Here is a 144,179-nt window from a genome sequence, read left to right on the forward strand (position 1 = left end):
AGACCATCAGATCTTTCACATGGACATATGTATGTACATAAATATTTACAAGTCTTATTCGTTTTGAAATTGTGACTTATTTGTTGATTCAGCTTAATGTTAATGTTATTAAAACTGCACTTAAAAGAAAAACAAACAAAAAAAACAGTCTTTTGTCCTAAATTGGCTAATTGAAATAAAAGTTTTGGCTAGTAATTTTGATGTTTTATAGTTAACTTCCTAGTGGGACCTCCTCTAGCCATGTCAGTGTACTTAAATCAGTTTCAATTATTCAAAAGTAATCAAAAAAGGGTTTTTAAAATCTAAGAAATTTGGCTTAAAAAGATTCTTAAATACATACATACATACATATGTATATGTACATAGTTTCACTTGAGCCTTGTTGAGCTGTAATTGGCTTCCGGTATGCATCTTTAAGTTGAAACAAATGAGATAAATTCCTGCATGTCCATCATATCAATAAATCAATGTGTATGCAATATTCTTCATAAGCAATTAAATAATTATCAACATGTCAATTGGCAAATTGACAAACAACAATCACAAAAGACGAGGAAAATGGATTTTTGTTGATGTATGTATGTATGTAGCTGCAAACAAATTGTTGAAATGAATAATTTAAATGTTCGGAAAACTTAATTTTTGGTTTCTATGGTTAAAAGCAAAAGCAAAAGGCTTAAACCAGGATAAGTCAATGTAAAGACACACACACACACACGCACACAGAAAAGGAAGAAAGTGTGCTGTCTTGCGGTTTCATTGTTATTTTTATACCATTCACTCATGGATTGATAAGGTATATTAAATGGCAAAAGGAGTATACATATTTAGTATGTCGACTTGGCCGTTGTATCCGTTAGAGAGAGGGAGATAGCATGTGCTTTCAAAGAGTTGGTCTTATTAATACATGGTAAAGCCAAGTCGGCGAGATGACTTACTTACTTAGTTTGTTGTTATTGCGTTAGGCATTAGCATTTGAAGACTGTAACTAATCACATATGATAACATTTGAATGTGCAAACAACTGTCTCTTTTTAGGCATGTGTGTGTGTCTGTGTGTGTGTGTGTGTATAGGTGTTTGGTATGCATTTAAGATTTTCGGCCATTTGCATATTTAAGTGTGCAGTTATTACCTTGTTATTTCGATATAAATAACAAGAGAAGATGATTATGACCATGCTAATGAGAATGAAGAAGCTCATAATGCTAATGATGATGTCGGTTGACCTTAACTTTTGGCTACTGGCAACTGCAATAGTCACACTAAGCCTTCTGACTGGCAACTTGTGCATAATTAATTTCTGTTTATTTAAATATATATGTATGTATATATATACATTGTACATACATATGTCCATATATACATATATCCATATCTTTTCTAAGTAGTACGTTTCTTAAATTCGGTAAGTGGACCCTCGGTTTAGCATTAGTTCCAGCATCTTGTCCGTTAAGCGAAACCATTTTTCCCTTATGTAAATAAATTAATGCGTTTAAGGAAAGAAACTAACTAAAAATGCATCAAAACTTTTAAAGAACTGAATAATTCTCTGATATATATATTGAAACTTCACCTTTTTTTAAACAATTATGAAATTTGTAATACTTTTTACCAAACTAAATATGTATTGGACGGAAGAAAATGTCTAACATACCTAACTCCGACCGCGCCGAACTGACATACCCTTACAAGTATTTGGTTACTCTTTCCTTACTTATAGCCGTCAAAGTTGAAAAACGTTTTATCAAAAGTCACTGTTTTCCACCAATGATTCCAATGGAAGTTACATGACATAGTGTTCCGATCTGGCTGAATGAGATGTATACAAACTGTGCAGTATAAACAAGCCTAAATGCAAAATCAAGTGCTGATCAAGAATATATATACTATATATGGTCGTAGACGCTCTTCCTATGAGTTGCACACTTCTAACTAAAATTAATATACCCTTTTTGAAAGAGTATACGAGTCGATAAAAACATAAGTTCAAATGAAATGAAAAGTAGGCCTTGTGTTTCCTCTGTCATTTTCATTTTTAATATCCCAAATCCGATTTGAATTCATTTCAGTATCAAATAACATAACGATGTGAAAACATCATAAATCTCGGAAAAATAGAGTACAAAAAATAAACAAAATTAAATAAAAAATAATAAAACATAAAAAAACTCAGAAAACAAACTATCTGGGTAAGTGAGAACAATAAGGATGAAGGAAATGGAAAGTATAATACCAAGTTTCAGGCAACTCTGAGGACTTTAGGCCTCCGAGGCCCCTTTTCTTCAGTCCCTACGATTAACTTGCACCACGTTTGAAGACACTTGGATGCCAAACATATGATAAAGCGACAGAAATGGGCGATAGTCAGCCGTATAAATTTATTGCCCATGTCTGATGAGGACGTCACCGAGATTCGCGGTAACGGGCAAGTCGAGATCTGGATGGATGTGGAGAGTGCTGATGTGGTCAAAGAGCGCAATCGCTTTAAATACTGTTTCTGGATGATCTAGTTTTGGGATTTGAAAAGACTTTTATAGAATTTACACTTTACACAACACACAATTGAGTTCGAGCATTCCAGCAGGTTACAATAGTTCCAAAGACGAGACCAACACAAACGGCCTCTTCTCTGGCAGGATGTTCACGTGAAATGGAAGCTGTCCATTTTCCTCTTTGGGTTCCATTTCGAATTCAGATTCAACGGGGCGCGGTGTGGCTTTTTTGTTGGACCTCCATGCCGCATGCCTCCACCATAGGTACATCTCCAGAGGAGAGCTCAATACCAGAAGACTGGCTGCCGTCAGATGACCGTAACTCCTTGCTTGAGCAGGGAATGCAATGGAACGGAAGCCACTGCAATTCGTCTTGGAACTACCTGGTCCAACATGATGTCGGAAGATCCTGTTTGAACCTTTATTCTGTGTTAAAAAGTAAATACAGTGAAAAGTATGAAATTGAAATGAGAACAATGGGTGTAGGTGGAAAAAAGAGGTTTCCTTTTCCTCCTATTGACTGTGAAAGAACTTTTTAAAATGGTACACTAGAAACACTCTCTATAAGGTATATTCTGGATTTTCTCTGTTTCGTTGATTAAAACAGATATTTTACCTTTCTTTTGGGTAATTAACCGAAACTTTGTTTTCGAGGGTTTACTGTAGCGTGCAACTTAATGAAGGAAGCATCTGCGACCACATGATATATGCATGTACATATATATACGACGTTGAGACGAGCCCATATAGCCATGATGGATCACCGCAAATTCCTTCTATATACTGTAGGAAGTGTATATTTCGGCCATTGTCCAAAATCAATGATTTTCATCAAGAATTAGTTTTTTTATTCCAAGCAATCAATGTCAGTTAAATATATGTATTTCTTGATTGCTATAGCAAATTTCATCAATATCGGGTAACTATATTTTATAGTTTTCATAGGAACAATCGACTTGAAAATAAAAACCATTTAGTTTCTTATGCGTTTATCATGAAGTGGGCAATTAACTTTCGCACATAATACTCTATAATTTTGGGATGTTCTGTTAAAATCTGAAAATTATATTATAAATCTCTCAAATAAACACACGAGAGATGTTAGATGATGTTCCTTTTTCAATGTTGGATAAGGGTATATAAAATTCGGCATGCTAACTCAAGTACATATATCGAATTCATTAAGGTGCTAGACTTAGATTTATTCACTATGATATAGAGATACATAGATATGTTTGAACATATTTTCAATTGAATAAGTTGAACAAGTTCAAAAATGTTTTAGGATTAAAAGAGTGCTGAGAAAATGTTAAATACACTTTGATTTTCATAAACTACAGAAATAAGTACACATATATTTAGATATATCAAACTTTAAGTTCAATTTTCATAACTTGTGAACCATAAAAGTTTTCTATAGAGAAAAAAATTAAAGATTAAATACATAATTAGCAAAGTTCGAAATGAGTTTCAACTCCATCTACCCTAAAAAACAAAATAAAGTGCTTTGCGTAGAAAATTTTCTCGACCCAACTTCCAGTTTTCCCACCTAGTACATCTCTGTCTCTCCTATTGGCTTTTCTCTGCCCCTTTTCTCCCACTCACGATTTTTGTTCTTTTTTCCACCTACCACCTCATTATCTTTGAATCAACTCAAAAATACAGCAAAAGCAGAAAATCGTTTAATTGTATTTGGGGTCGCCCGGCAATTCGTAAAGATTCTCGGAATAATTTTCCATTTTGTTGATGCTTTTAATTTTCGGTTTTGTTTTTTTTTTTTCGTTTCGTTTTGTTTCTTTGCCTTTTAATTGAGTACACACAAGAAAAAGAATAAAGAAAAAAAAAACGAAACAGAAAAATACTAAAATTAAATTATGTGAGGCAAAGAAGAAGAAGAGGCAACAGCAGCAACATCCGTCTATCCTCTTTGGCGCCTTTCCATTTAATTTGAATTTCTGTAGCAAGAAAATAATTATGAAATTATTTATTAAATATTGTGAAATCGCTTAGAGATGAGAGAAACCTTGGCTAAGTGTGTGTGTGTATACACTGTAGAGCGTGATGGAGGTCGGGATGGGGGGTACAGTTGCCGCTCAATTCAACTTAAGTCAACTCTACTCGAATCGACTCTATTCTAATTGCTGTCGTTGTCATTGGCGTCATCATCATCATCGTCGTTGTCGTCGTCGTCGTCCATAGCGGGTGTGAGATTTAAGTCACATTTTATCGACAAACGCCACCGATTTTGGTTAGGTACCGCCCCCATACCCCCACCACACCTCATCTTAACACCACTCCACAATACCCCTGCTTATCTGCCATGTCGCCTTTTGTATTCGCTTCTTCAATAAATTTCAGTTTATTCGGTTTTATTTATTTACTTATATTTGCTCTAGCTTCCCCACTCCGATCCACTTCTTCACCTCATCTCACATTCCGCCAAGCATTGGGGTTTTGCTTTGTTTTTCTCAGCATTTTGCCGCCTCCTTGTGCTCACTCATCATCATCATCATCATCATCATCTTCATCGTCGACGTCGTCGTAATTGAATTTCAACTTGTTTGCATTGTCGATGATAATTCGTCGTCGGGTATTTTGCGTATTGAGATCAGGGCCTCATCAATTAGTAAATTAATTTTACGCGCAATGGAAATATAGTTTTTTTTTTCATATTTTTTTTTTGTGGATAGTTTAGTTTATTCTCATTTTGTTTTCTTTACTTTTTTTTTTTTTTTTTGTGGATGGCGAGCCGGAAATTCGCAAAGAGATTTTGTTTCGAAAATTTATGTAAGAAAATCAAAAATATATATTTATCTGAGGAAATCCTTAAGCATTCAATAAATATTTCGTATTCAAAATAATGACCAAACATATTTTACTTAATATTTATATATGTATGTTGTATGTATATTTTGTTAAATTAATTTATGATTAAACATTTCCTTTGATTCAATCGAAAGAAATAACTTTTACCAAAATCTTTATCATGGCAATTAACGAAAGAATATTTAAAGTGGAAATAGTAAATTCTTAATGAAACTTGGCACAGTAATTTAAATAAGTATAAGATTTAACACAATATTAAAAAAAAAAATGGAATGGAAGATTTGTAAAAACTAAAACTCGATGTTATTGTAGTAGGCTACATATAATTCCACTTGTGACGTCACAAAATAGTTCTTATATACTTACCTTACAATAACCTGTGTTCTATGGCTTTTTAAGTTACATCGATATCAACTCTGTGATATCGATAAAAAGTAAAAAGACAACTCTGAAACTCTTGTCCCATCTAAAAAGCTCGCTGCTACGGACGTGTCTGATAATAATGAAGACATTTGTGAAATCTCAAAACTAAAGTATTTTAACTCTTACAATATTGCGTTCCGATCCACGATATGCCTGGAGTATATAAAAACCCACATGAAAGAAGTCTTTAACAGTCTGGAACAGGACTATATAAGCTCGTGCTCGTGCAATGGTGGACAGTTATCACGTTTCGTCTTTCTGATTATTCTTATGACTCCTGAGTAACTTAACGCAGTTTTACCCAAAGATAGCAAAAAAGGAATCATTAATCGATATATAAATCGAAGAAAATTGAAGATACTTAACTAATCAACCTGTTCGCCAACTTCGCCAGTTGTTATGCCCGTTCCAGCTTACACTGAGATGATCTTGGAAATGAATTTGTTTAAGAGTGTGTCCCCAAAATGTTGGATAATAATCGAAATACAGTTTTCTATATACAATTAAATTGTAAGCTTAAGCAGAATAATCGAAAGTTAAGAATCATATGAATAATCGTGCCATGACTAACTAGGTAGCAGGTATGCACTCTCAAACAGGGTTCTAATTGAAGTGTTCTCCGATTGTCCACCACTGTATGGTAATTTACAACTGCCTTAAAGGAATAGCAATCGTTTCAACACCCCGAGTTCGAGACGATGTGAAAATCGCTTTTAAACTCTCTCCACTCCACCTTCAGATTTGTAAGGCTTTGGTATTAATATACGATTCTTAGGGTCATAAGATAATGAGAATTAGGCCCGATTTCCACTCGATTCATCTCTGTGTATTTACGGTAAAAGTGACATAGTGATTCCCAAAATATTGATAAACAGGCCAATCGAACCGTCTCTTTTGGATGGCACGGCAAAACCTTGTGCATCTTTCCCCAAAGAGATGGTGGATGGACGCTAGTGGGGATTGGGCTTTAGGTTCATGTCCCGGCCATTAAGTCGTAAAAAATTTGAAATTAATTGAACACCTTTGACCTATTAGATAGCGAGAAGAATTCCAATCCATTATAGAATGATTTTATCTCGAAGAAAAACAAAATCAACTTTACTTTAAGACTTGATAAGGATATCAAAATGAGAAAATATCCTTCAGATACCTTGAAAATGCATGAGTCTGTCTGATTTCTCTCCCCCTCTATTGGATAAGTTTTATGAATAAACTGGATAAATACCAAATGAAATCCCCGTGAATTTGCTATTAAAGAATCCCCAAAATATTCCATTCCCATGGGTTTACTTAAACAGAGTTACACATTGAAATTCGACAAAATAAATTTTAAAATGTTCAAATTTGTGACATTAAGCAGAGGAAAATTCCGCACAATTCGAAATAGAAGAACTCAAATACAAATAGCAACATTTTAATCGTATTTGCATAAATTTTAACAACAACCCCCCAACCATCCCATGCTCACCTTTTCGTGTAGGAACCCATTTCCATACACAACAGAAATAAAAAATAAAAACAAAGTAAAAACCAACTGAAATAGTGAAACAGAAAAACGACAAATTAAATAATAAAAGATTGCATTTAAAAACACACACAAACCTACACATATGCATCTACATATGTTTGTATGTATCTCAATTTATGATTGAATTGTCACAATTCACAGTTCGCCCATGAATATTTCATACAAATTATAATATATCTACATATCTCTCATACACATAGACATATGTATATGGATGTATGTTTGTGTGTACACATACATACATAATTTGTTGTGCAACCGCAGATGATATTTCTTTTTGACAATTGATATTTGTTTCCTAACATTCTTTCAAAAATCTACACAAAAGATCGTAAATATATACATAAGAACGTATTTCAACCGATTAAAGTTTTCAGTAGCTTAAATACCTATTATTATAAATAAATACCACACATTTGGTCTATAAATTTAAACAAAAAGTAGGGTCAAATATTCAAGGATTTCGTTCTTTTATCCTTGCCATCTAATGACATCTTCATTCTAATCTCATTCATTCCTGATTATTCCAAAGTAGAGGAAAAATATAATAATCGGTAAATGTTTACTATTACTACTCGAGATTTCAATGTTGAAAAGTGGAAAAATCGGGTAAAGCTAGATTTCAGTGTTGTCAAACGCTATTTTTTATTTGGCGCGCTGTTTGACCGCCCTGGTAGCCAAATATTTTAATCTAATTTCTAAAGTCGAGGAATATTTGGTTGCTCTGGCAGCCGAATATTGTATTCTAAACTATATTTGTTCCATAAAATCAAGAAATATTGTAAACTCAACAATATTTTCGTTTGTTGAGAATAGTGCGAACAAAAGATTCAAAATGCCCGCGTATTCGAGTATCCAAAATTCGGCATTTGGCAACACCATCTCAAAATGGAACAGCTTTTTTAGCCGGAAAAGGCTACTTTTAGCTATAGTCCCGCTAAAAATATTAATTTTCTTTTGTTAATTACTCAAAAACTACGAAATAAATCGCCAAGGCGCAGCTGAGGTCGTGCTCGTGCAATTTTTTCTCTTTCGTTTGATACCAAAATTATGTAGTTTAAGGGCGTTTTGGGCCCGAGTAGTAATAGTAAACATTTACCTAATAATCATATAATTTTAGAAGCAAACATTAGACAATTTGTAATATAGGTACAGGACAAACGAAAAACCTAAAAACTGGTCCAGCCTATTGCATACTTTAAAGGGCAAAGTTTAACCACTTAACAGCCCTAAAACCACCTTTATACATAATATGTATATATCTTTTAAAACATGTATGAAAACTACAATTAATGTGACTAAACGATGTCAAAGACTCAATCATATTTGACATTTTACCTTATCGATATGGTTGGTTTTTTAATAGGGACTTTCCTATCTGCTGAAAAGAAGAGCACATTAGCCACCGATCCGCTTGTCCTTACTACTCTTTCTTGCTTAACTTTGGTGTTAACAAGTGTAGATAAATATTTATTCAAGCTACTCGGGATTTCAGTGCTAAAAAGTGTAAAACGATAGAGAGGACGGCTAAAGTGAGGTTTAGTGTTGGTAAACGCTGAATATTCTACTCTGAAATCTAATTTGTGTTATTAAATCGAGGATTATTGTACTCTCTGAAAATTGTGTAACCTTTTTAGCAGGAAACAGCTACTTTCAGCTATAATCCCGCTAAAAACATAAATATTAAAAGGAAGGCTGCTTGGGCCCAAGTACTTATTCAATTACTTTCACTTTTCATTGATTCATCATGATGAATAATCACTTACCTTCGATAATTCAAAAGATTGAATAATCACTTAACTTGTTTTATTTGCCATCACTAGGTACAATATATAGTTTGAGGGTTTATCAGATAGGACCTAGCTAACTACAGACATTTCAGGAGGTGCCCAGACCCTGACCCTAAGATTCCCCATTGGACCAGCTCACATATTCACAGGGTTTACAATTTTTTTAATGCAATAATGAGCAAGTCTCAGATAAAAACTAAACTAACCAGAGACGGTCTAAGTCCTTTTGAAAGGAACATCTTCCACACAAGGTGCAGGTTAAGCTTGTGACTTTCATCTGTACTTTACAATCAGATTAAACCGACAATACAGTTTTTTGAAACTTTTTGTCCTATGTCACTAGTGATGGTCCCACATCTCGATAACATTAAAAGAAATCGAAAACGTTTCTTTATCGGAATGAAATGGCATACAGTCCCTTTAGCTCCTCATACAAATTATGTGGAGAAAAGTGATCCAAAATTAGGAATGAGAAACCGAACAAAAACTATTTGTTCTGCAAGTTTAGTTCTCTGTTTTATTTTACATGTATGTACATATGTATGTGTGTAGTCGGTGAGGATAATGTGCCATTTGCATGACTTTCTCCTCAAATCGATGTGTTTGGGATCTAATTATTACTGTCTGATTCGGTTTTTGTTCATCATCAACATCGACGTTTCTGCATTTCCATGGCACTTGTAGCTGGACTTTTACCTTTGACTACTGTCAAAATGGCATTCTTGATGTCAATTTCGCTCCAATCAACAACTTGATCGAATGTATTACTGAACCACTGTTTAATTGAAGCAATTAATTATCGTAATCATATAATGAATGCCTTGGAAGAGGAATCAATTGACTGACTGGCTGACCGACTGACTGTTGCCGCCCTCACTCACACACACACACACACACACATATATATATGTACATGTTTTCCATTTTTCCCTTTCACTTTGGATTTGTATCTGTTTCTGTCTGTTTTTCTGCATTTTCAGTTTATGATATTGTTCCGCCTGCTATCACTTCCACGTCCCCCGCTCCACCACCACCCCGTTTTATCTACCTATGTTTGTATGTATGTGTATATCAAATGCCAAGTGCAGTATTTTCAAAGTGCATTGGCAGAGGCAGTGGCTGAGACGGTGGCAGCGGCGAGTGACTTTTCGTCTTATGGGTTCGTTTTGTTTACTTTTGCCTTGTGATTTGCATAATTTGTTCTATAATTTATGGTATGCAAGCATTTTGTATTTCTTTTTTCTTCTTCTTCTTGCTTGCTTGCTTGCTGTTGTCTGTCACTCACTCACTCACTAGCTCAGTCGGGCGACAGCAGTCCAGAGACTCTGTCTCTGATTGAAATGACTTAATTAACTAAATTACGCGCCTGGAATTTAATTGAAAAATATTCCGTAGACTAGTTAGCTAGGACAGAGGGGTCCGACAATGAAATACCTTTTATCCATCAAACCTTCAGCCCTCAGGAGTGTCCTGTTGCCTCAGTACTGTAATTCGATCAATTCACCTGTTGCAATTACTTACTACTTACTTAATTATTACTAATTACTTATAGAGTGATTACCTTTAAAAGGAATCTTATAAAGGTAGGAAAGAAAAAGCTGAAAAAAGCTTCTTTTAGTTGTGATTCCCAACTAGTTTTAGCTCTGGAATTCTTTAGCAAAGTCTGTTAATGATAGACCTTCTTTGTGTTACCTTTTTGAGATCAGCCCGGCTTAAATGGAAATCGGATGGATATAAAAAGGAATTCCCTTAGTTTCTGTTCTTATTTTGCTTCGATGACCTTAATATACCTCATATTCTTTGCTTGGGTGCTGAGTATGATAAAAAATAAAAAACAACCAAGTTGATGTAGTTCGTTCGGTCGGTTGGCCATTGGTCGAAGTCGAAGAAAAAAAATAATATTGTTGTAACCCAGCCAAAGGCGGAAGTTCTTGAGGTCACTTTTTTTTTTTTTTTTGTTACTTAAAATCACGACTTGACAATATCCTGTCATGGCCCCGCAACTCATTGGCATTCAAATCGTCTATGTATAGGCATATATGTACAAACAGTACATACATACATATCATAGGTGTATATATAATCGTTGAAAAGAAGAAGACCAAACTCGAAACGATTTGTTAGTGCCAGATGGCTTTAATTTATTTGTAAAAATATTTTTCCCATATCAAAGCAATAGGAAGAACGAAACAAAAAAAAACCATCCGAGTAAATTTTCATAAACAAATTGTTTTATTTTTTCTGTGTGGCCTTAGAAAATATACAAAAGAACACAAAAACAACAAAAATATATATTCAAAAATTGGAAAATTCGAAAGTACAAGTATCAGATGGGAACAACAATGAGTATCAAAACAAAATTATAAATTACGATTAAGTTAATCTTATGATAATTGATCTTAACGTTGTTTAAGGAACTCCACAAACATATGTTTGATATATATGTACAATCAGGTAATTCAAACTCGATCATTTGATTCAACGATCAATCATCTAATAAAGAAATCCAAGCCCCCTTGACCCTAAACCTCTGACAATAAACTTTGACCAACGAATCTTGAATTTAGAGAGTCCTCTCAATAGAAAATATCCTAAAAAAGAATACTATTCTTTCTTTTGTTACATTTTCTGATAACGACTCATTTTGATGAACGAATTCTATATCGTACTTACTATTTAATGAGTGAACAAGTTCATTTACTCACTCACTCATTTGGTCACTTATTGACTCACTTGTTCAGTTTGCTCACTGACTTTGTTGTTCAGCCATTGCATTGACTTTATAATTGTCAGAGGTCCTGATCAGTTTCATACGCTTTTTGAATAAGATGCATTAGCAGTAGTCGAAAGTTTACATAAATTAAAATATCAAAGTTCCCCCTATAGTTAATCAAATTATTATTAATCAAGAAGCATGAGTAATTGTTTCAATCGGCTCCAATTCATTTATTTTACTTATCTAGATTAAGTGTCAAAATATTGAACATGTAATCAACTGAGTCAGTGAACAAGAAATTGAGTCAAAAAGGAACAATTTCACCACCTCATTAAAGGGAGTCGTTCAATGTTGTTCACTCACTCATAGGCTAACCAACACTAGTAGAAATAAGTATTGTAAAACGCCATAAAAAACAAAACTTTAAATAGTTTCAAGAGCGAAATGAATATCAAGTCGAATATTCTAGCTCATGAATCAGTGAACAAATAAGAATTGTTCACTAACTGATCAATCGAATATGTTCTTTCTAACTATTCTTGTATGCTTCTTCTTGTTGTTCTTTTTTCGATCAAGCATTATCTTTACGAAACTCAGAATGCTGATTGAACAACTGAGCACTGAATAAAATGACTGAAAAAAAGAACAAGTTAAGATATTTACCCAACACCATACTAGAAACTATATTTTGGGAGTGTCCTGGCAAATTGCTGTACCATATTAGGGTGTCCCAGGCAAAAAGAAGTTAGGGTGTCCCATATACAAATGGGTTATGAATAAAAATGAAATTTATTCATATTATTCATAGTTAAATTTGATGGATATTTTCTAGGAAAGCTTCTTAAACTTTTGTCCCTGGTTGACTCTTCTGGAGAATTCCTCACATGTACATACATAGATATGTTGTTGTTGTTGTAGAATGTATGAGCATGTAAGAAGCTTCAATAATCATCATCGAGTACCCTTAATTGAATTTTCGAATAACAACAAAAATCGCTTAAAAGTTAATTAAATGCAGTGCAAAACAAACAAAAAGACTGAGCGGGCTGGCGCGCGCAAAAAAAAAAAAAAAAGAAGAAAAAATATAAAAATACTTAACAGAGGAGCAATGGAATCGGAAAAAGAGAATAACAAAACAGCAGCAACAACAACAACAAAAACAACTGACTGCTGGCTGACTGGGTGAAGTGAAGGCAACCAAGCTAATCGATTCATTTGAAATTCAATACACAAACACAAGCCAGAGCTAAAGGAGAATGCAGAGGAGGTGTGAGGGGATGAGGGCTGAGATGGTGGGTGGGGGGGGGGGGAAGGAGGAGAATCCACCATACTCACACACACACACCCAGAAAGAGAGAGGCAAAGGCATATACGAAAATCAATATGAAAAGCATAACTGAAATACACAGAGGCAAAGTGTCAAATAGAGGAACGAGCCAACTCGAACCTTCTTTATTTGCCCCTGCACCCCCTACACCCCTTGGCGCCCCTTAGCACCCCTTAACACCCCCTGCATTGTCATTTCTCCTCTCATCCTCAGACTCATCCTGCCTTTTGTGAACTGAAAATGCAATTGCAATATGGAAGCCAAAAGCCGTCAACCACCAGCCACCACACAGTCACTAAAAATTGTTGACACACAGTCGGACAAAGAGACTGAATGACAGACAGACAGACAGACAGACAGACGAGTGGGAAGAGCGGTAACAGACGACAGAGGCGAAATGCACACTGAGGCCGAGGGCACAGACAATTGTGTAATGGGCAAAATGCTAAAATGCCTTCTAGCTGCTTTGCTTTTGCTTCTGCTCTTGCTGGGTGCAGCCATTTTCAATTTATTGTTATTATTAATTTTTGGATGCCAGCAAAAAGGGATGCGACCGACCGACGGAACGACCGACCGACAAACTGACTGAACAAACGGCGCAAACAGCGACCAGCAACGGAGTTTATTTGTGTGAAATTCAAATGTAAATACTTGAGGGCGCTTAAGGGTGTCTTTAGGGAGTTTAATATACATTCATACATACACACTTATACATATATATATTCGTAAATCGACAACTGACGAGCTCAACTGACGGACTGCGACGCAATTTTTATGCTACTTTTGGTGGTTAAAATATATTCATACATACATACATATGTATATATATAAATGTTCAGAAGGTGGAATCAATCGCTGTTTCTGCCCCTTCAAATGGGCAATTGCATATGCCAAAAGTCTCTGCGAATCTATCTCCCTCTTACTCTCACTCTCATTCTCTCTTTATCCCTTTTCGTGTTTGTGTGTATGTGTGTGTGTGTGTGTTTGTGTGGTTTATGTGATTTTCCTTCGATTACCCTTATAAAAATAAAGTTCACTTACTTTCCATGTGGGTTTGCACAGAAAAACTTATATCTAATAACCAAATCGGTATAATGGAGATCCTGAACGGATCCAGGAAGGGAAATTGAGAGAAAAGAATATAGATATTTCGAATTTGATAATTCCTTAAACTAACAAAATGTACCCCTCGAACTTTTGACCTCCCAAAATGCTTTCGAGATCTGTCCATGATCAAAATTTACTATAATATATATGGTATATATAGTGTAGCGATATTTCTCAATAATGTAGGCTTTTCTATCGATGGTTTCTGGGGCAGCTATATGTTATACTGGTACGATCGTGACCAGAACGCAGTTTAACTTAAAATTGTTCTAGTCCTCCCATTAACTTCTAATATTCCCAAGATAACACCATGATTACGAAGCCGTTGATAAAGCTGGAAACTCTACTTTCTTCGTATTTTTACCTCATCAATCAACAACTCTATTGGACATTTAAGGGCTAGAAAGAGGCGTGGCAAAATTGTGAAATAAACTTAATCACCTTACATATTACACGAGTCGACATCCTAGATTTGATGGCTCTAGCTTTTATAGTCTCCGAGATCTAGGTGCTTATACGGACGGACAGACCGACATGGCTAGATTGACTCTCCGATTGTTGATACTGATCAAGAATAAATATACTTTATATTAAACTAATAAAAAGTTTTGACATCTTTGTAGAATCTTGATCTAATTTAAAGCAATGTTAGCATTGCCGAGTTTACTCGTGTTTTTTTAGCATTTTGTTTAAATTTCTTGTAATGGGCAATTTGCCTGCCCCGTAGAGACTAAACTCAAAATTTAGTCATTGCTAGATCCGCTTCTCAGTGAGTCTTAAAGTATTTTTCCTTTGTGTTGAAGGCATACGACAATGACAATGACAACGGTGACGCCAAAGATTAGTCATACAAAGTAACTAGTTGGGGGTGACGACTGCGGGATGCCATGACTGTCTGGCTGCCTCGACATTCATTTCAATTGACACGTGCAACGGGATGTATGTATGTATGTAGATACCTCGAACTACCCCGTCACTCGGTCTCACAGCCAAATATGTTTCGAGAAATCAAGGAAAGAAGCTGCCTCATGAATATGAAAATCGTTTCAAGACACGATGAAATAAGTAGAAAGACCCTCACCTTCAGTTAACTTGAGCACAGTCCTATGACTGGGAGACGGATGTTGAGAGACACCGGGAGATACATACATACATATATCTTAATATGTATGTAGAGTCTCCGATGGAGGCTTGCGTCAGCATTAGCCGCCTCCTACTGCCCTATTCTCGACTCTCTGTACCTCTCCATCCTTGGGCTGGTGCCACCCGCTGACGCTTAACATTCTACGCATTTGACATTTTTGTCACCCAAAATATCAGCGGGTAGTCTTTGGCAGACCTCCACCACCATCACCATCACCACCACCACCACCACCACCACCACTGGCGACTCTCTGCTCAATCTTCACGTCTTGCAATATTAAAAAATTATATGCCAAATCGAAATTGCATGTTTTACATAAACAGCTACAAACTACAATAACAATAACAACAATTCAAACACAAAAAAAAAAAAAAAAACAGAAAAACAGGGGGCAGCCATTTCGAATTTATGTATTTTGAATGGATTTTTTTTCCACTATGTAGTGTATACATCCATATGTATATATGCATATTTTGGTCACCCGCTGGGCTCTGGCAACTTGAACTCCGTCGACTCTGGATCTGCTCATACGTTCATTCTCTAACCCTTAAGTGCACATTTATTGCCATTTATGTGGTTCGTTTCGGAGGTTACGCATATGACTCTGTTCCGCGTATCGTCTGTCATTATTATTTATGGTTAATATTTATTCTATGAACTCGTTCAGATTCTTGTTTGGTAAGATGTCCAATGACTTCTCATTCCCTTGTTTTTCCACTTCCCATTTGATTGGTTGATTATTAGTTCATTAACAATATAATAATATACATAGATATAAAACAAAGATCTTGTCAAACCTAACGATCTATCTATTTGTCATCACAGAAGATAATTGCTTGGAATATTCATTTGAAAGGACTTAAATAGTTTTGATATCCCTTTGAAAGTAATTCATAAATGAAACGACTAAATCAAAGCTAAAATCTAATTAAGTGGAAAGCAGACTCCGATTTAAGTAGTCTAAATTAACCAACACTTTTCATTTCTGCAATAAAATCGAATTTGAAGTAGGAAAAATTCAGAAAATAATGACATTTGAGAGTCTAAAAAAGCATTTGAAATTGTTAACGTCAAGAATGTCTCGATCACGCGTTACTTTAACATAAGAACATAAGAAACAGAGTATAGATTATGATGGTGGTTCTTACATACAACAAATTATAAAGTTTATCAAAATATATTAAGCCCTAAGGCCCATGGCCTCGAGCGTCTTTGGGCTCTCACTTCTTAGAGATGGTATCTGCCTCGATAAGTCAGGCAGGGTTGCATTCAGGTCGATACATACTCAATCTAAAGGGAAAACGATCAGGGCTTCCTAAATTCAGGGCTTGGCTACAACATACCGCCTTCACAACAGAAATTTCATTAACTTTAAAACTCATCTTGATGGACGAGTTAATTAGACTTAACAGTTCACTGGAAAAAGAAAAAATAACCAACTGTTGATCCTTTGATTTATTTGGGATTTCAATTTTAAGATATCGCTTTGTGGCATACCAAGTGTGAATTCGCTAGATTGCCACTTCGATTGGAGTTAAATGACATCACTTAATCTCAAATTACCCAAAGGACAGATTCTCCCTTATGCCCTTACTCTCGTTTGGTAATCAACTATCAGGAGTTTAGAATTTGAACTGACTTTCAGCACATTCTTAATTTGTTTTGCAGTCACAAATCGCTTTCAACGAAAAAAAAAAAACAAAAAGGACAAAGAAAAAAAGAAGGGAAAAGTGAGACGGTAAAATCGCATGCCAATTGCCGCAGGCTGAAACATTCGTCAACACGTTTTTTATATATATGTATATGTTTTTTGTTGTAGCTCTAAGGATTTTGTGTGTTTTGGCAAATTTTATTAGCTTGTCCTCGGGGCAAACAGCACACATACAGAGACATACATGGTAACACAGGATGCCAGGGTCCAGAGCCAGAGAGACGAGCGAAGCCAAGTGAGAAGCTCAAGGATACAGGCAGACAGGCGCACAGCAGCGGAGGCTGCAACCCCATGGAAAGGCACTGGATGGAGTGGAGTCGAGTCGAGTTGAGTTGAGCCGAGCTGAGCTAAAACTGAGTGGTTTGACATTTGTGCTGACGCGCGAACGTATGCACCACAAGGATGTTGAAGAATGGTGGAAGGATGTGGATGTGGAATGATGCTTGCTTGATTGTTGTTCTTGTTGTGTTATCCTTTTGCTGAGGGTTGAACTTGCGCCGATAATCTCGATAATGAAGTGACTTTGCCTCAACGGTCCTGGACATGCATCCTGTCACTACAAGAGAGAGAGAGGGTAGAGGATACAAGCTTCACTCTCTGTGTGTTTGTGTGTGTGTTTGATATCCGGTTGATATTCCTCCTTTTTGTAACCCTTAAGTGGTGGGTTTCTGTTTTTTTTTTTTTTCTTTCCTTCCTTTTTATACATATTATATACCCATGCCCAAGGTTTCCATACATTTCGTTCGTTTCGTTTCTTTCGGCTTTGTATTTGTCGCCGAGACTTTTGACCATTTTGCACGGAAATTGAATTTAAATTGGTAGGTTGGTTTTTAACCCCAAGCAGCGTGCGATAATCTTTGCGAGCAAGTTGTCACAGCACTGAAATCCCCTTCCCCACCCTTCACCCTTAACCCTTCACCATTCACCCAAACAAAAGCCCACGGCGGCGACTCTATATACTTAATATTCTCGTGGGCTAGAGGGAAACAGAACCAGAGAGAGGACAAAAAAAGTTGATAAATAAATAAATAAAGCATAGAAAATGTTCTTTTCAAATTCTATTGGCGAACAAATTTTCTTAAAGGGTTTTCATTCTCGTTGTGGGGTGCCTTCTTCTTATTGTTTCTTTTGTCATGGTTAAGGTTAGCGGTGGAATTTGGATGACATGTAAAAAAAAACTGAATAATGATATTTACGTTTAGATAAATTGAGCTGTATTGTTCACATAATTGGATGATAAATACCCCATACAGATCATTTGAGGGATCTGCCTACGAGTCAGTAAAATGTAAAACAGTGTTGTAAACAACACTTCGAAGCACCAGCGGCACAACAACCGTTAAAAGACAATAAGATACTTATAAAGCGTTAAGATCAAGATCAAACTCAAAAAATGAAATTCATTACAGAAGCTACTACAGTGGACCCTCAGACCCTAACAAACACAATTGGTTCCAGCATCTTGGTTTCGGTTAAAATGCAAAATAATGCTAAAACGGTCACACTGGATAGCATTTTTATGTGTTTTCCCCTGTTTCGTGGCAATTTAAGTTTCCATCTCTTTTTCTTTGCCTCATTGGACTCATTAACTGATATTATTACTAAAACCGAACTCATTTTTATTCGATCTTAAACAAACTTTCCTTCTTTACTTTCTTCCGTAGTTCAATTTTCAATTGATGCCCTAAAAAAGGTCTCCCCCATAATCTGGGGACAAAGTTTTTCAAGATCTACAACTTCTTCAAGGAGTTTACACACTTCTTCTATCTGTTATATTTAAAAACCTTTTTAAATTTTGTGAGTCAGCCAAAAATTTCGGTTTTTTTCGTTCAAACTCAAAAGCTTAGATGACACTACTTTGGGTTCGACATCTGAATAAAATGACCTACAAATCACTGAAAAAATGATTTCATTAAGTAACCCAGAAGCCGATAAATTCAGAAAATTGAAAGCGTCTTAGTTTTGTGACCACCACTGTACATACATACATACATACATACATTTATAGGTAGATTGGATCACACCTTACTAAAAAAAAACTATTTAAGATATCGAGAAGCATGTAATTGACCCTCACTAACTATAAATATGTCACATTATTTCTCTCATTCTTCGGCCATAATGAAGTCTTGTGTCACCTATATGAACTCTTCTTGTCGTACTGATGACTTCTTCTAACCAAAACTAATAGATACTCCCTTCTTTGCAGGGGTATAATAACAATATGCCATCTCACTCACTCTTACAAGCAAACGATCACTCTGTCGCCGCCACCTGCCAATGGCGAACTTCGGTTAAAAACCTTTATATGCATAACTTGGCTATTTTCAGTCCGATTTCAATCAAAATTGGTATGGCGATAGAATAAAGAGTTATTTAAATGGTTTTCTATATATTTTGAATACTCGTGAATAGGTAACTAAGTATTCGTCAATCACTGTCAACTCAATTGACGTAGATTTGTAGGTAGGTTGTCACCATTGTAAACTTGGCTTTAAAATCGTTCTAACTATGATGAAATGGAACGGTACTTCGATTAGTCATCATACCCCTTTCATGCCCATTCTATGTACTCTTAATACATATGTTCTTATGTTCTGTCTCTTCATTCATTCTAATGTCCCTGCGGTCTTTTCGTCCTGGGTTGCTTCTTTTGCTTTCCTTTTGCCTCCCGGGTTGTTATTGCTATATAAAATTTTTTTTTTTCCTTTTTTTTTTCGTCCTTGCTTTTTTCGTATTATTGTTATTATTTTTTTTATGCTCAGTTTGTTCGGCTTTTGCGTTTTGCGTGTTTAACCCTTTGAGGTTACATTTGGCAAAAAAAAAGAAAAAAAGGACGAAGGAAAAAAGTTTCACATTCTGTGTACGCACTCGGAGTACAAACCGCCCCAAAAAGGGTTTCTTGAACAAAGCACGAATTAAAAAAACCCACACACACACACACACACACACAACAAACAAAGCTGATGAAAAGTAAAAGCTCGAATGAAAATACATAAATTTGTATATTCACATACATATGCAGGATATATCCGTATGGTTTTCATTTTGGCTATATTTAATCACAAACGATGACGCAGAACGTAACACAAAAACGAAGAAGGTTGGAATTATGTATGTATGTATGTATGTACATATAACCAACCCAAGTCCTAGCCATGTGAATGGATATGGATGGAGGGCCATCCACCTACACATTCGCACAAAAGAGACCAGGGACATTTAACCCCTTTACATGACCATTGCATTGAGATTGTGAGTCACTCCTGAGACTGATTATGATGGCAAAAAAGGATGCCGCTTTGCCTTATGCCTTGAGCCTGTACCTAGCCAAAGACACCAATGCAAATGAGCCAAAGATAATGTCAGGGCGTTCCTACCTAAAGACAAAGCCGGAAGTTGCTCAGGTAGCTGCTAAAATGTCTACATACATACATACATACATACATACATACATTGATGTGTACGTCTGTTTAAGCGACCAGCGACCATTCGGGCACTGACACCCTGTATGAACGGCTGCTGCTGCTGCTGCTGCGGCAAAAAACGCAACAGGATGCACATTAGAACCACTAAAAGTCCAATAAATGTTTCGTTTCCAACGAGATCAACCACCAAAGTGGTTGCAAAAACGAAATGAAACGAAACTCACAAAGTAGTAGGTAGCTCCTGGAGAGTCACCACCATCACCACCATCATCATCATCATCATCACCACCGTGGCAAAAGCATGTTTAAGAGAGAGCTAGAAGGAGGGAGAGTGAAGTGTGTGTGTGTGTGTGTGTGTGTGTGTGTGTACATCATTATTATCAACAGACAATTATCGGAGGGCCCTTTCCTCCTCCTATCATAGTGCTCCTCAGTGTACTACTTATCATGTGTAAAGCGATAGCGGTGACGGAGTGGAAGCGTGTCGTCTTGTTGTTGTTTCCATCTATTGTAGATATGCGTTTCTTCTTCATCGTCTTCTTCTGTATGGCAAACGGTAGTATCCTTGACATGCTTGTACATCTGTACATACATACCGTTAACAAGGAGGTGCCCTTCGCACACTCCCTTTTTGCGTCTTTAGGGCTTTCGCTTCATTGCGGTTTAGCGGTTTATTGGTTTGTAATAAGCTCTTTGAAGTGTTTAATTGAAGCTTTTTGTTGTTCAATTAGGCGAGGCTGAAGAAAAACCAGAACCAGATACATATTCGAGGAGCATGGAGTGTGGCCATCTTCTTCTTTGATTCAGATAAGTTAAATGGTTAATTAAAAGTCAGAGCATTAAAATATTCCACTCCAACAACAACAACCACAAGAGGAACCATTTTTTTTTTTTTTTTTTGTGTTTTTCTGCTGCCCTTCTAGAAAATGTTTCAATATTTTTTACTTTTCTGGTGAGATGCAATGTCTATTGTCCTATTTTGGGTATGCATTTTGGAGATGATCTTCGTTCTCTCGATCTCTCTCTCTCTCTCTGCCATCGTCTGTATGTGTTTGTGGTGCAGTTTGAGTTTTTTTTTTGTGTTTGGATATTATTATTTATTATAGCCACATTTTTATTTTTGTGTATTTTGTGGAATGCATCTTCTTCGAGCATCTTCTAGCATACAGATGCAGATGCAGATAGATATATGTATGTATGTATGGATGTAGATACATACATACATACATACAGTTGTTGGATACTCAGATTCGACAATTCAATATGCAAACTCCATTATTGATCGATGATCACAATAATATTCATCATGATCATCATGATCCCAGCCAAACATCATTATTAACATCAGAGGCTGTCATCATTGTGGTCGTCGTCCCCCCATCATCTGGCATCTGGCGTTTTTCTATGGCGCAGATGATCTAGAGATCGACACGTGACACGATTTTCTTAACCCTTATAACATAGACTTTCTGTCAGTTTGATCCTTTGTTACTTAATTACTCTCCTAATTACTTTTGACAGCCTGAAATTAATCTAAATCTTAAAAAAAAAAAAGTATAAAATTTAAATCTTCTTAATTTGTATTTTTGAATACATATCAATATAGATAAGATATTCTTGTGTATTAGAACTTTAATCGTATTGATCGTGATTATGATATTAAATTCTTATCATTTGTAATTGAAAAACGTTTTTACTTACTTGAAATTATTCGATTTTTGAGTCTTTTTTCGTTTAAATTGACATCTTTAAGCATCCAACGATTAAAATATCTTTTGAAATTTTATTGAATTTTTTTAGGAACTTAAGGAATTTGGTTAATTGAATATACGGAAATGGGAATTTCACTGTATTATTTAAGTAATTTTATAATTATTAGTAAGAAACTTAAATTTTTTGAACTTCAGTATTAAAATATGTGGTATTTATTGTCGGATCTATGTATGTACATGATATCAGGAACGAATCCAAACATAAGATTTCTGGGGGTCCGAAATCAAGATAGACCATGATCAAGCAGAAGAAACTGGGAGTCATATGGTTAAGTTTTGAAGGAAAATATCCTGCACAGAAAATATCCTCCCCCTAGACCACCCCCTGGATCCGTCCCTGCATATGTAGGTTAACACATGTTTCAAGATCGATAGTGTAAAGAAGAAGATGTTGGATATGAATCAATGAAATGTTTGAAAATCTAGCAGGATCATCATAGATCTCTCTCTTTCTCTCTCTCTCTCTCTCTCTCTCTCTTTTATTTAAACAAATGACTTTACGCGGGTGATCGTTCTCGATCCTTCGAAATGAATGAAATCAATGATCAATGCTGATCACGATCGCATCTCGGACTCATTTTCATCTGGCAGTCTGCGTACTTGTGGATTTTTCATTTGTATTCAATGTTGTTGTTGTTGTTGTTGCACTATACTTGATTGTGGCATAATTTCTCAGATGGCCTCCCCCTCACTCCTCAGCTTGTCCACCCTCTCTTAACATCCCCTCGCTCGATCCGCCTTCCACTCCACACATTTTCACTCTCTCTCTCTCTCTTTATCTATGTGCCTCTCTGTCTCTATCTCACTCTGACACGTTGATTGTCCCTCCATTGTAGCGCATAAATTTTTTTATTTGTTTGGTATTCATCTTATTTCGTTTAATGTATTTTTATTTTCAGCTTTGAGTTGTTGTTGGATTTGTTTTTTTTTTTCCTGTGTTCTCTCTTTCAGCTTGTTTGGTGTTTTTAAGGTAATTTTTGTTGTTGCTGTGTTGTTATTGCGTACAAGTATTTTTTGTGTTAATTTTTGTGCCTGTCGCTGACGCTGACGCCGACGCCGACGTCGCTGCTGCTGCTGTTTGCTGCGGTTGACGGGTTTGTTTCGTCGTTCAGTCATTCAACTAAATAAAGTATTGTCGTTCTCATGATTTGTTGTTGCTGTTGTTATTGTTTTTGTTTTGTTCGGTTCGGTTTCGTTTCGTTTCGTCTCGTTTCGTTTCGATTTCGTTTTGCTCTTTTTGGAGCGTGGGCATGTGGCATCATCCTCCACTTTGTTGTTGTAATTGCGTTGAAGGCAACTTGCATGAATAATTATTAAGTTATATATGTACATATGTATGTATGTATGTATGTACAGATGTACATATGTATATAGAGGAGATGGGATGATGGGGTGGTGGGATGCAAGAGGGGCGAATTTAATACAGAGACACAAGAGGCACCAAAACAGAGAGGAGATGTACATACATACATACATACATATGTAGGTGGAGGAGGAGGATCACAAGCACAGCCCAGAGTGATGAGGGTACCTAAAGAGGAAGTGATATCCCCTCTTTTGGGTGCCCTCGCCTTGTTTCTCTTGTTTTCTCATCATCATCATCCTCAGCATCTTCTTTATTTTGCTCCATTGTGGCATCGGAATTGTATTTACTCTCAGTTTTTTTTTCCCCCATTTATTTATAGAATTTAGATCAAATAAACAAGATTTCTTTTATTAACTAGTAATTGATGAATATAGACAACATTTTGTCTAAGATAACCAACTAATCCCTAATCCTAGAGTGTATTGCTTATTATATTAATTTGGTTAAGGCATTGTCCTTGCAATATTAACAATGATTAATTGATCGATAACTATGTATGTATGTACAGATGTCACCTTGTCGGGTCTGTAGAGTCAAAAATCTTATTTTTTTTGCGAATTTTTTCCAATATGAATGAAATGAAACCGGTTTCACTTGTAACCGAAAAGTTTTGAATGGCGGCACAATTTGAATCCAAAAAAAAAAACCAAAGAAAACTTAGAAATTGTTTATATATTTTATTTTTATAAATTTTTATTTTGAGTGTAATTTTACATTTACATACATTGCACTTGATATTAATTTATATTTAATATAAATACTTACCATTAGATTAGTAATTTATTTATAATGTACTTACATATGAATAAATTAGAAACAATTTTTTTTTTTTTTTTGGCATAAATTCGATAATTTCTTTCGTTGGTAAACAATTTGTGAAGCATTTAAAAATTAATTGAAATTGTAATTCTTTGATTTAATTTAATGAATTTCAATCTGAAATCTTAATGGGCATATCCTTTAAGCTAAATATATGATTAATTAAGCATTATTAAATAAAAGTCATACGCCCATATCAATTTACCGCCCGAAAAGAAGTTGTAACAAACACAAGTAAACACACACACACACACAGACAAAGGCACGCACTCATACAGAGCAAAGCAAACAACATTTTCATTCATTCCGAAAAACACAAGGCAACAAAAAAAACCAAACACACACACACAACAGCAACTAACACAAAGAGAAAGAGAAAAGTAGAAAGGGATGGTAAGTAAGGCAGATGAGGAGGGAGGGAGTCATGTTGAGAGCAAGAAAATTCCAATGCTACTTCCATCCATCCATCCATCTATCCACTTCTTGAATATCTCCAGCTTGCGTTTTTGGCTTCTTTTTGGTGGCCTGGCCTGCTGATATTTATGTTTTCATCAAAAGGCAAGCCAACAATCAAAACTCTCGACACACACACACACACACACAGAAAGAAGAAGAGAGTGATGGCAAGGAGAGACGAAACGAGACGAGACGAGACGTGCGAAGACGCTAGCAGATGCAAAAGATACCAACAGATACACACAGGTACATAAAGTGGAAGAAAACTACAGAAGGCAACGCTTTAACCTCATATTTATCCAACAGATACTTATAGCGCAAAAAAAAAAAAAAAAAATAAGACGAAAAACGAAAAAAATAAAAAAAAAAACACACACACACAACGACGAAGAAGTCGACAACGACAACAACACAAATATAAAGAAAAGCAACTGAAAGAAATGAAGGCCCTCTCCATCTGTCGCCATCTCCTTCTATCTTTCTCTGTGTCTAAAACACAAAAAAAAATCATACTTGAGCATGTCGACAAACGAACGAACACAAAAAAAAAAAAAAAGAAAACAAATTTCAATAAAATATTATTACGCTTACGTTTATCGAACGTTCATACATGGAGGAGAGAGCGAACGAGTGTATGTATGTGTGTGTGTGTATGTGTGTATATGTATCTTACAGATACTCAAATACGTAGACGTAGACGTGCACTTGAAAAAATATGAAAAAACGAATGGAATTTATAATTATTGTAAGTACATTGTCCAAAATCAATTTACAGACATGTATGAACAGGATTATCTGCAACTACAATCAATTAGATCAAAGCTCGAAATGCTGAAAAAAAACTCTATTGATACATTGACAAACTCTTGCAAACTCTTTAGAAAATGAAGTTCCGATCATAATTACATATGTAGATCAATTATTCTTTAAGTGTACTCAATGTGCGTTGTCGCTGGTCCGTGCTCATACTCATACACCCATGTACATACATATGTATGTATGTATATCGGTGTATCTCTCTTTCCCTGTGTGTGTGTGTGTGTGTGTGTGTGTATATAATACGTTTGGTTTGGTCGGCACATTCCGATATTCGGTCGCCAAGCGTTATAAATAAACCATATCCATCAATTGCTTAACTCAAAACAGCGCTAAAAGATACAAAAAAAAACAAAAAAAATAAATAAAATGATACATACACTCTGTGAGATACAGATACAACAGAAACAGAAACCGAAACAGTCGAAACGTCGAACCAAAACCCAAATAAAAAAAAAAAGACTGATAAAATGCAAAAGGGGCGAGTGGGATGAGGATGATGGCGAGGTTGATGCCATGATTGGTAGTAGGGCGCGCGGTGCCAGAAGGAGGATGGCGAAGATGAAATGAAAGATGAAGATGAGGCGGAATAAAATCTCAAAACGCCGTTGACTTTCCTCCTTTTTGCCCAGAGAGCCGGGCAGGTTGAAGACTCTGTTGTCGCTGTCGCTGCTGTCGCTGCTGTCGTAGTCGTCGTCGTTGTCGTCGTCGTCGTCAGTGCCTTTTGCTTCTTTCTTTCACTTTGTGTGGTGGCAGCAAGCCAAGCACTCAGCATAATTTTGCACGCTCTTTTTCTCCTACGTTTTTCGCTGATTATTTTGCCAAACAAGGTGGCAAAGAGGGTGGGGGCGGCAACGGTGTGGTAGTGGTAGTGGTAGTAGTAGTAGTAGTAGAAGGTTTGCTTTTTACCTGCACGTGGAAAGGTGTCTGCCTCAAACCAGCAGACCAACTAACAGCAGCAACCAAACACAAGCTAAAGCAAAGTTCATCGTTTACTTTTGCCTCTCTCTCTCTTGCTCTCTCACTCTGACTTATTCTCTTTGGGAGGCTTCTCACGCATTTTACTAGCCGTCCCAAACCACCCCATCCAGCAGAAATAGCAGCAGCAACAACAACAACAACAATTACAACCGACCGACTGACTGACGCTCTCTTTTTCGCTCACAAATGCGCAACATATTTGCCGACTACTACAACGCCAATAACAACAACAACGACGATGACGACGACGACGGCTGACCGAACGACGAAACGTAAACGAACGACACTCAGCTCTTGCCACCCCCACCCTCACATCATTCTCCATCACCCTGTGTCCGTTGATGCCTTTTTTCCACTACTATTTTCACGCTGCTGCTGCTGCTGTTGTTGTTGCTGCCAAACTGCAGTTGTTGTTGCTGCTGCTGCTGCTGCTATTGCTGTTTGCTGCTCTGGCTACATAATTGATTTTAGTGCTGCGCTCTCTCATTGCTGCACTCCGTTTGCTGTTGTTATTGCTGCTGCTGTTGCTGCTGCTGCTTTAGCCTCGCAGTTACTTTTAGTGTAATCTCAACATTGGCTATGTGTTGTGTGTTGTGTGCTGTGTGTTGAGTGTTCTTCCAGCAACAGCAGGCAGCAGCACCAGCAACTTCCTACTGGCTCACCCCAACCGCCGCCCCACCCTCCCTGGCACCCTCCCACACCAAACCATACCACCGGGAAGCGCTTTCGTCGCTTGTTGGTTTGGTGGCTCTGGGTTTTGGGTTTTGTGCAAAAAACCAGATTTTTGTCGTTTTATGCATTAAATTGTTTTTACAGCCGTCTTTTTTAGGTTTGTTTGTTTCGATATCCAGTGTATACAGGGTGTATTCCCAATTGAAATCGAAATTCCACAATAAACAATCAAAAGGTACATGAATATACATCCACAAGAACATTCATACATAATCCTCAATACACTGATCTAAAATTATAATAAGAATACATATTAACAAATGATTTTCTTTCTTGGACACCCTGTATAATTAGACAATTGATTAAACTTATGCGTTCATATGTACATACAAATATTTTAGGAACTAGAAAAGGCAATTATAAATTGAGGCACCCTAAATATGTACATATGTATGTATGTACACATATTTATTTACTTACAAGTATTAACTTCAAACAAGACCAATTTAAAAACAAAATATATAATATATAAAGGAGAAACAGGGCTTTTCCATTTTCAATTTCGAATTAATTTGTTGATATTGATATCGAATTTTGCTTTTACTTTTAAAAATCGTTTTTAACTTTAAAAAATTAAACTTATTAAACATTGTTAGTGGACACCCTGTATTTCTCTACTATGCAACCATAGGGTGAAATGCTCTATAAAAGTCGCCATATGTAACAGGCGGGAGGAATCTCTTCCCATCCCATAAAGTGGATATACTATATATGTAGATATATTCCTGATCAGCTTCAAACGCCGAGTCGAACTAGACAAGACGGTGCTTCCATATGGAAAAGATCTCAAGATACCTTGAATGTATAAATCTATATTCAAATTCCAAAACAATGTAACAAGACATGACACAACACCCTGTATCTTGTGACTGGCTCCCAACTAACAGGAACAGGCACAGGAACCAACACGCACATAAGCAGTCATGACACATACACAAAATGCCAGAATAGGCAGCAGGCAGAAGGCAGGAGAAACAAGAAGAAGGAGCAGGGAACAAGCCAAACAACCAACGCATTTACACAGATACAGATACGGATACAGATACAGGCTATGTGCCATGGCTCGACAACGACAACGGCAACGACAACGAGCAGCCGACGGACCGACCCTCCCTCACCATCACACGTGCATAAAACCGATGCCGATGACGACTACACTTCCTTTTACATACACAAACACACAAGCACACTTACACACACACACACACTGGCAAGCATAGGCGCACAGCCCAAAACCCAAACCCAAACCCAATGCCTGGCCTCATCATCATCGAGGATTGCACGAAAAAAAAAAAAAAATAAAAAGGAAAAAAAGAAAAGCAAAGCAAGAAAAAAAAACAGAAAATACATAATAAAAGAAAAATGTCTTCCTTTTTTTCATTTTTGGCCCAGGACAAAGTGTTGGGCTGCCGAAAAAAAAAGGAACGAAAGAAAGACGAAAAAAAAAGAAACCAAACACAACGAAACGAAATGCATGTTAAATAAAATAAAACATAATTTTATGCCAAAAGCAACAAACACATTAACACAGCCGGCAGCGAAGCCGACGCCGACGTCAACGACGACGTCATCAATAAATCGCGACCCCAAACCCGAAGCCGAAAACCTCCCAGCCACCGTCACCCACCCAATCAAGCAACCACCCAATCGCCCACCCACTGCAGTAACAACAACAACAATAACAACTCGTTGCCTGATTCTCTCGTTCTTGCTCTCACACTCCTGCTCTCTCTCTCTTTCTCGCACAATATCAGTCTCTCTCTCTCTCTCTCTCTCTTTCTCTGACTCTGTCTCCCTCACTTGCTCTTTGTCTCGTTTGTGTTTTGAAAATTTAATCTCGATATGGCAACAAATATGCTACAATTTCATTGAGATGAACACCCGATACCAAGGGGTTTTCTCACGCAGCTGAACGCCACCGACCGCCGTAGAGAGAGAGAGAGAGCGTTAGAGGGAGAGAGCGAGAGTGAGTGAGCCAAAGCTTGGCGTTAAGTGAGAGAGTGAGAAGAGCACAATAGACAGAGACAGGGCAATTGAGCGAGACAGAGAGCGAGCGAGTAGTAGTAAATACACTACTACATTTTTCTGTGCTAATTGAGTGATAAATTGGGAGTGGATTTCGTATGCCGCAGAGAGCGTGAGAGCGTGAAAAATGTAAGCAGCCAGTGAGTGCATGTGTGTTTGTGTGTGTGTGTGTGTGTGTGTGAGGCAATTGATATAGTCAGATTAAATTGTTAAATGTTTTCTATTTGGTTTTTTGATTTGGGTAATTAAAGTATCACAAAAATAAAACAAACAAAAAATTCTTTTGGTAAATTTTTTTCAAATTTTTTTTTTTTGTTTTGGCGCTCATTGAAGAGAAGATGTAAGCAAATTAAGATCATGAAAGTAAATAAATGGACACATTCGTATAGCAATATTTTTGTTCATAAATAATTTCAAATGTTCACAATATCTGAGCATACATAATTAACGGTTAACACAATATAAACAATCAATTTTGATGCATAACTATCAAATTGTCGATATGTCATCTAATTTACATATTCCACGCTTCAAAATCTAGATCATAAATCATTCAAACAAAAAATATATCAACCACAAATCACAACAATTAAGACAAATGTGCTGAAAAATCTACTTAGCGCTGCCTCTCTTCGCCACTCACAAACACACAAACGCACACACACACACAACACGCGCGCATTCACATTCATATAGAAAAACACTCATACAAGCCTATTAAACGCGCTTTCAAAACAAACCCAATAAATGTCAGCATGTGGCAAAGGCTGCACACATAAAATAGTAGCAGAAAATTGACTACGCTTTCTACTACCTACTACATACTACCAAATTCATAACGTAGCAGAAAACGCAGTAACAGCAGCAGCAGCAGCAGCAACAACACCAACATCACAAACCAAAACGAAAAAGAAGAAGTCAAACAAATTGACATACGTATACATAATTATTATTTTACTTAAGTGCTCGCGCGTCGTCGCCCCTTAAACAGCGCAAACCCAAATGGGCGACCTGAAATAAATCAAGCGAGAGAGCGAGAGAGAGCCGGAGCCGAGCAACTGTACCCATCACTCGTACATTCTTCTTCTCCCTCTCTCACTCTATTTCTCTCCCGCTCTATCTCTCTCTTCGTTTAATCACTCTCTCTCGTTCTGTCTTCTGACCAGTGCTGGCAGAATTTTGGAAGTCAAAAAAAAAATGGCTAAAAACAAAAGTTTATGGCAATTGCTGTTGAAAAAATTGCAAATGTTTTTTAATCATATATATGTATATTTGAGTAATTAAATTGGTAATATTATTTGGTAAATAATATTTAAAATATTGTCAAAGTCTTCGAAAACATTAAAATCCTCATCATAAGCTTATTTCGTTCTATCGCTTTTTATTTTTTAGAGGCAACACATAATTGTGGCATCATTTTTCATTTCTTTGTAATTCATATCTAAGATCTTATACTATAAATACGATTTTTCCATGTTTGTATTGCTAAATTTGTGACTAATAGCAAATTAAAAAAAACTGCTAGATCTAGCATATAAATGGCCATAGTGTCAGCACTGCATCTGACACTGTATCTGTGTGGGTGCATCGCTCACAAAACAGAAACAAAAAAAAAAGGTAGCAAACGGCGTCGTCAACAACAGCAGCAAAAGCAAAAGCAGCAGCAGCAGCAGCAGCGGCAGCGGTTTTTGGTTGTCAGTCAGTAGTTTCGAGTCGCCGTGTCAGCTTCAGTTCCTTTCTGGCTGCCGTCGTCGAATGTTGTCGTCGGTTGAACAAAACACGAGGCGAGGCGAGCAAGCGACCAATATCCAAAGCACAAAAGCAAGAGTGTTGCCTATAATAATGCGGCTAATAACAACACAACATCTCTGAAATTCACGTACATTTTTTTTTAAGTTTTTGAACAAGAAAAAGTTTTGAAAATTCTATATATATGTATATATATATATATATTGAAAAGAAACATACATACACACACACAAAGAAAAAGAAAGCATTATTTAAGTGATCATCATCTCTGGATTGATTAAAAGTGCTTCTTAAAAAGTTCCTCCAGCTAAAGCAAACAAACATCAGCAGCAACAACAGACAACTTGGATTACTACTACTACGAGCAACAGTATTAAAAAAAAAAAAAACAAACAAAAAATAAAGAAAAATTATAAATTATACGATAAATACAAAAATTCAAAATAAAAACCGAAAAACAACCGGACAAGAAGGAAAACAAATCAAAATACTTTTTTTTTTTTGAGTTTAAATGTTAAAAAAAGTGAAAGAAATTAAACAAACATAAAAGAAGACAAAATTTGCTAGGCAACCAAAAAGAAGAAAAGAAACAAAAAAATTAAAAAGAAAGATCGTAAACAATGTTTTAGTGAACTGCAAAAGAATAAACAAACAAACAAACAAGCAGAACTTAATAACAACAATTAACAGAAACAAAAAAAATCGACGTTAGACAAGTGTTGTTGTCTCTCTCCCACATGTTTAATTTGTTGATGCCATGCAATTGATTGTTGACAAAATTCCCATGTATTCCAAACAAACAACGAAGCGCAATTCCAAAAAGTAAGTTTCCCCCCCAAACAAAAAACAAAATAAACACAAAAACAAAAAAAAAAATTATAATAAAAACTCAATTTAAAATCAAGTGAAGAAAGTGCAGCCCAAAGATACAGATACAAAAAAGACTTCAAATATATACAGAAAACCAAGATCAACAACAACAAACAAACAAAAAAAAAAAAAAAAAAATTGCGACAAACAGTTTTCTGTGTGTGTGTGTGCGTGCCCGTGTTTGTGCCGCAGATAGAGAGAGCGAAAAGAGAGAGAGAGAGAGAGGAGGAGAGAGAGAGCAAATCTTCTGTTGCTGCTGCTTCTTCTTCTTACATCTTCCATCTGCTTCTTCTTCATCGGTGTGTGCGGCGCGTGTGGCGGGCGGTGGTGTGCTCCTGCACCTGTCCCAAGCAACAACTAAGCAACAACAACAAGCATTCAATCAATCAAAGCAACACCAACAACCAACAGCAACAACAACAACAACTAAAAAACCATAAAAAGCTAAAGAAATACTTAGGTAAAATATCTTAAAAAAAACAACAGCATTTTTTTCAGTGTCTAAAAATCAAAACAAAATAAAGTTTATCCAAAAAAAAAAAAAAAAAAAATAGTGCCAAAAACAATTTCTGAATGGCCATCAAGTTTTGTTGTTGTGGTTTTTGTGTTTTACTACTGCAAGTTACGTTTTTTTTTTTGTTTGTTTTTGTTTTTGAACAAACGTCTAGATACTTTTTGTTGCTGCGATTGAGTTTTAGATATTTTAGTTAAATTCTATTTATGTTTTGTTGATTTGTTTGTTGTTTGTAGTGCTTAAGTGTTGATTGAGTATTAAATAATAATAATGATAATTTCAAAAACAGAAAACAGAAACCAAGACAAATCTATAAATAAACAATTTGTTTGTTTTGTTTGTTGTTTTGTTTTCAAAAATTTACCTAATTAGGAATTGATTAGAAATTTCATGTGCAAATTCGGGATTTAAAATTTATGCTTTTTTTATGTAAATTTTTTAAAAAAGTGAAATCAAATTTCAGCTAAATTTAACGACAAGTTTGTTAATTCATTTTTTTTTAACTAGTTAAATATTTACACAAAAAATTTGAGAAGACAACAAAATTTCTTTTTTGTTAGAGTTTAGAGTGCAAAAATTAAGCCATGTCTGAAAATTCTCATTTATATAATTAGAAAGAAACAACAGTTAGAATAATTCATTTAAAGAAACTTTCCCAAATATTTTTGACATTAACTCGTCAAAAAAAATGGACAACAAAAAACATTTCAAACTTTAACGAAATCATAATCGAAATAAAAGTCAAACAGATGTCACCCACAAAAATGTCACAAAAAAAAAAAAAAAAAGAAATAGAAGATGGAAAAACCATCCCCCAGCCCACTGTTCACTGGCGGCCCAAAATACACGCACATCAGCTGTGACTACAACCAGCCACAAATTTCATCTCTCTCTCTCTCTTCTGTTTGCTCGCTCTCTCACCCATTCAAGTGGCTTTCGCTCACGCACAGCTGACCCATAATTGATTCAAACACACTTACACACACACACATGCATACAAACACGACTCTCCTAAGACTATGGCACGTAGACCAGCAGAGTATCAAGTCAGTCACCCATAGAAAGAACAAAAAGATGGGTGAAAGGGAGGGGAAGTGAAGAGATGAAAAAAAAAAAGAAGAAAATTTGGTTCGTTCGTTTTTGTCGACTTTTGTCTTCAGTTTTTCGACCTACTACTGTTGCTTTGTTGTTATTGTTGTTGTTGTTGTTGTTGTTTGTGGAGTTTTCCATTGAACTATTTTCGTAGAACGAAGGCAACAAACACACACAAAATACATACATACTTACATATGTATATCGATGGCAAGAAAGAAATTTTTCCAGAGACAATGCGATCCGCTTCGTTTCGGCATTTCGTTAGTCCATGTTTTAGTCGTCTCCCCCCCATACTCACCCTCCTCATACCGCGCTCATCTTTTTTTTCGCCCAATTTTTCTCACACAAGAAAAAAAAAATTGGGGAAAAAAGGAGGAAGAAGAAAAAGAAAAAGGTCACTTACAACTACTACAGACTTCATCTCGACTTGATCTACCTACATACATACACACACACACACATACACACTTATGTACATTTGTATATACTCTTTTCCCCCTCTTCTTCTTCGACTTTCCCATGCATGTATTCGGTTTGCCGTTTTTTGTATTTTTTCTCACATGCCACGCATATTTCTCCCCCCTTCTCATCTTTCTCTTACATTTTTTCGGTTGGCTTGTAATTCATCATCATGAGAAGAAGTCGAAGAAGGAAACCCAAAAAATAAGAAAGAATGAAAAAAGGTTCAAACCTTTTACAGTTAACAGACGTTTAAGACAAATGCCGAGTCTCGCACACAGGTACAAATTTTAACCCATTTGTATCTACCAACAGACAGGTAGAGTTTTGTGCCCTAAGTTTCTCAAGAATTTTCCTAAAAATCCATGCAACATTTTAAGAAAATTTCAAGAAAATCTCATTCAATTCCGTTCACATTTCTCTAGAGCCAGAGAAGAGGGGGTTTGAGACAATCGGAGACACTGCGCCGAAAACCACCGAAAAACCAGCGCAGGGGATTACCAACCGAATTTGACTTTGACAATCGTTCGTCGAAATCGGATCGGTAAAAGTTAGCCGATCATATTCTCCGCCTTGTCCTAAGGAAATGGGAATAGTTTAAGGAAGAAGCACCAGAAAGATCTACAGAAGATCCATTCGCCTTCTGCGAGCTGCCATCCCGAAGCTTTATTCTATTCCGTTGGCTTTTCCATTGATTTAATTGATATACCTACAATATCATTTTCCCCTCCCTTCCACACAGTATTTGTTGCTTTTTGCACTCGTATCGTCGATTTCCATTCACAAAAAATGGCAATCAACCATTTTGTCGATCTCTTTTTGTGTATGGGCAAGTGGCGGTGGTGGTGGTGGGGGGGGTACTCCACTTTACTCTACCTGTTTCTGAGTGATAAGCAATTTTCAGCGATAACTGAAAACAAAAAAATGTTTTTTTTTTCTGCATACCTAAACGCAAAATACACAGTGATACGAAAGTACCTCCCGTTCACTGAATGCACAAATTTCCATTGTTTTGTATAGATACATTACTTCTCCGATCGTAGGAGTACCTACCTACGGACCGGACCACTGTATTTTTGCTATAATAAGTTTGGTTTTTGTGTTTGTCGTTTGTTTTGTTGTTGTTGTTGTTAACCGAAAACTCTGTCCTCTGTACTGATAAGAGTTGCTTACCTTTGATTTTTGGTACCATTTTTAGTTTCCTATCAACGACTATCTATCTCGGTACGGTATGGGTTTCTTTTTAAGCATATATTTTACTATTCTATATCTAGACCTAGCAAAGTTCTTCATATCAGTTTGCTTTTTTCAGGGGCTTTTTAATTGGGTCGTTAAAATGGTTGTTCTTTTTTGGGTATTTTTACGTACATATTTATCATGTGACGACGATGACGAAAACAAAAAGAAAAAACGAAACAACTCTCCAACTTCTTCTTCTCGTCAAGGTGTTTTGAGGACAGCAATCAAAAAGTCACAACTCTTAACCCATTAATGGTCTAATCAAATTCAAATTTTCATGATTAGATATGCAAGATGTGTGTGGAATGGATTGGATTGGATTGAATTGGATTGGTGTGGTGATCATCGTGTCGGCTTGCTTTTGGTTTTGGGTCGCTTGTTGTTGTGTGGTGACCTTCAATTGTGATGGGGTGAAAAATTAATGATTTAGGGGTTGCCGCCCGTTTTACATACATATGTACATACATATGTAACGGTGACGATGATTACGGGGGTTGTAAGCGAAGCGACGATGCCTGCTTGCCTGCCTGCCCTGATGGGTTTATTAATATCATCGGGAGGTTTCGCTCTCAGTCTCGAGGACCTTCGATAAAGCAATAAACACACTATGTACCTATATTTGTTCTCTTTTTACCACTCTCACTCGCTCGCTCTCTCTTTCTACGCTCTTTGATTCTCCCAAGAGGGTTGATGTGTGTGTTGTTGTTTTTGGCGATTTGCAAATGGTTTTCCGCGTTTAGGTTTTGTTTTTCTGTCATTTTACTCTTTTGTATCACATTTTTATTTCCCGTGTGAACAAAAAAGAACAGGAAGTATATGCAGCAGCGGCAGAAGAGCCTCTACTACCTTCTCTTTGTTACTCACACACACACTCCCCACTTTCTTGTACTCTTCACAGAGCTCTGCCTACAGACATCTGTTGTTGCGGTGGTTGTTGTTGCTGCTGCTTCTGTTGTTGGTTTTTGATGGGTTTTGATTTTTTTTTTTTTTTCGTCTCTTCCTTGCCTTTGCGGTGGTTGATTTGATTGATGTCTCGTGTGCATTTTGTTTGTAGTTGTAGTTTTGCATCTAAACACAGTTAGGGCGAATCTCAATGGTGGTATTGGTGATGGTGGTGGGTAAGGGGGTGTGATTTACATTCACTTATAAAGAAGAAGAAGAAGGGTGATTTTATTTATATGCTCATTGGGCTTATACATATAAATAGGGTGTTAATTATTACCAGTTTGTCGGTACTTTTAGTCTGAGAACTTGATCTTTAATTGATTTCATCTAGATTCAAATATAATGTCAAGTAAAAAAGTATTTGAATTTCAGTAAACAGATTTTGAAATGGTAGAAATCGATATCGTTATCGATGTGAATCGATATATGTAAGTTTCTTGCCAAAATTGTTAATATTGTGTCTTTTCGAGGAGGGGGGCGATTGTTGCAGCAGGCAGGTTATGTTGCTGTTGTTTGTTGTTTAGCTGTACTTTGGAAGACTTTTTGTTGTTGTTGTTGTTGTTGCTTGAAACTGGTTTTCAAGTACGAAGCTGACGTCGGCTTCGCTGCCATTGCCTGGCTTGACGATTTATGCGTTTTGTTGTTGCAATTTTTGTGTTGTTGTTTTATTTTAAATGTGATTTATTTATGTATGAATGTATTTGTTGTGTTGTATGTAGACACTTGAGCAAAAATTATTGCAGCTTCTTTTTTTTTTTTTCATTTTGTTTTCTAAATATACATATGTATACGTTTTTTTTTTTTTTTTTGGGTTTTAATTTCTTGTTTTGTTTTGTTTTTTTTTTTTTTTTATTTTTTATTTTGTGGACAGTGTCAGCCTTCGATTTATTTTTAATGTTTATGTCTGTCTAATTGTTTATGATTTTTTTTTTTTTCGGCTGATTGTTTTTAATTGGCGATTAGATAAAAGCAAATGACGAATTATCTAATAGAGTTTGAAATACCCTGCACTATTTTGGTTAGGGTATATGGGAGTGAGTATTCCCATCAACATATTTCATGAGACAAATTCTTCTAGAATGACATGAAATTGACAATAAATTTGAGAATTTCTATGTATTTTAAGGACTCTTATTGTAGGATAGGGTATCTGGCAGGTCTTAATGAATTGGTAGAGGTTTGGCTTTTGCTTTTTTGGCAGGGTTTTCGAGTTAACTAACTAACGAGCTGATGGCAGAGTTGGTTTTCTCTTTTTGGTTGAGTGGCATAAATTTGTTTCCACTCGGCAAAATGGTGACAGAAAGATAAGATAACACCAGATCGACAAAACGACTGTTGGCTTTGGCCTGGCCGCAAGGTGCGCAAAACTAGCGCTGATTGATAGTTAGTTGAAAGAAGAGATAGACACAGAAAAAGGGGTGGACGAGGTGGAGAAGGAAGAGGAGGAGGAGAAGAAGTAGGAGGTGTTGGGGGGTTGGACCTGGCACTTTGTCGCCTCTGATTAGCGCGTGTGTTACAACAAAGTCAACATTTTGATATTTAGTTATTGTTTTTTATCGCCAACACGAGCAAACGGGACCATCATCATCATCATCATCATCATCATCGTCATGAACAACATCATGATTATTACAAACGATTGGTAACAGTTACCAATTACATCATAGCAATGGACACACGCACACATACACAAAAATCTCTTAATCACATGATGATAGTTTCACAGCCTAAAAATATGCACACAACTTTGATTTCTATGCGACGGGGAAGTACACACATATCAAATAGTGTTGCAAAACGCCATTGAAATCAAAAAAAATTGTAAATCAATCTAAAATTAAACAAAATTAACAACTTTTGTTCTAAAAAAGGATACTCTATCTTAAGGATTCAAGTTGTTGTCTTGTCTATGGTCACATTTTATAGACATATGATGGTCAAATTTAAACTAGCAGATGTTTTAACGTCATAACGTTTTCTGCCAACTTTTAAATATGTTTCTCTCCATATGTACAGCTCGGATATGCATATCTCACTCTCCATATATCACATGCATTTTCTCTTTCCTCCTCGATTTAAAACGTTTTTGTATTATTTGCCAGGGATTTTTTTAATCAAAAATTCTGCGCTGTTTTTTCATTTCTCTCCCTCTCTCTCTCTCCTCTCTTCCTCTCTCTTTCTGGTTTTCCCTTATTTGTCTGTGTTTTCATTTTTTGTGCTTTCATTTTTTATTTTGGTTTGATTGTCTTGCTGTTCGATTTCGAAATCGACCCCTTGGTACAATGTTTGAAGGGTTGTTGTTGCTGCTGCCATTTGTTGACTTTTTTTTTTTTTGAGGGGGTGGAAGGGGGCAAAAGAGTTTATTATGCTGATTTATTTGGATTTTCATAGCAATTTATGAAGTGAATCAAGAAAATCAAACGAAAATCTCAGCGGCCAAAAATATATGACAAATAGTGTTGCCTACCTAAGGGCGCCACCATGGAAAGTCAATTGAAGTTTATTTTGATCCCTGGGAGTTCTACAATTAGCAAATGGGCAAGCAAATATGACACACACACACACACACATGCACACAAGAACGCCAAAAACTCAGATTGATTACAAAACTTATAACGTTTCCACGCACGTGTCTGGTTTTTTCACGGCCTTCTCATGTATTTTTATACAATATTGTATTTTTGTATTTTACATAGCGCAAAATGTCGTTTATAAAAAGCACACAACACGCAAAGAATAACAACAGGAAAAAAACAAAAACAAAACTAAGCATAGAAAACAAAAAGCATACGTTCTTTTATGGGTCTTCTTCTCCTTTTGTGAACCTAGTGAATCCACATGGCATTAATAGGAAATTATAGCAATTATTCTATTTAGATTTTGCAGCACGCAAAACTATTTAAACTAACTAACCCCCGACCCCCGTTCAAAGCGAAGCCTCTGCCGGCTGCTGCTGCTGCTGTAACATACGGAAATACAATTTTAAGTGTCAAATGAGAGAAAAACAAAAACGAAACCCATTTTTTGTTGTTTTTTTTTTTTTTTATAACTAAAGCAAATCAAAGTGCGCATAATATTCACTATTGACTTCACTAAACTGAGACAGAGCTAGAGAGATACAGGTAGAATAACTAAGAGAGAGAGGGAGAGAAGTCAAAATGACTTTTTTTCTCTTCATTGTTTCCAGATACATACATCGCATATGTACATTGTTTTTTATTTTATCTAATCAATGAAGAAATTTATATCTAATCACTAAACGACAACAAAAACAAAAATTCACCGAATTGCTGAGTGAATAAATATTTCCATCTCAACCTAGAAAACTTGATGATTATATGACGAGTTGAAAGTTTTTCAATAAGCACACACACACACACACACTCACATAGAGAGAATAGTTTTAGCTGTTGTTTTTATCACACATAGTCTCTATAGTCTAGACTCTCTCTCTCGCTCACTCTGCCGCCTGTATGTAGTATGTAGTGTGTTATCTATGCGAAGATCACGTTTTTTTGTCTCGTTATATAGATGATGTTGTTGTGGTTGGCGTTTTTTTTTTTTTTTTTTTTATCGTAAGTCTGGTGAAGGTTGACAGGAAGTTGTTCTGTTAGATAACCATGTATTTAGAACAAACTTGAGGCCAAATTAGAACTGATTTGCGTGTGCACGCATCGGTTTCATTATATACTTACACGTACATAGAAAAAAAGATAGGTAGATACATATGTACGTCGCGTTGTTATAAAAAGATGACACATGTTGAACAGCCCTGAAGTATGCAACTCCATTTAGAGCATTGAAACTTAACAACATTGATAACAATGGTTTACCAACATTTTCCTCATAAACATTGATTTAGCCAAGCAAAACAGTGTTGAAAAATACTAGAACAAAATATCTCTTGTAACTTGGTTTAAATGTGTGTGTGTGTGTAATCCACAGGTCATTTTTTATTTACTTCAGCCTTGAAGTATGCTATAGATTAGCAAAACAGAAACTGACCTGCTGACCCGCATTTTCCATACATACATACATACGTGCATGTGTGTGTGTGTGTGTGTGTGTATTTGTTGTGGTTAATGGCTCTCCATCGTTTCGCTTTACTTCTCCTCTACTCCCCCACACTGCCCTCTGCGCCTCTGTGTCTCCTGCTCCAATGCTAATTTATCGTCACAGACTCTCGCAAACAGCAGCAGCAGCAACAGCAATCACAGGTTCAGAATTTTCCTCTCCTACACTTCTTATGGCCCCCTACTGCCTGTCTACCCCTTCATCAATGTCTCTCTCTCTCTTGCTTGCCTAGTATACTGTACTTGATACGTTCATACGTCTAGCTGGCTGGCTGGCTTGCTGGCTCTCGCTCTCTATCTCTCTCTTCTCATGGTTTTCGTCATGCGATTATCAGCCAATCGCTTAGTGTGTGCTATTTATTTGCATTTTACCATTTTGTTGTTATTATTCTCTGTATTTGCTTTTCATTTTTATTTTTGTTCTGTGTTGAGCTGCTTTTTGTAGATGCGCAATTATTGTGAGCGTGTTACTTTATATGATATTTTTTGTTGTATTTTTTATTTCCATTTTTCCAATTCGCATTGCGTTTTGTGAGTTGTACACACACACACATACACATATTCTCTTGCCGCTTCGTATGCTGTTTGTGTCTGGTGTGGGGCTGGCAAATATGCTTAATTATTTTTACCTTAAAAGTCGCGCCATCAAAACGAATGCGAAAATAACAACAACAACAATAACAGCAGAAGCAGCAGCAGGCAACAAACAGCAAACGAAAACCTAAGCCCTGAGCCCATTTGACATTTTAGGCGCTTAAATGTCAGCAAAACCGCCAGCTTAAAAGAGAGTCACATACAAGCCAGATGATGAGGGGTGTGGGAGGAGTATAGAGGGGGGGTCGGCAATTGCAATTGCAATGCCAATAAATATGCAGCAACAACAATAGCGAAAAGCAATGCATGACGTTGACAATGATGACGATGCCGACAACAACGAGTTGATGAAATCTAGGCCCCAATATGGATTCAATATGTTTAATGATGACATCATCAACAATATTCAGTTTTTATAGTGAGAATTGCATGAGACTAGCCTCCATCCCACCTCCTGATCATTCTCTAGTAGATACCAACTCCCTGCACTCATCTAGAATTTTAAATTTGGCGCCCAACGTGGGGACTATCCATTAAGTTTTCCAATACACATTTAACCCTAGACTTTTCCTAACTTGTCGAATAATTTAATATATATTTTTTTTTTAAATTTCTAACTTGTGAAAACTTCAAAAACTTTCGCGTTGTTATTTGTGCTTTTATTTCTTTTTTTTTTTTTGGCTTAAATGCTTGGCAAAATGTGGCTAGGAGTTTGTCGCACCGCCTTTGCTGTCACGCCCATTTGGACAGGACAGGCGACGGCTAGATTTGCAATGATTCCAACTAATTCGTATTATTATTATCTCTATTATGATTATTATAGGAAAAATGATGAAATGAACCAGCAGGCGGGCTCCTCAAGGGCGCCAGCCACAGGGGGCCAAATCTCACCGCCAGGTGGCAGTAGTACAAGTAACAACAGCAACAATAACAACAGCAACGCCAGCAGCAACATCATTAACAACAACAGTAACAACACAAACAATTTGGATCTGCAACAGCAACAGCAACAGTTTTACAATCAACAACAACATCAGCAACAATACCAACAGCAACAACAACGCGAAAGTTTTTTGGCCTATCAGCAACAGCAGCAACATCAGCAACATCAACAACAGCGATCTGTTGTTGCTGGCGGCGGCGGTGGTGGCAATTTCATGCTAGGCAATGAGCTCTCTGGTGTCATCGGCGGCGATAGCCTACGCAGCCTAAATAATACCTTTGGTCCCAATTCGGAATTTACATCGATCAGTGGCAATAGCTCGTCGAGTTCACTGGGCGGTCTAAGTGGCTCATCGAGCAGTCAAAGTGCTCAGAATATTGGTGTTTATCCTAATATGGTGACAGCCAATCAACAGCAGCAGCAGCAGCAACAGCAACAGCAGCAACAACAACAACAACATTCACAGCAGCAGCAACAACATCATCAACTCCATCATCAGCAGCAACAGCAGCAGCAGCAACAGCACATGTCCAATATGGATGCAATGGGTGGTTATAGTCAGGTAAGAGATGCAATAACGATCAAGCTCGATAGAATCATAATAACATTCGATTCTCCCATATTTCTCTCTCTCCCTCTTTGTATTTAGATGAGCGGCGGTGGCATGCATCCTGGAGCCAACGGTGGCATGATGGGCAATGGCAATGCCCAATATATGAATGGTGGTGGCAGTCAAACAGGCGGCGGCGTCTATAATCCAGGTCAAGGCGGTGTTGGCAACGGCATGGGCATGACCGGCATGGGCATGGGCATGGGTTATGGTGGCGGCGGCATAGGCGGTGGACCACAAAGGCATCATCAAGTGAGTAGTAGCTTAGTTTAAGCCGACATACAGTTTGTGAGTTATTGGCGCCCAACGTGGGGCCCGGTTTATTCCCCCCCCTATCTACTTCCATCATTCTTATCCCTCGATTTGTCATCTGCTGCGCAGTTTGAAGCGAAGCTTCAGCTGTTTTTTTTTTCCATTTTATTTCCCAATGAGCTTTCAATAACAAATTTAATTGTTTGCATGTGGGCACAAAGTGCAGTCAAGAGGCGACAGGAGAGTGTGCACTGGAGAGGGGGGTAGAGTGGTTAGGGGAAAGGAGGGCGACGATCAGCATGGCTAATTGCAGGCAAAGCAGCTGGTGACATGGAAATAACAAAGTGTTGGCCAATTAGTGACTTGAAATAGACGAAAAAAAAACGAAAAAATTTAATCTACACTACGAGAAAAGCAAGTGTTGGTATATACAATGTGGTCTCTTCTTCTTGTTCCAGATGACGCCAATGAATCAAATGCAAAACATGTCAATGGGTCCTGGCGGTGTGGGCGGCGTCGGCGTTGGCGGCGGCATGCCTGGCAGCATGAATCCGATGGCCAAAATGCAGGGCATGGCCAATGGAGGTTATCATCCACAGCAACAGCAAATGCCACCTCAACATCAGCAGCAGCAGCGACGCATGGCCCCATATCCGCATCCGCAAATGCATATGGCCCAGAAGAGGGCTGGGGCTGGGGGAGCCGGCGGCATGTATCCGAATCCTGTGCAGCAGCAGCAAATGCAGCAGCAGCAGCAGCAACAACAGCAACCGCCGCAAATGTATGGCGGCGGACAGCAAATGCATCCCGGTGCTGGAGCTGGCATGGGTGGAGTGGGAGCCGGTGGTGTTCCACTGCCCATGCAGGCCGGCGGTAATGGTGGCTATGGCCGTGCCGGCGGACCCATGGGTCCCAATGCGGGCAACGGCGGCGGCGGCTATGGACGTACAGGAATGGGCCCGAATGGTGGTCCAATTATGGGACCAATGGGTCCAAATCCAAATGCCGGACCAGGCTGCATGAGCCAACAGCAACGCTTCATGCCTCAGGGTGGAGGCGGCGGTGTCGGTGGTCCCGGCATGGGATATGCTGGCGTTGGCGGTGGTAATGGTGGACAATTCTATCCCGGCGGCCTTGGTATGCCGCCACAGGGTGGCGTTGGAGGCGTTGGCGGTGTCGGCGGCGTCGGTGGCATGTGCCCGGCTGGACCGGGTGTAGGGGTGGCGGCGGCCCTGGTGGTCCTGGTGGTATTGGTGGTATTGTGTCCACAGCCACTGGAGCCAGCGGTGGCAATCATCCGTATCAGAATCAAGGTTTCCAACAAAACTATCAGCACAGTCCAGTTCCTGGTAATCCAACGCCGCCGCTAACACCAGCCTGCAGTGTGCCCTATGTTAGCCCCAATCCGGACATCAAGCCGCCAATGGATAACAGTGAGTAGACACACAAAGAGGTTCCTTTGAATGGCTTGGAGTTAATTTGTCCATCTTTGCATTTGCAGGCGAAGAAATGAGACTGACATTCCCAGTGAGGGATGGCATCATATTGGCACCCTTCCGTCTGCTTCACAATCTCTCAGTGAGCAATCATGTGTTCCATTTGAAGCAAAATGTCTACAACACGTTAATGTGCCGGTAAGACACAAACGAACTCCACAAACTCTCTTGACCCCCAATGCTAACTTAAAATTGTTATTGTTGTTGTTATCATTTAGAACCGATCTGGAGCTGCAATTGAAATGCTTCCATCAGGATGATCGCCAAATGAATACGAATTGGCCGCACACAGTCACTGTCTCCGCCAATGCCACACCGCTCAACATTGAGCGATCTGAGAAGAATAGCACTGCATTGCGTCCATTGTATTTGAAGGCTGTTTGCCAGCCCGGACGTAATACCCTTCAACTGACCGCCAGTTCCTGTTGTTGTGTAAGTAACTATACAAATCGATCCCATCGATCAGGCAAATGTATTTTGCTCTTGTTATGCATCTTTTGCAGTCCCATCTGTTTGTGCTGCAACTAGTCCATCGACCATCGGTGCGTCAGGTACTGCAGACGCTGCATAAGAGGAATCTTTTACCCCTGGAGCACAGTGTGCAAAAGATCAAACGGAATCTTAGCATGCCCACTGAGGCGACCACAACGGCGGCAACATCGGGCAATGGAACAGAGAGCACACAGCAGCAGCAACAGTGCGCAAAGATCTCATTGAAGTGTCCGATAACCAAATCTCGAATAAGGCTTCCTGCACGTGGACACGAATGCAAGCATGTCCAATGCTTTGATCTGGAGGCCTATCTGATGATCAATAGCGAACGGGGCTCTTGGCGTTGTCCCGAATGCAGTAAATCGGCCATTACGGATACCCTGGAGATCGATCAATATATCTGGGCCATTCTTAATACCCTCAGCAATTCGGATGTGGATGAGGTGATCATTGATTCATCGGCCAATTGGCGTGCCTTGCAGCACAATGGTGGCATGCCCAATGCTCCAAATCCTGCCCAAGCGACTTCTGTCACCAATAATACCGTTGGAGGCGGCGGCGGTCCTACTAGTTTGCCAGCCATCAAACAGGAACTATGCGATGACATTGCCAAGGTCATGTCACCGGGATCCACTCAATTGCCCACTTGGGACAACTCGCAGGCGATGAGTCCTTATAATATGCATGATATGAACTCCATAGCCAATGGCAATATGATGGCCAATGGACAACAAATGTAAGTAAAAGAGATAGAGATGGAGAGAGAGAGAGAGAGAGAGAAAGAATATTAATGAAATTATTTTGTTATTTTTGTTAATCTTTTAGGAGCAATCGCAGCAGCTTTGATAACTTCAGCGGCGCAGGCGGTGGCGGAGGAGCTGGTGGTGCCGGTGGCAATCATAACGATGGCAATGGTGGCGATGCCAGCAGTGGCGTTGTCAACTCTCTGGATCAACTTAATGCCATGGAGAAATCACTTAGTGATCAGGTAAGAAGACAACTCTTAAAATATAAACATGCAAAATATTAATCCATCAAATCTCATTTCAAACAGATGCCACACACACCCCATACACCTGGTGCCAGCCATCCTATGACTCCAGGCGGACCACCTAGTGTCAGTTCGGCACACAATGAACCCATTGGTAGCAGTAACAGCGGCGGCAATGGAGGCAACGGCAGTGGCACTCCAAACCACAACAACAACAATGGCAACAATACGGGCCACAGTTCCCCCAAACGCCTGGCACACCCAATCGTCTGGGCAACAGTAGCAGCAACAGCCTCTCAACGGCCGACAACCAGCAGCAACAGCAACAGGAGCAATTGCTCAACTCTCTGATGAGCGGCACTGGCAGCAATCAGACGCAACTGAAATTCACCGAAAGTGATCTCAGTGCCGAACTGCAGAGTTTCGAATCGGCTGTCAATGATACGACACATGATTTGAATGTAAGTTCCATGAATTGTTATCTTTGGATCCTTGATAGAAGCGATCGAATCTTAAAGACTTGAGTGAAGAAATCAGAAGTAAATTCCCCGTCAATTTAAATATTGTTTATCGAAATCCATGTTAACCTCAATAGGAATATCCTGACTAATCTGAATCCTTGTGTTTTCTCCTCTTTCTTTTCATTATCTCCCAATCAGTTGCTAAATGATGTGGATCCCATGGAAATTTTATCGTACTTGGAGCCGCAGCCGGATCTAAATACGCCACCCTCCAGCGGCAGCAGCAGCAACAACAATGCCAGCGACGATCTGTTGGCCACTTTGTTTGATTAAGCAAAAACAAACAAACAAGAAATACGGAAAAAGAAAGGCAAAACAAGAAACAAGAAACAAAAACAAACAATTTATGGTGTAAATAGTATTATTAATTTTAAAACAAATTAACAACAAATTAAAAAACAAAAAACAAAAAACAAAAAAAGAGAGAAGAAGAAAGAGAAGAAGAAGAAGAAAAAAACAACAACAACAACATACATTTTCGTTTCCTCACACAGCAACAACAACAACAACAATTACAACAACTCGAAGAAGAAAAAAATTTGAATTTTTCAATTTTTGCCGATGTTGAAAAACCTTGAAATGTGATTTAAAAATTAATTAATTAAACTAATTGGCATTTAATTTAAAAACAAAAAAAACAAAAAAACAAACAAAAAAAACAAAAAAATCAAATGGATAACAACAAAACAGTCATTATACCAACTAAAAACACAACAACAAAAACAAAAAGAAAAAAAGATAAACAAAATAAAAGAAAAACAAATTATAATATTATTCAGTTTAAAAATACAAAATTCCTTTAAAATGAAATTTACGAATTTAAATGTGTAATTTTCGTTCAGGCTACACCGCCCCCCGCCCCCCTCCCAGGAAAAGCAAAAATATATATAAACTTGTAATATGTTTTACTATTATTATTATTATTATTATTATTATTTTTTCATTTTTTTTTTTTTTTCAATTTAAATTTAAAGTTAATTTTGCCTTAATTTTTCTGTTATTGTACAAAGTATTAAAACAAATGAGGAAATTGGATAGCTTGAGTTTGCCAGCGCCCTCCTCCCCGCCCCGCCTAAATGAAATGATTAAAATCCACACTTTTATTAAATTTTTAACAATATTTTTTTTTTTTTTTTTTTTTTTTTGTAAACCGGTTTGGAACTTTAAATAAGCAAACTCTTGCTTCTATATAATCCTTGGTATTAAACATCATCGGAAAATATAAAAAAGAAAGAAACAGAAAAAAAAAGCGGAAAACAGAAAAAATAAACGTTGAAAAAAAAAATTAAAAAAAAGAGAGAATACCCACACAATTTTATTACATTTATAAAATGAAAAACGATGAAAATAAAAAAAAAAAAAAAAAAAACATTTAAATTTTAATTGTTGCATAATTTTAATTTAATTTTTAAACAAAAAAAAAAGAAGAAGAAAAACCACAGCCTATCTACACTTAATGAAAAAATTACAATTTAGCTTGGTATAAACAACAACAAAATACATAAAACAAAATTATTAAGAAATATTAACATAAATTAAGATAAATTAAAAAAAAAAAAAAAATTAAAATTAAAAAAAAAACGCAACGGAGGAAAAAACTATTAAAAATGTAAATCAAATTTAATGATAGATATAAAAAAAAAACAAAAAACAACAACAAAAAATATATTGTATATATGGAATTATTGTATGTTATACACACGCAACACAAAACCAACAACAACAAGAAAAAACCTAATTAATTAATTATGGCATAAATAAAAACAAAAAAAAAAAAAAAACAGAAAGTATTTAAAAAAAGAAATCAGAAAATTTTTTGTTTTTTTTTTCAACAATTATTTCTTAAATTTTTATTTGTTTTATTTAGATTTTTTCTTTCAGTTTTTTAGTGGTTAACATGGACCAATTTTTGATACCCCCCAAAAAAAAAAACAAAAAAAAAAAATAAAAATTAATAAATAAATGAGAAGAGAAAAACGAAAAACGAGAAAAAAAAACACCGAACAAATTTCATTATATATATATATATTAACAAATACAAAATATGTTAATCAAATATAGCAAAATTTAACAATGAATACACAGAATATTGATGAAAAATTTGCTTTTTGCCGACAACAAAAACAAAAACAAAACAAAAACATGAAAATCAAGCTTCAATTTATGCTAAAAAAAAAACAAAAACAAATTAAATTCAATGTGGTAGTTAAATGAATCTTCAACAAAAAAAAAAAAAAAAAATATATAAAGCATTTTTTTCTCAATGTTATCGACATAAACAATATAAATATATATATATATACATATATATAAAAACAAACCTTATTGCTTAAAATTAAAAACGAAAAACAAAAAATTGTAGGGGTCAGGGGTCAGAGAAGTGATGAGTTTTTAATTGGATTCTAATGTCAGATAGATAAAATATCATTGGATAAAGTAAGTTAATCCAACTAAGACCCATTTAAAGTTAGCAAAAGCAAAAAAACAAAGCTTGGTTCGAATTTTCAATTTCAAAATTAGTGTTAATTGGTCATCAATATATATACATATATATATATATTTATTTTTTTTTTTTTGGGGGGGGGTCAATTTACAAAAAGCAAACCCAAATCACTTCAACGACTTTCCCTTAAAAAAAAAAAAAAAACAGACACTAAAAAAACAATAAAAAAATTAAGGAAAATAAAATGCGTAGTGGTTTCATTGTCTCTTTGACAAGAACAACAACAACAACAAAACAAAAATATATATATATATATCTAGGAGTTGTGCCTGCAATTTGTTTTTTGTTTTTGAATGAATCAAGCCCAAAAGGAAAAATCAAAAACAAAATTTATGACAATTTCCAGGGTATCCAAAAAACAATTCCACGCATACACACACACACACACACACACACACTAAAAAAACAAATTTCCTCATTTTTTTTCTCGCTTCTCAAAACACTTTACAACCAAAAACCACAAAAAAAAAATGGCGCAAAATGTGATTTTATTTAAAATAAAATTACAAATTAACAAAAACAAAATGAAAAAAATAAGAGAAAACAAAACAAAAACAACTGTACATACGCAAGTATTTAAAACTAATATAAATAATAAACACACACACACATATATACATATATATATATATATATATATATATATGCAAATGTATTGATATATATATGTATATATATATAAATATATATTGAAATTCTTAGTGGCATAAGTTGTGTAATTTTAAATGAAGAGAAAATCGCAAAAACAGAAACAAAAAAAAAAAAAAAAGAAAACAAAAAACATGAAAATAAAAACACAGAAATAAAACCTAAATCAGTTGAAGTTTTCTTTTTGTTTTTTTAAATTTTTACTTAGTTGGCCAACATTTTTGAGGTCATGAAAGTGTTCGAAAGTTCAAAAGGTGTCCTGAAGCACTTGGAAGGCAGCTGATCAGAATCCTGTACTTGTTCATCGCTTCAGATTTTCAAAGGAAACTTTCAAAGGGAGTTAAATTTCTTTTTGTTTTTAATTTTTATACCCTTGCAGAGGGTATTATAAAATTGGTCAGATGTTTGTAACGCACAGAAGGAGACGTTTCCGACCCCATAAAGTATATATATTCTTGATCAGCATGAGAAGCTAAGTCGATATAGCCATGTCCGTCTGTCCGTCTGTCCGTCGGTGCGTACGCGTTTTACTCAGCCATCTTAAGAGCTATCGGGATCAAATTTTTTTGGGAGCTTTTTTTTTACCCGGGTGAGATAAAGTATGAAAATCTTTGGGATCGGACTACTATATCATATAGCTCTGGAACAAAAATTTTTACAAAAATTGGAGTATCCCCATGAAATTTACCAATATAATAGAATTTGATATAAAATCTCAGATCCCAAAATTTGACCCTGATCGGATAAATAGAACACAAGTTACAGTCTATATAAATCGGTTCAATCGCTGCCGGCAGCTCTGCTTGCTGCCTACTACGTCATCATCAAATCAACAGAGCACATGCATACACACACAGACGCAACGCTACATAAACTGTATGTGTATGCGTGCGTTGCTTTGCTTAGGGAATGAGGGAAGAAGAAGAACAAATTGTACAGAGTAAAATTGTTTTGTTTGTATATTAATGAATTGAGTTGCAGAAAACAAATTTTGAACATGTGAAATTATTATTGTCAAGGACTGCAAGGGTATATAAACTTCGGCATAGCCGAATTTAACTTCTTTGATATTTTTTTTAATCTGCCATCTGAAATTTGCCATTTTGTTATTTTTTTTTATATATGTACATATAGGACATTCCTGAATCTGATTAAATTTACAAATAAAACAGATAGCCCGGGGCAACTTTGACCGCGTCGAAGTTTGTATACCCTTTCAAGTATTTGGTTAATCTTTACTTACCTATTAGACATCAAAGTGGAAAAACATTTTATCTAAAGAGACTTATCTTTGCGAAAGAAGGACCTACAATCTTAGCATAGCAAATAACGAAGGTATTGACAAAAGTCACTGTTTACCACCGATTGTTCCTATGGGACCTACCTGATATAGTGGTTCGATCCGGCTGAATCAGAGATATACAAACTGTGCAGTATAAACGAGCCTAAATGCAATATTTCAAATCTGTTCTTATGGTCCATGATGAGTTAGAAGAATATATATACTTTATATGGTCGGAGATTCTCTATTCTATGCGTTCCACACTTCTGACTAAAATGAATATACCCTTTTTGGAAGAGTATACGAAACGATAAAAACATAAGATCAATTGAAACGAAAAGTAGGCCTTGTGTTTCTTCTGTCATTTTCATTTTCAATACCCAAGATCCGTTTTGGATTCATTTCAGTAACAAATCACACAACGATGTGAACACATCGAAGATTTTCGGTAAAAAATATTAAGAAAAAAAATAATAATGAAGCAAGTAAGTCGACTCGTCGACTTGGGTATACCATACACCTGGTGAAACAAATATTTCAAATTTCGAAGACCAAATGTATGTCTATTAAATTGTTTTTACATGTCTTATACTATGTGCTATCTCGCTCACTCTACAAACACACGAGCACTCTAGCGCCGCCACTAGCCAACGTCCAATTCTGGCCTTGTGGACCGCGTAGTAAAATACGTTCATACGCATATTTTACATGTTTCTAGTCCGATTTCAATAAAATTTGGTAGTTTGATAGAAATAGATAAGAATAATTAGTCTGCCGAATTTGAATGCGATAGTCAAAAAAATACAGGAGGAAATCGGTTTTTTCTAAATTATGGAGGCGGAAGTGGGCGTGGCAAAATGTGAAAATATCTAAATTCTCCGCGCATACTATGCCAGTATACATACTAAATTTGATGACTTTAGCTTTGTTAGTTTTTGATAAAATCAGTTTTGTTTAATTTACGGGGGCGGAAGTGGGCGTGGCAAAATTTTTAAATAGCCAATATCTGCGCGTCTATTAAGCTAGTCTACATACTAAATTTGATGTCGGTAGCTATCATAGTTTTTAAGGAAATCACTTTTATGTAAATTCCGGGGGCGGAAGGGGGCGTGGCAAAAAGTTTAAACAATTAGTTTCTGCGCGCTAACTAACCGAGCATATAAACCAAATTTGATGTCTCTAGCTATTATACTTTTTAAGAAAAACAGTTTTGTGTGATTCCTGGGGGCGTAAGGGGGCGTGGCAAAAAGTTTGAACAGTTAATTTCTGCGCACTAACTAATCGGGTATACAAACTAAATTTGATGTCTCTAGCTGTCATACTTTTTAAGAAAAACAGTTTTATGTGATTCCTGGGGGGCGTAAGGGGGCGTGGCCGAAATTCCAATTAATGCTGAACATGTGCATACTACACGAGTATACATACCAAATTTGGTGGCTCTAGCTCTTATAGTCTCCGAGATCTGCGTGTTCATACAGACGGACGGACGGACGGACGGACGGACGGACGGACGGACGGACGGACGGACGGACGGACGGACAGACGGACATGGCTAGATCGACTTGGCTGTTGATCCTGATCAAGAATATATATACTTTATAGGGTCGGAGAAGCTTCCTTCTGGCTGTTACATACATTTTGGCGACTTTAATATACCATTTCACCCTATGGGTGTATGGTATAATAAACAAAATTAAATAAAACATAAAAAAGCAACAAAAAGACACATATCCAGGTAAGTGAGAACAATAAGGATGAAGGAAATGGAAACTATAATACCAAGTTTCAGGCAACTCTGAGGACCTCCGAGGCCCCTGAGGGCCTCCGAGGCCCCTTTTCTTCAGTCCCTACGATTAACCGCGCCCAGACTTACGTGGCCGAAAGTGAAGTGTAACTTGCACCACGTTTGAAAACACTTGGATACCAAACATATGATAAAGCAACAGAACTGGGCGATAGTCAGCCGTATAAATTTATTGCCCATGTCTGATGAGGACGTCACCGAGATTCGCGTTAACGAGCAAGTCGAGATCTGGATGGATGTGCAGAGTGCCGATGTGCTCAAAGAGCGCAATCGCTTTAAATACTTTTCTGGATGATCTAGTTTTGGGATTAGAAAAGACTTTTATAGAATTTACACTTTACACAACACACAAATGAGTTCGAGCATTCCATCAGGCTACAATAGTTCCAAAGACGAGACGACCAACACAAACGGCCTCTTTTTTGGCAGAATGGCCACATAAGAGGGCCGCCGGCCATTTTCCTCAATGGGTTCCATTTCGAATTCGTATTCAACGGGGCGCGGTGTGGCTTTTTTGTGGACCTCCATGCCGCATGCCTCCACCATGGGTACATCTCAGGAGAGGAGAGCTCAATACCAGAAGACTGGCTGCCGTCAGATGACCGTAACTCCTTGCTTGAGCAGTGAATGGAATGGAATGCAATGGAACGGAAACTACTGCAATTCGTCTTGGAACTACTTGGCCCAAAATGATGTCGGAACACGAAGAGATCCTTTTTAAATCTTAGTTCTATATCAAAAAGTAAATATAGTGAAAAGTAAATTTTAAATTGAAGTGGGAGGAATGGGTGTAAGGCAAAAGCGACAATTTGCATTAGTTAGCAGGGATAATATATTTTATGCCTCTATAGAATTCCTCTTCCTTCGATATCTACCTAAGTCAAAGGACATTCAGCATGAAAAGGCAAGAGGAAAATGAGAACTATGCTGTGCTGACTGCCTTGAAATCACAAAATCAAAAGTCACTGTTTTCGACTGATGGATCAAACTTGGTACATTGATCAACAGTTTCCCAAATGGCTTAGAAAAGGGAGGGACCTTAATTCATTAACGTATTTTGTTAATCTTTCCTTTCCTGTATAGCCGTCAAAATGGAAAAACGGCCTAAACTCTTAGCATGACAAAAGTCGCTGTTTTCCAACCTATGTTTCCTATGGGTGCTGTATGAGATAGTCACCCGATCTTAATAAAATTTGGCATAGTTTATATTCAGAATCAATTTAGTGTTACCCGAAAAGTGGAATTTCGGATAAATTAATTGATGACCTTTCAAGTAGTTTTGGACTAAACGATTTATTTTAATGAACAATGACTCATTTATGTATATACCATGCACCCATAGGGTGAAATCGCATACGACCCCATAAAGTATATATATTCTTGATCAGCATCAACAGCCGAGACGATCTTATCATGTCCGTCCGTATGAACACCTGGATCTCAAAGATAGTCATATGAGCTAGAGCCACTAAATTTGGTATGTAGACTCGTGTAGTATGTACAGGTATCGAGTTTATTTCGAATTTTCGCCACGCCCCCTTACGCCCCCGCAAAACAGATAAAACCGATTTTCTCAAAGACCAAACCAGCTATTGATATCAAATTTGGAATGTATACTGGCTTAGAACACGCGCAGATCTAGGTTTTTCCAAAATTATGCCACGCCTACCTCCTCCCCCGAAAATTAAAAAAAACTGGTTTTCCCGAAAACTAACAAAGTAAATGTCACCAAAATTGGTACGTAGATTTGCTTAATAATCACGCAGATTATGATTATTTAAAATTTTTACCATGCCCACTTCAGCCTTCATAATTTTGAAAAAAACCAATTGCCTGTCCCAACTTTTGGACTATCGAATCCAAATTCAGCACACTAATTAGCTCAATTAATATCTACCAACCCACCAAATTTGATCAAAATCGAATTAGAAACATGGAAAATATACGCGTAAACGCGTTTTACTATGCGGTCCAAGAGGCCGAAGTTGGCCGTAGGCTAGTGGCGGCGCTAGAGTGCCCATGCTCGTTTGTTAGAGTGAGCGAGATAGCATATGCTATGGTGCATGGTATAAGGAAGTCGGCGTACGAAGGATAACAACAGCAAAGAATCCTTGGTCGTTGAGATTGATGGCCTCGGCAGGAGTTTCGTCCTCTTTACTAATAAACTTTCCTGTTGGCATTACATTAGATTTTGCCAATTTTATTCTCTGAATGGAGATCATCCCAAAATTAATAGAAACTTCATTGAACTTTAAAAGAAGAGAATTTGAATTATTGCGAAAGTATAGGTATTTCTTGTAGACTTAAAATTGATTTTCAAATTGAATACACAGTGAAAAATAAATTGAAAACTGTTTAGTTCGGAGTTAGTTTAATGAAATTTAATTCCAACGACTTTTCTTGGCACGCTTTGAATCCTGCGAAGATGTTGATGACGATGAGCACTGGTTTCCAGTCGACGGAGGGGATGATGATGATGATGATGGTGGCGGCGGCGGGGGCAGGGGAGCAACAAACGCCCCCGTTTCTGGCAAAGTTTGCTCCCATGTGCGATCGCTGGAGGCACGAAACTGGTTGGTATATTGGGAACGGAAGGCTTCCCGCATTGCGGAATATCGATCTGTAGCTGGTCCACCTGATTTGCTGATAGCACCCGAAGAGGAAGGTGAGGTCGTGGCCAATGATGATGACGATGTTGATGAGGACGACGACGACGATGATGGTGGGGCAGAAGCAAATGGATTGGAAGGATTGCCTCCACCACGCTCCCGATAACCCAAGCCCACGTGAGTTGGCGTTACCTTTTTTGCCCTTACCCTGTTTGAAGCGTGAACTTCTAAACCATGAGGATTTCATTGCCAATTCGAGTAAATCGCTGGGCACTGGCTGATCCGCTCCCTCGAGATTGCGTACCAAATGACCGGCGAATTCCTTATCCTTCTCAGTTACCAGTGTATGAGCATTGCCCTTCTCACCAGCACGGCCCGTGCGTCCAATGCGATGGGTGTGGGTATCAATGTCTCGGGCTATATCATAATTCACCACATTTCGTATATGTGGTATATCCAATCCTCTCGCAGCCACATCGGTGGCTATTAAAATGTCGCATTCTTTTCGTTTGAATTGCATAATCACCTTGTTTCTATCCGCCTGATCCATGTCACCGTGCAGCAGGAGGCAATTGTATTCCTTGACCAACAGCTGATGGGCCACTGTTTCGGCATCGGCTTTCTTGGTCACAAAAATGAGGCAACTGCCCTCCGCTAGGAATTTAACCAAATGGCAGAGTAGCCAATTCCATTTCTGCTGGGGATTGGGCAGGACATAGACCGCTTGAGTAACATCTTGATTGGCCTCGTTGAGTTCACCCTGAACGATTCGTATGGGATCAGTTAGCACGTCACGAGCCAGACGTTCAATGCGTCGCTTAAAGGTGGCCGAGAAAAACAGCGTTTGACGATCCGGCCGAACATGTTGGCAAATGGAACGCACTTGGGGCTCAAAACCCATATGAAACATACGATCTGCCTCATCCAGGACTAGGAAAGTAACTCGCCTCAAATTTGTGGCCTTCATCTTGACCATATCGATCATCCGACCCGGTGTGGCCACTATGATCTCAGCGCCCTGCTCCAGAGCCTTGCTTTGCTCCCATTTGGATCCGCCGCCGTAACAGCAAACCACCCGAAGGTTATAGACCTTTCCAAAACGTTTCGCCTCGTTGTAGATTTGTAGGGAAAGCTCCCGCGTAGGTGCTAGGATCAGGCCGATAGGTCCTTCGCCTGCTTTCAGCTCTCGCTGATCCATCAGATGCATCAACAGTGGCCAGATAAAGGCAGCCGTTTTGCCTGATCCCGTCTTGGCTATTCCAATGATATCTCTGCCGGCCAAGGCGCAGGGCACGGCCTGCGCTTGTATGGAGGTGGGTTGAGTGTATTCTGCTTTGCGTACTGCCTTGATCAGCTGATCATCGAAACCAAAATGGCCAAACGAGGTCACCGGTTTGGGGGGCGACGGTCCGGACACTTTGACACCGAGCGTGTTCCTTAAATCTCTCACCTGATCGTCGGTAAGAGCGGAGATCTCTTCATGCTCGACATAAAAGTTTTTCTCGAACGGTTCGTATTCAATTTCCGAGTGATATATCATGGGCAGTGGATCGATATCTTTTTTTTTTGGTGGCGCTATAGGATTTCCATCCTCATCGTATTCCAATTCCTGATCTGAGCCATCATCGTTCGCAGCCGATTTAAGGGGATTTGCCTCCATGTAGCGATAATAGCTCTCCTCATCATCCTCATCGTCAATATCTGTTCGCTTCGTGGTCGATTGCTTTTGAAGCTGCTGTGGTTGCTCCTGTTGCTTCTTCTCCTTTTCCACTTGCTGTTGAATTCCCGCCATGAATTGTTCTAACGGATCCTCGTCATCGTCGTCATCATCATTATTATGCTTATTCCTATCATCATCATCATCATCGTCATTGCGGCTTAGACGAGATGGTGGGGATCCGGGTGATCCAGGCGCTGGTATATACGCCAGTTCCTCATGCTGAGGCTGTCTGCTCTGATGCTGCTGTACAGGCTCATCGTCATCATCGAAATAGTCATCATCCGTATGCTGCTTGCGTTTCCCCACGAAATTCGTAGAATTGGTGTATTGACTAATGGAGTCCAGTGTGGAATAGCCATACTTGGATGTGCCGGCAGTAGGGCCGCTACCTCCTCTGCCTGCTGCAGATCTTCCTCCTGCTCCTTTAATGGGGGGTTTAATTCAAATTTTAACAGCCATGGGCATGATTTCTACAACAACAACAAACCTCCTCCACCCCCACGGTAGCCGCCGCTTAACATCGGTGGCGGCGGCACGGCATTCATATTGTTGCCAGGGCTAGCTGTCTTCGGCTTACGATACGGGTATCCTCCACCTCCTATGCCCCGGTAGTTGCTCATCTTGGTAAGCAGCACAAAACGATTTAAAATTTTGCAAAAAAATAAGTAAATTAGGGAATTCTCAAAATCAATAATAAAAAAATGCAGGCCCTTCAAAATAAAACACCGGGATGATATATAGGGTGAATAGTGGGATTACCATTGTTTGCCCCTATTTTGTAAAGCACTGCCAAGTTGCAATAACGAGACTCCCAATTGATGCTGTAACATTTTAACAGACTCCCAAATGATGCTGTTAAATTTTAACAGCTCCATCAAATGTTACAGTTTTTGGAATGTCGAAAAGGTAAACAATTAGTAAACAATAATTATGCCGTCGCCTTCAAATATTGAGGCGTTGGGGCAGGACTATGCCAAAATTATGCGTAGTGCCGATTTGGAAAGAGAGATTAACCCACTGTGCACCAATATAGAGGATATGTTAGCCCGTTTGGACGAATTTGAATCCTTATTGGCTTCAGTAAGTTATATGAAATTTTTTGCATTTGATCCACCTTACCTGTTGCTGCTCTTCCTTTCCACCATCAATCAGGTTCGTGCCGAGTCCAATGGCATAATGGCCAATCATGTCTGCAGCATATTAAACTTTGGCGAGAATTTCCAAGAACTTCAAACCCGCATAGACAATTTGGAGCTAATGGTCGGTCAAGTACAGGCAAATCTCAATTTGGTGGAACATTCTGTTGATGTTGCCGAGCAGGAATTGAATGTAACCGACTATAGTCTAAAGGGATTGCTTCTAAAACCGCTTAAAGCCAAGTTGACAGGCTCTGCGGATGGCTCTCAATCGAGTCAACTGGCAAAGAGCAATTTAGTAGACGGGGAGTTCCAAGCGGTGCCAATTTTCAAATCCGATGACTACTTTTGTTAAGAGAAGGGCTCTGAGATGTCTGATAGTTTAAACAATTAAATGGGGTTAGCAAACAATTTTGTTCATTTTTTTTTCTTCTGGTTTATATATTTACACAATATTTATTTCTTTTATTGATGTTGCTTAACGGATTTGTTTATATTAGAAAACGTGATCACGTTAATTAGGGGATAAGTAAGGGTGAAACGGCGCTTGCGTAATCTGCCGAAAGTTGGTTCGTCTAGGGACAACCTACTCGCTGCTTTCCTCGGAACTGGAGTGGGCGGCGGCGGGTTTTGTGGTAGCGGACTTCTCCTGTTGGTGGAAGAGTTCAGCCACTGGCTTGGGACGATGACGGAGTGGGAAAGCCGAAGTACTGCTACCCTCGTCTGTGGCTTTGGTTGTTGCCGGAGCATTGGTTGTCTTGACCTCAGTAGGCACGGGAATATCACGCTGATGACGATGCTCTGCATGCTCCTCCTTGTCTTCGCCTTTCTTAGCCTTCTCTCCGTCGCCATGATGGCCTTCCTCATGATGCGCAGCACGTTTGTGTTGCTGCTTACTGGGCTCAATCAATTCAGGCAATGGTGTTGGACCTTCTAAGTTACGATGGGGATTATGGGCCAGTTGTTCGGCTGCTATCACACTGGCGGGCTTGACTGGAGGTGGTGCGGTAGCTTCACGTTTGAATTTGGTAACGGGAGCTACAGAGGGAGCAACGGCAGGAACAGCAGCTAGCACGGGAGTCTCCTGGGGTGTCTTTGACTCCTGCTTGACTTCATCATGTCCTTCCTCATGATGGGCTTCGCGCTTAGGCTTTGGAGCACTGGTAGGTCCAGTAGTTTTCACTTGTGAATCTTGTGTCTTTGGCTCCTCATCGTGTTCTTCTAGGGTCTTGGCCACCAATGTGGCATCATCATGGCCTTCCTCATGATGAGCTTCGCGCTTAGCCTTTGGAGCACTAGTGGGTCCAGTAGTTTTCACTTGTGAATCTTGTGGTTTTGGCTCCTCATCGTGTCCTTCAAGGGTCTTGGCCACCAACGTGGCATCATCATGTCCTTCCTCATGATGGGCTTCCCGCCTGTGCCGGTGTTCGGTTGGTTTTTTAACCTCCTCCTGTTGATGCAGCAGCTTGTCAGCGTCCACAGAGAGAGCGACCTCTGCTGCTTTATCAATCTCACTAGAGGATTTGACTGGAACTTGCTCATCACGTTTCTGTCGACTTAAATGGGCAAGGCCATGGCTAAAGGCTTCAGGGGCCGGAGCAGCTTGGCTCAGGGCAAAAAAGGCCAGGAATAGAATCTATGTACACAAGAAAGATGGAGTATATGGTTTATAGATCCTTTAGCTATAAATTTATCAGTTACCGATCGAACTTTCGGTTATTGATTTTCAAAATTCCTTTTCGAATTACTTACGAATAGCTTCATTTTCGAAAGGATTCGATTCGATTCCGGAGCAGTTGCTATGTTGATCGTTTGAATACTTTAGTCTAACTAATGCTAGATACCGGCAGTCCGGCCCATTTTATTATCTAATTCCGAATCCCGATTCCGTTTGTTTGTTGTTGTTGTTAACCAGTTTGTAATTCAGTGTTAATTGCTTCGCCTAACCGAGATGGGGCTCGAAATAAGTGGGATGGCGCTATAGCTGGGCCTAGACTTGGAGATGTAGATGGCCGTGGGGGGGTGGGGGTTGTAGGTGTGCAGGGTGTCAGGTGCTAGAGTGTAGAGTGGTGGTGGGATGTGGAAGTGCATGTCGCGGGAAAACCCGTTTTTGTTTTTAATATGTATACATAGATATTATATGTATATATGTAAATATGATTTTCTCATCTCAATTTTTAACTGATATTGATAAGTCAAAGTTAATTATAAGCTAGAAATCACCTGAACAAAAACCAAACAATGTACATACATATGAATATCTATATCTATATGCAAGATATGTATATGGCAAAAATCCGAATTGAGATGAGCAATTTTGCAACCTAGACAACAAAATGGGCTCAAGGCTTAGGTCAGTCAAATGGCAACAACAACAACAACAGAAACATCATCAATGGCAAAATACTAGATTTGTATATAGATTTTTATTTAACATATTATTTATAGAGATAGAGATAGAGACAGAGACAGAGAGTTAGTCACAGTTAGCCACTTATCGCATTGTCGCAAAAAAGGGGAGCAAACTGTACCAACCAGCCAAACTGTATACTAACTATACTTAGATGATTTTTCAGAGAACTAATTTGAAATGCACATAAAATCGAAATTACGCAGCATTTTACATGCAATTACAATTTACGTAAGCTGTCAAAATACATCTAGAATAACAAAATTGAATTCATTCTAAGGAAGAGACAATAAAAAACTCCCCTCACAGCGATTAATTTTAATTGGACCGCTAATTCGTTAGACATTAATATTAATGTACATTTGTTCTAATAATTTAAAACTGATGGATATATCAGTGTCATTAAAAATTTTGAAGTATTTCTTCCCTCAAGTAGACTTCATCTCGGCGTCAATTAGATGACTTCTTTAATTTAGCAAAATGGCAAGGTCATTTCTATATTATGGAGCGTATATATGTAGCTATAGATCTCGTTTATTGACGTTAGAGCAGTTCAAAATATCGTTCTTTGGGGAGAAAATGAACACCTAATTCCCACCAACGGAGCTTCAATAAACCTTCTCTCTGACCACTGCGAATGACTGCCATTAAATATGGTATATCGATCTGGATTTATAATTAAACAACAAATATTTATTGATTTCACGAAACTAAATAGTCTACAAAAGTAAAATGGCTTACATATTAACAGGATTGAAAATAAACGCAGTTCATTTTACATGTGTTTACCAACACTGACCCCCATTTCACTGGTTGTCGTTGTTTTGAATTTTTTAACACGGAAATCTCGACAAGCTTCAGTAAACGTTTAATAAAGGCTTTTCAACTAGAAACAAAAGAAGCACCAATAATCATTCAACGGCATTCAGCATTTTATAGTCCCTAGCCATATTGTTGGGCTCATGCTGCACATTTCTACTTTTACTTCACATTTCTTGTTATTATGAACATTTTGTAGAACTTGACTTTATGAATATCGCGGGCACTTTGGTTGGTAGTCGATTGCTCACATCGATTATCGCGAAAAAGACATGTAACCTTGGGAAATTGAGCAGTTTAGGGAAAAGGAGAATGTAAAAAACAATTTTGTGAGAGAAAGATGACGAATTGTTCAAACATGGAATGTCTGGCTCTACTACAAACGCTAATAGTTCCGAAAGTCTTTTGTAAATGGGTTAGACTTTTCAAAGCTTTCGCTTAAAATATTGCAAACAAAAGGGGAAAATGTCATTTAACTTTCTCAACCGCCCCCATAAAACGGGGAGCTAAAAGAGTGAGGATACGGCGAAGTGGCAAGGCGTGTCACAATGATCACTGCAGTCGGATTTTTCAAAAACTCTGCCACATATGGACAGTGACTAAAAAAACTCAATTAGCCAAAAAGACAAAGTTGAGTATGTAATTTCAAGATGGCATCATATCCCGGCTGTCGGAAAAGTAATGTGCAATTTCAGTTTCACATTTCATATTGGTAGTATATCTCAATTTTTTTTCCATCTGTAAGATGCCAGTTATTTATGAATTCTGTTAAATATGTACACAGATATCGATGTCAGTATTTTTAAGTATCGATTGTTAGTATTAAGTGAGTATGTGGAAAATATTGGGATGTGGCCTAAGGCCACACTGGAAGTAAGCTGTTTCTTCCTACGGTGACGCTCGAACGAGCTAGACGCACTAGCTGCGAAAAATAAAATAAATCGTTTGCCATCGCCAAATTGACTATCGTTTTAGTTAAATAATTGGCATTTTGTAAATTGAGCTTATCTTTTAAATTGGTAGAATACTAACATTTTAAAATGCCATTTTTTTTTTTTTTTTTTTTGATTTAAAATTAAATACCACAACACGTTGAGTATTATAGCTTTTCCTTGTGAAAAAATTTCAAACCTAAACAGTAAAAATCTTCCGATTTCACCATACTATTTGGCACTTTGTTCGCCAGCGCCATTGCATTCGTTGACGAAATACAAGATGCTATATGTTCAGCATTGACAGATAGTGCTTGGTGGCTGAAGGGGAATGCAGAAACGCGGAAATGCTTTCTGCCGTTATCTAATGTTAACGGTGATAAATATTTCTGAGTATGAGGTGGCCACAAAAAAAATTTAACGAATTTGTTGGAGGCAAAATTTGGAGAGCCCTTCGCAAAATATGCTAGCCCCATAAAAATGTTAATATGGAGGACCTCTGCAAAGAATCTGGGTGGAACTTTATTTGCGAAGTTGTCAGAGAATCTGGGTGGAACTTTATCTGCGAAGTTGACAGAGAATCTGGGTGGAACTTTATCTGCGAAGTTGACATGGATGACCTCTCCAAAGAATCTGGGTGGAACTTTATTTGCGAAGTTGACAGAGAATCTGGGTGGAACTTTATTTGCGAAGTTGACAAAGAATCTGGGTGGAACTTTATCTGCGAAGTTGACATGGATGACCTCTCCAAAGAATCTGGGTGGAACTTTATCTGTAAAGTTGACAAAAAATCTGGGTGGAACTTTATCTGCGAAGTTAACAAAGAATCTGGGTGGAACTTTATCTGTGCAGAGCAGCATACTTGATCCATAAAGGGGGCCTTTGAGTTGTGGATATATGTATCCGAATGGTACTGAGAAGGACACTCAATTTACAAATTTAAAACAAAAGATTTAAACATTTAAGAATTTGGGTGGAACATTATCTGCGAAGCTAACAAAGAATCTGGGTGGAACTTTATCTGTGCAGAGCAGCATACTTGATCCATAAAGGGGGCCTTTGAGTTGTGGATATATGTATCCGAATGGTACTGAGAAGGACACTCAATTTACAAATTTAAAACAAAAGATTTAAACATTTAAGGATTTGGGTGGAACATTATCTGCGAAGCTAACAAAGAATCTGGGTGGAACTTTATCTGTGCAGACTTAAACATTTGTTAAGATGCGCTTTAAAGCAAAATTGAATTAAGAACGCCAATGCTGAAGAATGCAATGAACAAGTGAGCACTTTAAATTTTAAAATATCATTTTAAAATATAATTTCAGTATATAATTTTAAATTATCATTTTAAAATATCATTTTAAATTATCATTTTAAAAAATAATTTTTTTTATTTATCATTTTAAAATACTTCCGCACATGTTAAAGTGACGTCTTTACTGTGCAAACTTTAAATTCAAAATGCCAAGAAGAAATTGCAGGGATGTATGGGTATGCTTGCTTGGCGTCGACACGATGTATTTATCGGAACAATGGTGACACATGAAACGATGACACTATCGATACTTTTAAAAGTTGGGCACTATCGAGCCGACCAAGTATCGAGGAACGTGTGGGTTCCAAAGTTAGTTAGTTTTTTTTTAAACATCACTGAAATATTTTTTGCGTCTCAAATTGACTTTGGTTAAAATCAGCGTAAAAATGACAGAGAGGGAGTTATGTGAACGGCAATGCTATTTATTTTCAATTTTAGTCAAAAATGATTTGATTTAAGGGGCATTTTTTTTTTTTTTTTAAATTGAGGCCAAAGTTTAAACTTTTTGGGAAACAGTTTGTTCTATTTTTACTGAACCTTCATCTTTTTCTAAAGGTTTAAGAGTTAGGTTTGGTTTTTTTGTGTGAATTTTAACGAAATTGTGTCTGACAGAGGGAAACTCTTCTACTTTATTTTACAAATTCACTTTTCGTGGGTACACATAATGGTATGGAAAAAACGGGTTCGCGGTAAAAGCGATGCAGGACTACAGGATCATCCGAACGAAAAAAAAATTTAAAAATAAAAATGCCCCCAAAAGCTAAAAGATATTCCGTAGTAGGGACAAAGCCTTTTTATCCAATATTCTTCACTACCTGGCCAATTTAATGTTGAATCATTATAAAAAAATTTGAAAAATGCCAATGGTCAGATATATGATTTAAGTTTTTTAAAGACACAAGCATTTTCAAGGAACTCCAACCAGTTTGAAATAATAAGACGAATTTAAAAGAGTTCCGAGTTGGGCAAGGAGACAAGTGTAGATTTAAGTGATTGGAGTCGGGTCCCGATTATATGTGATGGCCGGCGCCAGAATCATGTAGTGACAGTGAATTTAAAAGAGGTCCGATTTGGGCAAGGAGACAAGTGTGAATTCAAGTGATTGCGGTCGGGCCTCGATTATATGTGATGGCCGGGGCCAATATCATGTACTGACATACGAAAAGTACTTATGTGCGATAGTATTGGATATAAAACATGAGATGCCAATACAGAACACAGTTACAGCCAATATAAATCGGCTCTGCTCCAGCGCTGCCTGCTGCCACATATGGACAGTGACTAAAAAAACTCAATTAGCCAAAAAGACAAAGTTGAGATGTAATTGCAAACCTAAACAGTAAAAATCTTCCGATTTCACCATGAGCCGTCGCACGAAGAACGGGACAGAAGACATAGTCCTGCCACGATGTAAAATATAAATATTGGCGTGGTATAATTATAACGAATCCTTGCAGTCGGATTTTTCAAAAACTCCGCCACATATGGACAGTGACTAAAAAAACTCAATTAGCCAAAAAGACAAAGTTGAGATGTAATTGCAAACCTAAACAGCAAAAAATCTTCCGATTTCACCATGAGCCGTCGCACGAAGAACGGGACAGAAGACATAGTCCTGCCACGATGTAAAATATAAATATTGGCGTGGTATAATTATAACGAATCCTTGCAGTCTGATTTTTCAAAAACTCTGCCACATATGGACAGTGACTAAAAAACTCAATTAGCCAAAAAGACAAAGTTGAGATGTAATTGCAAACCTAAACAGCAAAAATCTTCCAATTTCACCATGAGCCGTCGCACGAAGAACGGGACAGAAGACATAGTCCTGCCACGATGTAAAATATAAATATTGGCGTGGTATAATTATAACGAATCCTTGCAGTCGGATTTTTTCAAAAACTCTGCCACATATGGACAGTGACTAAAAAAACTCAATTAGCCAAAAAGACAAAGTTGAGTATGTAATTTCAAGATGGCATCATATCCCGGCTGTCGGAAAAGTAATGTGCAATTTCAGTTTCACATTTCATATTGGTAGTATATCTCAATTTTTTTTCCATCTGTAAGATGCCAGTTATTTATGAATTCTGTTAAATATGTACACAGATATCGATGTCAGTATTTTTAAGTATCGATTGTTAGTATTAAGTGAGTATGTGGAAAATATTGGGATGTGGCCTAAGGCCACACTGGAAGTAAGCTGTTTCTTCCTACGGTGACGCTCGAACGAGCTAGACGCACTAGCTGCGAAAAATAAAATAAATCGTTTGCCATCGCCAAATTGACTATCGTTTTAGTTAAATAATTGGCATTTTGTAAATTGAGCTTATCTTTTAAATTGGTAGAATACTAACATTTTAAAATGCCATTTTTTTTTTTTTTTTTTTTGATTTAAAATTAAATACCACAACACGTTGAGTATTATAGCTTTTCCTTGTGAAAAAATTTCAAACCTAAACAGTAAAAATCTTCCGATTTCACCATACTATTTGGCACTTTGTTCGCCAGCGCCATTGCATTCGTTGACGAAATACAAGATGCTATATGTTCAGCATTGACAGATAGTGCTTGGTGGCTGAAGGGGAATGCAGAAACGCGGAAATGCTTTCTGCCGTTATCTAATGTTAACGGTGATAAATATTTCTGAGTATGAGGTGGCCACAAAAAAATTTAACGAATTTGTTGGAGGCAAAATTTGGAGAGCCCTTAGCAAAATATGCTAGCCCCATAAAAATGTTAATATGGAGGACCTCTGCAAAGAATCTGGGTGGAACTTTATTTGCGAAGTCGACAGAGAATCTGGGTGGAACTTTATTTGCGAAGTTGACAAAGAATCTGGGTGGAACTTTATCTGCGAAGTTGACATGGATGACCTCTCCAAAGAATCTGGGTGGAACTTTATTTGCGAAGTTGACAGAGAATCTGGGTGGAACTTTATTTGCAAAGTTGACAAAGAATCTGGGTGGAACTTTATCTGTGTAGACCAGCATACTTGATCCATAAAGGGGGCCTTTGAGTTGGGGATATATGTATCCGAATGGTACTGAAAAGGACACTCAATTTACAAATTTAAAACAAAAGATTTAAACATTTAAGAATTTGGGCGGAACATTATCTGCGAAGCTAACAAAGAATCTGGGTGGAACTTTATCTGTGCAGAGCAGCATACTAGATCCATAAAGGGGGCCTTTGAGTTGGGGATATATGTATCCGAATGCTACTGAGAAGGACACTCAATTTACAAATTTAAAACAAAAGATTTAAACATTTAAGAATTTGGGCGGAACATTATCTGCGAAGCTAACAAAGAATCTGGGTGGAACTTTATCTGTGCAGACTTAAACATTTGTTAAGATGCGCTTTAAAGTAAAATTGAATTAAGAACGCCAATGCTGAAGAATGCAATGAACAAGTGAGCACTTTAAATTTTAAAATATCATTTTAAAATATAATTTCAGTATATAATTTTAAATTATCATTTTAAAATATCATTTTAAATTATCATTTTAAAAAATAATTTTTTTTATTTATCATTTTAAAATACTTCCGCACATGTTAAAGTGACGTCTTTACTGTGCAAACTTTATGCAGAAACGCGGAAATGCTTTCTGCCGTTATCTAATGTTAACGGTGATAAATATTTCTGAGTATGAGGTGGCCACAAAAAAAATTTAACGAATTTGTTGGAGGCAAAATTTGGAGAGCCCTTAGCAAAATATGCTAGCCCCATAAAAATGTTAATATGGAGGACCTCTCCAAAGAATCTGGGTGGAACTTTATTTGCGAAGTTGACAGAGAATCTGGGTGGAACTTTATTTGCAAAGTTGACAAAGAATCTGGGTGGAACTTTATCTGCGAAGTTGACATGGATGACCTCTCCAAAGAATCTGGGTGGAACTTTATTTGCGAAGTTGACAGAGAATCTGGGTGGAACTTTATTTGCAAAGTTGACAAAGAATCTGGGTGGAACTTTATCTGTGTAGACCAGCATACTTGATCCATAAAGGGGGCCTTTGAGTTGGGGATATATGTATCCGAATGGTACTGAAAAGGACACTCAATTTACAAATTTAAAACAAAAGATTTAAACATTTAAGAATTTGGGCGGAACATTATCTGCGAAGCTAACAAAGAATCTGGGTGGAACTTTATCTGTGCAGAGCAGCATACTAGATCCATAAAGGGGGCCTTTGAGTTGGGGATATATGTATCCGAATGCTACTGAGAAGGACACTCAATTTACAAATTTAAAACAAAAGATTTAAACATTTAAGAATTTGGGCGGAACATTATCTGCGAAGCTAACAAAGAATCTGGGTGGAACTTTATCTGTGCAGACTTAAACATTTGTTAAGATGCGCTTTAAAGTAAAATTGAATTAAGAACGCCAATGCTGAAGAATGCAATGAACAAGTGAGCACTTTAAATTTTAAAATATCATTTTAAAATATAATTTCAGTATATAATTTTAAATTATCATTTTAAAATATCATTTTAAATTATCATTTTAAAAAATAATTTTTTTTATTTATCATTTTAAAATACTTCCGCACATGTTAAAGTGACGTCTTTACTGTGCAAACTTTAAATTCAAAATGCCAAGAAGAAATTGCAGGGATGTATGGGTATGCTTGCTTGGCGTCGACACGATGTATTTATCGGAACAATGGTGACACATGAAACGATGACACTATCGATACTTTTAAAAGTTGGGCACTATCGAGCCGACCAAGTATCGAGGAACGTGTGGGTTCCAAAGTTAGTTAGTTTTTTTTTTAAACATCACTGAAATATTTTTTGCGTCTCAAATTGACTTTGGTTAAAATCAGCGTAAAAATGACAGAGAGGGAGTTATGTGAACGGCAATGCTATTTATTTTCAATTTTAGTCAAAAATGCTTTGATTTAAGGGGCATTTTTTTTTTTTTTTAAATTGAGGCCAAAATTTAAACTTTTTGGGAAACAGTTTGTTCTATTTTTACTGAACCTTCATCTTTTTCTAAAGGTTTAAGAGTTAGGTTTGGTTTTTTTGTGTGAATTTTAACGATTTTGTGTCTGACAGAGGGAAACTCTTCCACTTTATTTTACAAATTCACTTTTCGTGGGTATACATGATGGTATGGAAAAAACGGGTTCGCGGTAAAAGCGATGCAGGACTACAGGATCATCCGAACGAAAAAAAAAATTAAAAATAAAAATGCCTCCCAAAGCTAAAAGATATTCCGTAGTAGGGACAAAGCCTTTTTATCCAATATTCTTCACTACCTGGCCAATTTAATGTTGAATCATTATAAAAAAATTTGAAAAATGCCAATGGTCAGATATATGATTTAAGTTTTTTAAAGACACAAGCATTTTCAAGGAACTCCAACCAGTTTGAAATAATAAGACGAATTTAAAAGAGTTCCGAGTTGGGCAAGGAGACAAGTGTAGATTTAAGTGATTGGAGTCGGGTCCCGATTATATGTGATGGCCGGCGCCAGAATCATGTAGTGACAGTGAATTTAAAAGAGGTCCGATTTGGGCAAGGACACAAGTGTGAATTCAAGTGATTGCGGTCGGGCCTCGATTATATGTGATGGCCGGGGCCAGAATCATGTACTGACATACGAAAAGTACTTATGTGCGATAGTATTGGATATAAAACATGAGATGCCAATACAGAACACAGTTACAGCCAATATAAATCGGCTCTGCTCCAGCGCTGCCTGCTGCCGGCAGCGCTGCCTTCTGCCGGCAGCGCTGCCTTCTACGCCATTGGTCGAAATGAACAGAGCAGCAGACCACAAACCACATACATTGAAAAATTCGGACTAATTCCCCTCTTTTCTTCCACGTTAAATCGTTAGAATTGATAAGTATGTCTCTGTCTTTTTAAGCGACAGAAGAGTGCCGATACATTAACTTTACTGCACTTTTTTTTTTTTTAAAGACAAAAATTAATAATTTATACGAATCAAACGGCGGAAAATATTGCTTGCCACGTGCGCTTCGTGCTCACATCGGCATGCAACACGAGCAATATTCTCTGTCCCTCTCTATACCATGGAAATTTTAAATTGCTTCCTTTCTCTTTTTCTTCCACGTTAAATCGTTAGAATTGATATGTATGTCTCTGTCTTTTTAAACGACAGAAGTGTGCCATTACTTTAACTCTCTGCACGTTTGCTTTCTGACAAAAGAGGAAAACAACAATAACATCACCATCTCACTCAGACGGAAAATTTCCATACAGATTTTAAATTTTAAATTGGCTCCAAATCTAAAGTTGCGTCTAAATCAAAAATTTGTGGTGATGTACAACTTCTTTAAAGATATTAAACGTCTATCTTTAATATTTAAAAAAATTAAACATCTTAAATGTATGCCCCAAAAAAACGGACTTTTCTTTGTTCACCAGTAGGAAAAACGGATAAAGCTATGGGAACCATTTTTATGGCTATTATTTGAATACAATAACCAACAAGTTATAGAAATTATTCCATTAGGTTATTTACGAGCCGAGAAAATCAGAACTAAAATTAAAAAACAAAAAAAAAAAAAAAATTAAATTCGTGTGCGCGACTGTCCATATAAAGTTTTTTTTTTAAGTTTAAAATTATATATAAAAGGGCGATTAAAAAAATGCGTGTCCAAAAATGCGGTGCGCACAGGTCTTGAATTGATGGTAGACCAAATGAAAATGACTTCAGTTGCTTGAAATCCATTTGACAGTGTTAAGCGTCACTAGTGCTGGCAATAACTTCGATCTAATAACGATAAGTCGATTTTTTTTTTTTAAAGTATCGATGCTACTAACTTTTAGATATCGCCATCACTAGATCATAATTTAGCTTAAATAGCTTTTTTTCCAGCCAAATTTGGCTGTTTCAAAAATGCTATTGCGGAAAAATTTGTAAACGTCGGGCAGCGGGAATTCTAGCTTTATATCAAAGTTAAATTTTCGAATAATTTCCATGAAAAATGCCCACCTATGAAAATTTGTACACTAAAAGGTTCGGGAACGAAGTATACAAATAACGAAAGATTTAATGAATTGCTAACACTGCCTTGGTCAAATGCCGAAAATAGGTTTTTAGCCAAGTAAATTTGGTAAAATTCAAAATACGAAACAGGATGAATGTTGAAATAAAAATATAAAGCATAAGGTCCATATTTATATATATGTATATGTTTTTAAATTTATTATTTTACAGCAACACACAAGCTGTTTTGATTACCAACTACCACCGAGCTGTCTAACTTAAATAGAACAGAGAGAATATTATCCGAGCGATAAGGAAAATATTAACAAAATAGTATTGAATGAAAAAACAATATTTAAAAATCAGTTTTTTTTAGCTGTTTTCTTAAGTCGTTTAGCTGTTTTGGCCTAACAAAAAATGACATCACTGCGCGGAGTATGCCAAGTTTTTCATTTTAAAGTAGGACCAGTAGATGGGCCGCACGGGCCTACCGTCGGCTGGTGGCGGCGCCTAGAATGCTCAAGTGGTTGTAAGAGTATACGCTCTCGCCATGTTCAATTGACAGGTGTGGATTCTTTAGCGCAGCGTAAAGTCTTCACTGCCGATCGCTTCGTTGATATTATTTGATGGTATTGGTATGAGATGGACGACGACGGAGGTTTCTTTGCAACGTTTGCTTCGCTCGTGGACGCCATAACAACACTTTATAAGTTCTTTAAAATCTTTATCTGAAACAAACTGCAAAACAGATTTCCTATTAAATTAGGTTTTTTTTTTTGGACCGGGCGATATGAAATATGTCCTTCACCAATGGATTGGAACATTAAACTATTTTTTATAACGTTTAAAATCCAATAAACAACTCAGAAATAAGAAATATGTGTATATACATATATATTTTTTTAATAAAAACTTTTTTTTATTACTCGGTAAGGCAAAAAAAAAAGTATGTTCAGATTTTTATGTATACATATATCATAAAATAAATCGCCTAGAAAAATTTTCGGAAGGGATTTGTCATAAATACATTAAAAAACAATGAATTTATTTATTTCGAATGATGGCATTTATTTTCTTTTAAATACGGCAAGAAATGAATGATTTAAAAACGTGATGGTAACACCGTTATCGATTCTTTTAAGCTAAATTAATCGATAGTTTTTCAAATGTAAAAATTATCGATTAAATCGATGGTCCAATCGATGGGTCTTCCAGCTCTAATTTATGTCTGCCATGGGGCTATATAACTGAGACACATTGGAGAGAAAATTTAGTTTATCTCGGGACTTCAATGAGCAAACAAGTTTTAAAACTCAACTGCTCCGAACTAAATAGACTTTAAAGCATCTATTTAGGAAGTCAATTTTTCTTTTTAAAGCAATTTGCCACTTAAACCCTTAAATTTTTTTTTATTTTAAATAATGCAAATTGCATGGGCAACAAAGATTTTGTCCCGTTATACCATTATATAGTGGGGATTTTCTTGTTGTTCAGATCATTGTTACCTAGCCCTGCCGTTTTTGTTCCCCATTCATCATCCTAACTAAAATGGGTACTCAAAAATGAAAAAGGACATTTGATCATAATATCATATTTGATGCTAACTGCTAAAAAAAAAGAGTCAGTTTTCTGGTAATACATTTGTGAAGGTGTCTTAGTCTTTGACAAATACCTAAGTAAAATGGCTTTTTTTGCAAGACATTAAAACGTTATTTAAATGGGAAACTTATTCCATTGGAATTTCTTTCGTGTATAGTTACATATCAACTCTTTTGTCCCGTTATACGATGATATAGTGGGGATTTTCTTGTTGTTCAGATCATTGTTACCTAGCCCTGCCGTTTTTGTTCCCCATTCACCATCCTAACTAAAATGGGTACTCAAAAATGAAAAAGGACATAAAATAAAATAGTCAGTTTTTGTATCTGAATATAAAATAAACACGTCGTATATGTTTTTTTTTTTTCAACAAAAGCAAGAATTTGAATTTTTATACATAGAAAATAGGTATAAGTGCATTTCACTTTTAACTTTTCCTATTTTCTGATTATTTTTACTTAAGAATTTTTAATGGTCTCCCTCATTTTTTGAAAACTTGTGAATTTTTTTCGTGTTTAGTTACATATCAACTCTTTTGTCCCGTTATACGATGATATAGTGGGGATTTTCTTGTTGTTCAGATCATTGTTACCTAGCCCTGCCGTTTTTGTTCCCCATTCACCATCCTAACTAAAATGGGTACTCAAAAATGAAAAAGGACATAAAATAAAATAGTCAGTTTTTGTATCTGAATATAAAATAAACACGTCGTATATGTTTTTTTTTTCAACAAAAGCAAGAATTTGAATTTTTATACATAGAAAATAGGTATAAGTGCATTTCACTTTTAACTTTTCCTATTTTCTGATTATTTTTACTTAAGAATTTTTAATGGTCTCCCTCATTTTTTGAAAACTTGTGAATTTTTTTCGTGTTTAGTTACATATCAACTCTTTTGTCCCGTTATACGATGATATAGTGGGGATTTTCTTGTTGTTCAGATCATTGTTACCTAGCCCTGCCGTTTTTGTTCCCCATTCACCATCCTAACTAAAATGGGTACTCAAAAATGAAAAAGGACATAAAATAAAATAGTCAGTTTTTGTATCTGAATATAAAATAAACACGTCGTATATGTTTTTTTTTTTTCAACAAAAGCAAGAATTTGAATTTTTATACATAGAAAATAGGTATAAGTGCATTTCACTTTTAACTTTTCCTATTTTCTGATTATTTTTACTTTCTTAAGAATTTTTAATGGTCTCCCTCATTTTTTGAAAACTTGTGAATTTTTTTCGTGTTTAGTTACATATCAACTCTTTTGTCCCGTTATACGATGATATAGTGGGGATTTTCTTGTTGTTCAGATCATTGTTACCTAGCCCTGCCGTTTTTGTTCCCCATTCACCATCCTAACTGAAATGGGTACTCAAAAATGAAAAAGGACATAAAATAAAATAAAGAGTCAGTTTCTGTATATGAATATAAAATAAACATTTCGTATATGTTTTTTTTTTTTTCAACAAAAGCAAGAATTTGAATTTTTATACATAGAAAATAGGTATAAGTGCATTTCACTTTTAACTTTTCGTATTTTCTGATTATTTTTACTTTCTTAAGAATTTTTAATGGTCTCCCTTATTTTTTGAAAACTTATGAATTTTTTTTCGTGTTTAGTTACATATCAACTCTTTTGTCCCGTTATACGATGATATAGTGGGGATTTTCTTGTTGTTCAGATCATTGTTACCTAGCCCTGCCGTTTTTGTTCTCCATTCACCATCCTAACTAAAATGGGTACTCAAAAATGAAAAAGGACATAAAATAAAATAAAGAGTCAGTTTCTGTATATGAATATAAAATAAACATTTCGTATATTTTTTTTTTTTTTCAACAAAAGCAAGAAAAAAAGGACATAAAATAAAATAAAATAAATCTTTTGTCCCGTTATACGATGATATAGTGGAGATTTTCTTGTTGTTCAGCCGGATCGGACCACTATATCATATAGCTCCCATACAAACGCCAAAGTCACGAACAGTGACTTTTCTCAATAACTTCGTTATTTTCTGTGCTATTATCGAAACTTAATATTAGAGAGTTTATTACGCCTATAAACTACTGTGCCAAATTTGATTAAGATCGGATGACTATATCGTATAGCTCCCATAGGAACGATCGGTGGAAAACCGTGACTATGATCAATAACTTCGCTATTTCCTATGATTGTAGGCCATTCTTTCGCAAACATTGATGGCTAATAGGTAAGAAGAGAGTTACCAAAAAAGTTGCAAGGGTATACAAACTTTGACGCGGTCGAAGTTAGCACCGGCCCTCTGGTTTTAATAGTACCCTATTCCGTTCTGCCACACTACATTAGCCGAAAAGAGCTATATTTAGCTAGAACCCCGCTAAAAAACTTTAATGTATTTTGTGAACTACAAATTAAATCGTTTGGTGCCAAATTTATGTAGTTTAAACCCATTCTGGGCCCGAGTCTATTAAGTAAACATTTACGGAACTGGTTTAAGTCCACTTTTATTTATACAAAACGATATTATGGTTCATATGAGGGGAATTGCCGGCTATTGCTGCACTGGATGAGCTGGCAGAACTTGTCCAGCGCATTCACCAAATCCTATACGCAAACCGTTCTTCTCGCAATGTCCTCGGATAATCACTTCATCGTAGTCCTGCAAGAATTTACGGGATTTGCCATTCTGGAGATCCAGAGTCTTTGTACCACGCCAACATAACTCTAGCAGTGAACCATAAGAATCGGCAGTCTCACCACTTATGGTACCAGAAGCCATCAAATCGCCGGGACGTAAATTGCAGCCAGTCACTGTGTGATGAGCAATTTGCTGCAATGGCGTCCAATAGAGATGTTTGAAGTTGGAGTTGGATATTAGAGTTTCACTCTCATTAGCGGCTGTTATAAGAGATCAGTAAATTAAATGTTTCAGTCTCAAATGTTGGGGCATCTTACGTTTCAGGGACACTTGGAGCTGTATATCAAAGTTGAAGGGCTGACTTTGACGCAAATAGGGCAGCACTTCTGGCTCTTGGGGAAAATTGTCCAATAGGAATGGTTTTAGGGCAGCTGTTGGCACTACCCAAGGGGAAATGGTTGTACCCAAGTTCTTGGCCGTAAATGGTCCCAGTGGCACGTATTCCCACTTTTGAATGTCCCTGGCACTCCAGTCGTTCATTAGGGTGAAGCCAAATACATTTTTCCAGGCTTCATCCACAGGAATCGATTCACCCAGCTGATTTCCCGGACCACCGATGAAAAATGCCATCTCCAATTCAAAATCCAATAGTCTACAAGGCCCAAAAATTGGTTTCTCAGCCCCATCCGGTAACGTCTGACCCAAGGGCCGACGTATGGGAGTGCCTGAGACAACAACTGAACTGGCACGTCCATGATATCCCACAGGCAAATGGCGCCAGTTGGGCATAAGAGCATTCTCGGCACCACGGAACATTATGCCCACATTTGTGGCATGATGTATGGACGAATAAAAGTCTGTATAGTCGCCAATCTGGGCTGGCAAATGAAGACTAATCTCTTTTTGAGAAACAATGGCTCTGAAATAAAATCCAGGCAAATGCTGAAGTTAAAAATGGTTCAGTTTGCCTAATCCAATTGAGGGACTTACACTGCTTTGAGATCCAGATTCTGATCCAGAACGGAACCCTTTTGCAAAAGCTTTTGGGTTTCAGCCCTCACTATGTCCCAAGCTTCATGGCCCAAGCTCATCAGCAAGTTCAAAGTTTCCGATTGCATGCTTTGTTGCACTGCAGTGGGATAGAGATGGGCGACAGCTTTCAAGTCCAGAACATGCTCTCCAATCGCCACACACAGGCGATGAGCTTCCTGAAGGATGGAGTAAGAAATGGACAAATATTACGAGCTTATCAACATCAAACAGCAGATGTTAACCGTAAACTGAATTAGCATATTGTTTGTGTAAACAAACTAGTTTAGTTCTATGATTTATGCAAATTTTATACACAAAAGTGGTTTCCCTCTACATATGTACATATGAAAAACAAGTGGCAACATGTCTAACTGGCTCAAAGTCACATGTATTAAGAATAATAACAATCTAGAAAAATACCTAAAATCCAGTCAAGTTCACGAACTCTTCACACCTCAAGTCTCAAATGTCAAGAGAACTTACATTGTTTTTGGTTGAGAATACCGCATAGGGTAAATTTTCCAAGGGAAAATCACTGCCCACCGGGACTGGAACAAAACTTTGAGACATTTTCAAAGAATTTAAAATGAGATTATTGTATAACAAACTAAACAGAATAACAGAAACGAACGTAAAGCGTCGAGCCAGGGCGATAACTGAGAGTTTATAAGAATTTTCAGACTTTTATATAGGAGAAGCAAACCTAAAAATCATAAAAATATCATGCCGAATATTAGATGCTCTAAGAAATATTATTATTATAGGATATAATTGTGGTTAACTATCAACCTAACTAGCCTGGGATCCACTGACTGGGCCACTCATGGGACTGCAATAAGGATTATTGGTTTGTTTTCTGTTTGTATCATTAAAACATTTATTCTCTAGTTGAATGACAAACAATCCCATGTAATCAGAAGACCCAGAATGTGGGAAAGATAAGACGATAACAGAACTCGAACTCTCTTTGGCCGGTTAAACACGTTTTACTCGCTCTTAATGAAGCCAAGCCCCCAAAATCATACAAAACTTTAAGAGAGTAGGCCGATGGAGTTGCTCTTTGGTTACTTTATTATTACCCACTTGTCTGCTTTATATATACATATATGTATGTATATATATATATTGGTTTATATAGATGTTGGAATAAATATTTCATTTGATTTTACATACACATCAATTTATACATAAGTAAAATGCAAATTAATTGATAAATATTTTTTCTGTTTTGTTTCTTGAGTAAACTTAGTTAACGTCACATTAATATACATATATATATATATATATATATTTCAATAACTATGCAGGACTATGCTGGATTTTTTTTTGATATTTTTTCCAATATATATGATTAAGTTCTTTAAGTGTTAAACCATAAACAATCCAAACTTAATAAAAACTTAAGAATAAACAAATTTGTTTTCTTTAATTGAATTTAATTGACATTGACTAAATTCCAGCTATAGCTTCAATACCAGATAGATATATTTCAAATATATATATATATATAGATTCCGTTTTCGATTCCGATTTAATGGAACTAGTATGTATATGTATATAGTCTATTTGGTTTTGAAGCCTAATTCGTTTATATGTATGTAGGTATGTATGTATGTATGTATATGTTTTTATGTTGTATTTATGTATATAGCACAGTTCAATAATTGGACTAAATATGGCCAGATTCAAAGAGCTCGTCTAGTTTTATATTAGAGCTTAGAGACAAGATTTTTGGTAATCGTCTGACCATATTCATATAATAATTAACAAGCACAGGTCTCAATTTTTCTTTTGACATATATATAAAGGTACAATTTCATCATAGACCCGATCAGAGTCTATTAACTTTCATATACTTCACATTTCCCAGTTATATATATCATTTGCAAATCAAAAATAAAATAGTCTAAACTTAATCAACAGAAATGATTAATTCATCAATTTTTTGATATGTTAAGATTAGCATTTGATCAACCAGAAGAATAATTTCAATATTTGTTGTTAAAAATGATTTGAATTGTTAAGTGTTTGTTTTTTTTTTTTTTTGTTGTTGTTGGTTTGTTTCGATTTCGATAGATCCACATTCAAATTGGATTTTGGTGGTGCGGAGTATGGCGGGTGGTTTCTATTTATTTTGCTTTTTTTTTCTTCTTATTTTTGTTTAGCTTTATAAATATACACATCAATATTTCTTTTCACATATATTATATATGTATGTTTTTAGGTTTATATATATGTATATATATATATATAGATGGTTAAACTTTCAAACAGTCACAATGAAGAGATAAACAAAAACAAAAAACAATCATTTCGTATAACATTTAAATACACTTTTTGTTTTAAATATATGTATATATATATATATATATAGTCAGTTTTCCAACACTGGCCAACACTTAAAGTTAACTCAAATGGGTATGGACAAAAGGAACAGCTAGCAACATTGAACTTTTACATACATATTATTTTCATTTGATTAATGGGAACTATGTAATTTTCATATTCTCGTTTTTGTTTTTTTGTTTTTTTTTGCTGGTTTTTCTTCTCATTTTCATCATTTCATTTTACTTCATTCTTCCTTAGTGATATGCTGTTACCTTAAAGATACTTCTTGGTTTTTAATGCCATTCGATTCGATATTTTTTCGCTTACAAATCATCACCCAAACGATGAATTTCATCGAGCATAAAATCAACATCAGCCTCGGTGACGGCAGCCGATGAGATGATCGAACGGAAGAAATTGGGACGACGATCGTCGGGCTGATAGCCAACCATTAGAGTGCCCTTCTGCATCATTCGTCCCTTGATGATGGGACAGATTTTACCCAATTCCACCTCCTTTTTGGCATCATGGGGCACACCGCGCAAACGTTTTGGCACATACCAGAACGAGACGTTCACCAATTCGGGCTCCATAATCAAGTGGAATCGATCGGATTGCTCTCGTATGCGTTTCAATTGATACTGCACCAGTTCCATCAAATGATCCTGCTGCTGCTCGAATCCTTCGGTGCCCTTGGCGCGCCATTGCAGCCACAGTTTGAAGATATCGTTGTGGCGACCGCATTGGATGACCTTATCGCCAGTATCATAGCTAATATCATATTGCTTATCGGTCATGAACAGATATTCGGCCGACATTTGATTGCAGCTGATGAGCAGACCCTGCAACAACAATCAATAAATGACAATAAAACGCCTGTTCATAAGTCAACTTAAAATGAAAAAAGGAAACGAAATTTAATTAAAATTCCCGCCTGCCCAGAAAGTGGCTGACTGCAACAACTGTGACCAATGGGTCTTGATGGTCTGGCAACATATTGTCTGGGCATACAATAAGTATACGAGGAACGGAAATTCAAATGGGGTGACTTGACGCAAAATCAGGTTCCATGATTATACAATATATGTATGTATGTATGTATGGAAAGGCAACCCCTGGCAAAATAACTACGAATTGTTTGAAACACAATTGGAATTCTTTAGACAAACAATTTGGTTTGGGACAAATGCAAAAGAATGCAAGCAGCCAAAACCAATTGGGGTAGCAAAATGCCAAAATTTCAGAGACTGATTACGTGAAGAGACTTTTGCCCAAACATTTGCAATTCAGCGGGTTAAGCAATGAAAACTAAAAAGAAAATTAGTTTTTAAAAAGATCTGTCTATACTTACATCTTCCTTGAAATGAATGGTCGAGCACTGGAGTAGTGCTCCCATCAGTTTATGTGGATTCCAGGTAACCGAATCGGCTCTGCAAAAGTCAGTTAAATCATATTTAACAAATAAAAGGGCATTCAATTACAAATTACAAACAATTAACACTAAGCTGCCGCACAAAACCCATCCATCCCCTGCAGCGAGGACAACAGCGAGTGACACAGGCAAGTGCCATAAATTGTGGCAATTTTCAAGCCGCAGCACTCTTTAATTGAATTGAGAACGAAACACGAATGAGGGTGCTGGGATGAAGGACGAAGGGTAGAGGATGATGGGTGGTGGCTGTTGGGTGTTGGGTTAGAGGGCTGACAAGCTAAACATCCCTGGGGGAGCTATTTACACTTAGCCTGCGGCTGTATAAGCGTGTGTGTGTGTGTCTATAAACATGATGCTTATGGAGTGCCTGAAAGTATGCTTTGTTTTTTTTGTTGTTTGCGGCAAGTGGAGATTTGATTGTTTTAAGTTTTATCTTAAAACTCAGCAAATTTAATGTATATCCAAAGCGCCTACTACAAAATCATTAATCACATTTCTTTAAGCTCCTCTGAATGCCGGCAAATGATTAATTTATTGGACCAAGAGCCATTCAATTAAGGGCCCAGCAATTTGCATTCAAAGAATTGCCATAGCCACTGATGGATCACTGAGAGATTTGTGTGAGAGAGGGGCGGGGTAGCCAATCAATTTGAAAGTGTTTATGGCCTTAATGGAGCTCTAGGGCCTTGACCACAAGCTGTCAATACGACAGCTGCACTTACGACATTTGCCTAAGCTCTTCAGGAACTTGCCAGTTGGCACTTGGCGGTCTGGCAGTTCAAAATTGTAGAATTTTCTTTCGGGTGGGGGATGGCGGGGAACTGCCAAAGTGCATTTCACGTTTTAACTTTAAAATTAAAAATTCCTTACTGAGCGAATGAACAAGTGAATGAGTGAGTGAGTGACTGAGTGAGGGGTTGTTGTTTCCTTCTGCCTACGTATTTTCTATTTGCCCTTGTCCTTGGCCAGCATTGTTTGGCGTAATTGTTGTGTAAGTAATGCCCAACCCGTCGCTGCCACCCATTCACCCAGTCACCCCGAGGCCTAGCAAAATCCACTTTGTTCATTTGTTTGTCCTTTTTTTCTTCGTTTGGTTTGGTGCGTTCTATTTGTGTGCTAAACGAAAATGCACTCGGCTTGTGCCTTGTAATCCCTGTAAGCTCTGAACACCTGATGGAGGCACTAAATGACAAATTGAGATTTTTCCCACATGTTGAAAATGTTGGGGGAGGATGGGACTATATATATATAAGTATGTATGTATATGTAGAACATAAAGGATGAATGGCAGAGAATGGATGAGAGCACTGCATGCGGGCGGTCGGGCCATTTGGGAGCATTTAGATTTAAGCTCTATGAACAAGAGATTTCAATTTTTGTTTTGACTTCAGAATATGAGGGCGTCGGAGGACAACAAGATGGTGAACGGATGATGAATGAGTTTCGGAATTGAGTTCGTGACAATTGAAAGATGTTGCCAAGTGCTTCTCATTTTTTTTTTTTGTGACCTTATAAGATGAATCGATTTATTAAATTCTCAAGTGCAATAAAGTTATCAAGTTATTAACTACAGATAGAACGGTGCTTTAGTTTGTATCATATTCATTAGACTTACCGCTCAACTCCAGTGAATCTGGGATGACGATGCTTGCGGGACATCATCAGGCCACCACCCCAAGCAGCCTGTAGGATAAGGATTAGTAATTATGTAGGATAAGTCCAGTTTTGCTCCAGTTTACTTACATCGATATGCATCCAACAGTTGTATTTCTGGCAAATATCCGCAATGGCATTGATATCATCAAATGCACCCAAAACCGTGGTGCCAGCCGTGGCATTCACAAAGAACGGGATATCTCCTTTGGCCTTGCGCTCCAAGATCAAACGCTCCAATTCGGATGTTATCATTTTGCCGTGCTCATCTGAGGGCACAACAATGCAATGATCTGTGCCCAAACCGCAGACAGCGGCACAGGATTTAATCGAATAATGGCACTGATCCGAAGTGAACATAACCAGTGTGCCAGGCAAGCCGACAGATCCATGCTCCTTGTAATTGGGGAACATCTTGTGACGAGCAGCCAAGAAGGCGTATAAATTGGAAATGGAGCCACCAGGTGCCAGAATTGAATCACCACCAGACCAACCAATTATCTCACGCATCTTGGTCAAGACCACATTTTCCATGAGAATGAAAACGGGAGCAATTTCATATGTGAACATATTCGTATTGGCAGTGGCGGTCAGCCATTCGCCAGCCATGGAGATCAGATCCAATCCGCAAGATAGTTGATTGAAGAAATGAGGATGTCCTGCGAGAAAAGGAGAGAGACGAAGGATCAAAGTATGAGTCTTTGAATTAAAGTTCAAGCTTGCTTAATGTAGCTGAAAATGCTTTCCTTTCCCCATTTACTCATGGTTGTCTGGTTGGGCTGACTGGATCTCTGTCTCGCTGTCAGTCAGTCGACCTAATCTGACAACAGATGTGCCTGGCAGCTGTATTTCCTTGCCAGCCGCCGCCAAGTGTGTTACATTTCTGTGTATTTCTTTTTGTTTTTTGTTCCGTTTTGTTTTATTAAAAATATTTCTAGCAGAAAACAAAAGGCAAAAGGACGAACGCCTCACTGGTCAGGATAACGGAAGTGCATACGTTCAAGGGCAGACAACAAGAAAAATGTAGCCCCACACCCACACACAGACACCCACACACACTAAAGTCCAGTTGAAAAGTTGCAGTAATCTCTGCCATCGTACCTCTGTAAATTGCTCATTTATTGCAGCTAATTGCGACTTGCTCCCACGAAAAATCACAAAATGCTTTCAAAAGCATCAGGAAGCTGTCGAAAATCCCCCCTCGACATCAGATGAGCCCACACCATAGAACACACGTAATGTATAGACAAGTATATATAAAAGTTCGAACCCTTCGTCGTCTGTCAGTTCACATCTTGAGTGCCATAAGTCGTGTGATTAAAATCCCATTGCCCACAAGGCTAAATCCACCCACCTACCCAAACCAACACACAAACACACCCCACACACACACACACACACACTCGAACCCATCTACGTATATCAAGGGGAGCAAGCAGCATTGGCATTGAAGAAACATTTCAATTTGCCCATGTGGCCGCAGCTGCCATGAGACATTCAAGGCGAATCACCCTCGACTGCGACCTAGTAGACACCAGGCTTAGGAACTGTCGACCATCAGGATAGCAGGCAGGCTGGCAGACTGGAGCACACAGGAGCAGAGTGGCAGTCATTCATTCGCATCAAAGGATCAGGAATGCAGCGAGTCAGAAAATAACAACGGATTTTGATTAAAGCTTTCCTTTCCCCTCTCTAACTTTTCTTTACTTCTCTTCCTATTTTATAGAGTCGTCGTCATCGTCGTCGTCTGTGGAAGATGCCTCCTGGCATTCGCATATCATGTTCCCTTTTGGGTTGGCAGCATAGGCATTATGTAAGATTATGGATCATAAATGGGATTCTTATCAAGCCAGTTTGGCGCAAATAAAATGTTTGCCTTGTGCCATAAAAAAAAAACCGAAAAAAAAAAAAACAAAAAACTGTGGAATGGGAGAAAAGAAAGTGATTTTTCTTTCTGATAAGTCACAGGTAAATGACTTGAATCTTGAAATTAAGTAAAAACCAGATTGAAAAACTTTTCCAAACTAAATAGAAAACAAAGATGAGTCCTGAAATCTCATTTTAGTCTTGGAACAAATGATCTCCCCGCACAAGTTTCCATGATTCGATCTCTAAGGACATGGCAAAAATGTGTATTCAAAGGATATTTAGTTGAAACTTCTTCACATCATATCATTTTCGTCCTTTGGATTCTTGGGTAAGAGGCAAACAAGCCACAAAACTTTTCTCTCTTTTTCCTCAACTAAATTACATTCATTCTGTCATTCTGGCAAATATAATGAAATCAAAATACTCTGATTACATACAGTTTTAATTCAATTTTTCCCAAGCATAGAAAATCAAAAAACCTGTATATACCACGTCTCATTTCCCATCCCAGAGGGTTGAGAGGGAGTAGAAAAACGGAAGTTTCGCCAGTTTCCGAGACAAGGCCGCAGCATCCGGGGCTGGTCGATTGGAGGGTTCTTAGTGGTGGTGGCGGTGGCGGTACATAAATACGCTTATTATCGATACTCCAAACACAATTGCGGTCACGTGTCTTGGCCGTTGCCGCCCCTGGCATTAATCAGAAGGACATTCAAACAAGACAGAGGACAAAAAAAAAAAACTAAAACGTGCGAATGACTTTTGGCTGCTGTAAAAGCTAAACCCTTTTTTGTGTGACCTGATTTATGATTGATTATAGACAGACATGGGGAGTGTATGTGTGTGTGCGGGGGAGGGAGGGGAGAGGTCTAGCCCTTATGGCGAGTGTTTTTGAAAGGTGTAAACAATGTTTCAAAGAGCGCACAGCTCAATGGGCCATAAAATGGCTTTGCCTCTTGTGTCTCCTGGCTGTCTGTCTGTCTGTCTCTCTAATGTGCTTATCTACAAGACTGCACACTTTGTTTGGTGACCCTTTCTAATGCCACCGCAAGTCCTTCAGGCACGCTTTTTGCTGAAACACATCAAAAACCAACAGCAACAACAACAACATTAACAAGAAGCATATGCTATGCAAATTTATGCAAAGACAAATTTTCAATTACCACCCTCCGGTGTGTGTGTGGTAACTGAATAAACAGCTCCAAAGGTTGATAAAAAGATGCTCAACTTACCCGTCTTCACCTGATACTTGAGTGTGGTGGCACAATCCTCAATCAATTGCTGCAACGGCAATGCCCGATCTGGCACATCCAAGTCCAGGAGACGTTTCATATCCTCCGGATGATGGAAATCCAATACCTTCTCGTTTCGATCATTGGTGGCCTTTACGAAATCCAAGAGCACATCAACAACTTTTAATAGGAATTCACGTGTCTCAGCTCCTGCAGTGACTGTTGTAGGCAAGAGATCTGATAAAAAAAAACACACACAAATACCAAGAAAAAATTAAATGAGTTCTGTCTCTCTCACACTCACTCTCTCTCTCTATCTTTTATCTGTATACATTGCGTTTATCATAAAAAATGAAAGCGTGCGCCACTGCTGACAGCCAAAATGACTTTTGTCTCTTATCTCGGACAGGAGCGAGGCCTTCACAGACATGTCATGATATATGGTTATTATTGTTATGATAATTTGCGGTTCGAGTGTGGGCCGCAACGGGGGGAAAATTAAAATCAACATCCAACATCAGAATGATATAAAAACCCACTAGGTGGAGGGGAGTGACTTCACCGATAAATATTTACTTAAGCTACTCGAGATTTCAGTGTTGAAAAGTGGAAAAATCAGTGTCGGCAAACGCTATTTTTTATCTGATAGTCAAATATTTGACTAAATTATAAAATCGAACTATTTTTGTGCTATAAAATCAAGAAATATTGTTAACTCAACAATATTTTCGTTCGTTGAGAATAGTGCGAACAAAAGTTTCAAAAAGCGTATTCCAGCGTCAAAAATTTGGCATCTGGCAACACTCTCTCAAAATTTGATAGTATTTTTAGCCGAAAACAGCTACTTTCAGCTATAATCCCGCTGAAAATATTAATTTTCTTTTGCTAATTAGACAAAAACTACGAAATGTGTAAATCGTCAAGGTGCACAAGGCCTAAGGTTTTGCTCGTGGAAATTCTCTTTCGTTTGATACCAAATTTATGTAGTTTGAGCCCGTTTTTGGACCGAGTAGCTTAAGTAAATATTTATCGAAACTAAAAAATTTATTAATTTTCTCTAAATATTTTAGTTTTAATCACTTGAGTATTGAATGATTCTATCTCTTTTCGTATTCCGATATTTTAAACAGATGTGGTTAGAGATTTGTCGACAAATAAATACAAAATTTGGTTGTTTTTGGCGACTTTTTTGAATGAAGTCAAACCTTTTTGTTTTCACTACAAAATAACATGGAATTTTCATCAATTTTATTTGCTGGGATTAGTCTTAAATTGTTTTTAAAAACCATTTATAATTTCTATCTGTATTAATTTGATTAAAACCAATACTTTTTGAAGTATTTTCGAGTCTCTCAATTTATATATAAACCACACTTTGTAACAACATTTTCAAAATTGTCCCAGATTGGTTCAAGACATGAAAGGGACCTTGGACTAGATATTTCCCATGAAATTTTGGAGGTAGAACTCTATATACTAAGCCATATCTAATTTCCAAACAAACCTCAATGAACATGAAGCCATAGCTATAAGAACTTGGAATTTTTGATTTTGTTTATTCTTTATTTTTACGTTTTTTGCGACTCTTTTTTTTAAGAAAATAGTATAATTCCCTTTCCGTCGCCTGGGAGAAAGGATCAACTGAACTTTATAGGATTTCATTTTAAGTAATTCTTGCAAAATGAATCGAAAATCTAAGTCAGAAGTATGGGATATACTTTGACTAAGGAATTATTATTGAAAATTCTGCAGAATTGTTATTGATTCGATTAAGTTAGACTGGGTTTAAGGGGCCGTTTAATTATCAGTTATGAATCACTAAAGTTAAGTCAAAGAAAACAATCTAAATTTTGCTTTAAATGTAATTGTAATTAATTTTTGTGTACTCCATGGTGTAAAATGAAGTTTGAAATACATAACGAATGGGCCGAACCATCTGTGGCCCGGAGCTTCAGGCCAGGGCCCAGGGCAAGGTCAATTCAACAGAACTTTACACTCAGCGGGTGGGGAATGGTGGTTGAGTGGTAGATGGGTTGGCTGCTGTGGTTGCGGCTGCTGCAATTAATACCCAAGGCTTTGTAATGAAATTAATGTTGGCCACTAAGCGCCCAAGGCCCGGGGCTCAACTCTGGGCTACCAGCCATGGGCATGGCCCCATCATATTCTATTCGTAACACCCGCTCTAAATCAATTGGAAACTTAACGTTGCGCATGATTGCCACATTGAAATAATAATAATAAAAGAGCATCTTGGGCATTTAGAATGGGGGTGTGGCAGTGGCTGTGGTGGGAGGAGAGTTTTTTTGAAATTTTTGTAGCAGCCAAACAAATTGTGTAGCAATTTGGAAATTCCACAAGTTTAACTCAAAGTTAAATAAAATTTAATGTGCTTGGGTTCCAGAATGCTTAATGTCAACGGCAGACGACGACGACGACACCAGGTCCAACCCTGCTCCTGGCTCAGATGGATCCTGCAGGAGTATTAAACACAGCCGTCACACACGAGCATATGTCTCTGTCCTGCTTGCACTGGCACAAGCCAAACGCAAAGGACTCGAACATAGCGTGCGCAATATCCTGTGACTAAACGGTTTATGTTTGTTGTGCTTTCAATTTTGTGCACGCGTCTGGCCAGGTCCTGGCTCTTGCCTCCTGGTGGTGGCTTTTTCGCTTGACTTTTCCTCTGTTTGTCTGTTTGTTTCCACACTCGTATATATATCTACATGGTCTTGTTTCTTATTTCCTTCGTTGTTTTTTTTTTTGTTTTCTTTGGTGAGGCAAATCTGTTACACGGTAACATTCGGTAGTTTCATGCTTGAACGAGGCCAGCAATTTATCAAGGACACGAGTGTCCTGGACAGCAAGCGTTTGCCAAGTGGCCTCCAAGAGGCGGAGTGTCTCTGACTCTGTGTCCGTGTCCTTGCTCATGTCCTTTGCAGCGTTTTGTTTGTCAGTCTCAGTTCTGCACTCATTTATTATTTGCTCAGCAAATACAATTCATGTTTAGTTATGTGAAGCATAAGACATATTTTCGGTTGGCCAATGAAATTTGTTTTCATTAATTTATGATATTCGATGTACTTTAGAACAAAAATTAGTGGTAACTTTGAAGGACTAACAAAATCAAAGAAATATCTATCCTCGGTAGATAAGTTGTCTAGGTGATCCAGGCATTTGGGCAACTGAACAACGAGCACCCGGGTTCGAATCAGTAGTTGCCAGTTGTCAGTAGTTGCCAGTGCTTGTAAAATATAGTTAGGTTGATAGTTTATAACTATATAGGATACTTATAATAATAATCTTCTGAAAATATCGTTGGAGTTGCCGAATCGAATTGTGGATCTAGAACTTTTAGTGTCTATATATACTTTATTATTAGGTATATAACTTATATCTAGTATGTTTTAATATCATATTTGATTCTGGAACTAACCAAGAAAAGGGAACCTTTTATAGAGATGGAAATTAAAAGTGTCGTATAGGATCATCTTGTTTATTCTATTCTCAAGAATCAACTCATTATTTCTTTTGTTTAGTTTTCTAATGTTTTAAATATTTCTTCGGTTTTTTTTTTTTAACCAACTTGCTGTGAGAAACATTTTTGAGCATTTTGTACAAATTTTGTACTTTTTATACGCATTATTTGTTACGTAATTTACCCAACCAGCATTTTTTCCAATTTTCATATTCTTAAAAAATATTTCTTGAGGACCATTTCTGCTTTAAGTCTTTAGTCATTTTCTGATCGCATATGACGGCTTTGTCAAAAGAATATGGTATTCTAGGCAGGACTCTTCTTTATAAGTTGAATTTCAACCTTTCTTTTAAACAGTTTCGATTCTTTTTAGAAACAATTAGACTTACTTATTGCTTTTGTACTTCATGTAAATCATTTTTTAAGCATATGAAGAAGTATCTCTCATTAAGATGATTTCTAATCAAACAAACTTTCAAATGTTAGGTGAGAATAGTTTTTTGAATCGAATCCACTTGTTATTCGAAATTCTATTTGAAAGGTTTTCAAGTTGAAAAATCGAACGGAAACACTATTCAGTTTCAAGTCTATTTCATGGGATTTCAATATTTGATATTATAATAAAAGTACTAAAAACCACTTTAAAGAAACTCAAAATGTATATTTTTAGTTGCTTTGCTTTGAGTCCTTAAACTGACCACTGTGATAGAAGCTTTCTCCACAAGGACATAGAATGGACTTTCTAGCTTGAGATTATAAATGTTAACTCCTGTAAAGTTAGTTGACTCGGCCTATAATGGGTTACGATGGGTTTTTGGAGTACCTTCTGATGTTGTACATAGATGTTAGAGAAAACTAAAAGATGGTTCTATTTGGGATTAAGGTAATGCCAACCATATGTTTATTATAAGTACTAGAGGCTTACTACTTATTAAAGAAATGAAATATTTGCTATATTAACTTACCATATGATGTTAGTTTACCCGTCCTGTCGGAGAGTTTATACCCATTCGGATTGAGCGACATTTTCTCCTCTGTAAGAAATAAAAAAGAAAAACACAAAATACAAAAAAAAAATGTAGTAGGTATTTAGGCGCCATGAAGTGTTTTGGTTATGATTTAATCATTATTTTGTTATGCAAACATTAAGATAACTAAATGACCCTGAAGAATTAGATAAACAATGCTTTTTTAGTTTAGAGACGTGTTAACTAGTCGTGGGAGTTATGTAAACCAATTGCATAATGAAATGTGCAAAATGCAAGTGTGTGAAAACGGATAACTGAAAATGCTATCGATCGATGGGTGGTTGGGTGTTTCGTTTGTTCACAGAGTCAGAACAAGGACAAGTGAAGGGCAAACTTATGGAATGAGTTAAGCAGGGAAATGGGGGGACTGGGGAAGAGATATATATATATATATATATATAGAGAGAGAGAGAGAGATAGATAGATATACACTCTGTGTAATATACCTACATTCTGTATATATGTATACAAATACATACGATTCTATATACCGATGTTATATACCAAGAATTGGCATTGCGCAGTAGACGTTAAGCTAATTTCCCGCGTCTCTGTGTATATAATACATATATACTATATGTTTATGTGTCTAGGTGTAGGTGTCTGTGGCTGTATATCTGCGAGTGTGTGTGTGTGTGTGTGTGTGTGTAAAGGATACAGACAGCGCGACAGCTGCAGTTAATGGGAAAAAACCTTGCCCGGGACCTTATGTAACTTCAAGAAATAAACAAAACAGAATTTAATCACCAGAATAATTCTTTTTAATTATCTTTGTTTTGGTTAAATATCAAATTTGTTGATGTTGTTGTTTTTTCTTTTTGGTGTATTGGTTTATCTTTTTTGTTTTGTTTTTTTTTTGGCTATATCTTACCGATTATCCTGCGGATATCGTCGACGTATTGCCTTAGAAAATTCACTTTGACTAAATTTTTCAGAACAACAAGGAGAAAACGAATAAAAAAATGTAGAAAAAAAAAACCAAATGACTAAATGGACGGTTTTTTTTGGCGAGTTGGGCGAGTGAGTTTTGAGTTTGCTTGAGAAGATGTTTCTTGTTATTTTTGTTTTTTTTTTTTTTTTTTTGGGTTGAGATTTCTACAAAACTTACAAAGTTCTCGATTCAAAGAGCACGCACGAGTTTTATGTGAGAGAATTTCTCTGGGGAAGGGGGAACGAAGACTTTTCGTTATTTGCTTTTAATTTGCTTTCGCTTGAGTTTTAATCTCTTGTAATTAACGCCGAACCTCGAGGACGGAGCAAATGCTGGGATTACTTTTGATTAGTAGATTTATAGAGATTTTCCTCTTCTTTTTTTTGAATTTTTATACTTGATTTCTTTTTTTTTTTTTTTTTTTTTTTGTGTTTTATATATATTTTTTAAGCTTGGGTTCTTAAGTGAAATTGTAAAGTGAAGGAACAACAGCCTATACTCGCTGACGATCTGCGGAGCTATGAACAGCAGCATCCGTTTGGGTTGCCTACGAAGCTTTTGCCAGAGGAGACAAAATGGCTGCCCGCACACACACACAGCACACACACACACAGACACACAGCCCAAAGAAAGAGCTCTTGCATAACCTTCACCAATACCAAAAGCCGTTTGTATACCATGGCCTTTTACAGCATAAATATGTATGCTATGCTATGTAAATGTATCTATGTATATGTGGGTGAGAGTGTGTTGGTATGTTGATATGCTGCGATGACGTCACGAATTGAATACCTTCTGTTTTTTTTTTTTGTTCTATATTTTGGCAACCATCTTTGTGTGTGGGCGGAGCCTATGTGAGTTATGTGGGCGGGCAACAGATACACACAGCCAAAAGGCATAAACTGCGCACGCCTGACAGAACTTGGAGCTTGTAACCAACATGTGTAGGGATGCCCAACAATTTGGAAGGAGGTGCTGGCTGGCTGACTCTTTTATTGAGAGTGAGAGAGATAGTAAGAGAGAGAGGAGTGTGGGTACATCTGTTTTTGCTATGTGAATGTGACAAAGTGAAGAGCTAATTAACAAACTAATTTTGCAACTGTTTTTGACATTTACAATGTAACTGAAGTTTTTTATGAGAGTTCCGTATGTGTTGGAGCCCTTGGACTAATTCATTTCGGAAGTCCTACTACAATTAACTTGATAAACAAGTACATACACACATACATATGTACATATGCATTAACATATATATCCCATACTTGAACTATCTCCTGCTATTTCCATCTCTTGCTGCATTTAAGGATACAAAAATTAAAAACAATTGAATATTATTATTATATACAAACGTCTTGTCGCTTAATTGAATAATTTCATTTAAAATAAAAATTACTATATCGATTAAAAAATGCCATTGAATACTATGGAAGGTTTTCTTCACTCAAACAAATTTACATACGGATGTATATAATATCCGAATATACACATAATCCACATAAATATGCATCTTTATATACATATTTGTATGTACATATGTAGATGAAATTAGGTCAAATATATGTACATAGTGACTTTGGCTTTGCTGAAGGAATATTTTTGTTAAAAAGAATTTCTATAGCATACATTTGAGAGCTCTTTATGTAACATGGACAAAGTCAAGGGAAAATGGTGGAAAAAGCAACAAAAAAAAAAAGCAGAAACAGCGCAAAACATGGCAGCAAATTGACCAAGTTTGTTCGAGCTGAAACAACAGCAGTGACAGCTATGTGATTTTTCTTTTTTTTTTTGTGTTTAACTGGGTCTCCCTACCTCTTATCTGACAGCATGCAGATGTGTAATGGAAATTTGATTGGGTAGAGGTGGCCCTTAAGACCCTTCTGCGTCATCATCATCATAGTCGTCGTCGTCAGCATATGGAAATGTGCGTCAAACTCCAAAGAAAAGACTCGACAACGCCAAGATACTTAAAAGTTATGCCTTCGATAACAGTTCCATTCAATATGTACATATGCTCAAACACATAATTAACAATGAATGTCATTTTATATTATCTACTTCCATAAACTTAATTAAAATGTTTGAAAACGATTAAGAATACCAAGGTATGCAAAAGACTGACAAATAACTTAACAAACAACAAAATGGAGTCCAATATGGAATAACAATCGCGCACTGATCATGCTAGTAATCGATTGCTCACACCGATTATCCCGATAAATACATGTAACTTAAGGAAATTGAGCAGTTTAGGGAAAATCAGAATGTGAAAAACAATTCTGTGAGAGAAAGATGACGAATTGTTCAAATGCCATTTAACTTTCTCAACCGCCCCCATAAAACGGGGAGCTAAAACAGTGAGGATACGGCGAAGTGGCAGGGCGTGGCACAATGATCACTGCAGTCTGATTTTTCAAAAAGTCCGCCACATAGAACGCTTATATTTTAAATTGGGAAAATTGGCAGAATCTTAACATTTCTGGATTCAAAATTAAGCACCACCACGCTAATATGAATTTGAAGATGGATTCATATCCCGGCTGTCGGAAAAGTAATGTGCAATTTCAGTTTCGCATTTCATAATGTTTTGAATTTGTTCATATGAAACATCACAAATAATCATGTGGTAGGAAAATTGTGTGATTCAACGCCGAATGGTCAGATCATTCTAATGAACTTTTTTAGGCAAGGCAGCCACGATGTAACGAAGATCTACCCTGTAAGGCGATGAGACAACGCTGACGACGATCTTACTAGAAGTTTAAAGTCAGTAAAGGAAACGCGGCTGGGGAATTTCTCAAAGAATACGTGGTCGACTGTAATGCCAGGTGATAAGAGTCTGGAAATATTCACATTACAGGTGAATATGATGGAAGGCTGCGAAATCGCCAAATCAACCACCCTTCAGTTTTCCTACATGGAAGACACTTCCATTATAGCTAGTTAGTTCCTATTGCAGTTGCATGTGGGTTGGATATTTTAGATTAAGGAAAATAAAACGCAATCGCTTTAAAAAAGGCGATGAATAAGGAAAATGATGTTATTCACAGGTAGTAACTGTTGGAACTTCCCTTTTAGCAAATTGAGAAATAGTTAATAACACCATGGAATGGGCAGAGATCCACATTTGTTCCACGAGACACCAGCAAGGAGTTTGACAGCTGATAGAGTTAGGTGGCCGAAGGACAAATAAGAACGCCAATGTCTGAAGAGAACATCACAGACATTTGTCAAAATGAACAGGTGGAGTAAGGAAAATAAAACACAATCGCTTTAAGAAAGGCGACATTGTAATTATAATTTATGAATAAGGAAAATTATGCTATTCAAATTGAGTTTTTTAAAAATAAGTAAAATGTTATGCGAGAAGTTTTTAAATAAGGAAAAGTTCATTTTAAAAAAGCTTATTTTAAACCTTTTAAAGAATAAGGAAAAACTGATTCAGTTGTTGTCCAAGCAGAGGAAAGTAACTGAATGAGAAGACCTGTGAGTCGTCCCCGTATTTATACAGTTTTCGATAGAAATTTCTCGATGCCTACTTGATGAAAATGGAAACAGTGCTGTGTAATAGGACAACTCAGTACTGTGCAACACTGACATTTCGAAACGATTGGAATGTTGGAATTGAAACACTAAACACATCCAGACACCAAATCAAATACTTCTATAGCCAAAATAATACGAGTAACTTTTCAGGAAATATTTAAAGCCGACCCCTTAAAGATTTCGGCCATCTGCATGTAAACGTTGTGTTCTTATGTGGTTTCCGACTAGAATTGTTTTGAGGTAAATATTTACTTAACAGTGTTGAAAAGTCAAAAAATCGGCTGAAGCTACATTTCAGTGTTGGCAAACGCTATTTTTGATTAATTATGGCGTTACCAGCCTGTTGTTTTATTTGGCGCGTCGTTTGACTGCTCTGACAGCCAAATATTTTACTCTAAATTATAAAATCGAGGAATATTGTAAACTCAACCAATATTTGGTAAATACTTAAGCTTCTCGGGCCTAAAACGCGCATAAAGTACATAAATTTCAAAAAGAGTATTCCAGGTCCGAAATTTGGCATCTGGCAACACTATCTCAAAATTTGATAGTTTTTTTAGCCGGAAATAGCTACTTTTAGCTATAGTCCCGCTAAAAACATACATTTTCTTTTGTTGTTCTGAACGCACAACATCTCAAGAATAGTATGTTAAAATTTTAGATCGATCCGAGTAAAACTTCTGAAGTTATGGGTAGTTGAACGCAGGTCGGCCGACCGTTTTATGCTAGATATTTGGGTGTCCAAAACTTCAAAACCCTCTCGTGAAAAGTCGATGAACACGATCCTGTGCCCAGTTGCCCATTGCCTATACCTCACTCAATCTTCAATATTTTTGGATGCAAATTTTCACACATATTGTTTTAATGTTATATTATCAACTGAGACTATAAATAAAAATAACACTATACCTACATATAACTATAAGCTGTAGTGTTTGCCGGAAAAAAGTTAGTCCTTTTTGGAGCCATTTGGACAAGAAAGGATTTCAGCCAAATTAGAGATAATTTTAACGTAAAAAAAAAAAAAAAATTTTAAGGCTCATTCTTTAATGGTATTTGGAAAATATTTTTGTTTCATATACAAAACATTCATTTTTCGGTTTAGAAAAATACATATATAAACTTTTTTCGCACATTTTTTTCCATGCAAGGTAATACAGATAAGTTTTCTCATAAAATCAAATATATTTAGGTTTTTTCATTATACTTAAATCTAAAAGCAGTTACAAATTGCATAGGTATTGTAACAATATTTAAATTTAAACATAAAAATAAAAGAAAAATTGTTTTTTGACAATGCAGTTCAGAGTTTCAAATGTACTTAGAACGGTAGTAATTCGCAAATACCGTGTCGAACGGACAAACTTTAAAAATTTTTGGAAATTCAATAAAGAAATTTTTGATTATTTTGTTTTTCTTTTCCCATTTATACTAGGTGAAAACTATATTTGCTCCCAACGTTGTAACTTCTTTTGATTTCTGGGTCTCTTGATTTTTGGCACAATTTAAACTAATCCTCTTTTTCGGTGTCGAACGGAACTTATACAAATGGGAGAAGCAACCCAGATTACCAGATTCAATTTTAATGCCGACTCTTTTTAGTAATTAATTGTAATGTTAGAAACATATTTTGGTTAATTTTTCAACTTGTAAAAGCTTCCTTACAAAAGATAGATAATAAAGCAAAAAAATTATTAAAAGTGGTCAAATAAACAAAATATTGATTTGCCTTTGATTTATTCATTACGGCAAAACAAATATTACTCAAAATACATAAAATATTTAAATTCAAACATTTTCTGATAAGAATTTAAAAAAAAAAAAAAACAAAGAGTTTCAAGATGGTTTGAGAGTTGAGAATATTTTCTAAAAAGTTGAAACGAATCCGATTTCTTAAACGTCCGTCAAATTGGTCAGGATACTTAAATTTTTAAAGAATTTCCAAAAATAACTTTAAAATTTGCAAAATGTGTGTAAATAACAAATTTGTAGTTACAGCAAATGCGAAAGAAATTTCATCATGATTAGTATGTATGTATGTGTGTATGTTAGTATATATATTAGTTTATCAATGGAAAATGTAAAAGTGAATGTAGTTTACTTTTAAAAAGTGTCCAAAAAGGAGTTTAAATTTATTAATGTGGCTAAAATTTCTATTCTATTCAATCTATTGCCTGTTTTTGTTGTCCCTTTCTCAGCCACTGGGCCTCTCAGTCCCTTATTTCGTTACGATAATAAACCATACATACATACAGAGAGACATACGTATGTTTGTACGTCTCTTTTAGTGGCTTATCAGCCATGGCAAAATCCCCACTTCAACAGCAAACGCTACCAATAATAATTAGGCCCTCTGACTGGCTTCTATCACTGATTAAACTTGACAAGCCAAAATCGAGCAGTGCCTACATGTGTTCCTCGTCTGAAGGAGATACGACAATGAAAGGTATTCCAACAACAACAGCAACTAGAGGACACATAGTATTATGGAGGTTAACAAAGTTTCTATACTCTTGATCAAAGTCAGAAATGATTTTATATGAAAATTGAAAAACTAGTTCCAACTTTTTCATTCGATTTAGGCTGCTAACCTTAAACCTCGACCCAGATGCGTTTAAAATGTTAATAAGGTGGTAATCTAGACAGATATTTGTCATTCAACTAATGCAACTTACCTTTCGAATATCTTTTCACTCTGAAAACAAACCTTAAGAACAAACCCCATCTCTCCTTTTCCACTAGTCTCATAGATCACCTTGAATATGCATTTTCAACTATGAAAGTATCCCAAATCTGTTAATTTCGACTAGTATACAAAGTGAATATACCCATTTGGAGAGACTATCAAAATCTGTCATGCCATTCGCATACTATATCCATTGATTTGCGCACTTGACGTTGTCGCGCGCAACGATAATAATGAAATGGCCAAATATATTTAACTATTAATAATAAATGACTCTTGTGTGTGTGTGTGTGTGTGTGTGGCCCATATCTATGTGTTTGTTTATGGGGTATTGCTGGTCTATCCATCAAGTTGCTCTATATATATTTTAGTTAAGAGTTGGATTAGTTAGCAAGCTGGCACGTTTCAAAAAAAAAAAAAAAACCTTACTAGTGATCCTCAGACAAAAGTTAATTCTATCAAATTGATGGCAAAAGAACACATGCATTACATAGAGTTAGTCAGCGACTAAATTGGATATAATTGGATTAGTTAAACCGAGACAAACGAAAGTAAGTTGACAATAAGTTTTCTCTTCATTTGTTTTAATGTTGTATTTAATGGCCATTGGCAACTGTAATTTGAATTTTAGTTGAATAAATTCCACATTTACTTTATATTTAATAAGTAAATTTAACAACTCTAAGAAAAAGTCAAAACGATCCCAAGAAGTTTAATTAAATTAACTAGGATCGAAATCACATTAAATTTACAGATAAGTTGATTTAGTTGCTTGTACAGGGAAACCTCGATAGATTGTTAAGTCTAAGGGAAATTTACAAAATTCTTTGATAAATCTATTAAATACAGTAAAATCCTGTTATAATGACACTCAAGGGACCGACGAAGAACCTTTCATGTATTGGGACCAACCAATCACTCATTGAACTTTAGTCGCTCTAACCGGGCGGAAGTTATAAGTGGACTCTACTGTACCTACTTATTAGTTATTTGCAAAGATTTTATTAGTTATATTGAGATTTTCTTTAAATTTTCACTACATTGTGGTAATTTTTGCGACCTTTGTGTTGTTATCTTAAGATCTTATCAGGCTTCAGGTCATGACCTAACCATCTTAATATATTTTCACTACATTTTAAGTTGGATTTTGAAATTTGAAAACATTTTCCAATTAACACTTAATTTGTTTAATGAATTTTAAAAGCTAATGTAGACGAAATTCCTTTTTATTTCGAAATGTTGTGCCTTTTCATCAGTGAATAAAAGTTTTCAACAAAGAAAAATTACTTTAAAATAGCCCAATGAACTATAATAACACAGGCCGACATTTTTGAGGTCATGAAAAAGTGTTTGAAGTTCAATAGGTCTCCTATAGTAATTGGGGGCTGCTAATCACGGCCCTGTACTTAGTTTTTCTCCATCACGTCAGGATTTCGAAAAAAATGCGTTCAAATTATTCAAAATGACCAAATTCGCAATATATTTTTCCATGATATAAGCATAATATTGTACTAGAAACATTATTATTTTATCCTATTAATATATTAGGCTTGATTGAAAATGAATTTACAAAATATCAAAGAGTTATTTCTTTGTTATAATGGATAATATCTTACACTCCGGATATAGTTCTATAATGAGTAAAATTTCAACCAAAAAGTATGCTATAGAGATTTCAAGAATTGTCTGCTTTTAAATTTTAAAGAATTGTGGGAATTTGCTGCGTCTTACAAATTGTATATTAGTTATATGTGCAAACAAGAACTAATTTTCTTACACAAAATATTCTAAAATCCGTAAAAAAAGTTGAAAATTTTTGTTTAAACTTTCTATAGTATACTTTTGGGTGCATATTTTCCAAATTTCACAAAATCTAGACGTGATGGACAAAAACCAAGTATGCAGTTAGAATCAGCGTACCCGAATTAGTTAAGAACACATCTCAACTTAACGTCAGCAAAAATCATGTATCTCAATATTATATATTGTTGATTGGCTTTCAAACTCTAGTTCCGATTTTCTGACGTTAATTTGAGATGTGTTCTTAAGTAATTCTGACTGCATACTTGGTTTTTGTCCATCACGTTCAGATTTTGTAAAATCTGGAGATCTGGGATTGGAAAATAGGCACCCAAAAGTATACTATAGAAAGTTTGAAAAAAATTGTTCAACTATTTTAACAGATTTTAGAATATTCTGTGTAAGAAATAATTAGTTATTGTTTGCACATATAACTAATATACAATATGTTACACGCAGCAGATTCCCATAATTTTTTAAAATTTAAAAAGCAGGCAATTCTTGGAATCTTTATAGCATACTTTTTGGTTCAAATTTTATTTATTATGAAACCATATCCAAAGTGTAAGATATTATGCCTTATAACAAAGGAATAACTCTTTGATTTAGTATTATTTATTATTAAGAAATTTGCGCGAAATTATAAATTCACGTAACTTGAGAAATTAAGCTATAGCAACTAAAGCCTTAAGCTTATTGGGTGTATGTTTAACATTCAATTAAATTACATATAACATTTACATTTTAATTGACTATATGGCTAAATTAGATGGTAGAGATTGGTAGCTCTTAGAAATTCAATAGTTTCTTCTAAATTTTGGTATGACGTCATATCTTGAATTGTTGACTTAAGAAATTTTGATCTCTCTCTCTCTCTCTGGGAAATGTTGATTGGTGCGTTGCACTGTGTACATATTGGAGGAGCCGATTTGTTAAGGATATGTCCCAGTCTGATTCTAGGAAATTTCAATATATCAGTTCGAGAGGTGCTAGTTGTTGTCGTTTTGTCTTGGGAAACGTTCTTGCAATGTTGCGATGTATTGGTGAATATTAGCTCCTTTTGATATTTTGTGAATTTCTTTCAAATCAAGCCTAATATAATGTTTATCATGAAATAATATATTTCAAACGTGGTCATTTTTAATAATATTAAGGAATTTTTTTCGAAATCCTGACGTGATGGAGAAAAACTAAGTAAAGGGCCGCGATCAGCACCCTCCCAATTACTATAGACGACCCATTGAACTTCAAACACTTTTTCATGACCTCAAAAATGTCGGCCTGTGTAAATAATGACAAGAATATCTAAAAAATCATGAACCGAAAACTGAAAATATTTAAAATTCATGGCCATCTCTTGAAATGATTTCAAATAAACTATTTTTATGTTAGTATATGGGAACTCACTTGTTTTCAAACCTTAACTAGTTAGTTATCACCTTGAAAATGATTCATACCAGCAACAAACAAACGAAAAAGAGGGGAAAAAAGGATTTAAAGGATTTAAAAAAACCAAGCGACAGGCAATGAAAGGCAATTATTTACCTGGCTGTGTTTGCACGTAGCGGAGATAGGCTCTATAACCCAGATAGGCGAAAATATTTACAATTTCAGAAGCACCGAAAGAAAAAAAGACAGGCCACACCAAAAAAAAAAAAAAACAAATGTTAATTAAAAAATCGCCGAGTAAGTGCCGAGTACTTTGATTTTTGTTGTTGTTTTTGGTCTTCCAGTAAATGGGTATGCGGGAGTTGGATCGGAGTCGGGTTTGGTCTGGTTTGAGCTGAGCAGAATTTGATGTAACTGGCTTGGCTGGCAACTTTCAACTGTTGTGGAGTATCGCAGTCAACAACAACACCCAAAAAAAAAAGGAAGTGGAATCTTGATGGGGAATTTAATGCATATAATTTAGCTGACAGGAATGGAGTTGGGCTAAAGGAGAGAAAAATAACTGAAAAATCAATGAAAAAGCCATATAGAAATACCTTTATATGTACATGTACATATATACAGGGATATGTAAGCCAACCTAAAGTTGGAATATTTATTCTGCTTGGATTTCTGTATAGACGATTGCATAAGTCTTTGAGTTTAGCAAATCAAGCGTATGAAATAATCGGTATACTCTCTCTGTGTGCAACACACAATGCCAGCTATTATGATTTTTGTTTGTTTATTGTTCATTCTGTGTTTGGAGCCTACTTTCAGGCGCGCGATAATTGCATTTTGAGCGCAATTGCTTCTATTGTAGTTGGGATGCAGGCATCGTATCGCTTTCCTGCATCCCAAATGGGCACCCAGCAGCAGCTTCTGCTCCTTCGCCTACAAATTACATTACAAACGGCCATGACTATGTTTAGTCTCTCTCTCTCTATCTTACTCTCTCTTTCTTTCTCATGCACACACTCTTAGTTCTTGTCTCTCTCTCTTTCTGTTTAAGATTACCAGACATTCTCTCTCTTTCTCTCGCTCACTGTCGCTCTCTGTCTCTCTTTTAGACCACTTCAAGTATGCCTAGCATTTATAGACATCCTTATCAATTCCTATTGGCTGTTTGCCTCCTCGCTTGTGCGCCGACTCAGGGTTTTGTGACGTCACCAGCATCCTCATCCATTACAGCAGATAAGTCAAATTCGAAACTGCTACAAACTTTGGGGGATGCTGCCAAATCCTTGCAAGCAGCACAGAAAAGCCTTGAAGCTGCTGCCCAGTTCCAGACACCGAGTGTAGTTCAGGATTTGAGTTTGGTGTGTAAAGAGCTCTGCGGGTAAGTCGAAATGGGCCTGCCAGCTATTCTGCCTGCCTGGCTAACCTTTAACCTTCAGCCTTCAGTGAATGAGTGCTTAAAAGTGTTGTGTCTTTTCTTTTTTTGTTCCTACTCAAACTAAAACCAACAACTTGATGATAAGTGAAATATTCAACGTTTTTTTTTTTTCAAGTGTTTTCATTTTTTTCAAGTGACTCTAAAATATTTATTGACAAGTGTTTAATATTTCATTTGTTGTTTGTTTTAAACAAATTTCAGAGCTGGCCTGGGCGTTGCGCTTTGTGTGGGCAATTGCGCGACGCCTTTTGATGCCGACACAACCAAAACTAAAATTCTGAACTCGAGTTTTGATTTGGTTAAATGCAAGCAACTGTGTGGACTGCATTTAGGTAAGTCCTCTAATCAAATATATCTAAATTAAGTATATCCTAGTTTAAAAACAACAACAAAAAAAGCAACAGAAATCTTTAAAATCTTTTGCCAAAATGAATATTTCCAAATAAAAGAGTTTTAAAACGTTTCCCAAAAACGCATAAAGTCAAAAATTCGAAAAAAAAAACTCAGAAATTTTTAAGCTCAACCAATTTTTCAAGTCGTCGTATCAAGTGATCGCTTAAGCCCTTTTGTTAGCCTGGCCTTTAAGCTATGCGTTTGGTTTTTGCCGTCGGTAACAGAATTTGAGTCAACCAAAACCAAAAACAAGAGAAATTTAATTTAATTTTGATAGAAGAGAAAATGATATTCCATAAATTATAAAACTAAATCATAAAAAAAAAACTTTTCTATTTTCCGACGGCAAAAAATTCCCCAGTAATTTTTATAGACCATAATTAAATATTAAGATTTATTATATTACTGATGAAATCGTAAAAAGACTTAACAAAAATTATGTAATTATCTTCCATAATATCGAATTTTTTATCATATTTTCCAATGGAAAAAATCAATGTATAAACAACAAACTAATCAGTTAATTTTTAGAAAAATATTCAATATTTATTTTAAAATTGCCTTGCATAAAAAAAAACTGCCTAGATTTCCAAATACTTAAAATGTTTCAACAGAAGCCACTCATATATTTTATTTAGTGCCAAATTCTAACATCAAAAATACAAAAAAAAAAAAAAAACAGTGCTCAGACTAGTTGAGAATTACAACCAAATTAAATAAATGGCAAAGGGAAAAACTGCAAATGCCACAGTTTAAATTAAATAAAAATAACACAACAAATTGAATAATGAAAAATGTTATTTAGTTTACTTAATTTAGTAGTAGTCCTTTCACTTTAGTCGAACCTCAAGTAATTTGATCCCCAGAAAACCCTTAGAAAACTGTTTTGAGGTAGTCACTTGAAATGAAATATTTATAGATTAGGATTTCGAATTATTAAGTGTCCATTGAAATTTGAACTTTGGAAAAAGAATTGACATAACGATTAAATTACCTGGTGACTGAATAATTTAGAGATTTTTTTTTTTATCAGATTACAAAGTCTTTTCTGTTTCTGAAAATTAAATTATGAAATAGGCAGGAAAAGTATTGAATGTTTTCAAGAAATTTACAATTTACTTGCTTATCCAAACCAAAATACCAAAATTTCTTTCCATGTTTTTAATAAACGAATTCTTGGACTGTTTGTTGCATATTTCAGGGGACAAAGTTCTCCACTGCCTTTGATCCATCGCTGTTATAACATACATACATACATATATCCTATAAACTCTTATCTAAGAGCTCTTCTTTTAAATTGCATTTCGATTCTTTCGAGTTTCGAAAGAGGAAAGATAATCTTACCAAATCTTACCTTAAAACTAAAAAATTGTAAACTACTTACAAAAAATTGAAATCAAATAGATCTATTGAAGCACATCTGAACGTTAGGAGCTTTCTGATTTATAGAGAGAAATACATTTTGTAAACAAGTTTTGCCCAATTATAGTATATGGAAAGGGGGATCTAAGCAAATCTAACTAAATCTGGTCAAAAGATGCTCACTTTAGTAATAGATGTCCCTGAAATGGTTAGAGAAGATTAATAAATACTGCATGGTGAAGGTTAAGTCAATGATTAGCCAAATTGGACTAGATTAGTGAAGTAAGTTAGTGTCTATAATTAGAACTATTATCTACTTTAGTTAGTTAGTGGGTCTAGAGGCCGCCCGTCTCTAGTCTCTAGCTCGGTTTGATGGTTCTAGCAATACCTGAAACTCTTTTCAACTCTTCTTTAATTTGGAATTACTTTTGTTCTACAGATGGCCTTGATTGTGAATGCGATGGCAGTAGCATCAGCATGGAAGGTGCCCCAATGGGTAAAGAAGTCTCTTCCGATGCCTTCGGCGACAGACTCTGCACGAGTTTCTGTCATCAACGGCGCAATACTCTGCCCGGGTGCAGTCCATGCCAGTTGATTGTTGCAAAAGTTATTGACGTGGATAAGAAGATGGCGTTGAAGGCCAGTGAAATGCAGAGCACAACTACACATGGTGCCAATGCGAGTGACTATCTAACAAAGGTCGAGCAGGCTCTGGCAAATGCCGTGGAGGCGGTGGCCGAGGAAACAACCGATACACCCGATTGGAACGAATTGTGCAAGGTGCTCTGCAAGACTGGCGATGGCGGGTCTTTGTGCAACTGTGATTTATCACCATTTTCCACCTAATCCTCCAACCGGGATTGGGTATTGGAAACGTGTTTAAATCACAACTCAAAAAAACAAAAATGAAGAAACACACAAAAAGTATAACACTTAAAAAAGCAATTATAATACAATTTGAATTTATTTCAACTTTTCGTTTTTTGTTTGCGTTTAAATGCTAGTGTTGTCATTATATTATTCAATGTTTGTTCATTGCAAAAGTGTTTTAGTTCAATTGTATTATACAACCAAAACAAGAAGAGAAAAAAAAAAAACACAAAAAAAAGTAAAAATCTTATATAAATACATATAACTATGAAAAATCAAAAAACAAAAAGAAAAGAAAAGAAAAGAACAGAAAAAAAAAACATCCCTATGCGAATCAATTAATTTGTAATTAATTTCAATTAAAAGACAAAAAATATATAGTAATTTAAGCAAAATGAATATTCAAATGGTTAAACGAAAACAAGTTTCTGAGTTTTACAAAATTCTCAAATCAAAAATAACAGCAAAATCACTTAAGGGCTTCCAGTGCATTTTTCTCTGAGCCGAGTTAGTTCTCGGGTCTCAAGAATTTTGCCACAAACCCAAAGAGAAGGAAAATGAGAACTTTTCCAAAAACGAAATCAACCAATTAATATCAAAAATATACAACATATCGAAAACAATTATTTACAAAACAAAAAACATATAAACAAATTTTTGGTTTCCTTTTCTTTTCCTTTTTTCTCTCTTTAAGTTAATCCTTTTTGTGTTTTCGGTTTAGTGGAATCAGCATATCAATTTGACTAAAGGCAGAAGGAAAAATTGATTTGAAAAACACAAACAACAACAAAAGAGAAATAATATATATAAATAATATTTTTGTTTTAGTTCAAAGAAGACACGACAAGCATCAATTATGTAATAACAATTATATACATATAAATATTAACCAAGAGTTTAGTGGTGGTTAAATATATATATACATATATATATAAATATTGTATATCTGATAAATTTGGTCTATATACATAAAAACAAAACAAAACAAAACGTAAACACAGAAAAATGAGTTGCGATTGCAAATCAGGAAATTAACTCATTTAACCACAACCAAAATGGAAGGCATTAATTAAATAAGTGTATTTAACAATATCTAAATGTTTATATATAAACTCTATATATACATACATATATATAATAACTAACAAAAGAAAAAAACGAAACAATTTGTTTGGAAGACATTTTTCGCATTGCAAATGGAAGACAAAGCAAACATTTAAATGCATTAATTTCTTAATTAAATTGTGTTTTTGTCTGGAAGACACAAATAACAACAACAACAATAAGAACAAAAAGTGGAAGCAATCGGTAGGCTTAATAACCCGATTGAATATAAAAAACCTATATCTTTATGAACTAAACCTATATTTAAAGGGCTAGCACACGTTGTTCGTGTCGATAATGAAAACGCGACGCTGTGACTGACAATAATTAAATATATATATGAACAATATAAACAATTTATGTGTGTGTACAATTTTTTGAGGCATAACTAAAACAAAATCAATATTGTATTAGACAAAAACGAAAACCTTTTCAACAGAATATTCACTTGCACTTGTATACCTAGATGTTTGTAATTGCACCAAAAAACCATAAAAAGCAAATGAAAAAAATCAAAAAAAAAAAAAAAAAAAAAGAAAGAAAGAAAGAAAAACTATTTAACACTAAATAATGATAATAAACATTAAATCAGAGCACATTCATTGATAATCCTAAACTAAATGCGGCTTCAATATGTATCCGGGTGTGTAGAATGTTAAATATCATATCAATATGTATGTATTATCAATATCTTATCTAAATAAAAACCCATATATATGTATATTCTAATGCACTTTATGTATATGTATATGTGTTAGGCGTTGCGTTTCTGCCATGAATACATACATACATACTAACTTACCAAAAACAAAAACAAACATAAAACACACGCACACTAAACCAATGGAAGACATTATCAAGGCTCAAAATAAACAAAAACAAAAATTCTATCGAATCTGTAAAACAAAAGAGAAACATCATCATCAATTACAACAAACGAATCAAAGTTGATTCAAAACCGTTTCGCATTTTATGTTGTTCGATACAAACAAAAGTATTCATAATAATAATAAATACCGAAAAGAATAAACAAATATAGCAAACAATATATATATATATACATATATATGAAAATCAAAACTATTATACATAAATATATATTTGAGAAACAACACAAGCTTACATAGAGAACTTAGTCGAAGAAAAGAGAAGAGAAATTTAAAGACAATTCCATATTTGAAGAGAATAACCACAAAAAAAGAAAACAAACAACAAAAAACTAAAAACGAATCAAAATCAAAATCAAAAAACCTGCACACAAAGCAAACATCAAAAACAAAATCCATAACATTCAAATAACAAAATAAATATGTATATTATGTGTTAAATGTTGTAAAGCCCCTCTAAAAAAAAAACCAACTGTCTTTTATTTCTATTTAATACTATTAACCCAATCGGACATCATATAAGCATTCCGATCTTAAGTCGATGAAATAATCAATAATGTCTATCGGTTTCATGTGTCGATAAAAATGGTCAGAAACAGATAGAAATACAATCGATTACAGTTATCGATAGAAATGTCAGTGTTGCACAGTACTGAGTTGTCCTATTACACAGCACTGTTTCCATTTTCATCAAGTAAACTGTATAAATACGGGGACGACTCACAGGTCTTCTCATTCAGTTGCTTTCCTCTGCTTGGACAACAACTGAATCAGTTTTTCCTTATTCTTAAAAAGGTTTAAAATATGCTTTTTTAAAATTAACTTTTTAAATAAGGAAAACTTCTCGTATAACATTATGTTTATTTTAAAACTCAATTTCCTAAAAGGGAAGTTCCAACAGGTACTACCTTTGAATAACATCATTTTCCTTATTCATAAATTATAATTACAACGTCGCGTCTTTTAAAGCGATTGCGTTTTATTTTCCTTAATCTAAAATATCCAACCCACCTACAACTGCAATAGTAACTAACTAGCTATAATAAGTGTGGAGATTACATGTGGCTGTTACAACGATGCCACAAAAGGAACCTTCCATTAGTGGAAGTTTATAAGTTTCTCCATATGGATTGTCAAAAATAATACCCAGACAGTATTTCCATTTTTTTCTTATGTTGGCTTGGGCTGTATCAGTCATTCCAAGGAAAAGCTTTGCCAAATTCTACACCGCGTTTCGTTCTTCTTCCTTTTTTGTCAACGTTTCAAACAGAGATGTGTTAGTGCAATTCAATTGACGAGACGAGACAAGGTGATCAATTAACTGAATAAGACTCAGTTCTTGCATAATATATCTACGTAGCGTCTATTCATTGTGTGAACAAAGCTTTTCCCCGACTAAAATTAATATAATGAGAGCTTTTTAATGTCCTTCAATTAGCACAGGTATAAGACACCGTTGTGTAGCCGCAACCATCGGACATGCACGACCATCGATATTACATATGCGATAACTCACAAGGTTTTTTGATTGACTTCTTTCTGCTGGGGTGACAACTGAATCAGTTTTCCTTATATTTCTATAAAATTCCCAATCCACGTTGTTAAATATTTATTTTCCTTTATTTAAAAACTCGTAAAACATTACACAGGCCGACATTTTTGAGGTCATGAAAAAGTGTTTGAAGTTCAATAGGTCTCCTATAGTAATTGGGGGCTGCTAATCACGGCCCTGTACTTAGTTTTTCTCCATCACGTCAGGATTTCGAAAAAAAATGCGTTCAAATTATTCAAAATGACCAAATTCGCAATATATTTTTCCATGATATAAGCATAATATTGTACTAGAAACATTATTATTTTATCCTATTAATATATTAGGCTTGATTGAAAATGAATTTACAAAATATCAAAGAGTTATTTCTTTGTTATAATGGATAATATCTTACACTCCGGATATAGTTCTATAATGAGTAAAATTTCAACCAAAAAGTATGCTATAGAGATTTCAAGAATTGTCTGCTTTTAAATTTTAAAGAATTGTGGGAATTTGCTGCGTCTTACAAATTGTATATTAGTTATATGTGCAAACAAGAACTAATTTTCTTACACAAAATATTCTAAAATCCGTAAAAAAAGTTGAAATTTTTTGTTTAAACTTTCAATAGTATACTTTTGGGTGCCTATTTTCCAACCAAAGATCTCCAGATTTCACAAAATCTAGACGTGATGGACAAAATAAAAGTTCCAATGTAACTTTGAGCATTGAACCTTTAACTGTGGCCATTACATGATGCGGTGACAGAGATATTACAAACGAAATTTCTTGAAAGCCTTCTGAATTGTCAGTAATTTTCTAACTAAATTGAAATGAAAAAGTATATCACTCTGAATGGGAGCAAATAAAACGAACAACCGACTTAATTCTCAGGGACGGTTAACACGATCATCCTACTGTGTCCAATCTATCCAGTCCAGTCTATTAATTTGTAATTTTGCTATTTCTCCGCAATTGTTGCTCTCTTTTGCCACACTTTGTTGCATTTATTTTATTTAAATGGAGTCGGAAAGTTAGGCTCTTGCATCAAGCCCTAATAACCCCTTATTTAATATGGCCATCATTTCATTTGGGTCAACAATACATACGTATTCTACGCGGAGTTTTATTTATTGTTAGTCAAAAGAATTATTGTTTCACCTTGGCGATTTATTGCTTTGTTTTATATATGTTTTAGCAAATATTGTTAAAGGTAATCATCAGTCCGTATCTGGTCTAAATGGCAGCACAAGTGGGTGACTTCTTTGCAGACGTCTAATCTGCATGCTGTTGTTCGGCAGTTTCAGTGCCAGTGCCTTATCATGGGTTTCTTGCCACCGGATCTCACACTTAATTGACGGTTTGTTAAGGTCTCTGTGGATGACTGTGGCGTAAGGTGTAGGAGCTTGTTTTAAAGTCGCTGCAGAATTTCAATGTTTGAGTTAAAACCTGTGCCCCAGAGAATGTTTTAATTTTTATTGGGAAGGCCGTGGCAACTGTCCTGCTCAGACTTTTGTTTGTCAAAGCCACAGTAAAGACTTCTTCTCGGACGACATGTTGAAAGGGTCAGCATGTGGTAGGACTAAAATCTTTTTAAGCATTATTAGTATCCGCACTTGTCCCATATACATATGTACTCATCTTAGGAACTTAGCGACTAAGCGAATGTGAAAAACAATTTTGTGAGAGAAAGATGACGAATTGTTCAAACATTGAACATGGAATGTCTGTCTCTTTTCAATCTACTCATACTACAAACGCTAATAGTTCCGAAAGTCTTGTAAATATATGTTTTCAAAGCTTTCGCTTAAAACACCCGAGAAAACATTGCAAACAAAAGAGGAAAATGCCATTTAACTTTCTCAACCGCTCCCATAAAACGGGGAGCTAAAAGAGTGATCACTGCAGTCGGATTTTTCGAAAAGTCCGCCACATATGGACAGTGACTAAAAAAACTCAATTAGACAAAGTTGAGTATGTAATTTTAAGAAGGGCATAATTTATCCCGGCTGTCGGACAAGTAATGTGCAATTTCAGTTTCGAATTTCACGTTAATACACTTATTAAAATGCCGTGGTGCTCCATATATTCCGATTTCACAGTCACATAGTCCATTTGACACTTTGTGCACTGACGTGTTATCAACCAGGAAAAAGTAAAGCCAAGTGATCTTATTGAAAGAGATCTGGTGGCCATTAATATTAATAACAAATAATAATTTAATAGGAAAATTGTCAATTGTTGATTCAACGCCGAAGAAGAACAATTTTTCACTAAGTGCTTTAATGACCACTAAGAATCAGTCAGTTATAATGCTATTATTTTGTAGTTTAAGTAAAGGAAATGCGGCTGGGGAATTCCTCAAAGACTATGTCTTTACGTCGTCGACTATAATGCCAGGTGATAAGAGTCTGGAAATATTCATATTACAGGATAATATGGTGGAAGGCTGCGAAATGACCAAATCTAGAAAGCTTTGCCATCAGAATTAGAATCCCTCCTCATGTAAACCCCTTAATTATTACAGTTAGTTAGTTACTATTGCAGTTCCAGGTGGGTTGGAGACTTTAGAGTAAGAAAAAGAAAACATTCAATGGGAGGCTTAACAGTACAAGTAACATAGGTAGGATAAAATGGAAGAAGCGATCGAGTGCGTCAACAACCAGACATTTGGCCCATAAGACACTTCCAGTCCACACAAACAAGAGATAAGAACAGAAGTAACTGTATATATAACAGATGTAATCAAAATATTATAGTTAGTTAGTTACTATTGCAGTTCCAGGTGGGTTGGATACTGCACCAGTGGTAACTGGAAAATTGCTCATGATTCAGTTGTTGTCCAAGCAGAGTCGTCCCCGTATTTATGGCATTTTCGATACAAATTTCTCGATGTCTCATTGATGAAAAGTGCAACAATTCGACTCGTGCTTGTCAAAAAAAATGTACGAACTAAATTTTTGTACGAACAAAGCAATCGCATGCTTTCGGGCTTTGCTCAAAAATTGAGTGGAAAACACTTTTATTTTTGCGACCGCACGAATCGGTCAACAGGTCTCTGGCATTTGCAAATGTTCGATGAGGGCGATGTGAGTTGTGAGTAAATTTTTGTGCCTTCGACTTGGCATATTTATACCCTTGCAAAAAGGGTATATTAATTTTGGTCAGAACTGTGCAACGCATAGAACGAAGCATCTCCAACCATACAAAGTATATATATTCTTGATCAGCACGACGATACGAGTTCAAATAGCCATGTCCGTCCGTCCGTCTGGATCAACGCAAACTCCTCCTAGACCGTAAGAGCTGAAATTTTGCACGTAGGCTTGTATATACTGCAGGGGTTGTATATCTCGGATTCAGCCGGATCGGACCACTATATCATATAGCTCCCATACAAACCCCAAAGTCACGAACAGTGACTTTTCTCAATAACTTCGTTATTTTCTATGTTATTATCGTGAAACTTAATATTAGAGAGTTTATTACGCTTATAAACGACTGTGCCAAATTTGATCAAGATCGGATGACTATATCATATAGCTCCCATAGGAACGATCGGTCGAAAACAGTGACTTTTGTAAATAACTTCGTTACTTTTACCGCGATTGCTTTCAAATTAAACATTTGTTAGTATAGTATATCTGTTAATGACTGTGCCAAGTTTGATCAAGATCGGGTGACTATATCATATAGCTCCCATAGGAACGATCGGTGGAAAACAGTGACTTTGATCAATATCTTCGTTATTTCCTATGATTGTAGGCCATTCTTTCTCAAACATAAGCGTTCTTCCGCATTGATGGCTAATAGGTAAGGAAAGAGTTACCAAAAAAGTTGCAAGGGTATACAAACTTTGACGTGGTCAAAGTTAGCCCCGGCCCTCTGGTTTATTGCATATTTCAGGGGACAAAGTTCTCCACTGCCATCACTGTTATCAAATACATATATTCTATAAACTCTATATATAAGAGCTCTTCTTTTAAATTGTATTTCGATTCTTTCGTGTTTCGAAAGAGGATACATAATCTTACCAAATCTTACCTTAAAACTAAAAAATTGTAAACTACTTACAAAAAATTGAAATCAAATAGATCTATTGAAGCACATCTGAACGTTAGGAGCTTTCTGATTTATAGAGAGAAATACATTTTGTAAACAAGTTTTGCCCAATTGATTTATCACCATTTTCCACCTAATCCTCCAACCGGGATTGGGTATTGGAAACGTGTTTAAATCACAACTCAAAAAAACAAAAATGAAGAAACACACAAAAAGTATAACACTTAAAAAAGCAATTATAATACAATTTGAATTTATTTCAACTTTTCGTTTTTTGTTTGCGTTTAAATGCTAGTGTTGTCATTATATTATTCAATGTTTGTTCATTGCAAAAGTGTTTTAGTTCAATTGTATTATACAACCAAAACAAGAAGAAGCAAAAAAAAAACACAAAAAAAGTAAAAATCTTATATAAATACATATAACTATGAAAAATCAAAAAACAAAAAGAAAAGAAAACAAAAGAAAAAAAAAAACATCCCTATGCGAATCAATTAATTTGTAATTAATTTCAATTAAAAGACAAAAAATATATAGTAATTTAAGCAAAATGAATATTCAAATGGTTAAACGAAAACAAGTTTCTGAGTTTTACAAAATTCTCAAATCAAAAATAACAGCAAAATCACTTAAGGGCTTCCAGTGCATTTTTCTCTGAGCCGAGTTAGTTCTCGGGTCTCAAGAATTTTGCCACAAACCCCCAAAAAAAAAAAAAAAAAGAGAAGGAAAATGAGAACTTTTCCAAAAACGAAATCAACCAATTAATATCAAAAATATACAACATATCGAAAACAATTATTTACAAAACAAAAAACATATAAACAAATTTTTGGTTTCCTTTTCTTTTCCTTTTTTCTCTCTTTAAGTTAATCCTTTTTGTGTTTTCGGTTTAGTGGAATCAGCATATCAATTTGACTAAAGGCAGAAGGAAAAATTGATTTGAAAAACACAAACAACAACAAAAGAGAAATAATATATATAAATAATATTTTTGTTTTAGTTCAAAGAAGACACGACAAGCATCAATTATGTAATAACAATTATATACATATAAATATTAACCAAGAGTTTAGTGGTGGTTAAATATATATATACATATATATATAAATATTGTATATCTGATAAATTTGGTCTATATACATAAAAACAAAACAAAACGTAAACACAGAAAAATGAGTTGCGATTGCAAATCAGGAAATTAACTCATTTAACCACAACCAAAATGGAAGGCATTAATTAAATAAGTGTATTTAACAATATCTAAATGTTTATATATAAACTCTATATATACATACATATATATAATAACTAACAAAAGAAAAAAACGAAACAATTTGTTTGGAAGACATTTTTCGCATTGCAAATGGAAGACAAAGCAAACATTTAAATGCATTAATTTCTTAATTGAATTGTGTTTTTGTCTGGAAGACACAAATAACAACAACAACAATAAGAACAAAAAGTGGAAGCAATCGGTAGGCTTAATAACCCGATTGAATATAAAAAACCTATATCTTTATGAACTAAACCTATATTTAAAGGGCTAGCACACGTTGTTCGTGTCGATAATGAAAACGCGACGCTGTGACTGACAATAATTAAATATATATATGAACAATATAAACAATTTATGTGTGTGTACAATTTTTTGAGGCATAACTAAAACAAAATCAATATTGTATTAGACAAAAACGAAAACCTTTTCAACAGAATATTCACTTGCACTTGTATACCTAGATGTTTGTAATTGCACCAAAAAACCATAAAAAGCAAATGACAAAAAAAAAAAAAAAAAAAAAAAAGAAAGAAAGAAAGAAAAACTATTTAACACTAAATAATGATAATGAACATTAAATCAGAGCACATTCATTGATAATCCTAAACTAAATGCGGCTTCAATATGTATCCGGGTGTGTAGAATGTTAAATATCATATCAATATGTATGTATTATCAATATCTTATCTAAATAAAAACCCATATATATGTATATTCTAATGCACTTTATGTATATGTATATGTGTTAGGCGTTGCGTTTCTGCCATGAATACATACATACATACTAACTTACCAAAAACAAAAACAAACATAAAACACACGCACACTAAACCAATGGAAGACATTATCAAGGCTCAAAATAAACAAAAACAAAAATTCTATCGAATCTGTAAAACAAAAGAGAAACATCATCATCAATTACAACAAACGAATCAAAGTTGATTCAAAACCGTTTCGCATTTTATGTTGTTCGATACAAACAAAAGTATTCATAATAATAATAAATACCGAAAAGAATAAACAAATATAGCAAACAATATATATATATATACATATATATGAAAATCAAAACTATTATACATAAATATATATTTGAGAAACAACACAAGCTTACATAGAGAACTTAGTCGAAGAAAAGAGAAGAGAAATTTAAAGACAATTCCATATTTGAAGAGAATAACCACAAAAAAAGAAAACAAACAACAAAAAACTAAAAACGAATCAAAATCAAAATCAAAAAACCTGCACACAAAGCAAACATCAAAAACAAAATCCATAACATTCAAATAACAAAATAAATATGTATATTATGTGTTAAATGTTGTAAAGCCCCTCTAAAAAAAAAAAACCAACTGTCTTTTATTTCTATTTAATACTATTAACCCAATCGGACATCATATAAGCATTCCGATCTTAAGTCGATGAAATAATCAATAATGTCTATCGGTTTCATGTGTCGATAAAAATGGTCAGAAACAGATAGAAATACAATCGATTACAGTTATCGATAGAAATGTCAGTGTTGCACAGTACTGAGTTGTCCTATTACACAGCACTGTTTCCATTTTCATCAAGTAAACTGTATAAATACGGGGACGACTCACAGGTCTTCTCATTCAGTTGCTTTCCTCTGCTTGGACAACAACTGAATCAGTTTTTCCTTATTCTTAAAAAGGTTTAAAATATGCTTTTTTAAAATTAACTTTTTAAATAAGGAAAACTTCTCGTATAACATTATGTTTATTTTAAAACTCAATTTCCTAAAAGGGAAGTTCCAACAGGTACTACCTTTGAATAACATAATTTTCCTTATTCATAAATTATAATTACAACGTCGCGTCTTTTAAAGCGATTGCGTTTTATTTTCCTTAATCTAAAATATCCAACCCACCTACAACTGCAATAGTAACTAACTAGCTATAATAAGTGTGGAGATTACATGTGGCTGTTACAACGATGCCACAAAAGGAACCTTCCATTAGTGGAAGTTTATAAGTTTCTCCATATGGATTGTCAAAAATAATACCCAGACAGTATTTCCATTTTTTTCTTATGTTGGCTTGGGCTGTATCAGTCATTCCAAGGAAAAGCTTTGCCAAATTCTACACCGCGTTTCGTTCTTCTCCTTTTTTGTCAACGTTTCAAACAGAGATGTGTTAGTGCAATTCAATTGACGAGACGAGACAAGGTGATCAATTAACTGAATAAGACTCAGTTCTTGCATAATATATCTACGTAGCGTCTATTCATTGTGTGAACAAAGCTTTTCCCCGACTAAAATTAATATAATGAGAGCTTTTTAATGTCCTTCAATTAGCACAGGTATAAGACACCGTTGTGTAGCCGCAACCATCGGACATGCACGACCATCGATATTACATATGCGATAACTCACAAGGTTTTTTGATTGACTTCTTTCTGCTGGGGTGACAACTGAATCAGTTTTCCTTATATTTCTATAAAATTCCCAATCCACGTTGTTAAATATTTATTTTCCTTTATTTAAAAACTCGTAAAACATTACACAGGCCGACATTTTTGAGGTCATGAAAAAGTGTTTGAAGTTCAATAGGTCTCCTATAGTAATTGGGGGCTGCTAATCACGGCCCTGTACTTAGTTTTTCTCCATCACGTCAGGATTTCGAAAAAAATGCGTTCAAATTATTCAAAATGACCAAATTCGCAATATATTTTTCCATGATATAAGCATAATATTGTACTAGAAACATTATTATTTTATCCTATTAATATATTAGGCTTGATTGAAAATGAATTTACAAAATATCAAAGAGTTATTTCTTTGTTATAATGGATAATATCTTACACTCCGGATATAGTTCTATAATGAGTAAAATTTCAACCAAAAAGTATGCTATAGAGATTTCAAGAATTGTCTGCTTTTAAATTTTAAAGAATTGTGGGAATTTGCTGCGTCTTACAAATTGTATATTAGTTATATGTGCAAACAAGAACTAATTTTCTTACACAAAATATTCTAAAATCCGTAAAAAAAGTTGAAATTTTTTGTTTAAACTTTCAATAGTATACTTTTGGGTGCCTATTTTCCAACCAAAGATCTCCAGATTTCACAAAATCTAGACGTGATGGACAAAATAAAAGTTCCAATGTAACTTTGAGCATTGAACCTTTAACTGTGGCCATTACATGATGCGGTGACAGAGATATTACAAACGAAATTTCTTGAAAGCCTTCTGAATTGTCAGTAATTTTCTAACTAAATTGAAATGAAAAAGTATATCACTCTGAATGGGAGCAAATAAAACGAACAACCGACTTAATTCTCAGGGACGGTTAACACGATCATCCTACTGTGTCCAATCTATCCAGTCCAGTCTATTAATTTGTAATTTTGCTATTTCTCCGCAATTGTTGCTCTCTTTTGCCACACTTTGTTGCATTTATTTTATTTAAATGGAGTCGGAAAGTTAGGCTCTTGCATCAAGCCCTAATAACCCCTTATTTAATATGGCCATCATTTCATTTGGGTCAACAATACATACGTATTCTACGCGGAGTTTTATTTATTGTTAGTCAAAAGAATTATTGTTTCACCTTGGCGATTTATTGCTTTGTTTTATATATGTTTTAGCAAATATTGTTAAAGGTAATCATCAGTCCGTATCTGGTCTAAATGGCAGCACAAGTGGGTGACTTCTTTGCAGACGTCTAATCTGCATGCTGTTGTTCGGCAGTTTCAGTGCCAGTGCCTTATCATGGGTTTCTTGCCACCGGATCTCACACTTAATTGACGGTTTGTTAAGGTCTCTGTGGATGACTGTGGCGTAAGGTGTAGGAGCTTGTTTTAAAGTCGCTGCAGAATTTCAATGTTTGAGTTAAAACCTGTGCCCCAGAGAATGTTTTAATTTTTATTGGGAAGGCCGTGGCAACTGTCCTGCTCAGACTTTTGTTTGTCAAAGCCACAGTAAAGACTTCTTCTCGGACGACATGTTGAAAGGGTCAGCATGTGGTAGGACTAAAATCTTTTTAAGCATTATTAGTATCCGCACTTGTCCCATATACATATGTACTCATCTTAGGAACTTAGCGACTAAGCGAATGTGAAAAACAATTTTGTGAGAGAAAGATGACGAATTGTTCAAACATTGAACATGGAATGTCTGTCTCTTTTCAATCTACTCATACTACAAACGCTAATAGTTCCGAAAGTCTTGTAAATATATGTTTTCAAAGCTTTCGCTTAAAACACCCGAGAAAACATTGCAAACAAAAGAGGAAAATGCCATTTAACTTTCTCAACCGCTCCCATAAAACGGGGAGCTAAAAGAGTGATCACTGCAGTCGGATTTTTCGAAAAGTCCGCCACATATGGACAGTGACTAAAAAAACTCAATTAGACAAAGTTGAGTATGTAATTTTAAGAAGGGCATAATTTATCCCGGCTGTCGGACAAGTAATGTGCAATTTCAGTTTCGAATTTCACGTTAATACACTTATTAAAATGCCGTGGTGCTCCATATATTCCGATTTCACAGTCACATAGTCCATTTGACACTTTGTGCACTGACGTGTTATCAACCAGGAAAAAGTAAAGCCAAGTGATCTTATTGAAAGAGATCTGGTGGCCATTAATATTAATAACAAATAATAATTTAATAAGAAAATTGTCAATTGTTGATTCAACGCCGAAGAAGAACAATTTTTCACTAAGTGCTTTAATGAGAGTCAGTCAGTTATAATGCTATTATTTTGTAGTTTAAGTAAAGGAAATGCGGCTGGGGAATTCCTCAAAGACTATGTCTTCACGTCGTCGACTATAATGCCAGGTGATAAGAGTCTGGAAATATTCATATTACAGGATAATATGGTGGAAGGCTGCGAAATGACCAAATCTAGAAAGCTTTGCCATCAGAATTATAATCCCTCCTCATGTAAACCCCTTAATTATTACAGTTAGTTAGTTACTATTGCAGTTCCAGGTGGGTTGGATACTGCACCAGTGGTAACTGGAAAATGGCTCATGATTCAGTTGTTGTCCAAGCAGAGTCGTCCCCGTATTTATGGCATTTTCGATACAAATTTCTCGATGTCTCATTGATGAAAAGTGCAACAATTCGACTCGTGCTTGTCAAAAAAAATGTACGAACTAAATTTTTGTACGAACAAAGCAATCGCATGCTTTCGGGCTTTGCTCAAAAATTGAGTGGAAAACACTTTTATTTTTGCGACCGCACGAATCGGTCAACAGGTCTCTGGCATTTGCAAATGTTCGATGAGGGCGATGTGAGTTGTGAGTAAATTTTTGTGCCTTCGACTTGGCATATTTATACCCTTGCAAAAAGGGTATATTAATTTTGGTCAGAACTGTGCAACGCATAGAACGAAGCATCTCCAACCATACAAAGTATATATATTCTTGATCAGCACGACGATACGAGTTCAAATAGCCATGTCCGTCCGTCCGTCTGGATCAACGCAAACTCCTCCTAGACCGTAAGAGCTGAAATTTTGCACGTAGGCTTGTATATACTGCAGGGGTTGTATATCTCGGATTCAGCCGGATCGGACCACTATATCATATAGCTCCCATACAAACCCCAAAGTCACGAACAGTGACTTTTCTCAATAACTTCGTTATTTTCTATGTTATTATCGTGAAACTTAATATTAGAGAGTTTATTACGCTTATAAACGACTGTGCCAAATTTGATCAAGATCGGATGACTATATCATATAGCTCCCATAGGAACGATCGGTCGAAAACAGTGACTTTTGTAAATAACTTCGTTACTTTTACCGCGATTGCTTTCAAATTAAACATTTGTTAGTATAGTATATCTGTTAATGACTGTGCCAAGTTTGATCAAGATCGGATGACTATATCATATAGCTCCCATAGGAACGATCGGTCGAAAACAGTGACTTTTGTAAATAACTTCGTTACTTTTACCGCGATTGCTTTCAAATTAAACATTTGTTAGTATAGTATATCTGTTAATGACTGTGCCAAGTTTGATCAAGATCGGATGACTATATCATATAGCTCCCATAGGAACGATCGGTCGAAAACAGTGACTTTTGTAAATAACTTCGTTACTTTTACCGCGATTGCTTTCAAATTAAACATTTGTTAGTATAGTATATCTGTTAATGACTGTGCCAAGTTTGATCAAGATCGGGTGACTATATCATATAGCTCCCATAGGAACGATCGGTGGAAAACAGTGACTTTGATCAATATCTTCGTTATTTCCTATGATTGTAGGCCATTCTTTCTCAAACATAAGCGTTCTTCCGCATTGATGGCTAATAGGTAAGGAAAGAGTTACCAAAAAAGTTGCAAGGGTATACAAACTTTGACGTGGTCAAAGTTAGCCCCGGCCCTCTGGTTTATTGCATATTTCAGGGGACAAAGTTCTCCACTGCCATCACTGTTATCAAATACATATATTCTATAAACTCTATATATTGGGTATTGGAAACGTGTTTAAATCACAACTCAAAAAAACAAAAATGAAGAAACACACAAAAAGTATAACACTTAAAAAAGCAATTATAATACAATTTGAATTTATTTCAACTTTTCGTTTTTTGTTTGCGTTTAAATGCTAGTGTTGTCATTATATTATTCAATGTTTGTTCATTGCAAAAGTGTTTTAGTTCAATTGTATTATACAACCAAAACAAGAAGAAGCAAAAAAAAAACACAAAAAAAAGTAAAAATCTTATATAAATACATATAACTATGAAAAATCAAAAAACAAAAAGAAAAGAAAAAAAAAACATCCCTATGCGAATCAATTAATTTGTAATTAATTTCAATTAAAAGACAAAAAATATATAGTAATTTAAGCAAAATGAATATTCAAATGGTTAAACGAAAACAAGTTTCTGAGTTTTACAAAATTCTCAAATCAAAAATAACAGCAAAATCACTTAAGGGCTTCCAGTGCATTTTTCTCTGAGCCGAGTTAGTTCTCGGGTCTCAAGAATTTTGCCACAAACCCAAAGAGAAGGAAAATGAGAACTTTTCCAAAAACGAAATCAACCAATTAATATCAAAAATATACAACATATCGAAAACAATTATTTACAAAACAAAAAACATATAAACAAATTTTTGGTTTCCTTTTCTTTTCCTTTTTTCTCTCTTTAAGTTAATCCTTTTTGTGTTTTCGGTTTAGTGGAATCAGCATATCAATTTGACTAAAGGCAGAAGGAAAAATTGATTTGAAAAACACAAACAACAACAAAAAGAGAAATAATATATACCTATAAATAATATTTTTGTTTTAGTTCAAAGAAGACACGACAAGCATCAATTATGTAATAACAATTATATACATATAAATATTAACCAAGAGTTTAGTGGTGGTTAAATATATATATACATATATATATAAATATTGTATATCTGATAAATTTGGTCTATATACATAAAAACAAAACAAAACGTAAACACAGAAAAATGAGTTGCGATTGCAAATCAGGAAATTAACTCATTTAACCACAACCAAAATGGAAGGCATTAATTAAATAAGTGTATTTAACAATATCTAAATGTTTATATATAAACTCTATATATACATACATATATATAATAACTAACAAAAGAAAAAAACGAAACAATTTGTTTGGAAGACATTTTTCGCATTGCAAATGGAAGACAAAGCAAACATTTAAATGCATTAATTTCTTAATTGAATTGTGTTTTTGTCTGGAAGACACAAATAACAACAACAACAATAAGAACAAAAAGTGGAAGCAATCGGTAGGCTTAATAACCCGATTGATTTGAATATAAAAAACCTATATCTTTATGAACTAAACCTATATTTAAAGGGCTAGCACACGTTGTTCGTGTCGATAATGAAAACGCGACGCTGTGACTGACAATAATTAAATATATATATGAACAATATAAACAATTTATGTGTGTGTACAATTTTTTGAGGCATAACTAAAACAAAATCAATATTGTATTAGACAAAAACGAAAACCTTTTCAACAGAATATTCACTTGCACTTGTATACCTAGATGTTTGTAATTGCACCAAAAAACCATAAAAAGCAAATGAAAAAAATCAAAAAAAAAAAAAAAAAAAAAAAGAAAGAAAGAAAGAAAGAAAAACTATTTAACACTAAATAATGATAATGAACATTAAATCAGAGCACATTCATTGATAATCCTAAACTAAATGCGGCTTCAATATGTATCCGGGTGTGTAGAATGTTAAATATCATATCAATATGTATGTATTATCAATATCTTATCTAAATAAAAACCCATATATATGTATATTCTAATGCACTTTATGTATATGTATACATATGTGTTAGGCGTTGCGTTTCTGCCATGAATACATACATACATACTAACTTACCAAAAACAAAAACAAACATAAAACACACGCACACTAAACCAATGGAAGACATTATCAAGGCTCAAAATAAACAAAAACAAAAATTCTATCGAATCTGTAAAACAAAAGAGAAACATCATCATCAATTACAACAAACGAATCAAAGTTGATTCAAAACCGTTTCGCATTTTATGTTGTTCGATACAAACAAAAGTATTCATAATAATAATAAATACCGAAAAGAATAAACAAATATAGCAAACAATATATATATATATACATACATATATATGAAAATCAAAACTATTATACATAAATATATATTTGAGAAACAACACAAGCTTACATAGAGAACTTAGTCGAAGAAAAGAGAAGAGAAATTTAAAGACAATTCCATATTTGAAGAGAATAACCACAAAAAAAGAAAACAAACAACAAAAAACTAAAAACGAATCAAAATCAAAATCAAAAAACCTGCACACAAAGCAAACATCAAAAACAAAATCCATAACATTCAAATAACAAAATAAATATGTATATTATGTGTTAAATGTTGTAAAGCCCCTCTAAAAAAAAAAACCAACTGTCTTTTATTTCTATTTAATACTATTAACCCAATCGGACATTATATAAGCATCGATCTTAAGTCAATGAAATAATCAATAATGTCTATCGGTTTCATGTGTCGATAAAAATGGTCAGAAACAGATAGAAATACAATCGATTACAGTTATCGATAGAAATCTCAGTGTTGCACAGTACTGAGTTGTCCTATTACACAGCACTGTTTCCATTTTCATCAAGTAAACTGTATAAATACGGGGACGACTCACAGGTCTTCTCATTCAGTTGCTTTCCTCTGCTTGGACAACAACTGAATCAGTTTTTCCTTATTCTTAAAAAGGTTTAAAATATGCTTTTTTAAAATTAACTTTTTAAATAAGGAAAACTTCTCGTATAACATTATGTTTATTTTAAAACTCAATTTCCTAAAAGGGAAGTTCCAACAGGTACTACCTTTGAATAACATAATTTTCCTTATTCATAAATTATAATTACAACGTCGCGTCTTTTAAAGCGATTGCGTTTTATTTTCCTTAATCTAAAATATCCAACCCACCTACAACTGCAATAGTAACTAACTAGCTATAATAAGTGTGGAGATTACATGTGGCTGTTACAACGATGCCACAAAAGGAACCTTCCATTAGTGGAAGTTTATAAGTTTCTCCATATGGATTGTCAAAAATAATACCCAGACAGTATTTCCATTTTTTTCTTATGTTGGCTTGGGCTGTATCAGTCATTCCAAGGAAAAGCTTTGCCAAATTCTACACCGCGTTTCGTTCTTCTCCTTTTTTGTCAACGTTTCAAACAGAGATGTGTTAGTGCAATTCAATTGACGAGACGAGACAAGGTGATCAATTAACTGAATAAGACTCAGTTCTTGCATAATATATCTACGTAGCGTCTATTCATTGTGTGAACAAAGCTTTTCCCCGACTAAAATTAATATAATGAGAGCTTTTTAATGTCCTTCAATTAGCACAGGTATAAGACCTCGTTGTGTAGCCGCAACCATCGGACATGCACGACCATCGATATTACATATGCGATAACTCACAAGGTTTTTTGATTGACTTCTTTCTGCTGGGGTGACAACTGAATCAGTTTTCCTTATATTTCTATAAAATTCCCAATCCACGTTGTTAAATATTTATTTTCCTTTATTTAAAAACTCGTAAAACATTATTTTTCAAAAATAAAAGTTCCAATGTAACTTTGAGCATTGAACCTTTAACTGTGGCCATTACATGATGCGGTGACAGAGATATTACAAACGAAATTTCTTGAAAGCCTTCTGAATTGTCAGTAATTTTCTAACTAAATTGAAATGAAAAAGTATATCACTCTGAATGGGAGCAAATAAAACGAACAACCGACTTAATTCTCAGGGACGGTTAACACGATCATCCTACTGTGTCCAATCTATCCAGTCCAGTCTATTAATTTGTAATTTTGCTATTTCTCCGCAATTGTTGCTCTCTTTTGCCACACTTTGTTGCATTTATTTTATTTAAATGGAGTCGGAAAGTTAGGCTCTTGCATCAAGCCCTAATAACCCCTTATTTAATATGGCCATCATTTCATTTGGGTCAACAATACATACGTATTCTACGCGGAGTTTTATTTATTGTTAGTCAAAAGAATTATTGTTTCACCTTGGCGATTTATTGCTTTGTTTTATATATGTTTTAGCAAATATTGTTAAAGGTAATCATCAGTCCGTATCTGGTCTAAATGGCAGCACAAGTGGGTGACTTCTTTGCAGACGTCTAATCTGCATGCTGTTGTTCGGCAGTTTCAGTGCCAGTGCCTTATCATGGGTTTCTTGCCACCGGATCTCACACTTAATTGACGGTTTGTTAAGGTCTCTGTGGATGACTGTGGCGTAAGGTGTAGGAGCTTGTTTTAAAGTCGCTGCAGAATTTCAATGTTTGAGTTAAAACCTGTGCCCCAGAGAATGTTTTAATTTTTATTGGGAAGGCCGTGGCAACTGTCCTGCTCAGACTTTTGTTTGTCAAAGCCACAGTAAAGACTTCTTCTCGGACGACATGTTGAAAGGGTCAGCATGTGGTAGGACTAAAATCTTTTTAAGCATTATTAGTATCCGCACTTGTCCCATATACATATGTACTCATCTTAGGAACTTAGCGACTAAGCGAATGTGAAAAACAATTTTGTGAGAGAAAGATGACGAATTGTTCAAACATTGAACATGGAATGTCTGTCTCTTTTCAATCTACTCATACTACAAACGCTAATAGTTCCGAAAGTCTTGTAAATATATGTTTTCAAAGCTTTCGCTTAAAACACCCGAGAAAACATTGCAAACAAAAGAGGAAAATGCCATTTAACTTTCTCAACCGCTCCCATAAAACGGGGAGCTAAAAGAGTGATCACTGCAGTCGGATTTTTCGAAAAGTCCGCCACATATGGACAGTGACTAAAAAAACTCAATTAGACAAAGTTGAGTATGTAATTTTAAGAAGGGCATAATTTATCCCGGCTGTCGGACAAGTAATGTGCAATTTCAGTTTCGAATTTCACGTTAATACACTTATTAAAATGCCGTGGTGCTCCATATATTCCGATTTCACAGTCACATAGTCCATTTGACACTTTGTGCACTGACGTGTTATCAACCAGGAAAAAGTAAAGCCAAGTGATCTTATTGAAAGAGATCTGGTGGCCATTAATATTAATAACAAATAATAATTTAATAGGAAAATTGTCAATTGTTGATTCAACGCCGAAGAAGAACAATTTTTCACTAAGTGCTTTAATGACCACTAAGAGTCAGTCAGTTATAATGCTATTATTTTGTAGTTTAAGTAAAGGAAATGCGGCTGGGGAATTCCTCAAAGACTATGTCTTCACGTCGTCGACTATAATGCCAGGTGATAAGAGTCTGGAAATATTCATATTACAGGATAATATGGTGGAAGGCTGCGAAATGGCCAAATCTAGAAAGCTTTGCCATCGGAATTAGAATCCCTGCTCATGTAAACCCCTTAATTATTACAGCTAGTTAGTTACTATTGCAGTTCCAGGTGGGTTGGAGACTTTAGAGTAAGAAAAAGAAAACATTCAATGGGAGGCTTAACAGTACAAGTAACATAGGTAGGATAAAATGGAAGAAGCGATCGAGTGCGTCAACAACCAGACATTTGGCCCATAAGACACTTCCAGTCCACACAAACAAGAGATAAGAACAGAAGTAACTGTATATATAACAGATGTAATCAAAATATTATAGTTAGTTAGTTACTATTGCAGTTCCAGGTGGGTTGGATACTGCACCAGTGGTAACTGGAAAATTGCTCATGATTCAGTTGTTGTCCAAGCAGAGTCGTCCCCGTATTTATGGCATTTTCGATACAAATTTCTCGATGTCTCATTGATGAAAAGTGCAACAATTCGACTCGTGCTTGTCAAAAAAAATGTACGAACTAAATTTTTGTACGAACAAAGCAATCGCATGCTTTCGGGCTTTGCTCAAAAATTGAGTGGAAAACACTTTTATTTTTGCGACCGCACGAATCGGTCAACAGGTCTCTGGCATTTGCAAATGTTCGATGAGGGCGATGTGAGTTGTGAGTAAATTTTTGTGCCTTCGACTTGGCATATTTATACCCTTGCAAAAAGGGTATATTAATTTTGGTCAACTGTGCAACGCATAGAACGAAGCATCTCCAACCATACAAAGTATATATATTCTTGATCAGCACGACGATACGAGTTCAAATAGCCATGTCCGTCCGTCCGTCTGGATCAACGCAAACTCCTCCTAGACCGTAAGAGCTGAAATTTTGCACGTAGGCTTGTATATACTGCAGGGGTTGTATATCTCGGATTCAGCCGGATCGGACCACTATATCATATAGCTCCCATACAAACTCCAAAGTCACGAACAGTGACTTTTCTCAATAACTTCGTTATTTTCTGTGCTATTATTGTGGAACTTAATATTAGAGACTTTGTTACGCCTATAAACGACTGTGCCAAATTTGATCAAGATCGGATGACTATATCATATAGCTCCCATAGGAACGATCGGTCGAAAACAGTGACTTTTGTAAATAACTTCGTTACTTTTACCGCGATTGCTTTCAAATTAAACATTTGTTAGTATAGTATATCTGTTAATGACTGTGCCAAGTTTGATCAAGATCGGGTGACTATATCATATAGCTCCCATAGGAACGATCGGTGGAAAACAGTGACTTTGATCAATATCTTCGTTATTTCCTATGATTGTAGGCCATTCTTTCTCAAACATAAGCGTTCTTCCGCATTGATGGCTAATAGGTAAGGAAAGAGTTACCAAAAAAGTTGCAAGGGTATACAAACTTTGACGTGGTCAAAGTTAGCCCCGGCCCTCTGGTTTATTGCATATTTCAGGGGACAAAGTTCTCCACTGCCATCACTGTTATCAAATACATATATTCTATAAACTCTATATATAAGAGCTCTTCTTTTAAATTGTATTTCGATTCTTTCGTGTTTCGAAAGAGGATACATAATCTTACCAAATCTTACCTTAAAACTAAAAAATTGTAAACTACTTACAAAAAATTGAAATCAAATAGATCTATTGAAGCACATCTGAACGTTAGGAGCTTTCTGATTTATAGAGAGAAATACATTTTGTAAACAAGTTTTGCCCAATTGATTTATCACCATTTTCCACCTAATCCTCCAACCGGGATTGGGTATTGGAAACGTGTTTAAATCACAACTCAAAAAAACAAAAATGAAGAAACACACAAAAAGTATAACACTTAAAAAAGCAATTATAATACAATTTGAATTTATTTCAACTTTTCGTTTTTTGTTTGCGTTTAAATGCTAGTGTTGTCATTATATTATTCAATGTTTGTTCATTGCAAAAGTGTTTTAGTTCAATTGTATTATACAACCAAAACAAGAAGAAGCAAAAAAAAAACAAAAAAAAAGTAAAAATCTTATATAAATACATATAACTATGAAAAATCAAAAAACAAAAAGAAAAGAAAAAAAAAACATCCCTATGCGAATCAATTAATTTGTAATTAATTTCAATTAAAAGACAAAAAATATATAGTAATTTAAGCAAAATGAATATTCAAATGGTTAAACGAAAACAAGTTTCTGAGTTTTACAAAATTCTCAAATCAAAAATAACAGCAAAATCACTTAAGGGCTTCCAGTGCATTTTTCTCTGAGCCGAGTTAGTTCTCGGGTCTCAAGAATTTTGCCACAAACCCAAAGAGAAGGAAAATGAGAACTTTTCCAAAAACGAAATCAACCAATTAATATCAAAAATATACAACATATCGAAAACAATTATTTACAAAACAAAAAACATATAAACAAATTTTTGGTTTCCTTTTCTTTTCCTTTTTTCTCTCTTTAAGTTAATCCTTTTTGTGTTTTCGGTTTAGTGGAATCAGCATATCAATTTGACTAAAGGCAGAAGGAAAAATTGATTTGAAAAACACAAACAACAACAAAAAGAGAAATAATATATACCTATAAATAATATTTTTGTTTTAGTTCAAAGAAGACACGACAAGCATCAATTATGTAATAACAATTATATACATATAAATATTAACCAAGAGTTTAGTGGTGGTTAAATATATATATACATATATATATAAATATTGTATATCTGATAAATTTGGTCTATATACATAAAAACAAAACAAAACGTAAACACAGAAAAATGAGTTGCGATTGCAAATCAGGAAATTAACTCATTTAACCACAACCAAAATGGAAGGCATTAATTAAATAAGTGTATTTAACAATATCTAAATGTTTATATATAAACTCTATATATACATACATATATATAATAACTAACAAAAGAAAAAAAACGAAACAATTTGTTTGGAAGACATTTTTCGCATTGCAAATGGAAGACAAAGCAAACATTTAAATGCATTAATTTCTTAATTAAATTGTGTTTTTGTCTGGAAGACACAAATAACAACAACAACAATAAGAACAAAAAGTGGAAGCAATCGGTAGGCTTAATAACCCGATTGATTTGAATATAAAAAACCTATATCTATATGAACTAAACCTATATTTAAAGGGCTAGCACACGTTGTTCGTGTCGATAATGAAAACGCGACGCTGTGACTGACAATAATTAAATATATATATGAACAATATAAACAATTTATGTGTGTGTACAATTTTTTGAGGCATAACTAAAACAAAATCAATATTGTATTAGACAAAAACGAAAACCTTTTCAACAGAATATTCACTTGCACTTGTATACCTAGATGTTTGTAATTGCACCAAAAAACCATAAAAAGCAAATGAAAAAAATCAAAAAAAAAAAAAAAAAAAAGAAAGAAAGAAAGAAAGAAAAACTATTTAACACTAAATAGATAATGAACATTAAATCAGAGCACATTCATTGATAATCCTAAACTAAATGCGGCTTCAATATGTGTCCGGGTGTGTAGAATGTTAAATATCATATCAATATGTATGTATTATCAATATCTTATCTAAATAAAAACCCATATATATGTATATTCTAATGCACTTTATGTATATGTATACATATGTGTTAGGCGTTGCGTTTCTGCCATGAATACATACATACATACTAACTTACCAAAAACAAAAACAAACATAAAACACACGCACACTAAACCAATGGAAGACATTATCAAGGCTCAAAATAAACAAAAACAAAAATTCTATCGAATCTGTAAAACAAAAGAGAAACATCATCATCAATTACAACAAACGAATCAAAGTTGATTCAAAACCGTTTCGCATTTTATGTTGTTCGATACAAACAAAAGTATTCATAATAATAATAAATACCGAAAAGAATAAACAAATATAGCAAACAATATATATATATATACATACATATATATGAAAATCAAAACTATTATACATAAATATATATTTGAGAAACAACACAAGCTTACATAGAGAACTTAGTCGAAGAAAAGAGAAGAGAAATTTAAAGACAATTCCATATTTGAAGAGAATAACCACAAAAAAAGAAAACAAACAACAAAAAACTAAAAACGAATCAAAATCAAAATCAAAAAACCTGCACACAAAGCAAACATCAAAAACAAAATCCATAACATTCAAATAACAAAATAAATATGTATATTATGTGTTAAATGTTGTAAAGCCCCTCTAAAAAAAAAAACCAACTGTCTTTTATTTCTATTTAATACTATTAACCCAATCGGACATCATATAAGCATTCCGATCTTAAGTCGATGAAATAATCAATAATGTCTATCGGTTTCATGTGTCGATAAAAATGGTCAGAAACAGATAGAAATACAATCGATTACAGTTATCGATAGAAATATCAGTGTTGCACAGTACTGAGTTGTCCTATTACACAGCACTGTTTCCATTTTCATCAAGTAGGCATCGAGAAATTTCTATCGAAAACTGTATAAATACGGGGACGACTCACAGGTCTTCTCATTCAGTTACTTTCCTCTGCTTGGACAACAACTGAATCAGTTTTTCCTTATTCTTAAAAAGGTTTAAATAATGCTTTTTTAAAATTAACTTTTTAAATAAGGAAAACTTCTCGTATAACATTTTGTTTTTTTTACAACTCAATTTCGTAAAACGGAAGTTCCAACAGGTACTACCTTTGAATAACACCATTTTCCTTATTCATAAATTATAATTACAACGTCGCGTCTTTTAAAGCGATTGCGTTTTATTTTCCTTAATCTAAAATATCCAACCCACCTACAACTGCAATAGTAACTAACTAGCTATAATAAGTGTGGAGATTACATGTGGCTGTTACAACGATGCCACAAAAGGAACCTTCCATTAGTGGAAGTTTATAAGTTTCTCCATATGGATTGTCAAAAATAATACCCAGACAGTATTTCCATTTTTTTCTTATGTTGGCTTGGGCTGTATCAGTCATTCCAAGGAAAAGCTTTGCCAAATTCTACACCGCGTTTCGTTCTTCTCCTTTTTTGTCAACGTTTCAAACAGAGATGTGTTAGTGCAATTCAATTGACGAGACGAGACAAGGTGATCAATTAACTGAATAAGACTCAGTTCTTGCATAATATATCTACGTAGCGTCTATTCATTGTGTGAACAAAGCTTTTCCCCGACTAAAATTAATATAATGAGAGCTTTTTAATGTCCTTCAATTAGCACAGGTATAAGACCTCGTTGTGTAGCCGCAACCATCGGACATGCACGACCATCGATATTACATATGCGATAACTCACAAGGTTTTTTGATTGACTTCTTTCTGCTGGGGTGACAACTGAATCAGTTTTCCTTATATTTCTATAAAATTCCCAATCCACGTTGTTAAATATTTATTTTCCTTTATTTAAAAACTCGTAAAACATTATTTTTCAAAAATAAAAGTTCCAATGTAACTTTGAGCATTGAACCTTTAACTGTGGCCATTACATGATGCGGTGACAGAGATATTACAAACGAAATTTCTTGAAAGCCTTCTGAATTGTCAGTAATTTTCTAACTAAATTGAAATGAAAAAGTATATCACTCTGAATGGGAGCAAATAAAACGAACAACCGACTTAATTCTCAGGGACGGTTAACACGATCATCCTACTGTGTCCAATCTATCCAGTCCAGTCTATTAATTTGTAATTTTGCTATTTCTCCGCAATTGTTGCTCTCTTTTGCCACACTTTGTTGCATTTATTTTATTTAAATGGAGTCGGAAAGTTAGGCTCTTGCATCAAGCCCTAATAACCCCTTATTTAATATGGCCATCATTTCATTTGGGTCAACAATACATACGTATTCTACGCGGAGTTTTATTTATTGTTAGTCAAAAGAATTATTGTTTCACCTTGGCGATTTATTGCTTTGTTTTATATATGTTTTAGCAAATATTGTTAAAGGTAATCATCAGTCCGTATCTGGTCTAAATGGCAGCACAAGTGGGTGACTTCTTTGCAGACGTCTAATCTGCATGCTGTTGTTCGGCAGTTTCAGTGCCAGTGCCTTATCATGGGTTTCTTGCCACCGGATCTCACACTTAATTGACGGTTTGTTAAGGTCTCTGTGGATGACTGTGGCGTAAGGTGTAGGAGCTTGTTTTAAAGTCGCTGCAGAATTTCAATGTTTGAGTTAAAACCTGTGCCCCAGAGAATGTTTTAATTTTTATTGGGAAGGCCGTGGCAACTGTCCTGCTCAGACTTTTGTTTGTCAAAGCCACAGTAAAGACTTCTTCTCGGACGACATGTTGAAAGGGTCAGCATGTGGTAGGACTAAAATCTTTTTAAGCATTATTAGTATCCGCACTTGTCCCATATACATATGTACTCATCTTAGGAACTTAGCGACTAAGCGAATGTGAAAAACAATTTTGTGAGAGAAAGATGACGAATTGTTCAAACATGGAACATGGAATGTCTGTCTCTTTTCAATCTACTCATACTACAAACGCTAATAGTTCCGAAAGTCTTGTAAATATATGTATGTTTTCAAAGCTTTCGCTTAAAACACCCGAGAAAACATTGCAAACAAAAGAGGAAAATGCCATTTAACTTTCTCAACCGCTCCCATAAAACGGGGAGCTAAAAGAGTGATCACTGCAGTCGGATTTTTCGAAAAGTCCGCCACATATGGACAGTGACTAAAAAAACTCAATTAGACAAAGTTGAGTATGTAATTTTAAGAAGGGCATAATTTATCCCGGCTGTCGGACAAGTAATGTGCAATTGCTCCATATATTCCGATTTCACAGTCACATAGTCCATTTGACACTTTGTGCACTGACGTGTTATCAACCAGGAAAAAGTAAAGCCAAGTGATCTTATTGAAAGAGATCTGGTGGCCATTAATATTAATAACAAATAATAATTTAATAGGAAAATTGTCAATTGTTGATTCAACGCCGAAGAAGAACAATTTTTCACTAAGTGCTTTAATGACCACTAAGAGTCAGTCAGTTATAATGCTATTATTTTGTAGTTTAAGTAAAGGAAATGCGGCTGGGGAATTCCTCAAAGACTATGTCTTCACGTCGTCGACTATAATGCCAGGTGATAAGAGTCTGGAAATATTCATATTACAGGATAATATGGTGGAAGGCTGCGAAATGGCCAAATCTAGAAAGCTTTGCCATCGGAATTAGAATCCCTGCTCATGTAAACCCCTTAATTATTACAGCTAGTTAGTTACTATTGCAGTTCCAGGTGGGTTGGAGACTTTAGAGTAAGAAAAAGAAAACATTCAATGGGAGGCTTAACAGTACAAGTAACATAGGTAGGATAAAATGGAAGAAGCGATCGAGTGCGTCAACAACCAGACATTTGGCCCATAAGACACTTCCAGTCCACACAAACAAGAGATAAGAACAGAAGTAACTGTATATATAACAGATGTAATCAAAATATTATAGTTAGTTAGTTACTATTGCAGTTCCAGGTGGGTTGGATACTGCACCAGTGGTAACTGGAAAATTGCTCATGATTCAGTTGTTGTCCAAGCAGAGTCGTCCCCGTATTTATGGCATTTTCGATACAAATTTCTCGATGTCTCATTGATGAAAAGTGCAACAATTCGACTCGTGCTTGTCAAAAAAAATGTACGAACTAAATTTTTGTACGAACAAAGCAATCGCATGCTTTCGGGCTTTGCTCAAAAATTGAGTGGAAAACACTTTTATTTTTGCGACCGCACGAATCGGTCAACAGGTCTCTGGCATTTGCAAATGTTCGATGAGGGCGATGTGAGTTGTGAGTAAATTTTTGTGCCTTCGACTTGGCATATTTATACCCTTGCAAAAAGGGTATATTAATTTTGGTCAGAACTGTGCAACGCATAGAACGAAGCATCTCCAACCATACAAAGTATATATATTCTTGATCAGCACGACGATACGAGTTCAAATAGCCATGTCCGTCCGTCCGTCTGGATCAACGCAAACTCCTCCTAGACCGTAAGAGCTGAAATTTTGCACGTAGGCTTGTATATACTGCAGGGGTTGTATATCTCGGATTCAGCCGGATCGGACCACTATATCATATAGCTCCCATACAAACTCCAAAGTCACGAACAGTGACTTTTCTCAATAACTTCGTTATTTTCTGTGCTATTATTGTGGAACTTAATATTAGAGACTTTGTTACGCCTATAAACGACTGTGCCAAATTTGATCAAGATCGGATGACTATATCATATAGCTCCCATAGGAACGATCGGTCGAAAACAGTGACTTTTGTAAATAACTTCGTTACTTTTACCGCGATTGCTTTCAAATTAAACATTTGTTAGTATAGTATATCTGTTAATGACTGTGCCAAGTTTGATCAAGATCGGGTGACTATATCATATAGCTCCCATAGGAACGATCGGTGGAAAACAGTGACTTTGATCAATATCTTCGTTATTTCCTATGATTGTAGGCCATTCTTTCTCAAACATAAGCGTTCTTCCGCATTGATGGCTAATAGGTAAGGAAAGAGTTACCAAAAAAGTTGCAAGGGTATACAAACTTTGACGTGGTCAAAGTTAGCCCCGGCCCTCTGGTTTATTGCATATTTCAGGGGACAAAGTTCTCCACTGCCATCACTGTTATCAAATACATATATTCTATAAACTCTATATATAAGAGCTCTTCTTTTAAATTGTATTTCGATTCTTTCGTGTTTCGAAAGAGGATACATAATCTTACCAAATCTTACCTTAAAACTAAAAAATTGTAAACTACTTACAAAAAATTGAAATCAAATAGATCTATTGAAGCACATCTGAACGTTAGGAGCTTTCTGATTTATAGAGAGAAATACATTTTTTAAACAAGTTTTGCCCAATTATAGTATATGGAAAGGGGGATCTAAGCAAATCTAACTAAATCTGGTCAAAAGATGCTCACTTTAGTAATAGATGTCCCTGAAATGGTTAGAGAAGATTAATAAATACTGCATGGTGAAGGTTAAGTCAATGATTAGCCAAATTGGACTAGATTAGTGAAGTAAGTTAGTGTCTATAATTAGAACTATTATCTACTTTAGTTAGTTAGTGGGTCTAGAGGCCGCCCGTCTCTAGTCTCTAGCTCGGTTTGATGGTTCTAGCAATACCTGAAACTCTTTTTTTAACTCTTCTTTAATTTGGAATTACTTTTGTTCTACAGATGGCCTTGATTGTGAATGCGATCGCAGTAGCATCAGCATGGAAGGTGCCCCAATGGGTAAAGAAGTCTCTTCCGATGCCTTCGGCGACAGACTCTGCACGAGTTTCTGTCATCAACGGCGCAATACTCTGCCCGGGTGCAGTCCATGCCAGTTGATTGTTGCAAAAGTTATTGACGTGGATAAGAAGATGGCGTTGAAGGCCAGTGAAATGCAGAGCACAACTACACATGGTGCCAATGCGAGTGACTATCTAACAAAGGTCGAGCAGGCTCTGGCAAATGCCGTGGAGGCGGTGGCCGAGGAAACAACCGATACACCCGATTGGAACGAATTGTGCAAGGTGCTCTGCAAGACTGGCGATGGCGGGTCTTTGTGCAACTGTGATTTATCACCATTTTCCACCTAATCCTCCAACCGGGATTGGGTATTGGAAACGTGTTTAAATCACAACTCAAAAAAACAAAAATGAAGAAACACACAAAAAGTATAACACTTAAAAAAGCAATTATAATACAATTTGAATTTATTTCAACTTTTCGTTTTTTGTTTGCGTTTAAATGCTAGTGTTGTCATTATATTATTCAATGTTTGTTCATTGCAAAAGTGTTTTAGTTCAATTGTATTATACAACCAAAACAAGAAGAAGCAAAAAAAAAACACAAAAAAAAAGTAAAAATCTTATATAAATACATATAACTATGAAAAATCAAAAAACAAAAAGAAAAGAAAACCAAAAAAAAAAAAAACATCCCTATGCGAATCAATTAATTTGTAATTAATTTCAATTAAAAGACAAAAAAATATATAGTAATTTAAGCAAAATGAATATTCAAATGGTTAAACGAAAACAAGTTTCTGAGTTTTACAAAATTCTCAAATCAAAAATAACAGCAAAATCACTTAAGGGCTTCCAGTGCATTTTTCTCTGAGCCGAGTTAGTTCTCGGGTCTCAAGAATTTTGCCACAAACCCAAAGAGAAGGAAAATGAGAACTTTTCCAAAAACGAAATCAACCAATTAATATCAAAAATATACAACATATCGAAAACAATTATTTACAAAACAAAAAACATATAAACAAATTTTTGGTTTCCTTTTCTTTTCCTTTTTTCTCTCTTTAAGTTAATCCTTTTTGTGTTTTCGGTTTAGTGGAATCAGCATATCAATTTGACTAAAGGCAGAAGGAAAAATTGATTTGAAAAACACAAACAACAACAAAAAGAGAAATAATATATACCTATAAATAATATTTTTGTTTTAGTTCAAAGAAGACACGACAAGCATCAATTATGTAATAACAATTATATACATATAAATATTAACCAAGAGTTTAGTGGTGGTTAAATATATATATACATATATATATAAATATTGTATATCTGATAAATTTGGTCTATATACATAAAAACAAAACAAAACGTAAACACAGAAAAATGAGTTGCGATTGCAAATCAGGAAATTAACTCATTTAACCACAACCAAAATGGAAGGCATTAATTAAATAAGTGTATTTAACAATATCTAAATGTTTATATATAAACTCTATATATACATACATATATATAATAACTAACAAAAGAAAAAAACGAAACAATTTGTTTGGAAGACATTTTTCGCATTGCAAATGGAAGACAAAGCAAACATTTAAATGCATTAATTTCTTAATTAAATTGTGTTTTTGTCTGGAAGACACAAATAACAACAACAACAATAAGAACAAAAAGTGGAAGCAATCGGTAGGCTTAATAACCCGATTGATTTGAATATAAAAAACCTATATCTATATGAACTAAACCTATATTTAAAGGGCTAGCACACGTTGTTCGTGTCGATAATGAAAACGCGACGCTGTGACTGACAATAATTAAATATATATATGAACAATATAAACAATTTATGTGTGTGTACAATTTTTTTGAGGCATAACTAAAACAAAATCAATATTGTATTAGACAAAAACGAAAACCTTTTCAACAGAATATTCACTTGCACTTGTATACCTAGATGTTTGTAATTGCACCAAAAAACCATAAAAAGCAAATGAAAAAAATCAAAAAAAAAAAAAAAAAAAAAAAAAAGAAAGAAAGAAAGAAAAACTATTTAACACTAAATAATGATAATGAACATTAAATCAGAGCACATTCATTGATAATCCTAAACTAAATGCGGCTTCAATATGTATCCGGGTGTGTAGAATGTTAAATATCATATCAATATGTATGTATTATCAATATCTTATCTAAATAAAAACCCATATATATGTATATTCTAATGCACTTTATGTATATGTATACATATGTGTTAGGCGTTGCGTTTCTGCCATGAATACATACATACATACTAACTTACCAAAAACAAAAACAAACATAAAACACACGCACACTAAACCAATGGAAGACATTATCAAGGCTCAAAATAAACAAAAACAAAAATTCTATCGAATCTGTAAAACAAAAGAGAAACATCATCATCAATTACAACAAACGAATCAAAGTTGATTCAAAACCGTTTCGCATTTTATGTTGTTCGATACAAACAAAAGTATTCATAATAATAATAAATACCGAAAAGAATAAACAAATATAGCAAACAATATATATATATATACATACATATATATGAAAATCAAAACTATTATACATAAATATATATTTGAGAAACAACACAAGCTTACATAGAGAACTTAGTCGAAGAAAAGAGAAGAGAAATTTAAAGACAATTCCATATTTGAAGAGAATAACCACAAAAAAAGAAAACAAACAACAAAAAACTAAAAACGAATCAAAATCAAAATCAAAAAACCTGCACACAAAGCAAACATCAAAAACAAAATCCATAACATTCAAATAACAAAATAAATATGTATATTATGTGTTAAATGTTGTAAAGCCCCTAAAAAAAAAAACCAACTGTCTTTTATTTCTATTTAATACTATTAACCCAATCGGACATCATATATGTAAGCATTCCGATCTTAAGTCGATGAAATAATCAATAATGTCTATCGGTTTCATGTGTCGATAAAAATGGTCAGAAACAGATAGAAATACAATCGATTACAGTTATCGATAGAAATGTCAGTGTTGCACAGTACTGAGTTGTCCTATTACACAGCACTGTTTCCATTTTCATCAAGTAAACTGTATAAATACGGGGACGACTCACAGGTCTTCTCATTCAGTTGCTTTCCTCTGCTTGGACAACAACTGAATCAGTTTTTCCTTATTCTTAAAAAGGTTTAAATAATGCTTTATTAAAATTAACTTTTTAAATAAGGAAAACTTCTCGTATAATATTATGTTTATTTTAAAACTCAATTTCCTAAAAGGGAAGTTCCAACAGGTACTACCTTTGAATAACACCATTTTCCTTATTCATAAATTATAATTACAACGTCGCGTCTTTTAAAGCGATTGCGTTTTATTTTCCTTAATCTAAAATATCCAACCCACCTACAACTGCAATAGTAACTAACTAGCTATAATAAGTGTGGAGATTACATGTGGCTGTTACAACGATGCCACAAAAGGAACCTTCCATTAGTGGAAGTTTATAAGTTTCTCCATATGGATTGTCAAAAATAATACCCAGACAGTATTTCCATTTTTTTCTTATGTTGGCTTGGGCTGTATCAGTCATTCCAAGGAAAAGCTTTGCCAAATTCTACACCGCGTTTCGTTCTTCTTCTTTTTTGTCAACGTTTCAAACAGAGATGTGTTAGTGCAATTCAATTGACGAGACGAGACAAGGTGATCAATTAACTGAATAAGACTCAGTTCTTGCATAATATATCTACGTAGCGTCTATTCATTGTGTGAACAAAGCTTTTCCCCGACTAAAATTAATATAATGAGAGCTTTTTAATGTCCTTCAATTAGCACAGGTATAAGACACCGTTGTGTAGCCGCAACCATCGGACATGCACGACCATCGATATTACATATGCGATAACTCACAAGGTTTTTTGATTGACTTCTTTCTGCTGGGGTGACAACTGAATCAGTTTTCCTTATATTTCTATAAAATTCCCAATCCACGTTGTTAAATATTTATTTTCCTTTATTTAAAAACTCGTAAAACATTATTTTTCAAAAATAAAAGTTCCAATGTAACTTTGAGCATTGAACCTTTAACTGTGGCCATTACATGATGCGGTGACAGAGATATTACAAACGAAATTTCTTGAAAGCCTTCTGAATTGTCAGTAATTTTCTAACTAAATTGAAATGAAAAAGTATATCACTCTGAATGGGAGCAAATAAAACGAACAACCGACTTAATTCTCAGGGACGGTTAACACGATCATCCTACTGTGTCCAATCTATCCAGTCCAGTCTATTAATTTGTAATTTTGCTATTTCTCCGCAATTGTTGCTCTCTTTTGCCACACTTTGTTGCATTTATTTTATTTAAATGGAGTCGGAAAGTTAGGCTCTTGCATCAAGCCCTAATAACCCCTTATTTAATATGGCCATCATTTCATTTGGGTCAACAATACATACGTATTCTACGCGGAGTTTTATTTATTGTTAGTCAAAAGAATTATTGTTTCACCTTGGCGATTTATTGCTTTGTTTTATATATGTTTTAGCAAATATTGTTAAAGGTAATCATCAGTCCGTATCTGGTCTAAATGGCAGCACAAGTGGGTGACTTCTTTGCAGACGTCTAATCTGCATGCTGTTGTTCGGCAGTTTCAGTGCCAGTGCCTTATCATGGGTTTCTTGCCACCGGATCTCACACTTAATTGACGGTTTGTTAAGGTCTCTGTGGATGACTGTGGCGTAAGGTGTAGGAGCTTGTTTTAAAGTCGCTGCAGAATTTCAATGTTTGAGTTAAAACCTGTGCCCCAGAGAATGTTTTAATTTTTATTGGGAAGGCCGTGGCAACTGTCCTGCTCAGACTTTTGTTTGTCAAAGCCACAGTAAAGACTTCTTCTCGGACGACATGTTGAAAGGGTCAGCATGTGGTAGGACTAAAATCTTTTTAAGCATTATTAGTATCCGCACTTGTCCCATATACATATGTACTCATCTTAGGAACTTAGCGACTAAGCGAATGTGAAAAACAATTTTGTGAGAGAAAGATGACGAATTGTTCAAACATGGAACATGGAATGTCTGTCTCTTTTCAATCTACTCATACTACAAACGCTAATAGTTCCGAAAGTCTTGTAAATATATGTATGTTTTCAAAGCTTTCGCTTAAAACACCCGAGAAAACATTGCAAACAAAAGAGGAAAATGCCATTTAACTTTCTCAACCGCTCCCATAAAACGGGGAGCTAAAAGAGTGATCACTGCAGTCGGATTTTTCGAAAAGTCCGCCACATATGGACAGTGACTAAAAAAACTCAATTAGACAAAGTTGAGTATGTAATTTTAAGGGCATAATTTATCCCGGCTGTCGGACAAGTAATGTGCAATTTCAGTTTCGAATTTCACGTTAATACACTTATTAAAATGCCGTGGTGCTCCATATATTCCGATTTCACAGTCACATAGTCCATTTGACACTTTGTGCACTGACGTGTTATCAACCAGGAAAAAGTAAAGCCAAGTGATCTTATTGAAAGAGATCTGGTGGCCATTAATATTAATAACAAATAATAATTTAATAGGAAAATTGTCAATTGTTGATTCAACGCCGAAGAAGAACAATTTTTCACTAAGTGCTTTAATGACCACTAAGAGTCAGTCAGTTATAATGCTATTATTTTGTAGTTTAAGTAAAGGAAATGCGGCTGGGGGAATTCCTCAAAGACTATGTCTTCACGTCGTCGACTATAATGCCAGGTGATAAGAGTCTGGAAATATTCATATTACAGGATAATATGGTGGAAGGCTGCGAAATGGCCAAATCTAGAAAGCTTTGCCATCGGAATTAGAATCCCTGCTCATGTAAACCCCTTAATTATTACAGCTAGTTAGTTACTATTGCAGTTCCAGGTGGGTTGGAGACTTTAGAGTAAGAAAAAGAAAACATTCAATGGGAGGCTTAACAGTACAAGTAACATAGGTAGGATAAAATGGAAGAAGCGATCGAGTGCGTCAACAACCAGACATTTGGCCCATAAGACACTTCCAGTCCACACAAACAAGAGATAAGAACAGAAGTAACTGTATATATAACAGATGTAATCAAAATATTATAGTTAGTTAGTTACTATTGCAGTTCCAGGTGGGTTGGATACTGCACCAGTGGTAACTGGAAAATTGCTCATGATTCAGTTGTTGTCCAAGCAGAGTCGTCCCCGTATTTATGGCATTTTCGATACAAATTTCTCGATGTCTCATTGATGAAAAGTGCAACAATTCGACTCGTGCTTGTCAAAAAAAATGTACGAACTAAATTTTTGTACGAACAAAGCAATCGCATGCTTTCGGGCTTTGCTCAAAAATTGAGTGGAAAACACTTTTATTTTTGCGACCGCACGAATCGGTCAACAGGTCTCTGGCATTTGCAAATGTTCGATGAGGGCGATGTGAGTTGTGAGTAAATTTTTGTGCCTTCGACTTGGCATATTTATACCCTTGCAAAAAGGGTATATTAATTTTGGTCAGAACTGTGCAACGCATAGAACGAAGCATCTCCAACCATACAAAGTATATACATACATATATTCTTGATCAGCACGACGATACGAGTTCAAATAGCCATGTCCGTCCGTCCGTCTGGATCAACGCAAACTCCTTCTAGACCGTAAGAGCTGAAATTTTGCACGTAGGCTTGTATATACTGCAGGGGTTGTATATCTCGGATTCAGCCGGATCGGACCACTATATCATATAGCTCCCATACAAACTCCAAAGTCACGAACAGTGACTTTTCTCAATAACTTCGTTATTTTCTGTGCTATTATTGTGGAACTTAATATTAGAGACTTTGTTACGCCTATAAACGACTGTGCCAAATTTGATCAAGATCGGATGACTATATCATATAGCTCCCATAGGAACGATCGGTCGAAAACAGTGACTTTTGTAAATAACTTCGTTACTTTTACCGCGATTGCTTTCAAATTAAACATTTGTTAGTATAGTATATCTGTTAATGACTGTGCCAAGTTTGATCAAGATCGGGTGACTATATCATATAGCTCCCATAGGAACGATCGGTGGAAAACAGTGACTTTGATCAATATCTTCGTTATTTCCTATGATTGTAGGCCATTCTTTCTCAAACATAAGCGTTCTTCCGCATTGATGGCTAATAGGTAAGGAAAGAGTTACCAAAAAAGTTGCAAGGGTATACAAACTTTGACGTGGTCAAAGTTAGCCCCGGCCCTCTGGTTTATTGCATATTTCAGGGGACAAAGTTCTCCACTGCCATCACTGTTATCAAATACATATATTCTATAAACTCTATATATAAGAGCTCTTCTTTTAAATTGTATTTCGATTCTTTCGTGTTTCGAAAGAGGATACATAATCTTACCAAATCTTACCTTAAAACTAAAAAATTGTAAACTACTTACAAAAAATTGAAATCAAATAGATCTATTGAAGCACATCTGAACGTTAGGAGCTTTCTGATTTATAGAGAGAAATACATTTTTTAAACAAGTTTTGCCCAATTATAGTATATGGAAAGGGGGATCTAAGCAAATCTAACTAAATCTGGTCAAAAGATGCTCACTTTAGTAATAGATGTCCCTGAAATGGTTAGAGAAGATTAATAAATACTGCATGGTGAAGGTTAAGTCAATGATTAGCCAAATTGGACTAGATTAGTGAAGTAAGTTAGTGTCTATAATTAGAACTATTATCTACTTTAGTTAGTTAGTGGGTCTAGAGGCCGCCCGTCTCTAGTCTCTAGCTCGGTTTGATGGTTCTAGCAATACCTGAAACTCTTTTTTTAACTCTTCTTTAATTTGGAATTACTTTTGTTCTACAGATGGCCTTGATTGTGAATGCGATCGCAGTAGCATCAGCATGGAAGGTGCCCCAATGGGTAAAGAAGTCTCTTCCGATGCCTTCGGCGACAGACTCTGCACGAGTTTCTGTCATCAACGGCGCAATACTCTGCCCGGGTGCAGTCCATGCCAGTTGATTGTTGCAAAAGTTATTGACGTGGATAAGAAGATGGCGTTGAAGGCCAGTGAAATGCAGAGCACAACTACACATGGTGCCAATGCGAGTGACTATCTAACAAAGGTCGAGCAGGCTCTGGCAAATGCCGTGGAGGCGGTGGCCGAGGAAACAACCGATACACCCGATTGGAACGAATTGTGCAAGGTGCTCTGCAAGACTGGCGATGGCGGGTCTTTGTGCAACTGTGATTTATCACCATTTTCCACCTAATCCTCCAACCGGGATTGGGTATTGGAAACGTGTTTAAATCACAACTCAAAAAAACAAAAATGAAGAAACACACAAAAAGTATAACACTTAAAAAAGCAATTATAATACAATTTGAATTTATTTCAACTTTTCGTTTTTTGTTTGCGTTTAAATGCTAGTGTTGTCATTATATTATTCAATGTTTGTTCATTGCAAAAGTGTTTTAGTTCAATTGTATTATACAACCAAAACAAGAAGAAGCAAAAAAAAAACACAAAAAAAAAGTAAAAATCTTATATAAATACATATAACTATGAAAAATCAAAAAACAAAAAGAAAAGAAAAGAAAAGAAAAAAAAACATCCCTATGCGAATCAATTAATTTGTAATTAATTTCAATTAAAAGAGAAAAAAATATATAGTAATTTAAGCAAAATGAATATTCAAATGGTTAAACGAAAACAAGTTTCTGAGTTTTACAAAATTCTCAAATCAAAAATAACAGCAAAATCACTTAAGGGCTTCCAGTGCATTTTTCTCTGAGCCGAGTTAGTTCTCGGGTCTCAAGAATTTTGCCACAAACCCCCCCAAAAAAAAAAAAAAAAAAAAGAGAAGGAAAATGAGAACTTTTCCAAAAACGAAATCAACCAATTAATATCAAAAATATACAACATATCGAAAACAATTATTTACAAAACAAAAAACATATAAACAAATTTTTGGTTTCCTTTTCTTTTCCTTTTTTCTCTCTTTAAGTTAATCCTTTTTGTGTTTTCGGTTTAGTGGAATCAGCATATCAATTTGACTAAAGGCAGAAGGAAAAATTGATTTGAAAAACACAAACAACAACAAAAAGAGAAATAATATATACCTATAAATAATATTTTTGTTTTAGTTCAAAGAAGACACGACAAGCATCAATTATGTAATAACAATTATATACATATAAATATTAACCAAGAGTTTAGTGGTGGTTAAATATATATATACATATATATATAAATATTGTATATCTGATAAATTTGGTCTATATACATAAAAACAAAACAAAACAAAACGTAAACACAGAAAAATGAGTTGCGATTGCAAATCAGGAAATTAACTCATTTAACCACAACCAAAATGGAAGGCATTAATTAAATAAGTGTATTTAACAATATCTAAATGTTTATATATAAACTCTATATATACATACATATATATAATAACTAACAAAAGAAAAAAACGAAACAATTTGTTTGGAAGACATTTTTCGCATTGCAAATGGAAGACAAAGCAAACATTTAAATGCATTAATTTCTTAATTAAATTGTGTTTTTGTCTGGAAGACACAAATAACAACAACAACAATAAGAACAATAAGAACAAAAAGTGGAAGCAATCGGTAGGCTTAATAACCCGATTGATTTGAATATAAAAAACCTATATCTATATGAACTAAACCTATATTTAAAGGGCTAGCACACGTTGTTCGTGTCGATAATGAAAACGCGACGCTGTGACTGACAATAATTAAATATATATATGAACAATATAAACAATTTATGTGTGTGTACAATTTTTTGAGGCATAACTAAAACAAAATCAATATTGTATTAGACAAAAACGAAAACCTTTTCAACAGAATATTCACTTGCACTTGTATACCTAGATGTTTGTAATTGCACCAAAAAACCATAAAAAGCAAATGAAAAAAATCAAAAAAAAAAAAAAAAAAGAAAGAAAGAAAGAAAGAAAAAAACTATTTAACACTAAATAATGATAATAAACATTAAATCAGAGCACATTCATTGATAATCCTAAACTAAATGCGGCTTCAATATGTATCCGGGTGTGTAGAATGTTAAATATCATATCAATATGTATGTATTATCAATATCTTATCTAAATAAAAACCCATATATATGTATATTCTAATGCACTTTATGTATATGTATATGTGTTAGGCGTTGCGTTTCTGCCATGAATACATACATACATACTAACTTACCAAAAACAAAAACAAACATAAAACACACGCACACTAAACCAATGGAAGACATTATCAAGGCTCAAAATAAACAAAAACAAAAATTCTATCGAATCTGTAAAACAAAAGAGAAACATCATCATCAATTACAACAAACGAATCAAAGTTGATTCAAAACCGTTTCGCATTTTATGTTGTTCGATACAAACAAAAGTATTCATAATAATAATAAATACCGAAAAGAATAAACAAATATAGCAAACAATATATATATATATACATACATATATATGAAAATCAAAACTATTATACATAAATATATATTTGAGAAACAACACAAGCTTACATAGAGAACTTAGTCGAAGAAAAGAGAAGAGAAATTTAAAGACAATTCCATATTTGAAGAGAATAACCACAAAAAAAAGAAAACAAACAACAAAAAACTAAAAACGAATCAAAATCAAAATCAAAAAACCTGCACACAAAGCAAACATCAAAAACAAAATCCATAACATTCAAATAACAAAATAAATATGTATATTATGTGTTAAATGTTGTAAAGCCCCTCTAAAAAAAAACCAACTGTCTTTTATTTCTATTTAATACTATTAACCCAATCGGACATCATATATGTAAGCATTCCGATCTTAAGTCGATGAAATAATCAATAATGTCTATCGGTTTCATGTGTCGATAAAAATGGTCAGAAACAGATAGAAATACAATCGATTACAGTTATCGATAGAAATGTCAGTGTTGCACAGTACTGAGTTGTCCTATTACACAGCACTGTTTCCATTTTCATCAAGTAAACTGTATAAATACGGGGACGACTCACAGGTCTTCTCATTCAGTTGCTTTCCTCTGCTTGGACAACAACTGAATCAGTTTTTCCTTATTCTTAAA

General features: G+C 35.5%; 8 protein-coding genes and 1 long non-coding RNA gene across 11 annotated transcripts; 5 read left to right on the top strand and 4 right to left on the bottom strand.

The window, feature by feature from the left end:
* Positions 1-2,049: 2,049 nt before the first annotated feature.
* LOC137580006 (uncharacterized) lies at positions 2,050-2,955 on the top strand. The gene is made up of 2 exons (XR_011032916.1): positions 2,050-2,190; positions 2,245-2,955. It is a non-coding gene; the product is annotated as an uncharacterized lncRNA (long non-coding RNA).
* A 28,200-nt stretch (positions 2,956-31,155) lies between these two features.
* Positions 31,156-47,185, top strand: tna (tonalli). Its single transcript, XM_068293661.1, is given in 12 exon segments — positions 31,156-32,031; positions 41,822-42,503; positions 42,591-42,803; positions 43,262-44,015; positions 44,075-44,236; positions 44,305-44,437; positions 44,518-44,731; positions 44,803-45,527; positions 45,617-45,779; positions 45,846-46,020; positions 46,023-46,243; positions 46,442-47,185. Coding segments are annotated over 12 exon segments (3,642 nt in total). The 5' UTR covers positions 31,156-31,966; the 3' UTR covers positions 46,577-47,185.
* Positions 47,186-54,784: 7,599 nt separating this feature from the next.
* Positions 54,785-57,616, bottom strand: LOC137579831 (ATP-dependent RNA helicase DDX42). The gene is given in 3 exon segments (XM_068293657.1): positions 54,785-55,347; positions 55,349-57,291; positions 57,357-57,616. Coding segments are annotated over 3 exon segments (2,502 nt in total). The 5' UTR covers positions 57,490-57,616; the 3' UTR covers positions 54,785-54,921.
* Positions 57,617-57,742: 126 nt separating this feature from the next.
* On the top strand, positions 57,743-58,416 carry Blos4 (biogenesis of lysosome-related organelles complex 1 subunit 4). Its single transcript, XM_068293659.1, has 2 exons — positions 57,743-57,949; positions 58,022-58,416. The coding sequence occupies exons 1-2, from the start codon at positions 57,800-57,802 to the stop codon at positions 58,358-58,360; spliced, it is 489 nt and encodes a 162-aa protein (XP_068149760.1). The 5' UTR covers positions 57,743-57,799; the 3' UTR covers positions 58,361-58,416.
* LOC137579832 (nucleolar protein dao-5) lies at positions 58,401-59,879 on the bottom strand. The gene is made up of 2 exons (XM_068293658.1): positions 59,758-59,879; positions 58,401-59,641 (listed from the first exon to the last, which is right to left on the bottom strand). Exons 1-2 carry the CDS (start codon positions 59,767-59,769, stop codon positions 58,592-58,594), a joined length of 1,062 nt encoding a protein of 353 aa, XP_068149759.1. The 5' UTR covers positions 59,770-59,879; the 3' UTR covers positions 58,401-58,591.
* Positions 59,880-74,512: 14,633 nt separating this feature from the next.
* Faa (fumarylacetoacetase) lies at positions 74,513-76,340 on the bottom strand. The gene is made up of 4 exons (XM_068293823.1): positions 76,178-76,340; positions 75,653-75,870; positions 74,980-75,581; positions 74,513-74,922 (listed from the first exon to the last, which is right to left on the bottom strand). The coding sequence occupies exons 1-4, from the start codon at positions 76,262-76,264 to the stop codon at positions 74,576-74,578; spliced, it is 1,254 nt and encodes a 417-aa protein (XP_068149924.1). The 5' UTR covers positions 76,265-76,340; the 3' UTR covers positions 74,513-74,575.
* A 402-nt stretch (positions 76,341-76,742) lies between these two features.
* Positions 76,743-90,157, bottom strand: Gad1 (glutamate decarboxylase). Of its 3 annotated transcripts, XM_068293680.1 has the most exons (8): positions 89,817-90,157; positions 89,580-89,630; positions 88,646-88,714; positions 84,206-84,442; positions 81,198-81,766; positions 81,070-81,137; positions 79,374-79,452; positions 76,743-78,864 (listed from the first exon to the last, which is right to left on the bottom strand). In XM_068293680.1, the coding sequence occupies exons 3-8, from the start codon at positions 88,704-88,706 to the stop codon at positions 78,346-78,348; spliced, it is 1,533 nt and encodes a 510-aa protein (XP_068149781.1). In that variant the 5' UTR covers positions 88,707-88,714; positions 89,580-89,630; positions 89,817-90,157; the 3' UTR covers positions 76,743-78,345. The 3 variants fall into 3 exon arrangements, with proteins under 3 accessions (XP_068149781.1, XP_068149780.1, XP_068149783.1); XM_068293679.1 differs by lacking the exon at positions 89,580-89,630; XM_068293682.1 differs by lacking the exons at positions 88,646-88,714; positions 89,580-89,630; positions 89,817-90,157 and adding an exon at positions 84,510-84,526.
* A 10,009-nt stretch (positions 90,158-100,166) lies between these two features.
* Positions 100,167-105,529, top strand: LOC137579848 (uncharacterized). Its single transcript, XM_068293683.1, has 3 exons — positions 100,167-100,435; positions 100,694-100,824; positions 102,687-105,529. Exons 1-3 carry the CDS (start codon positions 100,179-100,181, stop codon positions 103,091-103,093), a joined length of 795 nt encoding a protein of 264 aa, XP_068149784.1. The 5' UTR covers positions 100,167-100,178; the 3' UTR covers positions 103,094-105,529.
* A 26,071-nt stretch (positions 105,530-131,600) lies between these two features.
* LOC137580043 (uncharacterized) lies at positions 131,601-141,325 on the top strand. Its single transcript, XM_068293960.1, has 3 exons — positions 131,601-131,625; positions 133,023-133,403; positions 140,919-141,325. Exons 1-3 carry the CDS (start codon positions 131,601-131,603, stop codon positions 141,323-141,325), a joined length of 813 nt encoding a protein of 270 aa, XP_068150061.1.
* Positions 141,326-144,179: the final 2,854 nt, after the last annotated feature.

Source organism: Drosophila tropicalis, unplaced genomic scaffold (genome assembly GCF_018151085.1).
Source record: "Drosophila tropicalis isolate 14030-0801.00 unplaced genomic scaffold, ASM1815108v1 contig_805, whole genome shotgun sequence".
Taxonomy (NCBI): domain Eukaryota; kingdom Metazoa; phylum Arthropoda; class Insecta; order Diptera; family Drosophilidae; genus Drosophila; species Drosophila tropicalis.

Bases quoted from the DNA above. Each gene is read 5' to 3' on its own strand.
- Blos4 (XM_068293659.1), top strand. From the start codon at position 57,800: ATGCCGTCGCCTTCAAATATTGAGGCGTTGGGGCAGGACTATGCCAAA. The intron at 57,950-58,021 runs GTAAGTTATATG...ACCATCAATCAG, and splicing joins TTGAATCCTTATTGGCTTCA to GTTCGTGCCGAGTCCAATGG.
- Faa (XM_068293823.1), bottom strand. From the start codon at position 76,264: ATGTCTCAAAGTTTTGTTCCAGTCCCGGTGGGCAGTGATTTTCCCTTG. The intron at 75,871-76,177 runs GTAAGTTCTCTT...TCCATCCTTCAG, and splicing joins TATTCTCAACCAAAAACAAT to GAAGCTCATCGCCTGTGTGT. The intron at 74,923-74,979 runs GTAAGATGCCCC...CTCTTATAACAG, and splicing joins GCTCCAAGTGTCCCTGAAAC to CCGCTAATGAGAGTGAAACT.
- Gad1 (XM_068293679.1), bottom strand. From the start codon at position 88,706: ATGTCGCTCAATCCGAATGGGTATAAACTCTCCGACAGGACGGGTAAA. The intron at 84,443-88,645 runs GTAAGTTAATAT...TTTTTTTATCAG, and splicing joins GGGTAAACTAACATCATATG to ATCTCTTGCCTACAACAGTC. The intron at 79,453-81,069 runs GTAAGTCTAATG...TGACTTTTGCAG, and splicing joins AGATTCACTGGAGTTGAGCG to AGCCGATTCGGTTACCTGGA.
- LOC137579848 (XM_068293683.1), top strand. From the start codon at position 100,179: ATGCCTAGCATTTATAGACATCCTTATCAATTCCTATTGGCTGTTTGC. The intron at 100,436-100,693 runs GTAAGTCGAAAT...AACAAATTTCAG, and splicing joins GTGTGTAAAGAGCTCTGCGG to AGCTGGCCTGGGCGTTGCGC. The intron at 100,825-102,686 runs GTAAGTCCTCTA...TTTGTTCTACAG, and splicing joins ACTGTGTGGACTGCATTTAG to ATGGCCTTGATTGTGAATGC.
- LOC137580043 (XM_068293960.1), top strand. From the start codon at position 131,601: ATGTTCGATGAGGGCGATGTGAGTT. The intron at 131,626-133,022 runs GTGAGTAAATTT...TTTGTTCTACAG, and splicing joins CGATGAGGGCGATGTGAGTT to ATGGCCTTGATTGTGAATGC. The intron at 133,404-140,918 runs GTGATTTATCAC...TTTGTTCTACAG, and splicing joins TGGCGGGTCTTTGTGCAACT to ATGGCCTTGATTGTGAATGC.